Source organism: Cololabis saira, chromosome 1 (genome assembly GCF_033807715.1).
Source record: "Cololabis saira isolate AMF1-May2022 chromosome 1, fColSai1.1, whole genome shotgun sequence".
In the NCBI taxonomy this organism is placed as follows: Eukaryota; Metazoa; Chordata; class Actinopteri; order Beloniformes; family Belonidae; genus Cololabis; species Cololabis saira.
In genome coordinates, this window is record NC_084587.1 from 10,118,793 (window position 1) to 10,241,730 (window position 122,938).

The window sequence follows — 122,938 nt, forward strand, 5'->3', positions numbered from 1 at the left end:
CTTCTTGTCAGCGGGAGTTGCGACGTCTGCCATTTTTGTTTAGTTGCTGAAGAAGAAGAAAGAGGAAGAGCAAATCGAATGAGTTTACTTCCAAAACTCGGCATCGAAACATTTACTGGCACCCTAGTTGTCCTGTCACTTTAAAAACCCCATATTGTACATTTCAGTTTATACATTTTATTGTATCTGTCCTAAGTCATCCTACGTCACTTTTTGTAAAGACTCATATCCGGCACTTTAAAACCTCATATTGTACATTTCTGTTTATACATTTTATTCTATCTCTTATTTTATCTCTTATATATTTGTTTGTTTTTATATTTTTACATTTTTATTCTTATTGTATTGCAGCAATCACCACAACAAATTCCTTGTGTGTGTTAACAAACTTGGCAATAAATCCTTTTCTGATTCTGATTCTGATTCTGATTCTGGAAGCATCGTAACTTCTGGTCTTTTTTTCTGAGAGACTCGTTGCCATGAAACTGGCCTCAGTTCAGTCTTCAGATAAGTTAAGGCTATTAAACCACTAATCACTTTGAGCATATGCCTCTCTCATGTCTTTATCCAACTCTCCATCAATCTAACAGGTAATCAGACTAGGGCAGGGCGATTTTGGAAAAAAATAAAATCCCGATTTTCTTCTCTGAAAACCCGATTTTCGATTTCGATTTCGATTTTTTTGGTAAAACTACAAAAGACAATGGAATAAATTGTTTCAAATATTTTATCTTTATTTTTAAAGAAAAATAGCAAACTAATTTCCCCATTGGGAATGAAGTGCAATTGAAAGATACTGTAAATCCTCCTTGAGTTTAGTAAAGTGACAACATTTACAATTTTCTTGACCAAACAAAGATGACTAGACGAGCTCTGTCTGTAATGCAGCCAGCTCTCTTCTTCTTTTCCAGCTATATGAAAAAGAGAGAGGAAAATCGATTTTCCGATTTTCCTTTTTTTAACATCGTCTTGATTAAAAAAATCCGATTTAGATTTAAAATCGAGTAATCGCCCAGCCCTAAATTAAGGCTATGAAACCACTAATCACTGTGAGCATATGCCTCTCTCATGTCTTTATCCACCTCTCCATCAATCTAACAGGTAATCAGACTGATCACAATGGCTAAAAGCATGAATCTGATTGATAAAATGCTCTAAATCATCTTAATCTGAAGCACTAATGGTGATGAAGACTTTGGGTTGACAGAATAAAAAACCTCAGCCTTTCGGTCCTGTAGTAAAATAGTTTAAGAGTCTGAGGCAACAGGCCGTCCTCTCAGGCCTCCACACAGCTCCAGGGAAAAACAGGCTTCTCATCTCACCTGTGGTGGAGCGTTGCTCTGAAGATTCGGTGATGCTGTGGGTTCCTGGTGGAGTGACTCTCTGGGCGCCGGCGCTTCTTTTTAAAGTCCACCGAGCTGCTAATCCGCTCACGTCGTCCCTCCTCCATGTGGCGGCTCCGCTGAGCCCTCCTCTGCAGCTCAGCCACAAATAGGCAAGATAAAGGACAGCTCGTATGTAAACACCAGGAGTATTTTGAGGCGGACGTGCCGCTCAACGTGCAAATCCAGGTGTGCAAAGAATCTGAGGAGTTGAGCTAACTGTAGCTGACTGAGAGATGGGAGCATGAATAAAATCAGCTGGAGCAGCCTTTAAATGTTTACAGTTATAGTTTCTATCAATACACAAAAACACACAACGTTAGGAAGGTTCACATGAAAAGTCTTTTTTTTGTAATCGGCATCACCCACTCAACTAAAACAGAATTTATTCCTAAAGGTGATGTTCTTCACAAATGAAACTGAAAATGATCATTTCTGATAAAGAAACAAAATAAAGATGAATAAATAAATAACTGCTCAAACACATTTAAAAAAGAACAATTGATGCAGTCGTTTTAATGCATCATGCATTTGGCATCTGTGATCTTGTGTTTTCTCTGCGTAGCGTCATCATATCGAAAAAAGATTTAAGAAAAGGCTGTGCATGATGTCTAATAGATAGATAGATAGGCTGAAAAACACTTTCGACTTGAAGAAAAACTCATCAACACTTCAACGCAGGACAGACCTAAAAGGTCCAAAATAAAGGGAGTATACAAAGATTTTCATCAGTGTGCCGTCATTGAACAATTATGTCCTGTTTTCAGAGCTGGATTCATTGTGGAATTAAGGAAAGTTTCAGTTCATCAAATGAAAATAAATAAGTTGCAGTTCATCAAATGACCACTGGGGGGCTTCAAAAGGGAGTCAATCTGGCGTCTAAATATTTTTAGCCTGGTACAAAAAAAAAAAACATTTTTTGCATCCCCGTAACTAGATTTCTCATTAATGAAAACTTCAGGTTATTCATTTTTAAGTGTTGTTGTTATTATTATTATTATTATTATTATTATTATTATTATTATTATTATTATTATTATTATTGATAGCTGAGCTGAGCAATAGACGCTCAGGAATAAAAGACCTGACAGAGTATATTTAGGTTTTAAAGATAACGTGGCTGTAAACAGTATTGGGTCGGTCTGGAACCTTCAAGCAGCTCAGCAAAAACAGCCTGAAATAACTGTTGTCACCTGGTTAAAGGGTGCTAGCCAGGGCGAGAGCCGGCCAGCTGGACCGCTCTAGATTATCAGCTTGTACCTCTCGCACCTGATGAGTTGCCCGATTGAGAAAACAGTTGCATCAGATCACTGCAGGAACATTCCAGCTCCAATAACCAGATCACCTGACAACTGGACCGCCTGGCTGTCCGACAGCGACAGCTCGAGTGGCCCCTGGAGCTCGGCCCCGGTGGCCCTCATTCACGTACATGCACAGTCATGCCGTTTACAGTGCGAAAACTAATCTCAAAAAAAGTTCTTCAAGTTTTGTTTCAAGAAAATTTAAGAGACTATTTCAGACTGTTTTGCTAATTTTAAGAATCCTCAATAACTTTTTTTTTACTTCACTTGCAAAGACATTTTTGCTTAAAATCAGACAATTTTGACTATAATTATGGAATATTAGTCTTATTTCTAGAGGGGCTGTTTTTGCAGAGACAGATGGACTATAGGCGCGTTTCCACTAGCGGGAGTTCCACAAGGGTTCAATTCCTGGTCCGGGTCCGGGTAAGCCGGGCCGTTTGCGCGTGTTTCCATTAGCAGGAATTACCTGTAACGTGGCCTTCAGGAACCTTTAAGGGTAGGGTCGCCACCCGTCCCTTAAAATACGGAATTGTTACGTAATTGGGAATTAAAAGTTGCGTTCCGTATTGAACCAATACGGACATATATTATGCTCTTATTTATTGATGTCTGTAGCACGGCGAGTGCTACGGGGCCTGACCGACAGGATAGAGAGGACACGGAGTTTAGTGCAATACCCTTTTATTCACTCACACACGTGCACCAGCTTCAGCAGCCTCTCCAACCTCCCCAGCTGCAGCTTCAGTCTCTCCCTTATAAGGCTGGCAGGTTGGAGAGGTTGACGGGCCACACCTGTGTCCCGTCAGCCTGAGTGGCTGCAGCTCCTCCACCCTGCCACAATGTCATAATATACAGGTGAAGGTCGGAACATTTGAATATATTGCAAAACTATATTCGTAATAAATTCAACTAAAGGTGAAACAAATATATTATTTCCCACTACATTCAAAGTGAGATATTTCAAGCCTTTATTTGTTATAATTTTGGTGATTATGGCTCAAAGTTTATGAAAACCCCAAATAAAAAATCTCAAAAAATTAGGATATTTTATGAAATCAATAAACAATTCAATCATCAAAATTATGACAAATAAAGGTTTAACATATCTTGCTTTGCATGTAATGATACTATGCAATATATTAGTTTCACCTTTTAAGTTGAATTATTGAAATAAATTAACTTTTACAACATATTCTAATTTTCCGACCTTCATCTGTAGCTATATTCTACATCTGGGCTGATGTGGACATACGTAGCATAGGAGGCTATTTCAATTGCTATATGATTGGCTGTCTGTACAGTCGTGCAAGTTGAAAGCTATTAAAGCACTTTAAACTTTAAATCAAAGCATTTTGTTTTTTTTTATATAAAGAAAATACATTTCTATGCAGTTTAGAAGTTTTGGGGATGTCCCTTTTTTTTGGCGCCTGGGATGCTGAAATCGGGCATCCCTTATTTCTATTTCTGAAAGGTGGCAACCCTATTTAAGGGGCCTAAAAACGGTCCTGTAGTAGGAGAGGGCCGTTTTTTGGCCTAGAGGGGCTACCTGGTGGGCCGTCTCGGCTGATTGGGTATTCTAAAAGCAGGAAATTACGTTCAGCCCTCTCAGTAAATTTAAATCATGTGACTACAAATCATTTAAGCGTATGGACCAGAGACATTTGATGAAGTTAGAAAGTAAATGAAAAAAATAATGGATGGACCAACGAGTCAGTTCAAGACTTGTTGCTGTATTACCCCAATATAAAGGTTTCTTTTAATCTCAATCGCTACGACCGAGGTGTGTGTTTAAAAAAAAAGTAAAGTAGCATCTATCGTTTACGTGTTTCTTCCTTTCATTCTTATGCTGGTTGTTTTTCGAACAACTAGCACATTACCACCACCTGGTGGTCGGCGGCGCTATTTTTTTCATCAAATTTTCTTGTGCGGCGCTACAGTGTGATGGAAACACGCCGGCTGAAGGGGCCGACGCTGAAGGGCCACGGTCGGCCCCGTTAGAGGTTCCTGTCAAATTTACCCTGAACGCCACTGGTGGAAACACACCTTATAAATATAAACATATGTATAACTATTCCCACAGAGGGCGGGGGTTCATTCCGTCCGTCCATTTCGTTCCGTTCTGGCCTCCCTTAGCTGGCTCCCTGTCTCTTTTAGAATTAATTTTAAAATATTAATATTTGTTTTTAAGTCATTAAGACCCCGTCCACACGTAGCCGGGTATTTTTAAAAACGAATATTTCCCCCCTCCGTTTATAAAAAAATTTGCATCCACACGTAACCGAAGATCTGCGTTTTCGAACACATTCATAAGCATTCTAACCTGTAGATAATCTGCGGCTCCCGGGGAAGCTCCGCGGGCTCCGCCGCTCCGCCGCTCCGCCGCTCCGCCGCTCCGGGGCTCCGGGGGGCTCGGCGGGGCTCCTCCGCGGCTCCGCGGAGCCCTCTGTGTCGGTGTAACGCAGTAAGCGGCCGGTCGAGAGCAGAGACCATTTATTTAATAAATGGCTTGGAGAACAGATGCTGGATCATCTGTATTTCTATAGTAAACAAAAGTCGCACGTCAGAGCAGATTTGTTGTTGTTTTGGCGCATAATGTGACGTTCGAAAACGCAAATCTCCGGTTATGTGTGTCCACACGCATCTACATAAACGGAGTTTTCAAAAATCTTCACTTTGCCCGGAGTTTTTTTAAACCTTCGTTTATTTGCGTTTTCGTGTGGATGACAGGTCAAAACGGAGGAAAATATCTCCGGTTTAGCAGATATCCGCAGATATCCGGCTACGTGTGGACGGGGTCTAAATGGTTTGGCACCAAAATACATCTCAGACCTCCTACACGTTTACATTCCCTCGAGGTTTTTGAGGTTTCTCTGCTCAGTCGCGTCTTGTCGTTCTCAAAACCAGGCAAAACACCAGGGGCGACGTGTTTTTTCAGCAATAGCCCCTAAACTTTGGAACGAGCTTCCTCCCCAAATCAAAATGGCCCCCACACTCGAAATATTTAAATCTCGTCTTAAAACGTATTTTTATTCTTTGGTTTTTAATCCAGCATGAGAGTTGTGTGGTCTCTGTCCTGTCTTTTATGTTTATGAATCACTGGTTGTTGTCTGTTTGGTATGTTTTTATTTCGTGCTTTTATTTTCTCTTATCTATTTCACTCTGTTTTTAGTTTTTTCTATTTTATTTAGTCGTTTTACTCATTGTGCAGCACTTTGGTAACCTTGTTGTTTTTTAAAATGTGCTATATAAATAAAGTGGATTGGATTGGATTGGATTCATCCCCAACAGGTCGACCGCTGCTTCAGTCAAATCAGTATCAATTAATTTGACTCTTGACCATAAAAAACTAATATCGTACAAATCTACACAAGCTACATTGATGTTTTCACCTTTGTGGAGTTTGAATATAAGGAACTTTACTGTGTACTCTACTACGTGTGATGTATATTTCATGTTTACATCATGTTGTTGCAGAAAAAAAGACTTTGCTGGGGATTTTTTGCAGGATTGGACAAAGTCTGAAATGTTCTGCCCTTCTGTGCTACATCCCCTCTTGAAACGCTTCCGTCATTCACGTTTTTGGTCGCTGGCTGTCACTTGATCTGCGTTCTGAGTCGAGCTAAAGTGAAACTTCTAGATCACCTGCTTCTTCATCCTCGCTGAGTAAGCCCTGACCTGTGACGCACAGCAACACGACGGGAACTGTAATCCATCTTCCAGAAATTACTCTGCAATATGTCACACAGTGCGTCTAACCTGGCAAGAAATCCCTTATGAGACCACAGAGCCCCAGGTCTTTATCTCCTGCCGTCACTGTCTCTGTCGCTGCCTCCATTATTTATTGGAGGTTTTAGAGCAGAATAATGAACTGACTTGGGAAAGAGAACCAAACCAGGAAAAGATAAGAGTCAGCACGTTTGATGCTGATCATCAGAGACGTCTTTTGACAACAGACATCATGTCAAATGTGAAGCACGGGGGTGGAAGTGTTATGATTTTAAGACGCTTCACTCATACCTTAGAGTTTTTAATTCAACTCTAAATAGTTTTTGAGCTCGATGACAATTCATCTGATGCATCATGTTGCTCTCAAAAGCTTAATTATAGTCTGGATCATGATCTTAAGTCTCAAAACGAATCAATTGTAAAGGATAAAATAATCCGGAGGTGAAATTGTGCGGGACTGACCGCAGCGGGAGATGAGCGCGAGTTTGTCCAGTCAGCAGAAGTGGCATGATACCGTCTAAATTTCACCTTATTTGTAAACAAACAAGAGTCCTGACATTACCTCCGTGAGAGTATTTGGGCCATGTGACATAAGAGCAAAGGTGCTTGGAGTCTTTTCAAGGGATCAGTCACATACAGGCAGATAAAGCATACTTAAAACATTCAGCTCTTAATCTGTCCCCTCATGTCAGAGACCGAACATGGCACCTGAGATTATCCGTCGCTAATGTGTCAGAAAATGTTAAAACATTGATGATCCAGCAGTTTCTCCCAGATCTTCACGTTTTGTTTTGTTTTTTTTTTATTGTATTTTTATATTTTCAACCACAAAAAAGAGGGGTATAACTTATATACATAGAACACAAAACTCCCAAGGTGGCTAAAACCAGATCCACCTACAATAGAAGAATGGTTAGATGTGTCTCGAGATATATATGCCATGGAAAAATTGTCCTTCTTTCTCAAAATACAAACTGAGAATTTTTACAAGATGTGGTCTAAATGGACTGGTTATGTCAAACATATAAGATCAGATTTTTGCTGATTAACCTTATCATTGTGTTACTGAATAATTTTGTACATTTTATTTTACTTTTGAGAAATGTGATGTGTGGAGACCCCCCATGTTCGATTGGTTCTTGTTATGATAATATAAATCTATGGCCATAACTTTTTCTTTTCCTCTTTTTCTTTTTTGTTTTCTTATCCATTTTGTTTTGTTGTATTGAAAATGTACAACCTATGTTAGGAGGGGGGAAAAAAAGAGAAAAATGATGATGTAAGAATATTGTTGGAATTTTTGTGGCCACAATAAAAAAATAAATATAAAAAAAAGAACACCAAACTCCCACAACTCAACTTCCAAAAAAATAAAAAATTAAGTCAGTCAAAGTCCATACACACCAAAACATATTTCATAGTGATAATAATGCCAGATATACTAACACAAAATTCTACTCATTGCACTAATTGAAAATACCAGATAGTACTACCATATCTGTCATATCAATGACTCTGAAATAATAATTAAATAGTTAAATAATATTCCTTATCAAAAAAAAAAAAAATAGGAAACACTTAATGTCATTATTTTCTTATCCTAAGTTGGGGCTGGTCCGTTAAAGAACCAAAATAATATCCAAACATATACCCTCAAAACACAACGAAAACAAAACCAAAAACCTAACAAAACAAACAGACAAGACAACAAAACAACACAAACCATTGCACTCAGGTCTTATCATTGTCACTATGCCTTAAATTGACCTACGAAATTCTTAAAATCAAATTCTGTATGAGATTGCCATATTTTTTAAAAGTCTGATTCTGCCTTTACTCTTGTAGTAAATATCATCAAGTGTAAGGAGCTTGAGAGTTCATTCCACCAGTGGACTAATACTGGGGGTTTAGATTCTTTCCAATTTAAGGTTATACATTTCCTGGCTGCCAATATAGCCAGATCTATATATTTGCATTGATATTTGACGCTTTTTAATTCCATCAGATTCTTAATTTGCCTTAAAGTCTGATATCTGCCGGTGTTTCCATCAAGAAGGACCTGGAACACTCCTCCTTTTATCACCTGGAGACCAACTACATGAAAGTAACTGCAGCACTGAGGAAGAAAACAGCAGCTTTTGTTTTGAGAACAAGTGTTGGCCCCTCAGAGAGACGTCTATTCTTACATTCGGAGTCAGAGCCAATTAGGCAGCGTGGTTTATTTTTTCACCGCAACGCTTCATTATGCAAGATGGCCAGCGCCTTCACATGGCAGAGCGCATTAAGCATTAAGGGGGGGGGGATTAGAGGAGGGGGTGGCCGCTTTGGAGAGTATAAAAGAGGACGAGGAGCCACAGAGCAGAACGCTTGAAGCTGACCATCTGCAAGAAATCCCCTGATCTCCTCCAGAAACAGGTAAGAACTTCTCTCCGACACCTGCTTGAGGAACTTTAGACGAACTTTAACTTTGACATGTTGCAGCTTTTCTCCAATATAGATGAGAGGTGAGCTGTTTTGGAGGGAAAAGTGATCAGACTTTTACTATCTGCCGAGTGGAGGCTGGGAATTGCTAGTGTACCACGTTTTATTCAAATCATATCTTCTTCATTTTGATGTATTTTAATGAAACTTACGCAAACACGATCAAAAAAACTTCGCTCAATTTGATTTAGCCCAATGGTAAAGCGATTTTTGCATAGTTTTGCATAGATTTTTGCATAGTTGCATAGAGATAGTTGCATAGTCCAATGAGGACGGTCCGGCACGTCTCATTATACCACTTAGTCTCCAAAGACGAGCACTTTAATGTACATTCAAGTGGCTGACAACATGAACTTTCTGGAGATATGCTGCCCCCATGTGGCCAGAAGCGGCATTACTACATAGAGTGGCTTTAAGGAAAAATGTTGTCAATTAAGAAATAGTCTTTTTGTACGCATATGTATGCGTATATATATGTATATATATTAAATATAGTAATAATGCACATATATATATATACTTTTGGTTTCTACCGTCATGGTATCAATCATTAATATGTGTGCAGACAAGGGAAAGAGAAAAAAAAAAAAAAAAAGTCTTTTTTTTTACCCATTTGATTATGTTTTTACAAATATGTATCTATTCTGTTTGAGATCTATTAAAAGATTAGGCCAATAACATGTTTTTATTCCTTGAGGTTTTTAGTTCTGTGTTCATCATTTTAGTAGATAGTTTTTAAATGTTTTCTGGAAGCAAAAACACAAAGTGGCTGTAATAGAGTTTGAGATTGCACCCAAAAAAAAAAGCTAATTAAAACAGATAAAACCGATAATAAAGTGCTTAAATACAAAGGCACAAAAGTGTAAAATGATTGTAAAAGAATTGCAGCACCACTTTTTACGGCTCTCTTTGAGTTAAGAGGATTAACTCTCTGGGGTTGATTCTTATCGGCTATAAAAACAAACAGAAGTGGCTTGATGGCAGCGTGCGGGGAGTTGTGACGTCATCGCTGGTGCCTGATCAAAAGCAGGGACTCATTATTTCATGTTCAGTCGAGCGTAAACACATTTCGGGTCAAATGTCGGACACCGCTCCACTTTCCCTCCAGATTTAAGCAGATTGAAAATTAGTTGTTAAGAGCAAAATCTCCTTAAACTCTGGGTTTATTGACGCCCAGTTAAGTGCATTAACTGTCAAGCTGTCAGAAGGGTTACATCACGGTCTGGATCGATGCCCAGGATCAACTTAAAAGCTGCAAGTGGTAAAAAAAAACCAAACTCTTTGCATAACAGGGTCTTAAGTTGTTATGAGAGTCTTGGTATGTAACCTGGACTTACCTGGGGGAGTTATATCATCAAAGTGCAGGGTGGTGGGGCTTAAAGGAGGAGGGTGTTAGACATCCAGATTAACTAACCCTGATAATCCTCCCACAGACCTCAGAAAACATGGCAGAAACTCATTTGATTTGCTCTTCCTCTTTCTTCTTCTTCAGTAACTAAACAAAAATGGCAGACGTCGCAACTCCCGCTGACAAGAAGGCCCCTCCCAAGTTCAAGCAGAGGACGACTCGCACCTTCAAGAGCAAAGCCCCCAAACCAGGCCAGAAGGGGTGAGACGCACTCCTGATTTTTCTTTACTTGGAAAGGACAAGTAGATAAAACTGTACAGCGATATTCAAGTTAATGAAAATGAATGTCCTTCCAGTTTTGTTTGTTTAAGTCCTGAAAATGTACATTAGACATCAAGGTGTACTGGTGCAAGAATAGTGTAGTCATAGATCGCGGGTTTGTCCTCCTTTGAGATTTATAGAGCCCAGTTTCAAGGATAACTAAAGTTTCACAGCACGTGTGGAGGGAAAACCACAATGATTCCACATGCTCCTCCTTAGGCCTGAATCAGAAAGACGTGTTGAATAAGCAGAACCGGCTAGGACTCTGATACAACTTAGTTTAACCCTGGTGCTGTGTTTGGGTCAAGGAAGGAAGGGAGAAAAGGAAGGAAGGAAGGAAGGAAGGAAGGAAGGAAGGAAGGAAGGAAGGAAGGAAGGAAGGAAGGAAGGAAGGAAGGAAGGAAGGAAGGAAGGAAGGGAGAAAAGGAAGGGAGGAAGGAAGGAAGGAAGGAAGGAAGGAAGGAAGGAAGGAAGGGAGAAAAGGAAGGGAGGAAGGAAGGAAGGAAGGAAGGAAGGAAGGAAGGAAGGAAGGAAGGAAGGAGGATGGGAAGAAGGAAGGAAGGAAGGAAGGAAGGAAGGAAGGAAGGAAGGAAGGAAGGAAGGAAGGAAGGAAGGAAGGAAGGAAGGAAGGAAGGACGGACGGACGGAAGGAAGGAAGGAAGGAAGGAAGGAAGGAAGGAAGGAAGGAAGGAAGGAAGGAAGGACGGACGGAAGGAAGGAAGGAAGGAAGGAAGGAAGGACGGAAGGAAGGAAGGAAGAAAGGAGGAAGGGAGAAAAGAGGAAGGGAAGAAGGAAGGAGAGAACAGGAGGAAAGAAGGAAGGAAGGGAAAAAAGAAGGAAGGAAGGAAGGAAGGAAGGAAGGAAGGGAGGAAGGAAGGAAGGAAGGAAGGAAGGAAGGAAGGAAGGAAGGACGGAAGGAAGGAAGGAGGATGGGAAGAAGGAAGGAGAGAGCAGGTGGAAAGAAGGAAGGAAGGGAAAAAAGAAGGAAGAAAGGAAGGAAGGAAGGAAGGAAGGAAGGAAGGAAGAAAGGAGGAAGGGAGAAAAGAGGAAGGGAAGAAGGAAGGAGAGAACAGGAGGAAAGAAGGAAGGAAGGGAAAAAAGAAGGAAGGAAGGAAGGAAGGAAGGAAGGAAGGAAGGAAGGAAGGAAGGAAGGAAGGAAGGAAGGAAGGAAGGAAGGAAGGGAGGAAGGAAGGAAGGGAAGAAGGAAGGAGAGAGCAGGCGGAAAGAAGGAGAGAAGAATTGGGTCATTTTGACCCAAAGACAGCACAAGGGTTAAGTGTTTACATGAACTATGAACAGAAATCAGGGGGTCACCTCCTGCCACCGCTGTTGTGGAATTAATCATAAAACCCAGTCTTACGGTTAAATCAACGAGTTACAACATAAAAGTACCAGTGAAACCAAAGCACTCCTGATTTCTAATGTGAAACTGTGAAGTTAAAACACGCGTGTGGTTGCAGGTTTGGGGACGACATCCCCGGCATGGAGGGCCTGGGCACAGACATCACCGTGGTCTGCCCGTGGGAGGCCTTCGGCGACATGGAGCTCAGCGACCTGGCCAAGTACGGCATCGTCTAGAGCCCCGCCCCCGCGTCTCCACCCGACGCACCTGCAGCCAATCAGCGTCCACGCCCCGTCGTCCTTTGCCAACCTACCTGACCTCGTGTTCGCCGCCGCCATGCACGAACACCCGTCCCTATGTGTCAAAGTAGGAACATCATTCGTGAAAGGAAACGTATATATTGTATTTATTCATACGCTTCACTGAGGTGACCCCCGCCCCGGGCTCCGACCTCGTCCCCGCGAGTGCGCGCCTCGCGAGCGCGCACTCCGCATCCTCCAGAGACTGTTGTCAAACTAATCGAGACAGATTAGTGTCGGGACACCCCAAACCTTTCACTCCTCTCTCTTGCCTTTCCATCTTTACCACAACCCCCCACCCCCTCCTTGGAGCTATGGACAGCCATTCATGACAGATGTATATTTGTATTTTTATGAATTATGAATGTTAATGTCAATATAGGAATAAAAACCACCGAAAAAACACTGAATAGTGTCATTTTGTCTGTTTGAGCACAAGGGCCGTGTTAAAGAAAAGTACATTTTAAGCTCCCATGTAATCCTTTTGGCCATAATTTTGTTCTTGTGAAGGATGGACGTTTATGGCCTAGAGAAGGAGATAACTTCACAGATAAAGATAATAAATATGGCCATTTTAAAATATCATCAAACCTAATCAGACTTTTTTTGATTATTTACATGTGTGCTATGATGCACTTTTTAGGGACCAGATGCAAAAGGTTGTCAGATGAGTTTTGGGGGGGAGAGTCTGTCAAATATTCACACTTCCTCTCTCCATGAAAGATATACCGTATTTTCTGGACTATAAGCTGCACCTGCATACAAGCCGCACCCGCTCTATTTAAAAAAAAAAAAGATATGCAAGCTGCAGATATTTATGTTGTTAGATTAGATATTTACTACATGTACAGAAGGATTTTGAACTGTAAATGATGTACATGTTTGTACCTAAATAGATCCTTTCCTAACAGTGTCTTTTAACACGGCAGCAACTTTGCTGATTAAAACGGGACAGAACCAAGAGAAAATAACCGGTATTTATTTATCTATTTATCTGTTTGAAATCTGCTTCTACTTCTATCTGCTAAAGAAGAAGTAGCGTATTCTTCTTTGCATTTATTTTGTCTTAGTTTTGATTCTAATTCCGGTTAGAGCGCCCCGAGCAGTGGAAGAAAAATCCACAGAATAGCTGCACTTTTGTATAAGCCGCATGGTTCAAAACCTATGAAAAAAGTAGCGGCTTATAGTCCAGAAAATACGGTAAGTTAATTTAATTTAAAGTTATAAACCTGTGATGAGTTTCTGGCGTGATAAATTAAACGGGTTTTCCTCTCTATACGCATTAAATATACAACCTGTTTGCAGCTCAGCCACGTCTGGCTCCTCTAACAGGACAGGAACCTTCCCCTTCATCAGCAGCAGGTTCCTGCATGCTTGCAGCTCAGAAACTGATATTATTAAAGTGGAAGTCACTTTTTTCTTTAATGAATTGATTTCCACCTCTAAGGAACAGCAGCGTGTCACACAAGCCCACCATGAAAAGCCTTTAGGATTTCATTAGAGGAGAGTTTACAGTAAAGCTGAACTGCAAACTGAACCTGGACCAGAAGATAAACATCCACCCATTGGCTATTGTCTTGTCCGTTGTACTTTTGTTATGAGAAAAAGCTTAAATAACATTTTATGTAAAGCAAATTGAGATGTAAATACATAAATATGCCTCATTAAAATTATCCCTGTTAGTGAATTGAGGGGTAGTTATGTGACTCATTGTAAACATTGCATGGTTTGGCCTTTTTCTTTTCTATATTTAACTACATCACCAATATATGGTGCAAGTTTCTACATTTACAGCAAAATTAATCTGATTAACTTGTTTTTTATGAACCTTTACTGCAGTATTTTCCTGCAGAGGGCACGGGGCCACCAGTTCCATGTTCAAATAGTCAAAGATGCTGGTGCTTCTCTAGTAAATCTAATGATAATCCATGTGTCTGGTTGTGTGAAAAAAATCCATTTACATAATAGCTGGTTTGATCTTAGTTTAACCAGCTTCATTTTCCGCCTTGTATCATGATCTGATTCATCTCAACAGATCTGCACATTCTAACATGGTTAAAAGATCTCATTTTGCTTAATTTTGTAATGATCTGATAACCGTATTAAAGAGAAAAAAAAGCAGTTTTATGATCTTATGTTGCCATTATAGCTACTGTGCAAACATATTGGTACCATAAAGACCTACTCGTGTTTTTTCGACGTTACTGAAAGCTTCATAAGAGTTTTGGTTTATTTCTACACACTTTTCCCCGCACATTCATTTGCTCCTGACACGTTTCCTCGCCGACCAGGAGGGGGCGCCGGTGCTGCCTAAAGTTACACAAGTTATTATTGTATCAGAATTTTCACAAATTTAAAATCAATGGTTTCATAGATAAATAGGCTACTTATGCCTTTGGCTTAACGGTATCACTTTTAATGAGTTTCTTGTACATAAACCTCATAATGTTTAGTAGGTCACAGAAACATAAAAATGAGAACTTTATTTTGCTGATAATAAAGTGCAAGATTTGTGGGTTTATGCTCAGGTTTTTGGAGGTTTGGTAGCTTTTCTAAATCAGTAAATCACCGTCAAGCACCAATAGTCGATGGTCACGATTCGTGTAGGCCGAAATAACGGCTAACAAGACTGATGGAGACAAAAAAAAAACCATCAGGAAAATGAATAAATAAAAACTGGAAGACTGCGGATCTACTTCCCCCTCAGTATTTTAATGGCAGACTGGTGCCCACAAATAATCTGAATGCACTTCTGTTGCAGTTTAACATCCAAGGAGACAGAAAGTCTTATTTTTTTCTGCACCTCGTGCCTGGCCTCTCTTTTCTTCACCTCCTCCTAAAGTCCCATCATTCATGAAGGTGTCAGGATGGTTCCTTTGATATTATCTAGTTATTTCTTATTATTTTAAATACTTTTTTTCAATTATTTTATTATATACTTATTCTTTTATATTTACTTTTTACGTTTATTTTAACGTTGTTTTTACTGTTTACAGTAATATGTTAACCCCAGTGCTCTTCCTGGGGATCTTCCACACCGGGGACTAGGCCTGCTCGGCCTGTGGGGTCGTTGCCGTGGCGATCGCCCTGTTCGGAGTCGATGGGGAGTCCTGCACCATAGACATACAGGACTGTCTCAGAAAATTAGAATATTGTGATAAAGTTCTTTAGTTTCTGTAATGCAATTAAAAAAAAAAAAAAAAAAGTCATACATTCTGGATTCATTACAAATCAACTGAAATATTGCAAGCCTTTTATTATTTTAATATTACTGATTATGGCTTACAGTTTAAGATTAAGATTCCCAGAACATTCTAATTTTTTGAGACAGGATATTTGAGTTTTCTTAAGCTGTAAGCCATGATCAGCAATATTAAAATAATAAAAGGCTTGCAATATTTCAGTTGATTTGTAATGAATCCAGAATGTATGACATTTTTGTTTTTGTAATTGCATTACAGAAAATCACAATATTCTAATTTTCTGAGACCTGTATACGTATATATGTCTCTGTCCTGCACTGCAGCCTTGGCTGTGGCATCGGCCGGCCCTGATCTGGGCGGTTACCGTGGTGATGCCCTCATTGGTTAGAGGTGGGGGGGCTCCTGGTGTGGAGAGATCCCCAAGATATCGTTCCCCCCCTCAGCGTCAAGCCAGGTATTTATTTATTTATGATGTTCGTGATAAGTTTTTTATGTCTGTGTGTGTGTGGGGGGGTATATGTGTGCTGTGTGGGTATTAAAGTGAGGATGTTTGAGAAAATGACCTGTGTGTTTTAACCATGAATGTGTGTGTCTATGTTCAAAGTAGATTTTATTATATAAAGCACTTTGCGTTACTATTGTATGGAAAGTGCTTTATAAATAAAGTTTGCTTTGATAATATTCTTCATGAATCAAACTCGACATCGCTCCTCTGACACGTGGGCCTGTGCTCCTCAGAGTCCAAGCAGAAATCCACAGCATCCATTTTTGTTTTGCTTATTTACGTGTTGTAGCACTTAAAGAAAATAAATGTGATTGTTATAGGAGGACTTGCATTTGGGAGCCTCCTTCTTCTTCAAAGCTAACTTTAAATCATAGGATAGCCGTTTTTTGGCAGCAGATACAACACATCCCTTTTGTGAATTAAAAAGAAAACAACCAGGAACCTCGATCACAACAAAACATTTTTATATAAAACATTTTATATGGACATTCAATAACAAAAAAGAACAAAAAAAGACCAAAAAAAAAAAGAAAAAAAAAAAGGAAAGACAACATAATGGCAGTCAAAAGACAGGGCAGGAGAGGATTTTCATTGAGAAACCGCTGCAACTATGAAGACTGACCACGTGGTTTTTCTTTATAATACAGTGGCAAGAAAACCATGACAGGAAAATGACGGTGCTACATGTTGTTTTTGCAGTAGCCTTGTTTTTTTCTCTTTTTTTTTTTTATGTCAGCAGGGTTTTTGTTGCCAAACATCACTGTGCTCTTTGTTGTATCAGCTATAGCGTCGAACCACCAGCTGCCCGTTGAGACTTTCACTAGTAAAGGAGAGCTGGACTCTGCTGCTCACGAGCCAAATATGAAAAGACACGAGATTCATGCAATTTTTTTTTTCCTTTTTCTTTTTTTTATAATTTTTTTTTGTTTGTTGTATCTCTTTTTTAAACTTGACGAGTATCGCTCATGCTGGTTTGTCCATGCCATCAGTGGCTCCAAAAAGTCCATCTTTATATGTATTTTTGCAGCTCTTTTCAAGTCAGGAACCAGAACATGCTGGGGACTGGTAGCATCTTTGGCTGGTGCCCTCTTATTTTGCTTTTTTTTTTTCTTTAAATTTGTCCAAAACACATTCTATATTAATATGGACATGATATTAAAAGAAAAAAACAACAAAAAGTCACATGTCATGAGTAGTGGAAAACAAAAAAAGGTAGCATTGAAATAATCTTCAAACAAATCCATTTACACGGTGCAGATCACATCCCGCACCGATGTTTAGTTTTTCAGCCGAGCTTAAAATCAACCTGCGCACGTACGAGTATAATAACACTTTTACTGGGTATCTGGAGCGACCTGGAGCTACCACACGGGTCAAGCCGACAGATTTCACCACTGAAATGTAAGGAATTTGCTTCAAGAACAAACACAAATTAGGATTTTTCTCATATTATCAAAGAAAAGACCAAAAAAAATAAGCTATATTTGTATGAACAAACACAAAATAGGATTTTTCTCATATTATCAAAGAAAAGACAAAAAAAAATAAGCTATATAAGTCTGAACAAACACAAAGTAGGATTTTTCTCACATTATCAAAGAAAAGACAAAAACAATAAGCTATATTGGCATGAACAAACACAAAATAACATTTTTCTCATATTATCAAAGAAAAGACAAAAACAATAAGCTATATTCGTATGATTTGAACCAAAGTGCCACACACCTACGCTCATTCATTTCAAATTTCTTGTCAGCAAAATTTTTGACACACACAAAAAAAATAAAGAAATAAAAATCCATCCAGCCATTTTTTGAATATCATAATCATCAAAAGTCATGCTGGCAAAATTAAAAAAAAAAATAAAAAATCAGCCCCAACTCCGAGGACGAATGTTTGGTTGAAGTAAATAAAGACACTTATAAGGAGTAATGACAATAACACAGGTATTATATTTATACAAACTGCAGAAAAATGTGCTTTCTACAAATCTTTGGAACAAAAACAAAAAAGCCAAAAAAGCCACGTTTTGGAAATATAGGGTACAATAGTATAGAAATATGCACAATAGTTATGTGTTTTGCATTTTAAATATTTGCTATTTACTTACTGACTGAATCTCTTTCTCGTTCGGTAGTTGCCCGCGGGCGGCACCTTAACCGCAATTACCGACTAAAAGTGTGTTTCAGGAAGACTCAATCGATGCTGGACTCTATAAAAGATGGAGCACAAGGAGGAGGGAAGAGGGGTGGGGGGGATGCAAAGATGCAAAGAACAGATCTCTACATGAAAGGATCAGAAAAACACCTGAACCCCCGGCTCTGCAGGTCTGCAGGTAGAGGATCTTTGTCTGGACGTAAACTAAACGAAAAAAAAAGTAGTTTCAAAGTGTAGTGTTGCACGTTCTGTAGTGTTGGGTGTAGTGAAGTCCTGGGACACGTACGACGCGGCTGCGTTACATCACGGAGAGGTGGAGTATTTGTTATATATAGATGCTTAATCTGATGGTTTTTAACCCCCTGAGGTTCAACCGTCGAACCTTCGGTGCAGCCGAGTCAAACAAAAAGAATGGTTTCATAATTATGAGAATAATTACAACAGCAATAATAATAATAATAATAATTTTGGTAATTTTTTTCTCTCTAAACTAATTTTGTTGCATATCATAAGAATTTTAAAGTTAAAGGTTTACCATTTCCACATACTAAGAAAACTTGAGGTAAGGAACAGCTCTAATAAACCCCTCGTCTCGCCGCGGGAGAGAAGCTCGTCTCCCCCCGACCCAACCCCGCGCTAAAGGAGGAACACCAAAATCCACCAGTGGACGCCTTAATATCTTGGAAACTTTCTGGTTCATAATTAAAAACAAAAGCAAAAAAAAAAAAACAACCGTTTCTCAGGTGCTCCGTGGAAGCGCCTGACTTCTCTCTACCTCCCTGATCGCTCGGGGCCGCGCGGCTCTCAGCTCTCTGTCGTACGTGAGTGACAGCTGTTGAAATGTCAGTTTATCCACATTCAGCCTCTGGAAGAACATCTGGGCTCCGTCCTCAAATCTTGTGCTGCTGAGTGCCGAGGGAATAAGAAGGGGGAGACTATAATACAGTCGTGCAACAGTGAAGGTGGCCAGTTTCTGTCTTAATATCTTTTTTTCTTTTCTTTTTTGTTTTTTTTTCTCATGTAAAGGCCATCCTTCAGTCTTTAATACAGCATTCCTCTATTTCTGTAGTAGCATATATAAGAAAATGTGGGACTGCTTTGGGGGGGTGGGATCTGAAATATGTTTGCTGTGGTCGACTCCACACGTTAAAACGGGGCGCAGTTCCACCTCCACGACGACAGGGGGAGCTCTTACAAAGTAATTTAATGGAAGAGAGGAGCTCCTGGGAAATGTAGTGTCTTTAGTAAGGGGCAAATCTACTGTAGCCTCCCCTGTACAGCGTGGCCTGGAAAATAACAAAACAAACAATCAGAAACATGGATCCTTATCAAAACTAAACATAGAAATGATGGCTAACGTTTTCAGAACCTGCTTTAGAGGGACATTTACACCAAATGTAAAAAGAAAATGACACTTGAGCTGCTTCTCCCTCGGCTCGGTTTCAGTGGCGTCAATTCAGTTGAAGCTAAGGTATGGCAAGGTTACGAGTCACAGAACTTAACTAGAGTATCAATTAGGGATAGGCGGTATGGACTAAACAAATTATCACAATAATTTCTGGCATTTATCCCGAAAACGATAAAAATGACGATAAAAAAAAAATACCAATTCAACTCGACCTTTTTAAATATAAATCTATCAACACATTCAGTCTTTGGAGCCAAAACACTGCTCTAAAATAATACTAAATGCTACTAAACGTCATCAATGGGAATTTTTCTTTCTTTCAGGCTCATATCTTTCTTTCTTTCTTTCAGGCTCATATCTTTCTTTCTTTCTTTCTTTCTTTCTTTCTTTCTTTCTTTCTTTCTTTCTTTCTTTCTTTCTTTCTTTCTTTCTTTCTTTCTTTCTTTCTTTCTTTCTGGCTCATTTCTTCCTTCCTTCCTTCCTTCCTTCCTTCCTTCCTTCCTTCCTTCCTTCCTTCCTTCCTTCCTTCCTTCCTTCCTTCCTTCCTTCCTTCCTTCCTTCCTTCCTTCCTTCCTTCCTTCCTTCCTTCCTTCCTTCCTTCCTTCCTTCCTTCCTTCCTTCCTTCCTTCCGCGTGGATTTAACGCAGAACCATAAATCAGTTTTACACAAAAACGTCATCAACGGGAATTTATCGTTTTTACCACAAGATACAAATTCTTACCGTGGGGAATTTTTTTGACGGTTTATCGTGAACGGTAAAATATCGCCCATTCCTAGTATCAATCAACACGTCCAGCAAATACTCATCACAGAAGTCTGCTATGTAGCTTATCTGTGTGGTCAAGAATATTGGAACTTTTTCAATTGCGGTCTCGCTCACTGCAAAAACTCAAAATCTTACCTGGAATATTTGTCTTATTTCTAGTTAAAATGTCTCATTTTTAGTCAAAAAATCTCATTACACCCTAAAACAAGAGTCATCACCAGAAAAATAACTTGTTATTTGACCATTTTCACCTGTTTCAAGTAAATTTTCACTTGAAATAAGTAGAAAAATCTGGATTTATCTTCTCATTACAAGCAAAAACATCTTGTTCCACTGGCAGATTTTTCCACTTATTTTACGTGAAAATCTACTTGAAACAGGTAAAAATGGTTGTTTTTGAGTCTTGTCTTAAATGTAATGAGATTTTTTTTTACTAAAAATTAGTCAAAAAAATCTCATTACACTTAAAACAAGACTCATCATTGGAAAAAACAACAATGTTCACCTGTTTCAAGTAGATTTTCACTTGAAATAAGTAGAAAAATCTGCCAGTGGAACAAGATTTTTTTTGCTTGTAATGAGAAGATAAATCTTGTCCCACTGGCAGATTTTTCTACTTATTTCAAGTGAAAATTTACTTGAAACAGGTGAAAATTGTCAAATAACAAGTTATTTTTCTGGTAATGACTCTTGTTTTAAGTGTAATGAGATTTTATGACTAAAAATGAGACATTTTAACTAGAAATAAGACAAATATTCTTAAGATCTTGAGTTTTTGCAGTGTATAATAACTAGTGAAATCGATCATGTTGTTCTGATTTGCATTTGTAGTTATTCTATATGTATTAAGTAATAGAATAATCAATACAAATAGACACAGAGTAATTCCATAAATGTATTTAAAAAACAAACATTTACATTTTCCCTTGAAGCCGAGGTGTGGCGGCTGCCGTACCTTCATACCCAATTGACGCCCCTGCTTGGTTTGTTGCCCAGGGAGTAAAGACTTTATCTGAAGGTAACTAAACACCATGGCTGCAACAATCTTTGATCATTTACCATGAAAATGCTATGAATTTGAGCTTTCAGGCATTATATAAAACAAATAACAGTCTCAGACTGGGGGTAAATATGTAGCTATAAGGCCCCCCATGGGGCTCTGGGGCAGTAGAGTGTCTGACAGTTGCTACGGTAGCTGCATGTTGCTCATTAAAGAAGAACATATGGGGAGAAAGCGCAGATAATAAGGGCTGAAAAGTCATTTTTCACTAAATTTGCTCACTCCTCAAGTTAAGGAGGAGACTTGAGCTCAGTGTTGGGCCTCCTGGGGTTGGTAGAGGGAGCAATGCCCAGGACTGACTTAGCTAGGAACACTGGGTAATAAAACAAAAAATGGGAAAAAAAAAAAAAATCTGGATAAAAATATATATATATATATAAAAAAAAAAAGAAACATGTTTACGAGAACAAAGTCGATGAGAATAAATTACTCTAACATTTCACAGCAGCACTGTAGCACCCTATAATGTAATAATTTCCTGAAAATGTAATAACGCCTGAAAATGTAATAAAATTTGCATTTAACTCAATCGAACATGTAATAAAATCCAATAATGTAATAACTTCACCAATAATGTAATAAAATATCCTGACTGATATTGTAATAACATTTTTACCGATAATGTAATACCTTATTACATTATTGGGCATTTATTACATTTTCAGGTGGGTCTTTTTTTTTTCTTCCAAAACTGATAATGTAATATATATGTTCATTTTCAGTCCAGAGTTCTACATTTTGTGTTTTAAGTATCTAAGAATGTTATATACGCTGAATTTGAAACACCAGAATGACTATTGGGTTAAATTGCAGACTTTGAGTACCATGTAATAAATTCCCAATAACATAATAAGGTATTACATTATTGGTAAAAATGTTATTACAATATCCGTCAGGATATTTTATTACATTATTGGTGAAGTTATTACATTATATGGGTTTTATTACATTTTCAGACTGACTTAAGTGCGAATTTTATTTCATTTTCAGGCGATATTACATTTTCAGGAAGTTATTACATTATAGGGTGCTACAAGCACCAACTACCAACGTAACTGTTGGCTCAACACGAGGGCAGGCTGACTGAACTCACCATGGCTCCGACGCCGTAGGCCGCCGGGGCGAGAGCAGCGTGGTAGGGGTCTGCCGTGTAAACTCGTCCGTAGCTGTCGACACAAAACAACAGTTCAATATGTTTCAGAGGATGAAATGGGAGTCAGACTTGAGAGAAACTCAAGTCTGAGAGAAACTGTGACCCGGCACTCAGGTCTGCACCTGAACAACGTTCAGCGCTGTTCAGGGGATCGGCAGGACTTTGAGTTAAAACCTCAACTGGAACGCCCCCTGAAGCGGGAAGTCCGACTCTTGCTGCTTCCTCACGTTGCAAAGTAAACAAGCACTTAATTTTAATGTTTACGACACGTCCGTCTCACTTCCATTTCAATCAGACATACAGGACTGTCTCAGAAAATTAGAATATTGTGATAAAGTTCTTTATTTTCTGTAGTGCAATTAAAAAAACAAAAATGTCATACATTCTGGATTCATTACAAATCAACTGAAATATTGCAAGCCTTTTATTATTTTAATATTGCTGATTATGGCTTACAGTTTAAGATTAAGATTCCCAGAATATTCAAATTTTTTGAGATAGGATATTTGAGTTTTCTTAAACTGTAAGCGATGATCAGCGATATTAAAATAATAAAAGGCTTGCAATATTTCAGTTGATTTGTAATGAATCCAGAATGTATGACATTTTTGCATTACAGAAAATAAAGAACTTTATCACAATATTCTAATTTTTCTGAGACAGTCCTGTACATGTAGCATGCATGCTACGTTGTGACGCAACATTGTTAACGATGGCGAGTGCCGGCAGTGTAGCCAAACGTCTAAAAGGTCCTTTTTTCAACTTTGCACCTGGAAAGCAGTAGACTTGGGTATGACATCATCCCGAGCTCCGATTTCCGAGGTAAATGAAAAAAAAACAGTGATGTGAACTGAGGCAGACTTTTTATCTAATAAGGTCGTTCTCAAACTGGGGGGTGTGGCCTGACAGCGGAGGTAGGTCCTTTCTTTTTTAATTAAAGACACTCTATGTAGGAATTTCACTTCTAACCACCTGGATGCAACATCACAGGAAAGTTCCTCCCATAAGACAACAAAGTGCACCTCCAGTTGTCAACATGGCAGAGCTAAACGCCCCCATGTGGTCAGGCGTGGTATTGCTACATAGGGTAGATTTGAAACGGCATGAAACAAGGTTCTATCTTTTGAGTTTTTCAATGAAAATTACAGTATTTTCCGCACTATAAGACGCACCTTCAATGAATGACATATTTTAAAACATTTTCCATATATAAGGCGCACCGCATTATAAGGCGCACTAAATATCTGGTAAAATACCGTACTATAGTGGCTCGGGTTGAGTTACGTATCTACCTGATGCAGCTGCGCTACAGGAAATGCTACAAAATCCTACAGCAAATGCAAAAAAAAAAAACAAGAAGAAAAGTACCGTATGTCAAACTTTATTAACAAAATAAAAACCAGGTTTGCTCCGTCTCGCTGCTGTTGTCTTGAACGTTGATCCTGACGATTCCTGACGTTTTTAACGCCATTACTTCGGCGACAATAACTAAAGTAGCTACAATCCTACTGACTACAGTAACAGAAATGACTGTAATGATCATATATAAGGCGCACTGCCGGTTTTTGAGAAAATTAAAGGCTTTTGGGTGCGCCTTATAGTGCGGAAAATACGGTAAACTTTACGTAGTTCTTTGTTCTTGTTGCTTAAAAAAAAAAAAAAAAACCAATGTGATGAATGTTTTGGCGGATAGGACTCACCTGTCACTGTACGCCGCGGCGGCGGCGGCTGCTGCTGCCGCCGCAGGAGTCGCTACAGCAGTCGGCTGGGCGTAACGATATGCTGCATATCCACCCTGTGAGGAGGCGATGAAGAGGAGGAGAGCGAGTGGGAGAGGTGACGAGGAGGAGGAGGAGAGAGAGAGAGAATGAAGGGAGAGGTGGGATAGGACAGAAAGAAGATGAAACTCAGTGCCACTTTTTCCTCTGCAGAGCGGAAGACTAGTGAATCTAAAGGGTTACACTTAGAGAGAAAACTGCTGAGAAGAGCGAAAGATTAACAAGCAGACAGTCAGCACAACCGGCTAATCTGGTGCAGTACGGCATTCACAAGGATGTAGCTCAGGCGCCGCGCGGCTCTCCCGCTCCGCGACCAACTCGGCAGACGTGAGACACGTTTTTCAGCACTCAGGTGCTTCGTTTTCCTGGTGGCGAGTTGGACGCGGAGGGCGAGAGCAACGGCGGCCAAAACTGTGCTCCACCCACGTTCCCTTCCAGAAACACGCGGTTAGAGAAAGGGGAAGGGGTGGCAGCGAGGTGATTGTGTCATTATTTATGTTTGAATGAACAGCTGGTGAACAGACACACGTAAAAAAAAACACAACAAACAAAACTACAAGTGTAAGAAAAACAGTCAGCCAGTTGGATTAAAACAAAGGGCAAACACACACACACTCACACACACACTCACTCTCTGATGTGGTCAGCAATCAATCACTGACAGACTCGGCATGCTTCCCAAACTTAGAACACGTATTAGACCAAAAAAAAAGAAAAACACCCTAGAAAACGATGATTAAAACACACACACACACACCGCTGCATTCTACCCTAAAGAATCAGTCACAATCAGTTCCCTGCATTCAAAACCACACAGTTGCCTGCTATGGGAGGAAGGCTGGACCTGGGGGGGGAGGAGGGGGAGGAGGAGGGCAGGGATGGGGGGTTTAACGAACGGGGTGGAGGCTGAGAAATTTACAAAATGTAAACAAAAACAGAACGCAATGATTCGTCAGAAACCCACTTTTTTTTATTCACCAAATTATTATTATTAATTATTATTAATGAATGTGGTTTTACTGCTATTTTAACATTTAGAGTCATCGCCAAAAAAATAACTTATTTGACAATTTTCACCTGTTTCAAGTAAATTTTCACTTGAAATAATTAGAAAAATCTGCCAGTGGAACAAGATTTATCTTCTCATTTCAAGCAATAAAATCTTGTTCCACTGGCCGATTTTTCTACTAATTTTAAGTGAAAATCTACTTGAAACAGGTGAAAATAGTTTTTTCCAGTGATGAGTCTTGTTTTAAGTGTAATGAGATTTCTTTTTACTAAAAACAGACATTTTAACTAGAAATAAGACAAATATTCTTGTTAAGATTTTGAGTTTTTGCAGTGATCCATGTTACTTATCCTGTGAAGGACAGAGTCATATTGATAAGTTCAGAAAACTGTTTTTATTGTTGTGTTTTGATGTATTTGATGTAAGCCCAGTGGATATTTAAAGCTTACAGAAGGCTGCATTTAACTGCTGCTATGTCATTCCTGCAGTATTTCTGCAGGTGTTTTGGTCAGTGCTATTATTTGTAATATATTATATTATTTGTAATCAGCACAAATTATCTGTCCCCATATGATAAAATCCACCATCCCCCCTGATTTTTTTTTACAACTCGAGTACTGTGTGTGTGTGTGTGTATATATATATATATATATATATATATATATATATATATATATATATATATATATATATAATATCAGTTCATTTTGGGTTTGATGGAAAAGCAACACCTCTCAAAGAAAAAGGGCAGCGAGAGGCTGGAAAAGTACGCTGGCGTCCCGGAGGAGCGTCCCGGAGTTAATTAGGTTGACGGGCGACAGGTCGGTGGGTCACGTGACTGGGTATAAAAAAAGAACTTCCTGGAGAGGAAGGTTCACCCGTCTGGGAAAAACTGTGCCAAAGACAACTACTGTGACACGATTTCACTGAGGTGAATAAAGTCACCGAGAGAGTCCGAAGAATCTGGAGAAGTCTCTGTACGCCGGGGACCGTCCGACGCAACGTTCGTCATGTTTGTCGAACATGACGGTATACGAGGCAGGAACATTCACTTCCTGTCCTCGAGGTGCACCGCCCTGCGTGTCTGAGATCTTTCCCAGCTCTCACAGATCTGCCCCGACGTAGTAATGACCCGTTGATCTGGGTCACATGTGTGAAGCTGGGAGGCATGTAAAGCACGCAGGACTGATGGAGCTCCAGGACCAAAACCGGAGGCCCCTGGTGTGAGGGGGGGCGTCTGCAACACGGGCAGCTCAGAAATACCAACGATATATTAGGGATGGGCAGTAGGGGTGGGTATTGGGAAGGACCTCACGATACGATACGCATCACGATACTTGAGCCACGATACGATACACATTGCGATATCCCGATTATGCGATATCCCGATTATTATATTCTACATAGTTCACCGAAAAATGTAAAAATGCATTACACATCTTAAAATCCAAGTTGTATATATGTTTTATTATAACTATACAAGCTAAAGTTGCAACTTATTTGTATATGTTTTTCATATTATTTACATCATATGAAATTAACATTAAATTTAGTATGAGGTTGCTTTAATTATGTGGCAAATGATAATAAACACAAGAAAGATGGAACTAAAACCAAGGACAGGCACAGTGATCAGTCAGTATAGATATAAATCCATAAATAAATAAACCTCTGTCCATTATTTTTCATTTTTTAAGGACAGGCAATTGTGTTATATAAAAAATAAATTATAAAATGAAATAAAACGTGAAATAAAACCTGAGCTCAGTGCAAGGCCCTGCCAGGGTTGGTAGAGAGTGGCAATGCCCAGGACTGTCACTTAGGTAGGAGCACTGGGTGATATAATGGGAAAAAAATCGGGGATAAAAAAAAAAAAAAAAAAATCGATATTCAAATTTTGAATATCGATATTGAATCGGCTGGAAAAGTATCGCGATATATTGCCATATCGATATCTTTGCCCACCCCTAATGGGCAGTATGGACTAAAACATTTATCACGATAATTTCTGGCATTTATCCCGATAACGATAAAAATGACGATAAAAAAAATTAACTCCACCTTTGTAACTATAAATCTATCACCACATTCAGTCTTTGGAGCCCCCAAAACACTGCTCTAAAAGAATACTAAATGCTACTAAACTACACCAATTAAATTGAATTAATAAAAACCAATTAAATGAGTTACACCTGTACTGCAAAACTGGAATGACTCAGATCCGCCATGTTTGTTACACAAACACGTCATACACAGGAATTTATCCTTCCCTCTCTCTTTCAGGCTCATTTCTTTCTTTCTTTGTTTCTTGCTCATTTCCTTCCTCCCTCCCTCCCTCCCTCCCTCCCTCCCTTCCTTCCTTCCTTCCTTCCTTCCTTCCTTCCTTCCTTCCTTCCTTCCTTCCTTCCTTCCTTCCTTCCTTCCTTCCTTCCTTCCTTCCTTCCTTCCTTCCTTCCTTCCTTCCTTCCTTCCTTCCTTCCTTCCTTCCTTCCTTCCTTCCTTCCTTCCTTCCTTCCTTCCTTCCTTCCTTCTGCGTGGATTTAACGTAGAACCATAATTTAGACTTTACACAAAAACATCATCAATGGGAATTTATCATTTTTACCGTGAGATACAAATTCTTACCGTGGGGAATTGTTTGGACGGTTTATCGTGAACGGTAAAATATCACCCATTCCTACGCTATATGCAGCGCTATATTAAGTAAAGCAGCAAACACCCCCCTTGCTGCTTCTTCTTCCTTAGTTTAAACATCAGAGGTGTTTTCTGTTGTGAATAATAATAATAATAAAAAAAAGGGTTTCTGACAAATCACAAGTCATTGCATTCTGATTTTATTGACCTTAGACACAGTAACCCCCCCAACAGGAAGTGGGGGGACACCAGTGACACCGAGGGGGGAACGATAATAAGATACACAGGGAGGACAAACTACCGACACGTCTAGAGAGGGAAGGGATGGAGAGGAGAGAGGTGGGAGGAAGGGCTGGGGTTGGGGTGGGGGGTGGGGGGGGTGTCAGCCTTGTAAGTATGTCCGCATGCTGACACTGATTCAGTTAAGCATGCCACAGGTGAAACAGATAGGGAGATTCCTGGAAGGGGTCTGAATTTGCTGCAGATTGGATGAAGGTTCTGGTTGTGGTCCTGCACCCCAACCCCCCCAACCCCCCCTATCATCCTGCATCGCGTCTCTTCCCCCATTACGTTTCACTTACTTAAGAGTCTCATCTTCCCTCATACTGGAAACGCATCACTTTCGCTACATAAGAATGAGCAACGACCGGCCGGACGTCCTCGCTTACGGTTAATGTGACTCCCGGAGACGAAGCTCAGCAGCTAAATATGCAACTTTTTCTGACAGGAAACTGTTTTGAGGAGAGAATTATTGGGCAGCTGAAGAATTTGATCACTCACTCCCGGTTTATTGAGTAAGCAACGGGCACATAAATTACAATTTAAAAGCATTTCTTTAAGGTCGGAACAGTCATTTGTCGGATTATTGTGCACTCAGTGGAGTGATTTCTGACGCTGTGCCTTGAAAAATAACCTCCGCTTGTCGCGGCTGTTTCAGAGAAGTCTAAAGATGGAAATGCAAACATTTGGACAACGATGGAGATAAGAGTGGGGACTTTCAGCTTTAATTTAAGAGGTTTCACAAAGATGTGAGATTCAGCATTTAGGATGTTTTTTACTGAAGGACGTTTGGGACCCAAATGAAAACATGACCTTAACTGTAACTAGGGCTGCAACAACGAATCGATAAAATAGATAAAAATCGATTATTAAAAGCGTTGGCAACGAATTCCATTATCGATTCGTTGTGTCGCGCGATTATTACAGTTTTAACTAAAAGAAAATGTGCTCCAATACAGCAGGTCTCATCATTTTATTTTGAACACTGCCAAAACTCAAAATCTTATTAAGACTTTACCTTAAAACTTAACTAGAACTTAAAATTTGCTTGACTGCTTGACACAAATTAAAGTTCAATTGAAACACGTGGGAAAAACACCTAATCTTTTAAGTGATGTGTGTTATCAGGTGTAATGGCATTTTTAGGTTAGAAATAAGAAAACTTCTGGGTAAGATCCTTAGTTTTTTGAATGAAGGCAGTGAGAGAACAAATTGTAATCTTCAAACAAATCCTGTTTCTGATTTGTATTTTTCTTAATTTTTTATAATTCATTTATCGTTGTGACAGCTCAGGTCCCTTTTAAACAAAGTATACCTCTTTTGTGCACTTTATTTTTATATATTTGGCAGATGTAAAGCATACATGTGTATGTTTTCTGTGTGAGTCCCTTTAGTTTTTTTTTTTAATCAATACTTTAAAAGCTCAGGGATGTTCAAGGAGCAACCTGTTTGTGAACTTTCTGAAGATTATCTGCACTGTGAATAAATGGTTGGAATTTAATGCTTTTTTTTTTTTTTTTTATCCAATTCATCGATTAATCGCAAAAATAATCAACAGATTAATCGATTATTAAAATAATCGTTAGTTGCAGCCCTAACTGTAACCCCGCTCTCATGGGTTGAGGTCAGGTGACCGACCGAACCATTTAAGAGTATCTTTTATCCTTTTAGAAAGTCTTGGGTGGATTTAACGGCACGTATTGGGTCATCGTTGTCCAGCTCCGGTAAGAAGTTCAGTCCCATCGGTTTTGTAGCATTTCTCTGAATGTGAGCTGACAGTTTAACCCCATAGGCCGTATAAATCAAGGTCACGTGACCCATTGGTTTCTGAAGGTTTTGAAGCCTGTTTTACTTCGTAAAGGGAAGTGAGGTGGTTGGCGCTTGCTTAACCGAAGCACCAACATCCTTTACTTCTGGGTTGAGTCTCATGCAGAACTTTGTTTCGCTGCAGTTCCTCGACTGACCACTAGGTGCTGGCTGCAAGAGCGAGTCACTCTCCATCCACTACCCTTTTAAACTTAAAGGAGCTTGAGGCCGGTTTGTGGCAGGATTTATGAAAAAAATCCGTATACATTTTAAGTTTTCTAGTAAAAATGTCAGATGAAGCGTTCCAAACCCAAAAGAATGATTCCTCTAGTGTATCTCTCCGTTGCCTTGAACAGGCTGTGTGCTGCAAAATGTGCTGCAATTCGGTCCCGAATTTCCCGCGCTGTCCTGTGGATGTGACGTCACATGACGCTGCATGCACGTTCTCCCCGTTCTCCCGTGCCGGCTTCACTGTTGGCTGCAGTACCCCCGACGGCCGTCGTGGGGAAGGGTGGCGCTAGAGAGTCTCATTTCTTAAAAGGAGCCTCAAGCTCCTTTAAGAGCAGAAATAAACATACCGTATTTTCCGCACTATAAGGCGCACCTAAAAGCCTTTATTTTTCTCAAAAACCGGCAGTGCGCCTTATATATGATCATTACGGTAATTTCTGTTACTGTAGTCAGGGGGATTGTGGGTAATGTAGTTGGTGTCGCCGAAGTAATGGCACTAAAAACATCAGGAATCATCACAGACGTTCAGGATAACAGCAGCGACGCTGACTCGCATAATGGCGACTTTGACGAGACGGAGCAAAGCTGGTTTTTATTTTGTTAATAAAGTTTGACATACGGTACTTTTCTTCTTGTTAGTTCTTTTTTTGCATTTGCTGTAGGATTTTGTAGCATTTCCTGTAGTGCAGCTCCATCAGGTAGATACATAACTCAACCCCAGCCACTATAGTCGGTATTTTACCAGATATTTAGTGCGTCTTATAATGCGGTGCGCCTTATATATGGAAAGGGTTTTAAAATATGTCATTCATTGAAGGTGCGACTTATAATGCAGAAAATACGGTATTTACAATTTTTGACTCAATAAGTTGATCTTTTTTTGTACCACAGCAGGATAATTTGTATAAAGGAATATATATATATTTCTAATATGACCGATTGACAGTCGGCTCAGCCAATAGCTAGCTGCTATCAGTTCCTCATCCGTAATCGTCGCGCCATCGTTCTTAGCCAAGCAACCCAGCCTCCGCCGTAAACATCTGCCGGCACATCTGCATGTATTTGGGCGGGGTACAGAAAGACGCAAAGCTAGCTTTGATTGACAGGCGGTGGGTATTAGGGATGGGCGGTATGGACTAAAAAATGTATCACGATAATTTCTGGCATTTATCCCGATAACGATAAAAATGGCGATAAAAAAATACCAATTCAACTCCACCTTTTTAACTATAAATCTATCACCACATTCAGCCCCCAAAACACTGCTCTAAAAGAATACTAAATGCTACTAAACTACACCAATTATTACACCACTCTGGTGGAGACCTCAGCAGCAGCTGTTATAATAATGTTATATATAATAATATATAATATATAATTTAAAATATATAATAAATTACTTGTATTGCCATCCTTTGCGCTCACTGTTTTTTTGCAGACTCTGCATATAATAGATGTTTGCTCCTCGTCACTCTTTTAACAACGAGCTCCTCGCTCTCAGATCTGCCTTCCGCCATGTTTGTTAAGGCTGATTTATGGTTCTGCGTTAAATCGACACAGAGCCTACGGCGTAGGGTACGCAGCGACACGCGCCGTACGTTGCGCATCGCCGCGTACCCTACGGCCTAAGCTCTGCGTCGATTTAACGCAGAACCATAAATCAGCTTTACACAAAAACGTCATCAATGGGAATTTCTCGTTTTTACCGCGAGATGACAAATTCTTACCGTGGGGAATTTTTTTGACGGTTTATCGTGAACGGTAAAATATCACCCATTCCTAGTGGGCATGTTCCCATCAGCTCCTCGAGCAACACGTGACCTAATGCTCCGTCCATGATTTTATGCAGTCGGTAGTTTAACCCTACACATCTCAGATTGTATCAGGCGCCTTCTGATACAACAAACACCAACAATACACGCCCATACCATAACACGCCTCCACCGTGCTTCACACACGTCCTCTGCTTTGGAGCCGTTAGACTTTTCTCTTCCAATTATTCTGATCCGGTTCCAGAGGATGGAGGACGTAGTTTTTATGTGTTGTGAAGCTTCTGTACTCACATGAGGACGAGTATTGATTGTAGACTAGATTGCCGAGCTCACTGGTCCTTTCTTTTATTTTTAACGGCTCCCGGCTGCTGATTCGGCCACACCTAAGCTTTTTGCTCTTTCTCCTATAGATGTAAGTCATTTTTATTGTTTCCAGGTTATTGATCGTCTCCTTCATGTGCACCTAGATCACCTTGGACTTTTAATTTGCAGCTCCAATCAAACAGCTGTCGGACTGAAGTTATTAACTCGATAAAACTCCAGAGCTTTTATTTGCTTTCCTAAATGCTATTTTATTTTATTTTATAAAACCTCTTAAATTAAAGCTTAAAGTCATCTTCGATGTTTGTATTTGAAACCCACTGTAGTGTATTATAAAAGCAAAAGTATTAAAACGCTGCCATTTCTGGACCTATATATATATATATATATATATATATATATATATATATATATATTTATTTATTTTATTTGTTTATATTTTAAATTACATTTTATTGGATTATTTTTCAGCTATTTTATTTTTTATATATGATGCGACTGGAGAGCACTTTTAATTTCGTTGTACATAAGTTATAATGACAATAAAGAACTATTCATCTATCTAAATGTACATTTCTACAAAAAAAAACAACTAATTGCTAAAAGTAATTATTTGCAATCCAAAGAAAAGCCATTTGCCTACAGACTGTATACATTTGGGTTTAAGTTTATGTAGATCTCACTTTTTCCCTCTCATCCTGGAATTAATCTAATGAATAAAATAAAAAGATCCCTGAATTCTTTGTGAAATCAGATCTCAATCGAATGCTTTTTCTCCCCCTTCCGTAACTCCACCCATGTCAGAATCCAGTGAGTTAGTAGAAGAAGACAGAGAAGGCATTTCAATCTCAGATGGTCAATAATGTCTAGCAGCACGCAGTCATTGGAGACGAGGAGGATGCAGCACACTGGCTCTCACACAAGAGAGTGTCAACCCTACCTGGGGCAATCTGCCACTAATGTCCTGAAACACTAGTCTACAGAGAGAACAGAAACAGCTATTGTCAACCTGGTCACTCTCACACACAAACACACACACTCTCATGATCACTTTGGTACAAACTTGCTCACAAATGCAACAGAAACAAACCCCAGAAGAGTCTACTCGTGACGGTGATTTGATTGTAGATAATGTGCCGAAATTATCATTTTTTTTAAAGATTCAGTTTAGTGTAAAATAAATAAAAACGTGGAGCAGCGATGAATCAGAACGGCCCAAACAGTACACGCCTCTGTGGGTTTGATCCGCGCCGTTTCACAGTTGACAACCCACGGGCAAAAAAAGGAGGAGGGAAAACGTAGGTGACGGGTGACGGGGCAGTGGAGGAGAGAGAGAGAGGCGTACTTACGTAGAGGTCGGCCGCTGCGCCGTAAAAACCATCCTGATAGGCCATCACACTGAGAGGGAAACAGACGGCAGAGAAGAGGAGGAAGAGGAGGAGGAGGAGGAGGAGGAGGAGGGAGAGGAGGTAGAGAAGCACACAGGAGCGGTGGTGGGACGTCCAGACGAAAATGAACAAAAAGAAAAAGATGGGTGTGATGCGCCACCGTGTGGGCAGTGCAAAAAACAACAAACAGGAGTGACGGTTACAGGGGGGGGAGGTGAGAAAATAGTGCCAAACAGATTGTGAGAAAGAGAGAGAAGAGAAGAAGGGTGAGATTATTGCACACCGTGCAGCATGCAACACTAAATACCACCTCTTTGTATATGCTTCACGTGTTACTAGTCAGCCGGGGTGACATCGTTTCATTATAATAAACAAGGAAATGGTATTTCAGCTCAGCAAAAACCTGTCAAATTCAATAACGCGATGAGAATCTGGTCGAGCGGAGAGCATGCACGATTACGACTATGACTCGGCTGATAACGGGTGAAGCCGTGCGTTGGAGGGGAGGCAGCTGGCTAACTTCTGATTACAGTGTGGCGAGTGATGTGCGGCGCCAGCGGCTGGCGTTTACCCCGGGTACGTGGGGATGGCCGGCTGCGGCACGGCGGCCCGGACCGCGCTGTAGACGGGCCGGGCGCGGCCCCGCAGGTGGGCGCCCCGGAAGGTGGCGGCGGCGGCCGCGGTGGAGGCGGCAGCTGCCGCTGCCGGGTACGGGAACCCGGGAACTAAACCGGGACACACAGAAAACACAAACACACACAGCAGAGAGTCACTTCCTTTATTCATCACTAGGCCTGTGTTGAAAAAATCGATTTCCCAATTCTAAATCGATTCTCATATTAATTCCTAAAAAATGTCTAAAGATCGATTTTTTTTTCTTTTATTTATTTATGTATTTTTTTTTTCCATCATTAGATTACAACTTTTGGTTATTTTTTTGTTTATCCCCAAAAAAGGAATATTTTGTTGGACACGAGAATAACTGGTGCCATGTTTTTGCCTTTAAATATGTTTAAAGGTATGAAAACATTAAAGTGTTAGGTTATAATTGCATAAATTGTCTATATTTCATTACTTTATATACTGTCTTGGGGTTACATTTGCAAAAAATGATAAAAACCAAATGCTCAAAAATTAAAAACCAAAATAGACCGAAAATGGAACAAATAAAAACAGAATGTGGGAAAAAAATAAAACCGATTTAATCCGTCTCTGTTTCCTCCCTGGATCTGTTTGGTAATTCTGACCCACATGATGTTTCTGAAAGCAGTTCTATCAGCATTCTGGGAGATGATTGGTCCTTACAGCATCATTAGCTGCCAATACTTGCTGTTTAATCTCAATATAATACTAGTAGTAATATTTTGCAGAACTACAGTCATATAATTCATGCAACAGCTCAAAAAACAGTTTTAATAACACTAACCCAAATCAATATCGGAATCGAATCCAATCAAATCTTGATAATCGATTCTGAATCTTAAGAATCGGAATCGAATCGATTCATGACAACGTCGCTTCTGGAGGGAGACGTCCACTTATTCATGTATTAATACATTATTTACTCAAAATAAAGGGAAATAAACTGATTTCACTTTATTACTGTTGGGGTCAGTAAGTCTGACCAACAACAAACCGGACTGTGCAATAACTTTGTGCAATATTTCACAACACTTATTTATTTTCTATTCATATAATTCTATTTATGGCACTGCATTTTTTTTAAAATCTTTTTATCTTTATATGGGTGTTTGAAAAAAAAAAATATATATATATAAATATATATTTTCTGTAATGTAAAATTTCATACATTCTGGATTCATTACAAATCACCTGAAATATTGCAAGCCTTTTATTATTTTAATATTGCTGATCATGGCTTACAGCTTAAGAAAACTCAAATATCCTATCTCAAAAAATTTGAATATTCTGGGAATCTTAATCTTAAACTTTAAGCCATAATCAGCCATATTAAAATAATAAAAGGCTTGCAATATTTCAGTTGATTTGTAATGAATCCAGAATGTATGACATTTTTTGTTTTTAATTGCATTACAGAAAATAAAGAACTTTATCACAATATTCTAATTTTCTGAGACAGTCCTGTATATGACAATGCTGAATGAGTGAGATGGAGACGTCAATTCCCCCGAGGGAACCTCCCAAAGGGATTAATAAAGTCGTCAAACCTGAATTTACATTCAGTTTTCTCACAACAGAAGTGAACTTTTACACAGAATGAAAAGAAGTTTCATGCAGTCCAGTTTGGAATAATTCAATTTACTGATTAATTGTAATTCACTTAATCCAATTTTTCTAAGAAAGTCCAGAATCAAAATTCATATCATGCTAATTCATTCACAAAAAACAACAACAACATAAAAATCTGCCTTGCTAAAGGGCAAAACAGGCTGCAAACCCAGAAAAGTGGAGGTTAATGGCTGAACAGCAGGTACGTTCACATGATCTAATTCATTCATTCATGGTTTTTTATTTCACACGGTGTTTCTGGGCTCGTGCAGCCTGAGGAGACTCGGGAGCAGAGGTCTGCAGCCGCACTCCTTTTCAATAAATTGGTCATTACTAACACAGGAATACCTTTTTTTAATTTCTAAACACTGCACAAAAGAGAGAAGAGGCTTAAAGCTAGTCAGGGAGGGGAGTAATGCTCCTTCTGCAGCATAAGAGAATGTTCACGTGTTCCTCCAAGGGTTATCAAATGCACTTCTAGCTGGTATTAGAAGACATTCTGGATGGACACAACCCATTCTATTCCTATTGCTATATGGAGTTGTTTTATAGTGGACACCAATATTTAAACTATGAAATAAAACATGGTATCTTGTCAAGATGGGATTTATCTGATGGAATACTTCTTAGGACTGTGTTGAAAAAAATCGATTTCCCAATTCTAAATCGATTCTCATATTAATTCATAAAAATCGATTCATATGTCTAAAGATCGATTTTTTTATTTATTTATTTATTTTTTCTTCTTTTATTTATTTATGTATTTTTTTTTTCATCATTACATTACAACTTTTGGTTATTTTTTTGTTTATCCCCAAAAAAGGAATGTTTTGTTGGACACGAGAATAACTGGTGCCATGTTTTTGCCTTTAAATATGTTTAAAAGGTATGAAAACATTAAAGTGTTAGGTTATAATTGCATAAATTGTCTATATTTCATTATTTTATATACTGTCTTGGGGTTACATTTGCAAAAAATGCTAAAAACCAAATGCTCAAAAATTAAAAACCAAAATAGACCGAAAAAGGAACAAATAAAAATGGAATGTGGGAAAAATTAAAACCGATTTCATCCGTCTCTGTTTCCTCCCTGGATCTGTTTGGTAATTCTGACCCACATGATGTTTCTGAAAGCAGTTCTATCAGCATTCTGGGAGCTGATTGGTCCTTACAGCATCATTAGCTGCAATACTTGCTGTTTAATCTCAATATAATACTAGTAGTAATATTTTGCATAACTACAGTCATATAATTCATGCAACAGCTCAAAAAACAGTTTTAATAACACTAACCCCAATCAATATCGGAATCGAATCAAATCGGATCGAATTAAATCTTGATAATCGATTCTGAATCTTAAGAATCGGAATCGAATCGATTCTTGACATTTTAATCAATCCCCAGCCCTAATACTTCTAGAGTTCTGTTTTATGCCTATTTGATGTCAATTGGAAAGCTTCAAATGAGTATTTTGGGGGGGATTTGTGCCTATAAATAAACAAAACATTAAAAACACCTTAATGTTGATGTGAATAAAGCGAGTTGTGTCTCACCTGTGTAAAGCTCCGGGCTGTACATGGCTCCAACCATCGGACTCAACTTCCATCCGGCTGTAATCAACAAAAAAAAAAAAAATAACGTTTGAGCAGCTTTCACTGAAATCAGCAACACACTCTGGTAACTAGTGCATTTTGTCCCAAATATCCTGCTGCTCATTAATAACATTTAAAACCACATAAGTGTTCATCTGTGTATGGGCCTCAGAGACATTTTGATTAAATTGACCTTTTGTCAAGCCCCGCCCCCGTTGCTAGGGGGGCTAAAACTGTCGTCTCTCCCGTCCACTTCCATTGAAAAAATGGGGTTTTATATCACTTTATTTCTAATTAATGTATCAAAGAAAATCAACAGCAACTAGATATAAATAAAAAGAAACACTTGGTTTTGGGATGAAATGTATTCCTGTGATTCTCTCTGGGTGTCACTTTTCCCAGTGCCCCGAGCACACCGCCTTTATAACCATTATAGGATAAATAAATAAACGGTTTTGCGGTTGTAGCTATGGGTTCTAGCTGCTGCCGAGCCGACGTTGTTTTGGAAGAAATACGGATCGGATTACTGCCAGCTTGGGGATAAAAATATGCTGCACCCTTTTGTTCCTTTTAAGCTGGGCATACACTGTGCAATATTTTAAATCGTTTGATTCAGCTTCATCTCACACTGCACGAACTAGATTGCGGAGTTCAAAAGTTCACAGCCCAAGATTTATGGTCCCACACTGTACGACCCGATGCTCGGATGTGACCCGTCTGCTCACACTATAGGATCATAATCCTCCCGTCGGACCTCTGTGTACTGGAACTTGAGGCCAGTTTTGGGGCAGGGGTGGGCTGTGTCCACCCAAACGTGCGTCCTGCCCACCCAATCAAAGGTTATGGGGATCCTTTATTTTTTTATATATATAAAAAAAAGTCCCCAAATATCTGTACTGTTTCTGATTGGGTCGGCACTAGGGGTGGGTATTGGGAAGGACCTCACGATACGATACGCATCACGATACTTGAGCCACGATACGATACACATTGCGATATCCCGATTATGCGATATCCCGATTATTATATTCTACATAGTTCACCGAAAAATTTAAAAATGCATTACACATCTTAAAATCCAAGTTGTATATATGTACATCAGATGATAGTGATGGATCTTAAAATCCGAGTTGCACGTTCATCAGATTATAGTGACAATTCATGGGACAAACTGAGTCAAAACAATGTTTTATTATAACTATACAAGCTAAAGTTACAACATATTTGTATATGTTTTTCATATTATTTACATCATATGAAATTAACATTAAATTTAGTATGAGGTTGCTTTAATTATGTGGCAAATGATAATAAACACAAGAAAGATGGTACTAAAACCAAGGACAGGCACAGTGATCAGTCAGTATAGATATAAATCCATAAATAAATAAACCTCTGTCCATTATTTTTCATTTTTTAAGGACAGGCAATTGTGTTATATAAAAAATAAATTATAAAATGAAATAAAACGTGAAATAAAACCGGAGCTCAGTGCAGGGCCCTCCCAGGGTTGGTAGAGAGTGGCAATGCCCAGGACTGTCACTTAGGTAGGAGCACTGGGTGATATAATGGGAAAAAAATCGGGGATAAAAAAAATAAATAAATAAAAAAATCGATATTCAATTTTTGAATATCGATATTGAATCGGTTGGAAAAGTATCGCGATATATTGCCATATCGATATTTTTGCCCACCCCTAGTCGGCACTGCGCATCATGTTTAGACACAACAATGAACGCATACCGTAAAAGTTGTGACTCGGCAGAGGGAAGTGTTCCGAACAGCACAGAGGCTAAAGGCTGATTTATGGTTCCGCGTTACACCAACGCAGACCTACGGCGTAAGGTACACGGCGATCCGCACCTATGTGGAAATGCAGTCTTTTTTTCTGCTATTAAAACATGATTTGTAATGTGAATTTGCAACACTTAAACTACAAATAATAGTTTTTGACGTGACATCAGAGATTGCGCATGGTCTCTGCGAAAGGATGAGGCAAATCGGGTCGTAGCAGGACCAGGATTTCAAACACGCTTGATTTTCTTGCAATCACACGATTTGTGATTGGGAGCTCGTTGTGAGGTGTTAATCTCTCGTCCTTACCCCACGTTTACTGCACGAGGCACGAGCAACGATTGGGTCGAAATCCGTCCCGATCTAAAAAATAGTCGCACGACTGGAAAATCGCTTCAAAACAAGCCGACAATCGCACAGTGTCTGCCCGGCTTTACTAATACAAAGTTAAAAAAAAATAATCCAGGGATTTAAATTTTGATGCAAGGCAAGTAAAAACTACACTTTTTCCATTAATGTGAACGAGAGAGACATCTGTTTTGTCCAACCGGACATTCTGATCCGGATGTCGCAACGAAAAAAGGATTTTTCTGATTGGTCAGTCAGGGACCAATCAGAAAGCTGACAAAGTGTCAATTGGAGAATATAATTTGCAGACGGCAAAAAAAAAAAAGAAGTGCTTTAGCGCCACCTCGTGGTCGGCTGTGTTATTATATGGAGACACGCTGACTGAAGGTGGCACGTCTGTCAAAAGTCAAAAGTATTCACATTCATTACTCAGGTAGAAGTATAGATACTAGAGTTTAAAAATACTCCTGTAGAAGTTGAAGTATCAACTCAAGTTTTTTACTCAAGTAAAAGTATAAAAGTACTGGTTTCAAAACTACTTAAAGTATAAAAGTAAAAGTAATGTAAGGGGGAAAAAAGCCATTAAGGAAAAAAGCCATTGAAAATGAATGTATCTTAGTATAATGCAAATACATTAAAGAAGCATATATGTGTACTATTGAGCATTAACATGTGTTTCAGAGAGCAGGAGATATGATGACTAGTTGCCTATAAGTATTGTAATGGTGCAAAAAGTCAAACTTCAGAGGCATGTTATCATTTATCCTAACCTTTATTGGAATGTACATCCAAGTTTAGTTGCAGGAATCTGAGGGAACGGATGTAAGAACAAAACTGGACAAGAACATCTGAAACAACCACAACCAAATTCACTCTATCCGGATGGAGCAATTTAACTGGATAGTTTTTATTTAAAGGCCGAAATTAAATAGAGTAACAAGGCTGTTTTTAAAATGTAAGGAGTAAAAAGTACAGATAATTGTGTGAAAATGTAAGGAGTAAAAGTAAAAAGTCGTCTGAAAAATAATTACTCCAGTGAAGTATAGATAACCAAAATTTCTACTTAAGTAAGGTAACGGAGTATTTGTACTTTGTTACTTGACACCTTTGGAACTCGTGAGCTTGGAGTTACGGCCTCCGTCTCCTCTGAGCTAGTAACGGTGCCTAAGAGCAACATACGTCTAAGTGAGCAACATGTATTACCGTATGGTAGCGCTGCGAGGCCTTCTCCGTTGGAGTACGGTGTCGTCATCTTCTTGTTTGTCATCACTCTGGCTGTGGCGTTATTGACCTGGACACCAGACAACAGGGTTCAGGGGGGCAGCGTTACACAATCCTGGAGATAAAACGAGCACTCAGGAGCTATGAAAGTGCTGTATAATCACTTTGTGTATTCACAGACTGTAGCGACATTCCGCTTGTTTTTTGTGAGGTGTCATTATACTCCTGACAGTTTTTTTTTTTTTTCCTTTTCTTTTTTCCAACTCGAGTTAATACTTGTTTACGAGCAGCGATTGTATTCGATGCATGCGGTTCTTTTTTTAAAAAGGAGAAAAAACAGAAAATAAGGATCCTGGTGAGTAGTCAGGCAGTTTTTGCACACAAACAAGGCAACCGTTGGCACACAGAATGAATAAAACGAGATATTTCAGTGCAAATGCATTCAAAAGGAATTAAAATAAATAAAAAAAATAAAAAAAATCATAATCCAAGACCATTATATTGCTGCGGAAAAAAAGGAGGGAAAAAGAAGGTGAATTAAGCAGCAGATTCATCGGTCGAACACAATGCAAAATAAATAAATAAAAGACATCAAATCGAAAGAGTTCATACACAAATAACATACAGCCAGTCTGGAGCGCATTACATCACCAGAGGTGAGCAAAACCAGCCAATCAGCAAGCATCAGATGCAGCAGGAGACCAATTAAAAAGAAGATTTTAAGCCCTCCTGATCGAATACACGTCATACCAAAGGACGAGGGAGAGGAGGGGGAGAGAACAACAGAGAAAGGACAGAAATAGAGGGATGCAGAAGGAAGGAGGTGCCAGTCCACGTGAAGAGACAGACAAGCAAAGACACGAGGCAACAGAGAGTGAACGATCCATCCAGATGTGCAGTTTCTTCTAAACGAACGATAAGAAAAGGTCCATAAACGTGAACCCGCACGCGTCTGGCCGACGCTGCCTACGCTGGATCTGAGCGCGAGAGGTGATGGAGGGGTGACGGATGGTTCCAGAGTGAGTACAGAGAGAGAGAAGAGGAGGCTGGATGAGAGGCAGAGAGGATGGGGGATGCAAATATCACTCCTCAAAAAGAAAAGAAAAAAAAAAGAAAAGGAAAACAATAAATAAATTTAAAAAAAAAAGGAAATTAAAAAAAGAAAGTTCAGACCTCGGCGGTGAAACACGGCCGGGCGTCTCAGATCAGTGCAACACATCAGAAACAACCACCAGCACACGCAGTCCAGAACCAAAACGCATCAAAAAGTAAAAAATCAACCTCCTCACAGAAATCAAGGAACACGGAAAAGCTGCTGCCACTGCTAGAAAAGTCTCCTGGGATGATTTCAGGGCTTTCTTCTTTAGTTTCTCCACTTTCTTAATGGTCTCAGTGTTTGTGTGACGTGAGCAGATTTATATATGTGTATATATATGTGTTTGGGACGCGGACTGTTCATCCACGTGAGAGTGCACACAGCTTTAATTTGAACATCAAGCCTGCGCAGCGGCACTTTTTCGACAACAGCCTACAAAAAAGTCAGTACAGGAAGTGATAATCAAGCACCACAGCACGCCATGAGATACAGACAGCTACCATCCCCTCTCCGGTAAAAAGCTAACATAGCACTCATGCTTCTGCATGCCGTCCAACTAGAGTGCAAGAATGCAGCTATTAGCTGACACATGACACAGAGAGATGACATAATAGTACTAATATGGCGTCATACAGATGACCAGAAGAAGAGTAAACCATGCAGGATACAGCTCTGGAAGTAAATGCTGAATGCAGTTAGAGAGGTGATTGGAATGAAGGCATAAGAAGTGGTAGTCAAAGTCGTTGCACTTGCAGATAGATGCAGTACATTCAGTTATACAAGTGGCCTTTTATTAAAATGCCATGCGGTCAATGGCTAATCTCGTAATATAGTTTCATTCACCACCTCCCCAATCAAAAATCAATCAATCAATCAATCACAGGATTAGCCAATCAGGTTCTATCAAATCAATCAATCAATCAATCAAGCTCCCTTCAGCAAAAAAAAAGGAGTCTTTCATTTGGGTGCATTTTATTTTCTTTTTGGGCGGATGGGGTGGGGGGAGGGGTCATTCAAAGATGATGCCATGTGTACACAACTTACCGTTGCCAGGGAAACGGCGTGAGGACACGCGAGCAGTTACCGTGGAGACTGACAACAACAACAACAACAACATACAAAAATCATCAGGGAAATAGAGAAAAATATATGTAAGAAAGAAAATGATGAACCGAAAACAAAAACGAAAAAAAAACAACAAAATAAAAGAAAGAGAGAGAGAGAAAAGAAAAGAAAAGCAAAAAAACAAAAAAGAAACGAGGTAATGAAGAGCAACCCCCACCCTGCGGCAGAGAGGAAGTGATGTAACAGGTCACATGTCAACAGAACAGTCGCCTACCAAAGGATCAGCCAACAACGTAGCCGCGGAAAACCCACCAGACACAGATCGGAAGAGTGGAAAAGCAAACAAAAAGGAGAGAAAGAAAAAATCTAGGGACACTAAAAATGATTATACGGAAGAGTATTAGGGCCATGCAGGAGAAAAAATGTTTTGAGGTGAAGATTTTTTTTTTATTGTGCACTTCGAGAAAAAAGTCGAAATGTCGAGAAAAAAGTCGAAATGTCGAGAAAAAAGTCGAAAAGTCAAGATTAATGTTGAAAGAAAAAAAAAAAAAAAAAAAAAAGAAAAAAAAAAAAAAAAAAAAAAGATTAATGTTGAAATACAATTTCGAGAAAAAAGTAAATTTCGTGAATAAAGTCGAAATTTCGCCTTTTTTCTCGTCATTTCGACTTTTTTCTCGAAATTGTACTTCAACATTAATCTCGACATTTCGACTTTGTTCTTAAAATTTTGACTTTTTTCTCAACATTTCGACTTTTTTCTCGAAATTATATTTCAACATTAATTTCGGCATTTTGACTTTTTTCTCGACATTTCAACTTTATTCACAAAATTTTGACTTTTTTCTCAACATTTCGACTTTATTCACGAAATTTTGACTTTTTTCCCCAACATTTCCACTTTTTTCTCGAAATTGTACTTCAACATTAATCTCAACATTTCGACTTTTTTCTCGACATTTCAACTTTATTCACAAAATTTGGACTTTTTTCCCAACATTTCGACTTTTTTCTCGAAATTGTACTTCAACATTAATCTCGACATTTCAACTTTCTTCTCGACATTTTGACTTTTTTCTCAGCATTTCGACTTTTTTCTCGAAATTATACTTCAACAGAATTCTCGACATTTTGACTTTTTTCTTAAAATTTCGACTTTTTCTCATCATTTCGACTTTTTTTCCCAACATTTCGACTTTTTTCTCGAAATTGTATTTCAACATTAATCTCGGCATTTCGACTTTTTTCTCAACATTTCAACTTTATTCACAAAATTTTGACTTTTTTCCCAACATTTCGACTTTTTTCTCGAAATTGTACTTCAACATTAATCTCGACATTTCGACTTTTTTCTCGAAGTGCATAATGAAAAAAAAAATCTTCCTCCTATAAAATATTATTTTTATTTTTCTCCTGCCTGGCCCTAATACTCTTCCGTATGATTATAACCCACTTTAGGAAAAATAAATGAACAAATAAATCACTCAAAAAAATCAAACTTGACCCCCAGTCTCCGGTGTGTGTGCTACCTGACTTCAGTTCAGGAAAAGGAGATGGTGAGAGATATGGAGGGATGGAGGAGGGGAGGGGAGGAAGGGAGGGGGGGGTGCAGAGCAGAAATGAGGGTGCACATGAGGACACAAACGGACGGACAGACAAGACTGGCCTGGTTGGAAAAGCAGAATGAGATGGAGAAACCTAAGAAAAAGGAGAGGAGAGGGGACGACAGCTATCTACGACATCCACTTGTCTCTCTGCCCGCCGTCGTTTACACAAGTGTGCATGTTGTTTTTTTTGTTTTTCAATACTGAACACCCACACAAACACAGAGACGAGTGCAGGAAAATCCAAAGACCATGCAGAAAGACTTTCTAGCAGCGAGTAAAATAAATAAAAAAAGCGTGATTTTTTTTTTTTTTTTAAAAAGATCAAGAGCCGGAGCAAATGGCGGAAGCGCTGCGCCGTTTTTGGATCTCCGGGGGCCATTTGCAACTGAAATCTGAGCTCATGCCAACAAATTAAAAAGGATGTCACAACAAAATGCACTTCCATGAGATCTGCCGTTCGTTCCCGATGCGGGCGGATGCACGTGCGCGCGCCCAGCGGGACGCGGCTCCTTTAATTACACCATCCATCTTGCATATCTGAAATTATCATTTTTTTCTTCTTCTTTTTTTTTTTTGAAGATTCAGAAATGACACCACAAAAGCCAAACTGCCCCACCCCCCCCCCTCCTCCCATCATGCATCAGTCTCCGATCCAACCTAAACAAAATGCGACCCCTCGAGGAAGCCGCAAAGTGAAAGAGTGGAAAAGATAGAAAAGAAGAAGGAAAGACAGAAAGAACTCCTCGGCATCAACTTTACGCTCCGACCATGCAACATACAGAAGCCCCTCAGACCCCCCCCCCAAGGCTTTTATCTGCCCGTCCAGTCATAACCACACCCACAAACCAAAAACAGCCACTCATCATGGTCATGGAAGAAGTGACGATGGGGATGGAGAAGGTGCAGGAGAAAACAGAAAAGTTCCTACATGCTGTGACAGAAGCTGAAACCTGCCAGCGGCGTCGGCGTCGTCGTAGCGACGCCTCGCCGGGCCATGCCTGTTTGTGTAGCCAATCCACCCGGCAAGCGTTTGCAAACCACACAGCTTCACAGATCAAGGTGCGATGAGCAGCCCACAACATCAACAAGACCATCAACGACACCGGCGGGGAAGCAGCGCCGCCGCCGCCGCCGGGACGGACGCCCGTGCGTGCGTGCGTGTGTGCAGCGGCGGCGGCGGCTCGGCTGAACCGAGCTATAGTGAAGCCAGAAGGGGAAGAGCCGAACACAGAACAGCCATCCGGGAGAAAAAAAAACAAAGAAAAACAACCCTTCTCCGAGCCAGAAAGGATGAGAACTAACTCAGTCATTGTCAGACATGGAGGGGGGGACACAGGAGAGGGCGTGAGCTCCGTGTTGAAGGTGGCGGCTCACCTCGATTTTACGCCCTTCAACCAGGGTGCCGTGCAGCTTCTCTCTGGCCCGCTCCGCATCCGCACTCGACTCGAACGTTACAAAACCAAAGCCCTGCAAGGACAGGAAGGGGGGGCGGGGAGGCGGGGGTACAAGCGGCGGGGGACGGAGAAGTGGCTGAGAATACCAGGTCAAGGTTGTTGCTGTAACACAAACGGCTCGAGCGTGTCGGTCGTATTTACCTTGGAGCCCCTCTCGTTGAAGATGATCTCCACGTCCAGGATCTTCCCAAATTGCTTTATTTTTTTGAAAAGATGAAAATGAGGAGAAAGCAGAATCATCTAAGTCACATGCTCACCACAGGGAGTCAGTGCTGCTCAACCGTAGAGAGGCTGGCACTAAGCCGGCTTGGCCGTTCGCCCACTTCTCCCTTCGCTCTGCTGTTTTCTCAGCACTGACTTTTAAAGGCATTCCTCTCACAAAACAGCCGAGCGCGAGGTCAGATTATAACATCTGCCTCTCGAGAAATTCAGAATCAGCTGACACGTTATAGTCCTGGACTCTAAACAGAAATGGTAGAACTTTTGTTTTATTAATTTCTAGGAAAAATTAACTGGATGATGGTTAAAAATAACCTTAATTCCTAGGACAGGGGTCGGCAACCCAAGATGTTGAAAGAGCCATATTGGACCAAAAACACAAAAAACTAATATGTCTGGAGCCGCAAAAAATGAAAGGTCTTGTATAAGCCTTAGAATGAAGGTAAATGGTGAAAGTCAAAATGTGGAGAAAAAAGTCAAAATTTCGAGAAAAACGTCAAAATTTCGAGAAAAAAGTCAAAATGTCAAGATTAATGTTGAAGTGCAATCTCGAGAAAAAAGTGTAAATGTTGAGAAAAAAGTGTAAATGTCGAGAAAAAAAGTGTAAATGTTGAGAAAAAAGTGTAAATGTCGAGAAAAAAGTGTAAATGTTGAGAAAAAAGTGTAAATGTCGAGAAAAAAAGTGTAAATGTTGAGAAAAAAGTGTAAATGTCGAGAAAAAAGTGTAAATGTTGAGAAAAAAGTCGAAATGTCGAGAAAAAAGTTGAAATCTCAAAATTAAAAAGGAAAGGAAAAAGGAAGAAACAAAAGAGAAAAAAAGGAAAAAAAAGAAGAAAAAAGCAAAAAAAACAAGAAAAAAAGAGAAAAAAGAGAAAAAAAGGTCAAACATTTTTGAAAAAGCTCCAGGAGCCACTAGGGCGGCGCTAAAGAGCCGCATGCGGCTCTAGAGCCGCGGGTTGCCGACCCCTGTCCTAGGATAAAGACACAGAATAATGCTAAGTGGGTCTGCATACCCCAAACATCTGCCGCAAGTCGGGGTCTCGGAAGCGGAAGGGGATGTTGGATACGTGGAGCCGTTTGGGGGTCCCCTTGGCATCTGAATCCTCCCCGGGACCCCCACCGCCACCCCCTCCTCCTGAGCCGACTCCAGACTGTCCGTCGATCTGGGAGGACCCGTCCGACTGCAGGGACAGATGGACAAACTGGACATCAGATAACATGCAACACCTCATCTTCATCATGGATTAATGAGCTGATCCTCAAGATAGAACAAGGCATCATCTGCATAGAGAATGTTCCAAAACGGATGTGTTTTTAAATTACCCTTCTTGTTAAAACCGTAACAGACCAAAAGACTATATATAAATGTTTACTAGACAAATGTAAAACAAAAGCATTGTTTTTCCTCACAGTACAGAACACGGCCCATTTGGACTGAATTACCCCAAGACCCAAGCTCAGATAAGCAGAGATGGATGGATGGATGGATGGATGGATGGATTAAATAGTTCTGCAGAAATTAAGTGTCAAACATTCTTAATTATGTTCTCTTTACATTAAATTTAGTACATACATCTGTTTTATAAGGTTTAGACGCAGGGCTATTTCTTGGTTGAAGCAACTGCAGTACTTGGATGTCAAACTACTCATCTGATACAGTTAACTAAAACAGTGGCCACCTTTTTTCTCTTACAGTAGATACAAATAATCAGTCTGGTTCCTCTAGATGGGACTTGATTTTCGTGGGACACTACCAACGGACGCAGCAGAAACCATCTATGGATGCCACTGGATAGACACACAAGCTATCAGGGAAAGGCGGTATTGGATGTTCGCAGAGCGACAACCAAAATACTAAAAACAACAAAAAGAAAAGACATCCAGTGAATGTTACAGGGTCTTGATTGAGAGAAAGAAAGAATAAATTGTTTGACAAAAACTGACAAAATCAACGCCAACTGGATACTAAAAATAATAGGTTGGTTGCTTGGATTTATCGTGTTCAAGAGACAATTATGAATGAAAAAAAGAAGATACCTGGTGTATCAGAGCAAATAACCACTCAAATAATAATTTTATTAAAACTATTGCAATGCCAAAAAAAAAGGTGGTGTGGACAATTTAAAATTTTATTACTTGCATATAAAGCCCAAAACGGATTAGCTCCGCAGTATTTACAAGACCTGATAGTGCCTTATGTTCCTGGCAGAGCTCTCCGCTCTCAGAGTGCAGGTTTACTCGTAGTTCCTAGAGTATCTTCCAATTCCAATCTGGGTTAAGGAGGCTGACACCACCTCCACCTTTAAAACTAAACTTAAAACCTTTCTGTTTAGTAAAGCCTACAGTTAGTGTTTAGTAAACCTCTAGCTGGTGTTGGTAAATCTCTAGGTAGTGTAAACTCTAGTGTGTTAGAGTCAGTAGTCATAGTTGCAGCTATAGAACAAAACTATAATAGTTAGTCTCAAATATAGCTTCGTGGTAGATATGCTGCTATAGGCTTATGCTGCAGGGGGGCACCGACATGATCCGCTGGGCGGTGCCTCTCACCCTTCTTCTCCTCTCCTTTTCCCTTCCTCTCTTCTCCATTTCCATTTTTATTTATTATAAATATCTCACAGCTATCGTTTTTGTCCATCGTTCCTGTAGTTTCTTGTGCCGGCCCCCCTTTTTTCTCTTTTGTGCATATTTGCAGGCCGGAGCCTCGGGAGCTGCGTTCTGGCCTGCGTTCCCGGTCCCCCCCCCCCCCCATCCCCGGTCATCCCATTGCTGCTTCCACCTGCCTACGTGGATGTCTGCTGTGTGCTGCTGACACTGAGGCAGAAGTTTCCTCTGGATACCCGACGCCTGTCGGGGGACGGCTGCTGCCGTGTTGCATGATGCGTACATGACCCGGTGAAAGAGCTCACAACACCAAGCTAATGTGGCTCACACGTGCATTTGGGTGTGATTAACGCATGCAACATTAAATGAGGGCCGCCGAGGCCCCAAACGCTCGGTCATGCGTTACTGGTCTCAAGAGGAACGTGCACGCGAGCAGTCATTGAAGTCAGATGCAAACAGAGTACACCCAAAGGACAGTAACTAGTCCGCCAGTGAAAAAAAGGCTAAAATGAGCCGAAGCGATGCTGCAGGTGTCAATCACAGCCAACAAATTAATACCCAGATATCCCAGTATTTGGGTCCCCCCTACAGGAAAGTGCTGGCTGCTTGAGCTTCATGAGCCTGATAGAAGTATTTTCTTATTTTAATGTGCTGCACGATGACAGAAAGAGGATTATACAGTTTAAGTGTGAGAGTGAAGGACAGGGATGTGAAACCGTATCGCTCAGTAGTCTAATTCATGCTCTGAGCATTTCCCCCATGTGCACATCTTAAATCTCGTTCACACGCCTGCTCCGACGTGCGCCCTCCCGGGGCATAAATACTCACTTGGGCACTGAGACTGTTGGCGGCGTTGGCAGCGCCGTTTCCGGCTCCCCCGGCCTCCACGGGACCCTGGACGGCCCCCGCTGCATAAAGGCTGCCCCCGTAATCCAAGGTCAGGCCGTTCTGGGGGGGTGGGGGTGGAGGGGGTGGGAACGTGGAGAAAGGTGGGGGTACGAGTCCCTCCTGACCGCCAGCACTATCCTGAGAACCCTGTTGGAGGAAGGCGAGAGAAGGAGAAGGGGGGGGCTGTTAATACCAACTAGGAATGGGTGATATTTTACCGTTCACGATAAACCGTCAAAAAAATTCCCCACGGTAAGAATTTGTATCTCACGGTAAAAACGATAAATTCCCGTTGATGACGTTTTTGTGTAAAGATGATTTATGGTTCTTTGTAAATCCACGCACAATGTACGTGAAGAAAGAAAGAAAGAAAGAAAGGAGCCAGAAAGAAAGAAAGAAAGAAAGGAGCCTGAAAGAAGGGAAGAAAGAAAGAAAGAAAGAAGGAAAGAAAGAAAGAAAGGAGCCAGAAAGAAAGAAAGAAAGAAAGAAAGAAGGAAAGAAAGAAAGGAGCCAGAAAGAAAGAAAGAAAGAAAGAAAGAAAGGAGCCTGAAAGAAGGAAAGAAAGAAAGAAGGAAAGAAAGAAAGAAAGAAAGAAAGAAAGGAGCCAGAAAGAAAGAAAGAAAGAAAGGAGCCAGAAAGAAAGAAAGAAAGAAAGAAAGGAGCCTGAAAGAAGGAAAGAAAGAAAGAAAGAAAGAAAGAAGGAAAGAAAGAAAGGAGCCAGAAAGAAAGAAAGAAAGAAAGAAAGGAGCCTGAAAGAAGGAAAGAAAGAAAGAAAGAAAGGAGCCAGAAAGAAAGAAAGGAGCCTGAAAGAAAGAAAGAAAGAAAGGAGCCAGAAAGAAAGAAAGAAAGGAGCCAGAAAGAAAGAAAGAAAGAAAGAAGAAAGAAAGAAAGAAAGAAAGAAAGAAAGAAAGAAAGAAAGAAAGAAAGAAAGAAAGAAAGAAAGAAAGAAAGAAAGAAAGAAAGAAAGAAAGAAAGAAAGAAAGAAATGATAAATTCCCCGTTGAGGTTTTTGTGTAACAAACATGGCGGATCTGAGTCATTACAGTTTTGCAGTACAGGTGGACTCATTTAATTGGTTTTTATTAATTAAATACAGAAATTATAAATTCAATTTAATTGGTGTAGTTTAGTAGCATTTAGTATCTTTTAGAGCAGTGATTTGGGGCTCCAAAGACTGAATGTGGTGATAGATTTATAGTTACAAAGGTGGAGTTGAATTGGTATTTTTTTTTTATCGTCATTTCTATCGTTATCGGGATAAATGCCAGAAATTATCGTGATAAAGTTTTTTAGTCCATACCGCCCATCCCTAATACCAAGTGGCATCTTTTACAGGGAAAACCACTCGAACACACGGAGCTTCGGCCAGAAGTTCTTGCTTGCATTGATACTAAATTTAAATTTCCTGCATGCATCCACACTCCTCCCCATTAAATATTCACTGCCGCTACATCCAGCGTTGAGGGTCAGAAGCCTCCACGCTCGCTGTGTCGAGCAACCGTAAGTGTGTAAAGCCTGCACACACACACACTCCCTACGCCTCTGCACACAAATCACCTCTGACACGCAAACACCCACACACCTCAGTGCCCACACGGAGACCAACTGTCAGCGTGGAAGTCTGCCCAACTACTCCGCAACACAATTACCCCTCAAATAGACGTTGGAGGTACCGACATCCAAATACACGGCGGAGAAAGTACACTTGCACACAAAAACACACACATACACACAGGCATTCCTCGCTGCTGGCAGCAGGGCATGGATACCCTAAATGGTAATGGTTGGAGTGTGAAGGGAGACAGCGGTGGGGGGTGGGGGTGGCGATTAAAGGTGGTGACTGATAGAAGAGGAATGGTTTTCCTTTGATCAGTGGCTGCAAAGATAAACTATCCATCAGGTTTTTAAAAATCTATTTATAACTCTGAAGATTGCACAGGACGGCTGCTCAAAGACTACATAGTATTGGGTTTAGTTTCTTGGTAATCCTTCTGTAAACACAGCAAGACGACGTCCATGTTCAGCTCGACCCAGGCCCCTTTCACACTTTCATCATCGGTAAATCGCTGCGTTCTTCAGACTACACAACATACTGTAGTAGGGCTGTTTGATTTTGCCCAAAAATAAAATCTCAATTTTTTTTCTCTCAAAATCCGATTTTCGATTACGATTATTTTGTGAATTGACAAAAGGCAAAGAAATTATTTCAAATATGCTGTTTTTTTATTGAACATTTGCCCCATTGGGCTTTAAGTGCAAACTTTGCTCTTATTAAACCAAAAATTAATGAATAAAGTGCAAAACTCTGTAAAATAAGTTGAAAAAAAGTTTTAAAAAATATAATAATAATATAATATATATAAAGTTTTATCTCTGAAAAAAAAAATCAGCAAATCAGCACTTGCAAACATACAGTAAGTTATATTTCCAATTAAATAAAACAAGACATTTTCTAATTAAACTAAACTGGGTCTTTGCATGCTAAATAATAATGCAATCCATGAAGGAGGTAGAGGTGTGTAATGTCAGTCATTACATTTGCTGTTCACATTTGCAAGTTTTTTGCAAGGAACACGAGCCGGTCTACCGGTGGCATGTTACAACGCCCCCTCCTACACTAAAGAGCCTCTCCGATGGGGCACTTGTCGCAGGTATTGAGAGGTATTTCCATCAATCATTAATATGGTATCAATCATTAATATGTGTGCAGACAAGGTTTATAAAAAAAAAAAAAAAAAAAAAAAAAAAAAATTTTAAATCGATTTTACGATTTTCACATTTTAACATCGTTCTAATTACATAATCGCGATTACGATTTAAAATCGATTAATCGAACAGCCCTACAACATACTGTAGTCTTTCAGTGTCATCATTCTAGCCTTGTTTCTCTGTGGGGGTTCGGGGGAAAGCCTTGGAGATTGGACCAGCAACAGGGTCGACCTCCTCCCGGGTCCTTTCAGACGTCACGTCTAGATTTACAGGCACCGACCTGATAGGATCTAGTGAGCAAACCCTTCAGCGTCTGCCTACCGCCAATAGATAAAAGACAACAACTGCAACGTTGAATGGCCGTTTGCGTACGATGCAACGTTGGCGGTGAGGAACAGCGTCACATCAACACATCTCTCTCTCCCGCAGTTTCTCACAGTACACAACCCAAGGCCGGGACGTCTTTTGGTCCTTTTAAGGCCGGGACACACCGACCCGACCGCCGACCGTCAGCAGAAAAGCATTCGGGGTGAAAGTCGACTCTAGTCTTGGTCAAAAAAATACTCTCGAACACGCCGACTGGAGCGTACGTTCTGCGCGTGCGCTAGGCGTAATACATCCCCGTAACTGCAGGCGGCGCTAATCTGTGATGTCACCCAGAAAGAAAAGGAGAGAAGAACAACCGGAAATGACGGATCGATCGAGTTCTGAACTGAGTTGTTTTCACGCCTAAAAGACTTCAAGAAGGATTGAAAATATGATGGCTACTAAGGAAAATATAATACAGTCAAATAGGGCTGGGGATCGATTCAAATGTCAAGAATCGATTCGATTCGGATTCTTAATATTCAGAATCGATTATCAAGATTTGATTCGATCCGATTCGATTCCGATATTGATTTGGGTTAGTGTTATTAAAACTGTTTTTTGAGCTGTTGCATGAATTATATGACTGTAGTTATGCAAAATATTACTACTAGTATTATATTGAGATTAAACAGCAAGTATTGCAGCTAATGATGCTGTAAGGACCAATCAGCTCCCAGAATGCTGATAGAACTGCTTTCAGAAACATAATGTGGGTCAGAATTACCAAACAGATCCAGGGAGGAAACAGAGACGGATGAAATCGGTTTTATTTTTTCCCACATTCCGTTTTTATTTGTTCCATTTTCAGTCAATTTTGGTTTTTAATTTTTGAGCATTTGGTTTTTAGCATTTTTTGCAAATGTAACCCCAAGACAGTATATAAAGTAATGAAATATAGGCAATTTATGCAATTATAACCTAACACTTTAATGTTTTCATACCTTTAAACATATTTAAAGGCAAAAACATGGCACCAGTTATTCTCGTGTCCAACAAAACATTCCTTTTTTGGGGATAAACAAAAAAATAACCAAAAGTTGTAATGTAATGATGAAAAAAAAATACATAAATAAAATAAAAAAAATAAAAAAATCGATATTTAGACATATGAATCAATTTTTAGGAATTAATATGAGAATTGGGAAATCGATTTTTTCAACACAGGCCTACAGTCAAACATGTCAAATTCAAATCAACGTGATGAGAGTTTAGTTTAGCTAGTAGGTCTACCATCAGCATTTCTGGTTAACTCTGATTGGCTAGTCAAGGGCGGAATTGTCAATTGGTCATAACAGCCGACGGCTAGTGGCCAATTCTACATGTCAAATGAAATGAGTGCCAACGCCGACGGAAGACACACTGACCCGACCTGGCACCGACTGGCACCGACTTCGTCGGCACCGACCTCGTCCAACGGCCCGACGGCCTCCGATTATCGGGTCGGTGTGTCCCGGCTTTTAGAGATTCCCGAAAATTCTCATTGCAAGGCCGTGCTTGCAAATGGAATTAAAAATGTATGCCCCATAAAATTCATATTCAGTATTAAGTGACGGTGAGCTATGTCGGTCTTGGTAACGACAACTGAAACAGACTATTTTGACTTTATTCCAGAGAAATGTTTAAAAAACGGTGCGTTTACACAAGACAGAGAGGCTGGCAGTTTCGGATAAACAGATAATAAACAGTATATTTATGTCGAAGAGGCTGGTGGGTGCGTGGGAATTGGACCAATCAGTCTTTAGGGGTTTTTTTGGACTCAGAGAAAGATTACAATCATGTCCCTGATGGTGTCAGTGGGAAATGTTTGCAGAGTATGTGGTATTGGGGGCCTTTGCACTGCAATATTTTGGTCACCATGTTACGCATGCGAAGGTTTGGTCTGACCCGGGAGATGTTGATCCTACGTGGATAAAGTCTCTAAGCACATCCAGGGCAAGGAGAGTTTCCAGTTTGGTCCTTTTAGGACTAAATTCCTGCTTTTTACAGATGATGACGTTTTGTTGGTGGCAGTTCTTAGCTGGAAAAACCACATTGCCTCCCACCCCCCCCCCCCCACTAGATGTGCCTGAAGTGGACCTCTGCGTCTGGATGAGTGGAGAACACACGGGAAGATCAACCAGTTTATGGCTATGGGCAGAGGTGGGTAGTAACGAGTTACATTTACTCCGTTACATTTACTTGAGTAAGTTTTGGGAAATTTTGTACTTTTAGGAGTAGTTTTGAATCACTATACTTTTTACTTTTACTTGAGTAGATTTGTGAAGAAGAAACTGTTCCTCTTACTCCGCTACATTAGGCTACGTTGAGCTGTTACTTTTCTTTTATCCCTTTTATCTGCGTACGCGTCAATCTCATGACATCACTGAGTGATTCTTTGGGAAAAATGTTTGTTTTTGCATGTTTTGTCACATTTACACAGACTCTAACACACACATTATATTTATGAGTTCATGTTTGTTCTAGTTCTGCCTGGTTAAAAAAGAAAAGTACAAAGGCTTGAAATTTTGTGCTACTTGTGCTTAATTTATTTTTTTATTTTATGATTATTTCATTTATTTTATTATTTATTAAAGTACTTGAATTTACTTTAAAATTATTTTAATTTAAGCTATTTTTTATTTTGTATTCATTTTAATTTATTATTTTATTGATTTAATTTGCCTGAAGATGATTATTTTGTACTTTTGTCTGTTTGAATGGTTGTGTTAAAAAAAATAAATCAGATGTTACTCAACAGTTACTCAGTACTTGAGTAGTTTTTTCATCAAGTACTTTTTTACTTTTACTCAAGTAATTATTTGGATGACTACTTTTTACTTCTACTTGAGTCATATTATTCTGAAGTAACAGTACTTTTACTTGAGTACAATTTTTGGCTGCTCTACCCACCTCTGGCTATGGGTATCAGCTATGGGTTTCTCCAGTCTTTCTTGTGCAACTTGAGCAGTTGAGGAGCTCCGTCATTCCTGGAGGGGCTCAGAGTAGATTGGCACCTGACGGACCTAGCAGTTTAGCATTGTATCTCGTATCAGTGAGATCATTTCTCTTGAATGGCTTGGAAAGACTTCAGCCCCCCCAGGGTGAGCTAGAGGAGGTGGCTGGGGACAGAGACCCCCACCCCCCAAAGCCTGGTCCCAGATGAGCATCAGAAAACAGATGGATATATTAAAAAACGAGAACAAAAGAACCAGATAAACGACCATCCATCAATCCATCACCTATAACGGCCTCATCCTTTTCAGGGTCACAGGGGTCTTCAGTCAAGGGGCCAATCCTCCTCCTCCTCCAACGCATGAATATTTCCCAACGTTATAATTTTCAGCATCGTTATCATTTATAATAACGGTTGTAATGAGGAGGCACAAGACGACAACGGTGATGAAAATAATTAATCAGCAACCGCAACGGTTGATGTCCTTTTCTTATTATTAGCGTTTCCTGGAGTTCTGCTTGGCAACTGTGCATGTATGTGACCGTGTGTGTGTGTGTGTGTGTGTGTGTGTGTGTGTGTGTGTGTGTGTGTGTGTGTGTGTGTGTGTGTGTGTGTGTGTGTGAGTGACGGGCTTCGGCGATGCCCATCCGAGCTCTGCAATGTATCCCCGTCCCTCTGGGAGAGTTAAAAGTGTGCGGAGGTTGTGTGTGCCATCTGTTTCCAAGCTTTTGACCTTTTTCATCGCCGCACCTGCGACGCTGAGGTCCGGCCCCTTGACCCAGTAACAAAGCTGTGGATGTCGCAGTCGCCTCGGATCACGTCAATACTGGGACATGAGAGAAGCTCCGGCAGACAGTAACGGGGGGGGGGGGGGGGGGGGGGCTGTGGTTTATCTGTAGATCACGAGACCAAGTAAATACACCAGTAGATGCTCACTTGGAAATGAAAAACATTTAGTAGCTTTTAGGGCATTTCTAGTGTGTGTTGACTAGGAATGGGCGATATTTTACCGTTCACCATATACCGTCAAAAAAATTCCTCGCGATAAGAATTTGTCATGTCGCGGTAAAAACGATAAATTCCCATTTATGATGTTTTTGTGTAAAGCTGATTTATGGAAGGAAGGAAGGAAGGAAGGAAGGAAGGAAGGAAGGAAGGAAGGAAGGAAGGAAGGAAAGAAGGAAGGAAGGGAGAAAAGAGGAAGGGAAGAAGGAAGGAAAGAGCAGGAGGAAAGGAGGAAGGAAGGGAAAAAAGAAAGAAAGAAAGAAAGAAAGAAAGAAAGAAAGAAAGAAAGAAAGAAAGAAAGAAAGAAAGAAAGAAAGAAAGAAAGAAAGAAAGAAAGAAAGAAAGAAAGAAAGAAAGAAAGAAAGAAAGATAAATTCCCGTTGATTACGTTTTTGTGTAACAAACATGGCGGATCTGAGAGCGAGATAGATTTATAGTTACAAAGGTGGAGTTGAATTGGTATTTTTTTTATTGTCATTTTTATCGTTATCGGGATAAATGCCAGAAATTATCGTGATACATTTTTTAGTCCATACCGCCCATCCCTAGCGTTGACACACAATGCCAAAAAGGAAAGGCATCAGCAGTGTTCTTAGAGAAGAAACTGCTTCCATCCATCAATCTGGGGAACTTTTCTTGACATCTATGTACATAGAAAATTATTATTCACACATGGAAAACCTTCAAGCCAAATGTTTAAGGTTGTGTTTCCAGGAAAGGCTGCAAAATTCTATTGTGATATCAATAAAAAAAATTTTTTTTAAATAAATAAAAACACAAAAAGGATGGAATACGGAAAAATCCTATTTTTTTAGACAAAATACCGTTTCTTCTACCCCGAATGAGATGGACACTAGGTATCGACTCCACTTGGTCATAGATGAGCGGTTCCTTTATCCCATTTTTTGGTGCAACATAAAGTTATTTGTTTAACCAATAAAAGTCACTAGTTGTTTATGTTTATGTTTATGTTTATTAAGGATCCCCATTAGCCGACGCACAAACGCTAGTCTTCCTGGGGTCCTAATTAAAAAGTACAATATAAACAACAATACACAATAACATACAATTCCAGTTACAAAACATACACAGATCCAATTGCAATTAAAAAGAGAAGAAAAGAAGAAAAAGAAAAGTATAAATCACAGTTCCCAAAATGATAACATAACACTATTAACTCTCCAATCTAAAAAATGACTTAACATGTTTTTTAAATGATTCCTTGTTTGGAATGCTCCTAATATTTAAGTTGTGTTTTTAGGTTAAAACATTCAAGGCATTATCTAAGCAGATGTACCTGCATCTCCCACGTTGGCCTGAATCATTTTTATCTATTCGGAATTTTTTTCATTTTGTACAAAATTTGATTTTATTGTGGACATTTTAACACAATTTTGTTAGTCAGCATCATGACTTCAATGTTGACCAAAAGGATGGTGATAATGATCTGTTTTAAATGTATATTGTTCTCTAATATATTAGGATTATCTCATAAATTATTATTATTATCATATAAATGTATGTTTTTGTTTTCCTTTTGAGTTTGATAAATGTGACTGTTGTACTGCTGGAGGCCGGCGGCCCCCGACCTGGGAGACATAAGGACTTAGTACGTAGGATTATTGGTTTGTGGGGGGGTTGGTTCGGTTTGTGTTTACATCCTGTAACGAGAGTTTTCATTGAAACGACACTGATGGTCAGTCTTTTTTCTTTTACCATCGAGCTGGGTGAATTTGTCAATAATCGTTGTGAAACAATGTCCTTTAGATAGATGAGACCCAAGGGGGAGATGTTTGGCCGGGATGCACAGCACCACATAAGGCCAAAATTAAAATGGGAGGTAATCTGTCAGACAGTTGAGGTTTGGAGGACATCAGTTCATCCAACAGGACAGAAAAGTTGAAAACCAAAAAAAACAAACCAATATGGCCCAGAGAAGTCACCACGGACAGACTGAACATCTGGGGTTAGTATACAAGACTGTCTCAAAAAATTAGAATATTGTGATAAAGTTCTTTATTTTCTGTAATGCAATTAAAAAAACAAAAATGTCATACATTCTGGATTCATTACAAATCAACTGAAATATTGCAAGCCTTTTATTATTTTAATATTGCTGATTATGGTTTACAGTTTAAGATTAAGATTCCCAGAATATTCTAATTTTTTGAGATAGGATATTTGAGTTTTCTTAAGCTGTAAGCCATGATCAGCAATATTAAAATAATAAAAGGCTTGCAATATTTCAGTTGATTTGTAATGAATCCAGAATGTATGACATTTTTGTTTTTGTAATTGCATTACAGAAAATCACAATATTCTAATTTTCTGAGACGGTCCTGTAGAGAGATTAGTATAAAAACATTTCCACCAGCCTCGACAAACTCAATTAAATGAGTAATTTAAAATACTGGAGGTAAGGTTGGTGCATTCTACACGATTGTGACACCAATGTCAGAAATACCTGCAGATTAGACATTTAATGTGTTAGCTGAACGGTCCGACAACAATCAAGCAGAGCAGCTTCGTTGCTTACGAAAGACACTAAAACACTAAAACTTAGGCCTGTGTTGAAAAAATCGATTTCCCAATTCTAAATCGATTCTCATATTAATTCCTAAAAATCCATTCATATGTCTAAAGATCGATTTTTTTTTATTTTTATATTTTTTTTGGGGTGGGGGGGTTAAATTATATTTTATGGATTTGTTTTTTTTTTTCCATCATTACATTACAACTTTTGGTTATTTTTTTGTTTATCCCCAAAAAAGGAATGTTTTGTTAGACACGAGAATAACTGGTGCCATGTTTTTGCCTTTAAATATGTTTAAAGGTATGAAAACATTAAAGTGTTAGGTTATAATTACAAAAATTGTCTATATTTCATTACTTTATATACTGTCTTGGGGTTACATTTGCAAAAAATGCTAAAAACCAAATTCTCAAAAATTAAAAACCAAAATAGACCGAAAATGGAACAAATAAAAACGGAATGTGGGAAAAAATATCTTCATCCGTCTCTGTTTCTTCCCTGGATCTGTTTGGTAATTCTGACCCACAATGTTTCTGAAAGCAGTTCTATCAGCATTCTGGGAGCTGATTGGTCCTTACAGCATCATTAGCTGCAATACTTGCTGTTGAATCTCAATATAATACTAGTATTAATATGTTGCAGAACTACAGTCATATAATTCATGCAACAACTCAAAAAACAGTTATTTAATAACACTAACCCAAATCAATATTGGAATCGAATCAAATCTTGATAATCGATTCTGAATCTTAAGAATCCCAGCCCTACTAAAACTGCTCTATTTTGGAGGACAGTGTGCCACATAAAACTGGTTGGAAGCCAGTAAGCACAACAAAATTCATACATAAGGCGCCCGGATTATAGGGTGCACTGGTGGTTTTTGAGAAAATGTAAGGATTTTAAGTGCGACTTACAGTGCGGAAAATATGGTATTTAAGGAGGCACCAGGTGAAACGTTAGCGAAAACCTGAGTGAAAGGGGGAAGACAAAGGACCTGAAGAAACCCAACGAGAGAAGGTCCCCAGAGAGAGCCAGAAAACCGTTTAGGAATCCATCACGCGCGATGATCAGCGCTTGACGGTTATTGAAAATGTCGGATTTTGACGCTTGATTGAACATCTGGAGCTTTGAATGAAGACCTGTCATCCCAAGGAAGTGTGAGTGACGCTCTGGCGACAACCATCTGATCCTCGTCCTGGGTTGGTGGTACATTTGAAATAAATATCTTATATAAAAAAGGACTGGTATTGGGTCGGTACTTGCCATTGGACGATCCCCAAGGCGCTGGTGTCAGATGTTTCTAGTGCACATTCGTTTTTAAATGCACCATTTCTGCAGCGTGGCTTGGTTTTGTTCAATTATTTATTAAAAGATACACCACCGTTCTTCTGAGGCCGTATTAAAGACCGGGCTACATCTCCATCCGGCCTTCCTGGGCAAGATTAAAAACTCAACTCACACGGCTAAAGTCTCTTATTTGTCATTATTTGTTATTCCCAGAACATTCCCTGCACAGAAACCTGGGATCTCTTTTGCCTCTATTTCCTGCTGATGTGCAGAGAGCTTTAATGACTGCAGCACCGGTCCGCCTCTGGTGATTCGGCCGCGTAATCACAAGCAGAAATCCTGTTATCTTGCTCCCTCCCGCTCCTTGATAACAGGCGGTGAATACACATGTGCTGCTAATCTCGACACTGTAAGCCTGGTATCACACCGCGCCGCACACATCCTGCTTTTCATAGCGAAATCCCCTGAACCCCGTCCCTCCCTGCCAGGTGAAGAGTCTCCATCTTCAGCGTCTGGCACTCCAGCCGCACGGCCACCAGATTACCGGCCGCAGTGTCCAAGTTTATTCACATTTCCAGATAGCAGCTGTGTCCGCTCATCTAAACCCGGCAGCTGTATGAAACTCAGCCAATCTCACCCGCAAGCACCCAAATTAAGATCTCACTGATATCATCGCTCACATCTTTCCCTTCCTGTCCTGCCGTTAGCCTCGGCAGCAGCCAGTGGACGCTCGTCACATCGGGGTGAATATTACGGCTTTGGAGAAGTTATAAATAGGTGGACTCTCCTTGTTTTTACGGATTAATCCGACGTACATGCTCACTTCAAATCCTCGTTACTAGGCCTGTGTTGAAAAAATAAATTCTCATATTAATTCCTAAAAATCAATTCATTTGTCTAAAGATCGATTTTTTTCTTTCTTCTTTTATGTATTTATGTATTTTTTTTTCATCATTACATTACAACTTTTGGTTATTTTTTTGTTTATCCCCAAAAAATGAATGTTTTGTTGGACACGAGAATAACTGGTGCCATGTTTTTGCCTTTAAATATGTTTAAAGGTATGAAAACATTAAAGTGTTAGGTTATAATTGCATAAATTGTCTATATTTCATTACTTTATATACTGTCTTGGGGTTACATTTGCAAAAAATGCTAAAAACCAAATGCTCAAAAATTAAAAACCAAAATAGATCGAAAATGGAACAAATAAAAACGGAATGTGGGAAAAAATAAAACCGATTTCATCCGTCTCTGTTTCCTCCCTGGATCTGTTTGGTAATTCTGACCCACATGATGTTTCTGAAAGCAGTTCTATCAGCATTCTGGGAGCTGATTGGTCCTTAAAGCATCTTTAGCTGCCAATACTTGCCGTTTAATCTCAATATAATACTAGTAGTAATATTTTGCATAACTACAGTCATATAATTCATGCAACAGCTCAAAAAACAGTTTTAATAACACTAACCCAAATCAAAATCGGAATCAAATCTTGATTCTTGACATTTGAAGTGATCCCCAGCCCTACTCGTTACACTAGAAAATTACTAATTTTGCAAGGGAGGAATTTTTTTTCCTTTTTCCCCCCAAAATGTGAGAAAAAAAATCAAAATATTACATCACTGATGGTAATAATGCAAACGCGAGGATGGAGCACTCTGAATTCATTACATGTGCTTCACTCAGAGCTACAAAAACCACAGCAGAAGCATGTAAATTAGCCCGTTTAGAGCTTTTAGCTGCACAATGGGAGAAAAAAAATAAATTCCTGCATCCCAAATGGCACAGCAGCTGACCTCACCTCGCATTAGCCCATCTTCGGTTTAAAAAAAAACAAAACACAACAAAAAAAATCCTCTGCAGATAGGAAAAACGATCGTGGGTGGAGGAGAAGTCATTCTGGATAACAAACAGAAATAAAGACAGTAGAGCTGCTTCTGTCGAGCTAAAAGAAGGAGAGCTGATCACCCAGCTTTGGGTGAAAAGTAAAAAGGGATGATGTGCTGCCAACATCTTCCAGCCATGAGGGAGGCGTTTTTTTCTGTGTGTGGGTGCAATCGAAAAAACACAGAAACGATGGCAAAAATAAGAGTACTTTTCTGTGGGTACCGACTCCATCTGCCTTTGAAACGTCTCAGCACATTCGACGCACCCTGGAGTGGTCGAGGGAAGTTCAGGCGATCCCTCAAGTTTCCATCATCGGCTTTAAAAAAATGAAGAAATAAAATAAAATGGAAAATAAAAGCAAGTAAAGAGGAGAGACTCTCAAGTGGCGACGGGTCGGGACTCGAGTCCATGGATCTATTATGTTACTGGATAGAATACCGAAAATGGCCGCCCATTCATTTCAATGTAAGTTGCTCACCTAGCGCATAAGCCGAAATGAGTTCCTGACTTCCGTGTTTACTTCCGCGTTAAGTGGCCCATAGAGCATGCGCAGTTGAGTCACCTCCCATGATGCTCTGGGGCCTCCCATCATGCCCCGGGGCAACAGCAATGGCACCGACACGGCTGTGACGTCACGCCCAGAAAGAGACTTTTCTTTGACTTTTCTGGCCGTTATAAAACATTTTTGACGGATATAAAGTCCATGACTTAAAAATATAGAATACAAAGATTAGTAATTGCCGGTGATTACAGCTGGAGGTGTCCTGTGAACAGTTTTAGAGGCTTCTCTTTTACTATTGCGGTCCTTGGGAAAAAAGCTTTCATGGGATTTTTGGTTGCAGTACCGCGGCTGGCCACTGGAAAAAATCGGCGTGCCTGCTGAGTGCGAGACTGTGGGGCTGTGAGGATGTTTAGCCCCCGTACGGCCGGCCACCAGAGAGATGTTAGCCGTCCCAGCATGCCCTGGGCCTGCACAGGTGAATCCTGTCCGATATGGAGGAGCAGTGACTCCACTAGGGCTGAAACGATTCCTCGAATAATTCGAGTAATTCGATTACAAAAAATGATCGAGGAATTTTCTCTGCCTCGAGGAATCGTTTAATTTTGCAGCTCAAAGCAGGGTATTTCGCCCGGACTACGTTTAATGCGGCACAAAGCGCTGACGGTACAGCGCGCTGACGCTGCGCAGGTAAGAAGAAGAAAGAGGCGGCGGATATGTTTGGTTTTAGTAACATGCCGTGCTCAGGCATAGATATATATATATATTATATATCTATGTGCTCAGGCAATGAGTCTGCAATGGCCCAGACGGGAGACACGTGTAGCTCAGTGCTTAACTTTTATTTTCAATCCACTCTATATTCTTCTGGTCCGTTCTCCTATATGTTCCCCCTCTAACCCGGTACATACATAGGTTCCTCTAAACATCTGTTCCCGCTACAGTTTTAACTAAAAGAAAAGGCAGAAAATGTCAGAAAAATAAAAATTTAATAAAGCTAACTGGGTAGTTTTCAATTTTAGCTCTGTAGTCATTCATGGATAAAACAAGCAGCGCTGGTGCCTAATGTGCTCCAACACAGCAGGGCTCAGAATGTTATTTTGAACATTGCCAAAACTCAAAATCTTATACTTTAACTTAAAACTTAACTAGAACTTAAAATTTGCTTGACACAAATTAAAGTTCAATTGAAACACGTGGGAAAAACACCTAATCTTTTAAGTTATGTGTGTTATCAGGTGTAATGGCATTTTTAGGTTAGAAATAAGAAAACTTCTTGGTAAGATCCTTAGTTTTTTGAGTGAAGGCACAGCCATGAACCGATTATATAATTTAGTCTTAGTAATGTCAATTAACATCTAACATCTTATGTATATTTATAATTGCTCTTTAACTAAACAAAAATATGTTTTATCCGATTACTCGATTAATCGATGGAATTTTCAGTAGAATACTCGATTACTAAAATATTCGATAGCTGCAGCCCTAGACTCGACTGACTCATTTCATCCACTTGTATCCATCACTGCCCCCCCCGTCCCATGAGATACTCTAACTAACTTCCCCACTTCCATCGGAGAAGCGTGGCCTGAGATTTGGAGGTCAGGATCCCCACAGCTTCACCCCGGGCCACGTTCTGCTCCAGTGAGACGATCCGGAGTGTTTTGAAGCGAGCTTCTCCAAACGATGCTTCATATCTGACTCATTACTGAAGATGTGAACCCACGTGCAGCACACGAGTCGTTGATTTGGGACAAAAAAAGAAAAGCACAGAGCAAATAAAACGAGAAGAGCGGAGCGAGCGGTTTGCTTGGGGCGTCCAAACTTTTGTCTTGTTAAGGCATTTTCTTTGTATCGCTGTTGTCATTTCATTGTTGAACATTGGACCCAGTACTGAAGTTGAGGGGGGATGAGGGGGGATGAGGAGGGATGGCATTCCCCCTGAAATAAAAACGGTCAAAATCATCCCCCCTGTAAAACGACCATCCCCTCTTTACATCCCTTATATCATTTCATCAATGAATGTGGTTTTACTGCTATTTCAACATTTAGAGTCATCACCAGAAAAATAACACCAGAAAAATAACTTATTTGACAATTTTCACCTGTTTCAAGTAAATTTTCACTTGAAATAAGTAGAAAAATCTGCCAGTGGGACAAGATTTATCTTCTTATTACAAGGAAAAAAATCTTGTTCCACTGGCAGATTTTTCTACTTATTTCAAGTGAAAATCTACTTGAAACAGGTGAAAATTGTTGTTTTTTCCAGTGATGAGTCTTGTTTTAAGTGTAATAAGATTTTTTTACTAAAATGAGACATTTTGACTAGAATTAGGACAAATATTCTTATTTTGAGTTTTTGCAGTGATCCATTTTACTTATCCTGTGAAGGACAGAGACATATTGATAAGTTCAGAAAAGTGTTTTTTATTGTTGTGTTTTGATGTATTTGATGTAAGCCCAGTGGATATTTAAAGCTTACAGAAGGCTGCATTTAACTGCTGCTATGTCATTCCTGCAGTATTTCTGCAGGTGTTTTGGTCAGTGATATTATTTGTAATATATTATATTATTTGTAATCAGTACAAATTATCTGTCCCCATATGATAAAATCCACCATCCCCCCTGATTTATTTTTACAACTCGAGTACTGTGTATCGCTGTTGTCATTTCATTGTTGAACATCGGACATCATAACCCATTCTTTCATGTCTGGGGTTTTGGGCCGGATCACTGTCACGCGGCTCCCAGTTTGACGGCCGCAGACGAGACAAATCCCGGCGCGGGTCGCCCCCCCGACAGTAATCCACCACCGTGGATCAGCTTTGAAATGTTTTTTAGACCCAGATCCAGCAGAACGGGGTCGTTCCCTGTGAACCTGGGTTTCCCCTGATGTTTAAGTCTCCCACCAGAACCGGCCAGTCGTACGTGACCATTCATGTTCCAGCTGATCAAGCGTTTCCATCTGTTTTTAAAAACAAACCCTTTTCTTCCTTTTACTGCAAACTTAAGGAACTTTATTGGCTTCTTGCTTCTTCCATCCACCTTTTTCTCACGTGCAACTTTCACAAGTTACTTATCAGAGCTTCTTTTTATTGAACATACAAAAAGCAGCAACCAGCAACCCTCGCCTGGCGTGGGTTAAGTTACAGTCATGTTTCTCTGCACGAGTGTGTCCGAGTGGTGAGTCTGTGTGTCAGACATCTGTGACTAATCGGCCGGTGACCGGTCGCGGCCCGTCGAGCCAGAACCCAGCAGGCTGCGGTCAGCGGCTGACCTGCAGGTCTGTCTCGTAGTGAAATGAGCAAGAATATCTAAATGACGAGAAAGCCGGATGTTATCTGAAGTCTGGAAGCTATTTAAGTGTCTAAGAACCTAAAAACTCCCAAACAAATGCTCCTGCGCTGACCAACAAGCCTCGAACTGGACCAATGAAGCAAAAGCAAAGCGAGTAAAACCAGTGGAGGAACCTTCACCGGCCGACCCGCTTGGTGAGATTGTTATTAACAATATTATTAACGCTCGATATCGAGCCCAATAAAACCATCTTCTGTCCAACGGCGGGAAAACCAGCCTCCTCCTGGGGAGGGAAACGTGGGATCCATGGAGTCGATGGACTCATCTCACTCGAATCTAGATGAGTCGGACCTGGACTTGGGGAGTCCTGATGTATCTGGACACGATGATGGTGACATAATGATGCTCTCCACACCGGTAAAGCAGAAACCCGATTGTTGATGGGTTACATGTTACATGCACATCTAAATCCAGCTATTGGCAACAATCCAGCTAAGGATTGAACTGGAGTTTCAGAGAAATCCGAGTAAACGTGCGCGAGAAGACAATCGATTATTGAGTAAGGTGCGTTCGACTCCGCGCCACTAGGTGGCGCCACTTTTGCGTTTTTTTCCGGTTTCTTCTTTGTTGTTCGTCTTCTTCTCCTACTGTGTTGATATTCTGGCTTCCTCTGTGTCGTCTCTTCCAGAACGGGGAATCCCGGGGCAATCGCTCGGTGGGTTGGTGTACGTGCCGTAATAACTCGGATTACGACGCATCATCTGGCACTAACAGCTCGATCTCAAGAGCTTCAGTTCGGTTCCACTACAGCCTGGCTAAAGCTTGAGTTATGGTTCTGCGTTGAAACGACGCCGTGCCTACGGCGTGTGGTTTGCGGCGACGCAGACCACACACCGTCACTGACGTGCACCTCCCGAAAATTGTAACTACGCGTCGAGGCGACGCAGATCACACGCAGACGGAGAGGGCTGTGATTGGTTCACTTGGTAGCAACGGATTTCCGGTTTCCGGTTTGAAGCAGTCGTGAACTTTCAGCGCTCTTTTCTTCGTTTATGTGTGATTTTTTGTTTTATTTTTTTGCACAATAGTTGTCCTTATCTCTTTGATTCACTGTGACCGGAAAAAGTCGGATAAACCATTCAGGAAAAGATCGCTAACTAGCGGTCACGAGGGGTACTGCACCGTGGAGAAATGGAGTGATGGAAAAGTCCGAAGGGTTCACGACGGCGTCACGGTGATGGCGTGTGCTCTGCGTTGGGTTGACGCAGAACCTTAATTCAGGCTTAAGTAAATGTAAACACGGATGTTAAAAATTCAATATTGGTCGGATTAAGGCAACAATTTGACTTTCTTTTGCTGGCAGGCCAATGGACGACCCCAGCGAGCCAATCAAAGACCGCGCATTGGTGTTTTCACGACCATTTGGACGCACCTGATACATCTGATACCCCCCTCCCCAATCGGCGTTTTGCTGACTACGAGCGGCCTTCGATATTCGCATCAGGATAAAAGCATCTCCTGGATAAACGCACATCGGCCGCCGGTAGGGAGGCGTTCAGGGTTGTGTAAAGCGGATTCGCCGACCAAGGCGAGTGACTCCGGCTTCCTCTCGGGTGACTTGGCAGCACCGTGCGCGTCTGAGGAGCGAGTTACAGTGCGAGCTCGTCTTCATCGGCCTCGCCACGCCACGAGAGGGGGAGGAAGTGAGGAGGAGGGGAGGAAACGGGGCTAACAGCTAACTAGGCCATCGCCGGGTCATTTCACATGAATAATGGCATTTCAGGATCCTACATCCTCCCGGCCGCCGGCGTCGGCAGAAAAGGCCGATCCAACAAAGTCTGCCGTGGAAAAGCCTGATTCATGTTGTTAACGGCGGCTCGGTAATCAGATTATCTGAGGAAGTTTGGTGTCGCCACCGCCACCCGTCCTGCGAAACAGCTGGAGAAGCGCTTTGCAGCGCCGAGGCCGGAGAGACACCCTCTTGTTAAATTATTCCACCCGACGTCAACCCCTCGTCCTCCATCACTCCTCCTCCTCCTCCTCCTCCTCTTTGCTGCTGTTCTCCCTTTCCTCCCACTCCCTCTGCTGTGCGCCTCGCTGCTTTACGCTTCACGAGATCCAGACGGGACCCTCGCGTACGTCCCGCCCACGCACGTGTCACTCAAGCCCCTTCGCCTCATATTTGTTTTTATTAGCAAAATTGAACACGTTTGCAAACAGTAATGGCACAATGGTACAATGTAGAAAAGCACGTAGGTACAGTAGGCAACACAAAGTAAGATAGAGAGTGAAAGGAAATATGGAAATTAAATGATGAAATTAAAGAAGAGACAGCTAGGGGTATTTGCAAGACTAAATTGCAAAGTTTCAAAGCATTCTGTTTCTCCACACACTTTAAAGATGAAAAAGTGTGTGAAAAACAGAATTCAGTTTTACTTTTTTTTTGTTAATTGCCAAATCCTGTGTTGGTCAGCCCCTTGGCTTCACGGCAACAGGACGGCCGCGGCGTGCCGCTCCTCCCTCGGCACTTTCTCCATCTCCTTATAGGGTAAGAAGTGTGCTCGTCAAGACAACCCCCCCCCCGTCTCCCCCCTGGTCCATCCCCATCGGTTTTGCCTTCTAGGGTGTCCCCTCCTTCCTCGCTCAGCACTTCTGGGAGATTCCTCGTCCTCATGCATGTGCACGAGCAGCACGCCAGCTTTCATCTCCCCGCTTTATTAAAGATAAACAGTCCGAGACACAAAGAGGAGACGAGTCGGGTCAAACACGGGTGCAGGTGAGCACACACACACACACACACACAGACAGACACACGCGCTTGATGACAGATGTGTGTTTACCCGACCTGCACCCCCGCCCCTCCTACGGTCATGAAACAGGTCCGACCCGTTCAGGACGGGTCTCTGTGTCAACACAACACACGTCCTGTTGTCCAGACAAATACAAATATTAATTTACCCCCGTATCTGTTTCACATCACCTCCGGAACAAGCGCTGCAAACAGGGGGAAGAAAGAAAGAAAGAAAGAAAGAAAGAAAGAAAGAAAGAAAGAAAGAAAGAAAGAAAGAAACGAGCGGGAAAGAAAGAAAGAAAGAAAGAAAGAAAGAAAGAAAGAAAGAAAGAAAGAAAGAAAGAAAGAAAGAAAGAAAGAAAGAAAGAAAGAGAAAGACAGAAAGAAAGAAAGAAAGAAAAATATGAGCAAGAAAGAAAGAAAGAAAGAAAGAAAGATGGAGAGAAAGACAGAAACACAGAAAGAAAGAAAGAAAGAAAGAAAGAAAGATGGAGAAAAACAGAAACACAGAAAGAAAGAAAGAAAGAAAGAAAGAAAGAAAGAGAGAAAGAAAGAGAAAGAAAGAAAGAAAGAGAAAGAAACACAGAAAGAAAGAAAGACGGAGAGAAAAACAGAAAGAAAGAAAGAAAGAAAGAAAGAAAGAAAGAAAGAAAGAAAGAAAGAAAGAAAGACGGCAAGAAATCCAGACAGAAAGAAACAAAAAGACAGAAAGACAGAAAGTAAGACAGAAAGGCAGAATATACAGAAATAAAAAAGATATAAACCAAGAAAGAAAAACAAACACAAACACCCTTCCAGCTCAAGACTCTCCGGGTCCGAGACGAGTGTCCAACATCCCAAACATCCAACATCCCAAACATCCCAAACATCGTCCAACAGTCAGGACAGACTGAGTGACTCATCCGGGTTGCCACGGCAACGCAGCTCATCGGGATCATTTAGCAAGCATCGTTGTAAATCCAGCCGAGAATCGATGGCGAGGTTGAGGAGGTGGAGGCCGGGGTTGGGGGGGTTGTGGGGGGTTTAGGGGGGGTGGAGACGGGTGAATCCAGTCGCAGCTCACCGCGTGGCAGCAGCAGCAGCAGCAGCAGCAGCAGCAGCAGCAGCAGCAGCAGCAGCAGCAGCAGCAGCAGCAGCAGCAGCAGCAGCAGCAGCAGCAGCAGCAGCAGCAGCAGCAGCAGCAGCAGCAGCTGCAGCAGCAGCAGCAGCTGCAGCAGCAGCAGCAGCAGCAGCAGCGGCAGCGGCAGCAGCAGCTGCAGATGCAGATGCAGCAGCAGCAGCAGCAGCAGCAGCAGCAGCTCGGCTCCTGCCGCCCAGGTAAGACGTCTCTCCCTCGCCCCGGGGCGCTCGCTAAGGTGGGGCCCGCATGAAATATTTCACTCTCTGACTGCCGGGTTTTTCTTTCCTCTCACAGCCCCTAGAGCTCCAACGTGGGGGGGGGTGGGTAAGTAATAAATTACTTACACACCGCGGTACAGCGGCGCTGCACATTTACTCACACGTAATTGCAGAGTCAGCTCCACAGTGTGAGGCTGAGCAAACTACCCCCCCCCCTCCTGCAGCTGACCCACCGTGGCCCCTACGGTGCAGCCACATCTCCACATCTGTCCCCTCCTCCTCCTCCTCCTCCTGCGCCTGGACACCCCGACACCTTAAACTCAAATAATAAAAAATACAGAAATCAATTTTCTGCTGTCTTTGCTCCAATTTCCTCTCTCTCTCTCTCTCCATTTTCCCTCCCCCCATCTCTCTCTCTCGCTCCCTCTCTCTTCTCGGGGCTCTTAAAAGGAAAACATTGAGATAACAGCTGCCAGGGCCCCAGGGAGAGCGAGGGAAGCCAGAAAAAGAGGTCAAACAGTAAAGAGAGCAGGAATCCAAAAGGTATATAGCTGGACAAAAAAAAAAAAACAACAAGAAAAACGACAAAAAGGTATAAACCGGAGACGCTCATCCTCCTGACTCACAGCAAAACACTTCATGCAGCAACTTTGCAGCCCACTAGTGTTTGTGTAACAGCGTGACACAGATATGAGTGAGGAGGTGTTGCAGGAGGGAATGAGAGAGACACACAGAGAGAGAATAAGAGAGAGAAAAAGAGACAACTGCTCCGTGGACACCTGTCCCCATCGCTCACGGGCCTGAGCGACGCGCACGGACAGCTGCATGGACAAGGGGGGACTTTTTCCACTCCCCAACCCCCTCTTTTTTCCACTCTTTTTCCCAGGGAAAAGCCTCGGGAGTGTGTGCGGCTGGAGCTGCGCGCTCCGGCGCTGCGCGGCGCTGCGACGCGGCGGAGCGGATTCCTCCGCGCTGCGTAATAATACATGGCTTGAGCGCTGTTTTCTGGCTGCTCGGGGGTGCGTGCACGCTGCTCGCTCCTCCGGTGGTAGAGAGGGAGGGACAGATGCCACAACATGCTCATGCCTTTGCTCGTGCACGCGGATTCGGTCGACTTTAGCGCGTAATACGCGCCACCAGTGCACGCACGACTCGGTTAACACCGGAGACCGGTGTTAACCGAGTCGTGCGTGCACTGGTGGCGCGTATATATCTCCTGGTTACCGTGAGATCATGGGAGGGGGGTCAACACTCACCGACAGCACGCTCGGATAGTACAGTCCCATCATCGTAGGCTACTCCGCGCGTCCGTGCGGGCTCCGCGCGTCCGTGGCTCCGCGCGCCGCCGAGCCCGTGTCACCTCAGCAGCAGCTCGGATCTCTGCGCTCTCTCCGTCTCCCAGATTCAAAATCTCCCTCTCTCCGCTCCCCGCTCGCTCTGTCTGCCCTGCCAATCCCCTCCTCCTCCCTCTCCTCCTCCTCCTCCTCCTCCTCTGTCCCTGTCACTCTCCCTCTCTATCCTCCCTCTCTTTTTCTCTCCGTCTCCCACTCTTTTCCTTCCCTCTCTACCCCCAGCCTTCTGTTTTGCTGCTGTGCCCTTGCCTGCTCATCTCTTCTGTCTCTCTTCCTCAGTCCTCCTCCTCCTCCTCCTCCTCCTCTCTCACCCAGATAGCCTGACGCCGCCTCCTCCCTCTTCATCCTCCTCCTCCTCCTCTCACTCTCTCTCTCTCTCTGTCACACCTGCAAACTTTCCCCTCCCCTCGGCTTCTCTCTCGTGTCGCAGTCCTTCCCTCTTCTCTCTCCTCTCTCTTCTCTCTCTCTCTCTCTTTCTTCTTCTGCTGCTGCTCTCTTTCTCCATGTAGGTGAGTTAACTGGGGCTGCTGGCACCGCTGGGAGAGGAAGAGGAAGATTTTCCCTCCTTCACTCTCCATTCCGTCTCAGGCGCGCACCTCGTTACGCAAACGCGCTGATAATTGCACAATGTTCAGTCCCTTTTTTTTTTTTTTTTTTTTTTGAATGCACTCGTATCAGATCACATGTGACAACAGTTACAACCCGAGTGTTACTACACACCAGACTCCCATCAACATAAACATCACTGCATCCATGCAGGTAATGTCAGCACTAATAATTGTTTCCCTTCGGGAGCTCCAATTTGATGAGTATCTGTTGGGGATTAAAGGGGGGCTATTATGGCATTTAATGTCTATTTTAAACAGGCCTTGAATGTCTTAAAAACAAGCTTTTGATTGTTTTTGCTAAATAAATTAGAAATTCAGCCTCTGATCCATGTCTTTATCTTCCCAGTCTCTAACCTCATTATCTATGCAGAATTCTGAGTGGGCGGGGCTATGATAATGAGGCTCTGTGCTGATTGGCTGCCTGAATGACGCGATACACCGCTACGAAAAGATGGCGGAAGCTCCGGCCGGCGGAGTTAGTTGTGGGCGTGGTTTCACGCATCGGAGGCCAACCGATGCAAATTGCATTTTGGTTACGTAACGACGGGAGAAGAATCTGAACGGCTCGTAGATCCACATCACACTGGATGGCTCATCCAGGTGGCTGTACAGACACTGCAGAATTTGGTTGCTTTCCTCCTTCTCTGAGTTGGCAGGCTGAGGGGAGACCACTTTATATATGTTAAAGCAAGAGAAAACCTGTTTTTCATAATAGGTCCCTTTTAAGGCACGGTACAAATATACAGAGCCTCTTAGCTGCATATTCATTTATAAAATGTATTTTTTACCACAACCAGCCAATATGACAGTTTTGTTCATATTTCTGAAACAAACATCCAAAAAAACATCCTCATAAAGGGAAGATTTTAATTCAATTAACCCTGTTTTGTTCATTGATTGATTAAATTAACGTAATATTTCACCCTGTATGGTGAAGCTGGTTTAGGTTGGGTATCTATGTGGTCGGGTTTATGTATCAACTATTTGGTCACGTTAAGGAGCTGCGGCTACTTGCTCAGGTTTAGGCGACGCAGCGACTTGATTAGGTTTACATGTTGTCACTTCACAGTTAGATTAACAGGTCCAGGCATCAAAGCTACTTGGTTAGGTTTAGTCGTCGCAGCTACTTTGTTAGGCCTAGGCGTTGTAGCTTCACAGTTCGATTAAAGGTACTTATACATCTTGCTTAGGTCTAGGCAATGCAGCGACTTGGTTGGGTTGAGGTGTTATGGCTTCATAGTTAGCTTTAGGTGTCGCTGCGCCTTGGTTAGGTGTAATGTATGCAGCTACTTGCACAGGTTTAGGCATCTCGGCTAGGTTACGGTTCTGCTGCTTCTTGGGTGAGTTGAATGGATGCATCTACTTGGTTAAGTTTAGCATTGCAGCTACTTGGTTAGGTTTAGGTGCTGCAGCTACTTAGTTAGGTTTAGGCGCCTCAGCTACTTAGTTAGGTTTAGGCACTGTAGCTACTTAGTTAGGTTTAGGTGCTGCAGCTACTTAGTTAGGTTTAGGCGCCGCAGCTACTTAGTTAGGTTTAGGCACTGTAGCTACTTAGTTAGGTTTAGGCGTCGCAGCTACTTAGTTAGGTTTAGGCACTGTAGCTACTTGGTTCGGTTTAGGCGCCGCAGCTACTTGGTTAGGTTTAGGCGCCGCAGCTGCTTGGTTATGTTTAGGCGCCGCAGCTACTTGGTTAGGTTTAGGCACTGTAGCTACTTGGTTCGGTTTAGGCGCCGCAGCTACTTGGTTAGGTTTAGGCGCCGCAGCTGCTTGGTTAGGTTTAGGCGCCGCAGCTACTTGGCTAGGTTTAGGCACTGTAGCTACTTGGTTCGGTTTAGGCGCCGCAGCTACTTGGTTAGGTTTAGGCGCTGCAGCTACTTGGTTAGGTTTAGGCGCTGCAGCTACTTGGTTAGGTTTAGGCGCCGCAGCTACTTGGTTAGGTTTAGGCGCCGCAGCTACTTGGTTAGGTTTAGGCGCCGCAGCTACTTGGTTAGGTTTAGGCGCCGCAACTACTTGGTTAGGTTTAGGCGCCGCAGCTACTTGGTTAGGTTTAGGCGCCGCAGCTACTTGGTTAGGTTTAGGCGCCGCAGCTACTTGGTTAGGTTTAGGCGCCGCAGCTACTTGGTTAGGTTTAGGCGCCGCAGCTACTTGGTTAAGTTTAGGCATCACAGGCAATAGGTTGTGTTTAGGAGTTGCAGCTACTCGGTAAGGTTTAGGTGTGATAGCTAAATGACATCATGACACAGCACATACATATGAACTCAACTATCAAGAGTGTTTAATCAAACTCTTTATGTATATACCGGAGAGATGTTCAAATTAATCAAATTCAGCGTTAAATATTAATTTGCTTGCTCTCACATGTGCACTAATAGGCCAAACAAATGTTGCAGTTGAAGGCACCAAACACGTCTACAGTAACACCACCTGAGGTGTCAGAGCTGGTGTTTGTACAAACCAATAAATGCTCTTCTTTTTGGGTTAATTTTATCCATTAATCCATCAGGGTAGAAAACTGAATAAGGCCAGCCATGTCTTCCAGGCTGATTTTGCATCCATGCACAGACAGGCATTTGTCGCCAAACAGCCCCAAGATGCAACGTTTCCTGGGAAAACCTTTTTGCAATTTAAATTTTGCTCCAATCCAAAGCCTAAATTATCATTGGTCTTTCCAACACAACGGCACCGATCACTTGGTATCATTTGCATGGCACCATGGTGCTAAGCTGAGCAAAGTGCGAGCGTGTGATCAAAGTTTGACTGCTGCGTGCTAAGATGACAGACAAACACATCTCAAAACACAACAGAAATGAGCCAGCTACTCGGGGAGAAGACAAAATGGAGGAAACGTTGGTACTGCGAGTCTCTGAATTCCCCAAATTAATTATTCTTGGCAGTTTGCATTTGTATAGAGACTTTGGGAGGAAGGCTCAGCTTCGTAGACAGGTTTCCATTCAAGTATGAATATGGGCAATATATAATGCAATAAGTAGTACGAGGTGACGCAGACAGGTCTGAAGTTCTGTAAACTCACAGATCCCAACGTCTTAAGCATTTTTTTATGCTTAGTTCAAGTTGCTACAGTGATTCTCTGAATCAGGTTTAAGGTTTTTCACAAGTCAAATATAATTCATTATCCTAACTTCTCTCACATGTTTCACAACAGTAACCACGCCTAAGTCTCACTTATCAGGTGACAACCAGGGCATGAAGCTTAGCGCTCTCTCTCTCTCTGCATATCCAAGAACGCCAGGAACTGGTTATTTAACTCAAAGAGCAAAGTCTTAAGTCTTGGTAGCCATCCCAATTTCTGCTCTTCTTAAAAAAACAAATTAGTCAGGCTCGCCTGGATATGACTTAGCTTTCCAGGGGGAAGTACCAAGGAGACGCAGAAGAAACGGCCTCGAGACGCCACTGGGAAGACGTATACAGCTAAATCAGAGAAGTTAAGCATGCGATGTAGCTACAACCAGACCAACATCGACAAAAGACATGGAGGCTAGAGTACATGTACTCGAGTAGTGATGAATGATAAAGGTGGCCAGGCCAGTGCAACATAGTCTAGACCAGGGGTGTCAAATGTGCGGCCTGCAGGCCGCATGTGGCCCGAGAGAGGTTTTCATGTGGCCCGCGAGAAGTTTCCAACGCAAAAAAACGAAATGTTAATTTACTAAAAAGGAAGGCATAAATAATTGCCATGAATCGCAGCATATCCGATAATATATTTCTTCTACAAATCCATTGTTATTACACAAATAGAGCAGTTTTCGAATTTGTTTTAGCTTTCTAGAATGCATTTGCAGATTTTATTTCTTTGTAGACGGTCGTTTATTTTTATTAACTGACTACTATTATATATTTTCGCAGGAAAAATATCAATGCTAAAAAAAATGATAGAAGATATTTATTCAGAGAATTTCAGTTTTGAATACGAGGATAGTGACAAAGTAAAACAGTTAAAAAAAGAAGTGCTGACTTTTTCGGCACACTGGCGTAAATATCCACGCCAATTTTTAAAATAAAATAAATACACTTAATTGTACTGGAAAAATCTCTAAATCACAATGAAACACTCTCGGATGTAATAAGAAAGATTTTGCTTTTAATTAAATTTCCTATAAAAAAGCGAAATATAAAAAAAAAACATACTTGTTTCTGTTTATCTTTGTAAAATGATATTAAAAGTATCTTACATAATTTGAAAAAAAACGAGAAATTTCAAGAAAAGACCCTGAAGAAATATATTTTACATAATTACAGTGTAAACAAAGTGCATATTTCCTTTAAAATTAACTAAACTGATATTGGATTAGATAATAGTAAAAAAAAAAAAGAATTAGAGAAAAAATTCGCACCGTTTTTGTTATTTTGAGCGTGCGGCCCGCGAGAAAAAAATTGGTCAAATCCGGTCTGCCAAGCAAAATGAGTTTGACACCCCTGGTCTAGATGGTCCTTTTTAATTAGTATCCTCTGATAAAAGAAAACGCCAAAGTCCTCTGGAGGGACAGTACCAAGTATCCAGCCTCCAGAAGCCCAAAGAAGCAACAACCAGACCTTTATCAACCAAAGACCTCTGTTGGAAACCGCAAATGACCAGCTGGTTTTATGGTAAAAACGTACCAATCTAACGTCTTATTAGCCATCCTGCAACCCATCTTGGTTTGTTTTGAACAGTTCCTTATGGACGCTCATGTACAAGTCATCCCAAAAAGCTCACCGCCACCTCATTGCGATGGGTCAAGCCCGTCCTGCACCGGTGGAAATGAAAGGAAATTTGAGGAGAACATGGTCCCACGTCAAGAGGGAGAATTTCCACAAACTCAACGGGCACGGCCGGGCCGGGCTACAGAACCCAAAGAGGAAGCTTGAGCGGATAAATAAACCTAGCGGGCGTTTCTCTGCATCTGCAGATGGCTCGTCTGTTGCTTCACACGCCGAGCTCCTGCTACTCTCCAGGCTCTTCCTTTCAGGAGCCTTTGATCGCATTATTCTCACACTGCTGTTGACAGTTTAACACGTCGGTGCTGTGAAAAACCTCTGCTGCCCGCCATTGTTTTCTTCCTCTCTGTCTCTCTCTTTTTTTTTTTTTTTTCTTTTCTGGTCAGTTCACATTTCCAAACCCCCCGAAGAAGCCAGTGACTGGCGTCTCTCCGCTCCAACGAGAGATGACAGTTCACACAGAACAAAACTTTATGAGCACCCTTCGGGCATCATTTGGAAGCAAATGATTCAAAGCTTTATCATCATATTACGATGAAATAAAAAACTGACTAATTGACTTTTGGGCATCAGCAGCATCCACTTAGCAGTATTAAAAAAAAAAGAAAAAAAAAAAGAACGAGAGAAAGAAAGAACTCTCTGAGAAGAGCGAAGACAGATAAAGTGCAGATAAGCAGGCAGAGGTTGCCGCGCATCACAGAGAGCGAGGGATGAGGGGATTACGGGCAGAGCATGAGAGGATGAGTGGATGAACGGAGGATGATCTAAGGATTAACCACATAAACTGAGCAGTCTAATAACACAATCATCCAGCTAATACAAAGGCCCGAGAAGCAGATTGTCAAACATGCAGCTGATATTTCTTTTTTTTCTCATGTTTGTGGGCAGAAAATCCAGAATATCTACGCGTTTAAAGATGAAACGACTGCAAGCACCAAAGATGATTACTGTTGTTCGACGCAGAAAGGAAAGTAGGCGGAGGATGGGAAGGGAAGAGTGATGGTTGTGGAGGCATGTCTTCTTCTACACAACCATTAAATTAAAATCCACACCCCCACCTTGTGGTGTAAAGAACCACACTGAGCCGTATTAATGATATAGCTGCATCCGAAAAGGAATATCTAAATGTGGTAAATGTGGAGCTTATGCAACTGGGGACTTTTGCAGGTGTTTGACTTGCCCCTTACCTGACTGTGAGACGGGTATCCATGGTAACCGAGGGTCAAAGGATCGTTGCTCTGAAAGAGAGGAAGCAGATTTAGTTATTTTTTTATGTAAACACAGTCAGTAATTTGTAAAAGAAAAAAAAACGAGAAAAAAGGGCAAGTCACTTCATATTTCCATTACTCAGGAATTCCATCTCATCTTTTCAGTCCCCGCCTCTGCGTTTGACTCCGACGGTGCAACATTTTCTAACTCCTAATCAAATTAACGGCATTGGTGACACGCTCCTTCGCCATCGCCCGCGTCCGCCCCCTCGGGAGTCTTCCACCCGGCGGATCTTTTGTGCGCTTGTAAAGACGCGATAACGGGGGCGGGTGAGCTCATGCGAGCAGCGGCGGATGAAAGGCAGGAAAAGAAAGCAAGAAAGAAAGAAAGAAAGAACCAACGAGTGCCGTTGCAGCTCTTTAAAATAAATTCAAAAAAAAAAAAGAAAAAGAAATCACAAATAGGTCAGGAGTGTCAGGCGGCATGAGGCCTACTGCTGTGAAACGCGATCATGAGCCGTGATGCAATCACCGGCACAAAGCCCTCCGTGCAGCCAAGACATCAAACATCTGGGAAGTAATTACAGTAAAACCAGATGCAAGAAAAAAGCAAACTCACTCTGTTTGGATGCAGATATTAAACAGGAATCACGTCTCTAACCAACTTTATTTTACTCATGTTTATGCTAATGAATGCCATTAAAAAAAATAATAATAAAAAAGCCGCCTTTCCTTTCACAGTAATAACGACACACTTTGATAAGAGAAGGGGGGGGGGGGCAGATTTGGCCGTCTCCGACTTCATATCGCCAGATTAGAAAACAAGTCGGCTCCTCCCTCTCCTCCTCTTCTCCCTGTCCTTCCACTGTGATCTTCCTTTCATGTGGAACCAATGTCCCTCGTCTGCGCCCGTCCCCCCGGGGGGGGGACCACTTTGCTCTGCGCGCTCCGCAGCTTGAGTTCGCCTGATTAATACTGTAGCCGTCTCTCTCAGGACCCCACGAGGCCTTTCCACCAAAAACCCAGCACAACACATCCAAATTATAAAGAGGCACAGCCGAGGAGGAGGAGGAGGAGGAGGAGGAGGAGGAGGAGGAGGGGGAGGCAGGAAGCGCCTTCGTGACTGAAAAATACAGCTAGCGCGAGTCTATCTCAGAGCCAAAAATGTACTTAGTGAACTAGCTTTGGGAGGTAGAAGCTCTAAATAATGAATCAGCTCTTAGAGGCTTGAATAACATGAATAAAGTATAAACCTTCTTTTGTAACGAGGACAAACCGGAGACGCAACACTGCAGGTGTGGAGACGCAAAGCAGAGGCTGACAAAATTAAATAAATAAAAAGGGAAGCCAAAAAAAAAAAAAAGATTTCAGTGTGTGTGTGTGTGTGTTGGGGGGGGGGCAGACATATCTGGAAACATCTGGAACTCATATGAGCGAGAGGCTGAATCAGGAGCTGGTGCTGCGACGGGAAACGGACGGCATGGAAAGAAAAAATAAAAAATGAAACAGAGATGGAGGGAGCAAAGACAATGACTCATACATGAGCAGAGTCATGTGCTTAATTTCCTTAAGGAGCTGGGAGGAGGGATGGGGGGGCAGGGGGGGGCTGCACAAGATGAGTGTGTCTCACTCCCCACATCACACTCGCTTTCAGCGGACAGGAAGAGGAGAGACTCTGCACTCCACCTCGTCTTAGTCAGCCGTTAGACGGCCAAATTCCTGCTTTGTTTTTGTCTTTCTTTGAGGAGGGGGGGGGGGGGGGGGGGTGATGACGGTGCTGGTTTTAGGACGTTAAAACCGTAGAGGAAACTATGAGGAGGTAGAAACAAGAAGAGCTTCGTGGGGTGGGGGGAACGAGTGCATGAACCCTTGGGTTACACTAGTTCACTGCAACAAGCAGCCATGAAACATTACACTGATCCTCAGCTACGTCCCCATGACGAACAAGCTGCTAACGACACGTCGGCGGGTTTCAGTTCTCGTGTGTTTATTGAAAAACGCCCGTTAAACATTCACGGTGCTGGAAGAAAAAAGGTAAACGAAACCACAGAAGTGATTACTTCATCAAAAGCTAATCGGAGTCAGAAGTTTGCACAACTGGAGTCAAGTTAATGAAAGGGTTTGGAGTCGTAGTCCAGAGCTAGCATGACTGAACAAGGACTTTAGGTGCACATCGGTCCACGAGGAGACAAAACCGTCCCCTTATGGAGACAGTTTAGGCATGTGGTAGCGGCGACTCCTTGAAAACGGATCCGATAAAATCGCTAAATTCGATAAAAATCGATTATTAAAAGTAGGGGTGGGTATTGGGAAGGACCTCACGATACGATACGCATCACGATACTTGAGCCACGATACAATACACATTGCGATATCCCGATTATGCGATATCTCAATTATTATATTCTACATAGTTCACCGAAAAATTTAAAAATGCATTACACATCTTAAAATCCAAGTTGTATATATGTACATCAGATGATAGTGATGGATCTTAAAATCCGAGTTGCACGTTCATCAGATTATAGTGACAATTCATGGGACAAACTGAGTCAAAACAATGTTTTATTATAACTATACAAGCTAAAGTTACAACATATTTGTATATGTTTTTCATATTATTTACATCATATGAAATTAACATTACATTTAGTTTGAGGTTGCTTTAATTATGTGGCAAATGATAATAAACACAAGAAAGATGGTACTAAAACCAAGGACAGCCACAGGGATCAGTCAGTATAGATATAAATCCATAAATAAATAAACCTCTGTCCATTATTTTTAATTTTTTAAGGACAGGCAATTGTGTTATATAAAAAATAAATTATAAAATGAAATAAAACGTGAAATAAAACCTGAGCTCAGTGCAGGGCCCTCCCAGGGTTGGTAGAGAGTGGCAATGCCCAGGACTGTCACTTAGGTAGGAGCACTGGGTGATAGAATGGGGAAAAAGATCGGGGATAAAAAATATAAAAAAAAAAATAAAAAAAATAGATATTCAAAGTTTGAATATTGATATTGAATCAGCTGGAAAAGTATCGCGATATATTGCCATATCGATATTTTTGCCCACCCTTAATTAAAAGCGTTGGCAACGAATTCCATTATCGATTCGTTGTGTCGCGCGATTATTACGTCACTCACTGAAGCCTGAATCATGGTTCCGCGTTAAATCGACGGCGTAGCCTACAGTGTAGGTTACGCAGCGACGCGCATGTACGGCGCGCGTCGCCGCGTGCCCTACGCCGTAGGCTCTGCGTTGGTGTGACGCGGAACCATAAATCAGTCTTGAGTCTCGGAGCGGAAGTAGAGGAGCTTGTGCTTTGCCAGCTCAAAGCAGGTATTTCCCCCGGACTACATTTAATGCGGCACAGCGCGCTGACGCTGCGCACGTTAAAGGAAGAAGAAAGAGGGCGCGGATTTGTTTGCCTGAGCACGGTATGTTACTAAAACCAGTCTGCAATGGCCCAGATGGGAGACACATGTAGCTCAGTGCTTAACTTTTATTTTTAATCCACGCTATATTCTTGTGGTCCGTTCTCCTATATGTTCCCCCTCTAACCCGGTGCTTACATAAGTTCCTCTAAACATCTGTTCCCACTACAATTTTAACTAACGGAAAATGTGCTCCAACACAGTAAGTCTCATGATTTTATTTTGAACACTGCCAAAACTCAAAATCTTTAAAGGAGCTTGAGGCTCCTTTTAAGAAATGAGACTCTCTAGCGCAGGGATCGGCAACCCAAAATGTTGAAAGAGCCATATTGGACCAAAAACACAAAAAACAAATATGTCTGGAGCCGCAAAAAATGAAAAGTCTTGTATTAGAATGAAGGCAAATGGCGAAAGGCGAAATGTCGAGAAAAAAGTCGGAATGTCGCGAAAAAAGTCAAAATTTCCAGAAAAAAGTTGAAATGTTAAGAAAAAGGTCAAAATTTCGAGAAAAAAGTTGAAATGTTGAGAAAAAAGTCGAAAAAGGAAGAAAAAAAGAGAAAAAAAAGAAAAAGCAAAAAAAGAAGAAAAAAGAAGAAAAAAAAGGAAAAAGAAAAAAAGAGAAAAAAAGAAAAAAGAGAAAAAAAAGGTCAAACATTTTTGAAAAAGCTCCAGGAGCCACTAGGGCGGCGCTAAAGAGCCGCATGCGGCTCTAGAGCCGCGGGTTGCCGACCCCTGCTCTAGCGCCACCCTTCACCACGACGGCCGTTGGGGGTACTGCAGCCAACAGTGAAGCCGGCACGGGAGAACGGGGAGAACGCACATGCAGCGTCATGTGACGTCACATCCGCAGGACAGCGCGGGAAATTCGGGACCGAATCGCAGCACAATTTGCAGCACACAGCCTGTTCAAGGCAACGGAGAGATACGCTAGAGGGCTCATTCTTTTGGGTTTGGAACGCTTCATCTGACATTATTACTAGAAAACGTAAAATGTATACGGATTTTTTTCATAAATCCTGCCACAATCCGGCCTCAAGCTCCTTTAAAAGACTTTAACTTAAAACTTAACTAGAACTTAAAATTAGCTTGACACAAATGAAAGTTCAATTGAAACACGTGGGAAAAACACCTAACCTTTTAAGTGATGTCTGTTATCAGGTGTAATGGCATTTTTAGGTTAGAAATAAGAAAACTTCTTGGTAAAATCCTTAGTTTTTTGAGTGAAGGCAGTGAGAGAACAAATTGTAATGTTCAAACAAATCCTGTTTCTGATTTGTATTTTTCTTTATTTTTTATAATTGATTTATTGTTCTGACAGCTCAGGTCCCTTTTAAACAAAGTATACCTCTTTTGTGCACTTTATTTTTATATATTTGGCAGATGTAAAGCATACATGTGTATGTTTTCTGTGTTAGTCCATTTAGTTTTGTTTTTTTTAAATCAATACTTTAAAAGCTCAGGGATGTTCAAGGAGCAACCTGTTTGTGAACTTTCTGAAGATTATCTGCACTGTGAATTTGCACTGTCAGTTCTGTTTTCAAATAAATGGTTGGAATTGAATGCTTTTATGTTTTTTTTATCCGATTCATCGATTAATCGAAAAAATAATCGACAGATTAATCGATTATGAAAATAATCGTTAGTTGCAGCCCTAGAAGAATCCATGAGGTTTGAAAACGGCAACGATACCGCCGGACAACCACTTGACAACGCTGCTGAAACGTTCCCGTAGAGCTCTGCAGCGGCCCGTAACGCCACCGGGACGAGGTTTACGGCCTTCTGAAACAAAAGGGCGCAGCATCAAAACACCCTGCCAGTGGTGCGGGGGTGGGGGGGTAGGAAGTAGGAATGGGCGATATTTTACCGTTCACGATATACCGTCAAAAAAATTCCCCACGGTAAGAATTTGTCATCTCGCAGTAAAAATGATAAATTCCCGTTGATGACGTTTTTGTGTAAACTGATTTATAGTTCTGCGTTAAATCCACACACAACGTATGTGAAGGAAGGAAGGAAGGAAGGAAGGAAGGAAGGAAGGAAGGAAGGAAGGAAGGAAGGAAGGAAGGAAGGAAAGAGGAAGGGAAGAAGGAAGGAGAGAGCAGGAGGAAAACGGAAGGAAGGAAGGAAGGAAGGAAAGAGAAAGGAGAGAGCAGGAGGAAGGAAAGAAGGAAGGAAGGAAGGAAGGAAGGAAGGAAGGAAGGAAGGAAGGAAGGAAGGAAGGAAGGAAAGAGAAAGGAGAGAGCAGGAGGAAGGAAGGAAGGAAGGAAGGAAGGAAGGAAGGAAGGAAGGAAGGAAGGAAGGAAGGAAGGAAGGAAGGAGGAAGGGAAGAAGGAAGGAAGGAAGGAAGGAAGGAAGGAAGGAAGGAAGGAAGGAAGGAAGGAAGGAAAGAGAAAGGAGAGAGCAGGAGGAAGGAAGGAAGGAAGGAAGGAAGGAAGGAAGGAAGGAAGGAAATGAGCAAGAAAGGAAGGAAATGAGCAAGAAAGAAAGAAAGAAAGAAAGAAAGAAAGAAAGAAAGAAAGAAAGAAAGAAAGAAAGAAAAAGAAATTCCCATTGATGACGTTTAGTAGCATTTAATATTCTTTTAGAGCAGTGTTTTGGCTCCAAAGACTGAATGTGGAGATAGATTTATAGTTACAAAGGTGGAGTTGAATTGGTATTTTTTTTATCGTCATCTTTATCGTTATCAGGATAAATGCCAGAAATTATTGTGATACATTTTTTAGTCCATACCGCCCATCCCTAGTAGAAAGGGTTCATCTTCTGTCATCTATCCACCTCAGACGGCTTGTTATAGAAGGGAAAATATTTTCCTGAGTTTACCAAAAATATCCTGCAGCCCGTCGTCATGGGAGCAGCCGAAGCTTACAGTAGGATGAAGTCTCTTCTCCCAAATGGAGGTTCAACCACCGAGCAGCTGAGGGTTCACTCACTTTTCCCACCAGCGGTGTGACGCTTTAATGGATGTGTCAATAAACACGTGGGAGATTATCAGTTTAAGCGCAATCGGATTAACATCAAATCAGATTATGATGCATGAAACCAGGTAGCTCCGGGGGGGGGGACGGACGCTGCAATCTGTTGTTCACACAACACTAACCATTCCTCTGAAAACACTACAGGTAACGGCAGGTGTGAGCGATTACCGCCCGTGTGCGGAGTCTAATTTGGTCACAAGACTCGTGTCTATTCCTATCGTGTCTTGGGACAGCTGCTCTTTCTGAGGAGGGGAGGAAGAGGAAGAGGAGGAGGAGGAGGGAAGAGGGACCACATTTCAGCGCTCAGAGTCGTCCTACCTGACTGTGAAGCAGGCCACTCCTCGCTCCAGAGGATGTGAAGCCGCTTCGCCAACAGAGCACTTATGTGCGAAGCCTCCGGACAAACTGAAGTTTACTTTCCCTGCATGCACCTCGCTTTCCGCAGCGAAACCTACACGTGCCTCCTCAGGGGGGGTGGGGGGGGTTTGGCGAGAATCAAAGTGGAGTTTGGAAGCCGGCTCGACGGTTTTGGAAGAATCATGTAACGGCGCCGGCTGCCAGATCACGTGCAAGCGCACGACGAGCCCACAGAGCCTAAAATAAAACATTGATTTTCCTTCTTTACCACAAATTCATTTCGGTTCTGATGAAACGGCGGCATTTGCTTCCAATTAGCGACTGCACGACACAATCGCGGTCTTTGGGGGGAACCGGGGGCCGACGCCGGCCTTCGGGGTGCGGCGCCGATGCCCCACGCGTGGTGGAAAAGCAGTGACATTCATCTGTGACATTTCAGCAAGGATTTAGTTGGGTTTGTTTGTGGTGCAGCTCTGAGACGGACGGCTGAGTCATGCTGGGTGTACCCCGATCTCACTCTGCACATCTCAATACATCCACCGCTATTATCCGCAGCAGAAGAAGACATCAACACAACATCACACACGAGTTGTCTTTTCTTCTTGCACGTTTGCTCAATTTAAAAACGAAAGCAGGATCCCGAGTTTAGGGACAAAAAAAGGCAGTTGAATTAGTTCTGAAAGTGATCCAGGAAGGGGTGCAGATCCGATGTCAGGATTGGGGGGGACACCAACGTGATTTTAATTTTTAATTTTTTGCCAATATGCAAATTATACCATGCCATAAATTGGTAAAGGCTCGCCAAAAAATACTGCACAGGGAATAATTTATTGTGCTTACCTTTCTTGTTTATTTCTTGTTTATTTGTCCTAAACAGATCGACTCGAGCCCGTCAAACATTTTTAAAATATTAATTCAGACTTAAAAAAAAAAATTATGGCGTAGCAATACTTTCATTCTGTACACCTCAAAACGCACCGTGAATGTATTATTTTTTTATAAATATATTTTTAATAAATATTCTACATATTCAACCTTTAAGTCTGAAAATACATTTGTTCAATTTTGAATAATTTAGGGTATTTTTATTGGGGGGGACAATTCATGTTTTTCAGAAATTGGGGGGGACATGTCCCCCCCTGGGATCTGCAACCATGGATCCAGGTTTATTAGAATAAGCTGTCTCTTTGAAAGTGCAATAACCTTTGCCCACTAAATACCTCACGTATTTTTGCACATGTAAATATTATCCGGTTTTTTGCATTTACTATTTTTTTCTCTTGTACATTAACTAATTTTTCTACATTTTATATTGCTCTTTTTTTATTATTTAGCTATTTATTGGTTATTTCTATTTAAATTTTTTGTATAAATCATTGAGCGTGTGTGTGTTTGAATTTCTCCTCTGGGAGATCAATAAAGTCTTCTATACTATAAGCTTCCACCACATTTAACCATGATAAACAAAAAAGCTAGATAAAAAAAACAAATGAAGAAAAGCAGTACTTGGCAAGGAAGTCAGTTTTAGTTAGTTGGTTTATTCTGAAATTCTTGGTTTATTCTGAAATTCTGAGTGTAAAATGGAATATTTTTTGTTGTTTGGTTCTGGCTGGTTTCAACAATTTAAGAGTTGAATTCCATCACATCTCAGCTCATTTTTGTTTAGATTTAGGTATGTTTTAACTGTAAGGATTGTATTTTATTGTTTTATGTGTGCAATGTTGGACCCCAGAAAGAATAGTCTTCACTGCAGTGAGGACTAATGGGGATCCGTATTAAATAAATAAATACATTGTCACAAAAGATCAAAAGGCAGCAATCAATTATTATAATGCAAAAATAAAATAAACAAAGCCAAACGGTGACGTTCAACAAAAAATATATCAGCCTGCTATATGAGCACTTTCCTTTGTCTACCTCCCGCCACCACACAACCAACCCAATAACAAACAAACATAAGCATAATTTCTATAATTTAAATTCATCCATAACTTATCCATTATAGCACCATTATAATTAAGCAAAGCAAAAATACATTTTTTGGCAGTTACACCGAGAATAAGCCTGAATTTAAATCTGTTGCAGGTAAATTGTTAACGAGAGTTGGTCATTTTTTGGGGAAAACAAAGCGCTGGTTTTGTTAATATTTACACCCATTTAGCTCAAAGGATTCTACGCTTCTGTTTTACAGGAGTTTGATGTAGGAGAGGTTTTTGTTTGAGCCGAGGCATCGCTGCGGGGCTCGACTCAAGACACGGCGCGTTTACGGCGGGAAAGTGCGGCCACGTCAGCCACAACCGAGCCACTTAATCATCATGTACGACTGTATCACATCGGGGCTTTGCCTCTGAATAATCATCTGAACCATCATCTGCTGCTGAATATTTTCGTAACGCCAGGTACCATTATTTATCCCAAACTAAAGATGTTTCTGTCCATTTTCCAGGAAATCAAAGTCTTTTTCTTGGTTTTAAAGAGAACTTACGCAGGATGAGATCCAGAGACTTAGGGACATACGCTGAGAGAACTAGGAGACTAAAAAAAATTAAAAATAAGTGTAAATTAAACACCCCTGATGAGCCGCTCGGTGGAACAGTGGGTTAAGCCTCATATACTGAGGCTACAGTCCTCCTGCAGTGGTCGCGGTAGGCCTGTGTTGAAAAGATCGATCCTCCAATTTTAAATCGATTCTCATATTAATTCCTAAAAATCGATTCATATGTCTAAAGATCGATTTAAAAAAAAAAAAAAAAATTGTTTCTTTTCATCATTACATTACAACTTTTGGTACTTTTTTGTTTATGCTCAAAAAATGAATATTTTGTTGGACACGAGAATAACTGGTGCCATGTTTTTGCCTTTAAATATGTTTAAAGGTATGAAAACATTAAAGTTTTCAGTTATAATTGCATAAATTGTCTATATTTCTTTGCTTTATATACTGTCTTGGGGTTACATTTGCATAAATGTTAAAAAACACAATTCTCATAAATGGGGAAAAAATAAAACCGATTTCATCCGTCTCTGTTTCCTCCCTGGATCTGTTTGGTAATTCTGACCCACATGATGTTTCTGAAAGCAGTTCTATCAGCATTCTGGGAGCTGATTGGTCCTTACAGCATCATTAGCTGCAATACTTGCTGTTTAATCTCAATATAATACTAATATTAATATGTTGCATAACTAGACAGTCATATAATTCATGCAACAGCTGAAAAAACAGTTTTAATAACAGTAACCCAAATCAATATCGGATCGAATCAAATCTTGATAATCGATTCTGAATCTTAAGAATCGAATCGAATCTTGATATTTGAATCGATCCCCAGCCCTAGGTCGCGGGTTCGAATCCCGGCCTGTGCACCTTTGCTGCATGTCATCCCCATTCTAACAACAGCTGGGAGAACAGCTCAGACATCCTGCAGCTGATCGTCCTGCAGTCTGAATCTGCCTGGACGTCTTCACTGCAAATACACCGACTGCTTCATCCCCCCACGCAAACTTCATGTAAACAAATCGCTTGTTTTTTCCGCACCGACTCTTTGCATCACGTCCGGACTCCCGTGCACGCTGCCCCCGACGCGTCTCCGAGCTTCCAGCGGCGAAAACACGCGTCCAACTTAGACAATCCAATATTGAGCAGGACTTGCTGAGCCGAGCGGCTGCAGTGGACCGGGCTGCTGCCTCCTCTCAAGCACGCTCACGTGTGGCCGTCGGAGGCTGAGCGATATTGGATTTCTGGGGGGAATTATGGGAGTTTTTCACCACGGGGCCGACTTGCCAGCACCGTAGCAGGAGGACGCAGCTGGACTCTGCTCAGCTGCGCTCCGTGTCTGCTAAATGTGCTGCAAAATTACAGGTGTGAAACGGCCGCGGGGGCTCGGTCAATGCCAGGCAGCTGAACCCGACGAGCTCCGCGAGGGTCGATCCGGATCACGCCGGATCACGCCGGAGCCCCGTTCAGCCCAGGTCGAGGGTGGAAGTACTTCTGACGGTTGAAATGTTACCGGAAGATGCTGCATCGTAATGACGAAGAAGAAAAGCTTTAGTAGCAACTAGAGGTGGGTGCAATTCATCGATGTGTCGATGCATCGCGATGCATCACGTGACGATTTGGAATCGATTAATTAAAAAAAAAAAATTAAAAAAATATATATATATTTTTTTTTTAAGTTATCCTATCCAGATTCCAGACTGAATAAGCTGCTGAATCATTTCATTTTCAAGAATGCACATTTCTTATTGTTCACTTGAAATATGGCAGATATGTTTACACTAAATAAATTTGATGGAAGTACATATCTTGTTTACTTGAATTAATGAACTCATTAAATCCAGGGCTTGACCGTTTTCAGTGTTTTCCGCCAATAGAGGGCGCTCTCATGCAAGTGCAGCTTTCCCTGGTCAAAGTTAAGTAAGTCAAAGAGCAAATGTTTACATAGTCATAAAATAAGTTATTTCGTGTCTTTGAAAAATACATGTCAAATGTTCAAAAAACCTTGTTATTTACTTAATGAGTGTTGTTAGAGGAACTGAGTTAATTGATTGGCTATTTATTTACAAATGTAGCCACAGATGAAGACAAAATCAATCTTGTATGGAAAAAAGCATTAAAAATTACAATAATCGAAGAATCGTGGCACCAATAATCGAATCGAAAATCGTTATAATCGAAGAATCAAAGCTCCAATAATCGAAATCGAATCGAATCGTGAGGTACCCTTGTTTGCACACCCCTAGTAGCAACTGGGAGCGTTCAAGATGATCGATGATCCCGCCATTTTTCTCAAACCCTTCAAGCATCCACCAATAAATCGATCAAGTACCCGGAAACTCACAGGCTTGATGCCAAAAGGACGGAGGTATGTCATGTGAAGATCTTTGATGCATTCCTGTAGTTTAAGAGTGAAACCGGCCAACAGACGAACCACCAGAGTGAGAAGTTTAACCCAACCTTCGCCAGACTAGTATTAACCCCCTCGACTAGTGATCAATAGGGGTGTGCAAAAAGGGGTACCTCACGATTCGATTCGATTTCGATTATTGGTGCCACGATTCTTCGATTATTGTGATTTTTAATGCTTTTTTCCATGCAAGATTGATTTTGTCTTCATCTGTGGCTACATTTGTAAATAAATAGCCAATCAATTAACTCAGTTCCTCTAACAACACTCATTAAGTAAATAACAAGGTTTTTTGAACATTTTTCCCTTTATTGGCAGAAAACACTGAAAACGGTCAAGCCCTGGATTTAATGAGTTCATTAATTCAAGTAAACAATATATGTACTTCCCTCAAATTTATTTAGTGTAAACATATCTGCCATATTTCAAGTGAACAATAAGAAATGTGCATTCTTGAAAATGAAATGATTCAGCAGCTTATTCAGTCTGGAATCTGGATAGGATAACTTAAAAAAAAAAAAAAAAACATTTTTAATTAATCGATTCCAAATTGAATCGTGACGCATCGCGATGCATCGACACATCGATGAATTGCACCCACCTCTAGTGATCAATACTGAAATATCAATACTTCCAGATCTGTATGCTCTAAAATCGATTCTCAAATAAACATATCGATACTTTTGATACTTCAGTCATCTGTGGTCATGTGTATATCATTAATTAGTAACTACACTATTCAGATTTTGTCCAAATGCCACCCTGCTGGTAAAAATTACTTTTTTTTTCATTTTCATTTTTATAGCAGTTATTTTTGTTTATTATTCTCTTATTTATTTTAATAGTTTTATTTAGGTTTTATTTTTTACTGATGCAAACACCTTTCTTAAACACTCTGGTTTTTCTGTTGTTGTAATATCTCAGCTATACAGGACTGTCTCAGAAAATTAGAATATTGTGATAAAGTTCTTTATTTTCTGTAATGCAATTAAAAAATGTCATACATTCTGGATTCATTACAAATCAACTGAAATATTGCAAGCCTTTTATTATTTCAATATAGCTGATTATGGCTTACAGTTTAAGATTAAGATTCCCAGAATATTGTAATATTTTGAGATAGGATATTTGAGTTTTCCTAAGCTGTAAACCATGATCAGCAATATTAAAATAATAAAAGGCTTGCAATATTTCAGTTGATTTGTAATGAATCCAGAATGTATGACATTTTTGTTTTTGTAATTGCATTACAGAAAATCACAATATTCTAATTTTCTGAGACAGTCCTGTATTGTGAATGAGCTCGCTCCCTCAGTATACTTCTGACTTTAAAATAAATACCTAAATAAGTGACTGATGTCTTGTATTCTTAATATTATCAAAAATAAACATTTTTTTTTTAGATTTACCGGGCACATTAGGTGTATTTGCACAATATATATGGGTATGAAATCGGTATCCCCGATACCAGCATGAATTTTACTCAATATCGGATCGGAAAGGAAATCGGTGGTATGGAACATCACTACCCTGGACTAAAGACTAAAGACATGCAAGATGGCGCGGCAGCGGCGTGGGAACGCAGGTGACGGCCGTTGACACCGTTAAATACGGGGGATTTATCCTCCCGCTGTGCAGAAACGCTGCCGAAGCAGCAGTCACTCATCCGCCGCCGAGGTGTGAGGATAAATACTCTTCAAGCTCATCAGCTCGCCCCCCCCCCAAAACCCCCCCGGGGGTCCTTCTTAAACGCAAATCAGTCCAAAAGATTTCCAGCAGCAATTCATCACAGAGAAGCAGCAGCAGCAGCAGCAAACCCCCGCCCCCCCCCAGAACAAATATTCTCGGCAGGCTACATTTTTCTTGCTGACGTTTCCGTACTATTTCAGGGCCGGAACGACGGCACGGGAGGGTTTGGTCCACCTACATTAACGTCCCCGGCGCCGTGACCCCCCCCCCCGGCGGGCCCTTATTAGGTCTGAGAGCGCCCCGGTTCCCACACAACAAACAACGCGGGATGGATATGGAAGCAGACAACCTCCCCTCCACATCCCCAGTAATCTGACTGCAGAGGAAGATGTGCAGCGCTGCAATGAATCCCCCCGTTGCCCTGGGAGGAGAGAGAGACGGTGGGGGGACGGGGGGGAGAGAGAAGAGAAGCAGGACTTCCCCTGGTGCGGCACAGGAATACAAATCAGAGGAGTCACGTGCTGCTCGGTTGGTGGGGTGAGCAGAATCTTCATTTCAAATCCATACTATTGGATTGTGAGCGCCGCGTCAGCAGCTCGGCCTGAACTGCTGAGAGCAGTCGCTCGTTTCTCTGTTTCTCTGTTTCTCTTCCACTCGCTTCATCTTTGCCCGTTTTTTCGCTGAGCAGTCAGCCGTCTCGTGCACTGATTTGTAAACGCTTTGTCGCTCCACGCTTCCAACTTTTGCACGTCTGACTCGACGGAGCAGAGCTCCCCCTGCGACGCGATGACAACATGCCCTAATGAGGAAAACAGCAGCGCCGGCAAACCGAACAGGGGGAGCTCCGGCCCTCTTTATTAGGCCGCAGTGGCGCAAGCGGGCCGGCCCTTCGCCAGAACCACGCCCCTCCGGGCCGGCTTCGCATGCGGGTCAGAGGTCCGCTCTTCCCGTGATGTCAGCAACCCCCCCCCCTCGCCTCAAAGGGATGGAAAGGGCTTAGAAAGGGAGAGTCAGGGAGAGTCAGGGTACCGACGGCTGCAATAGTTTCCATCCTCTGCAGAGTCGCTTAGCGGCTGCACTTCTGCAGGATTTAACGGCGGTTTCTTGGAAAGTTGTTCTCAATCGTAGGAAAAGTGAACGTCACTGAACCCAGTTTGCCTCCAAGATTGTTAACGGTGTCGTCAGCTTGGAGGAATTTAAGAAAGAAAATAAAAGAAAATACACTCAGTGAATGGAAAAGAACAGTAAATTAAAGCGGATCGTTTTTTTTAATGCCTCTCAGTCGACTAATAAATGCTTTAGTTCATAAAAATGTCAGACATAATGAAAATTAGTTTGTATTCTGTAAGAAAAAAAAAAAAAAGATGCCTTCTATTATCCTATTTTGTCATAGTAGCAGTTAATTTTTACCAATTGTATTTGAAGGGTTTAAGGGTTTAATAAGATGTCTGTGACATGTTCTGCTCAAAATATTACAGAAGCACCCGTTTCCCCCACGTCTCTGCAGCTCTGTTCACAGCTGTCGCTTTTAGGGGGCGGAGCCAATATCCTGACCTCACTAAATCACTAAGTCACCCTCTCATAGGTTGTGTCCATAGACTTTATAAAAGAACTGGACAACCCCATGTAGCGTCATCACAGGTTTTGAGCCTTTTTTTTTCTCCCGTCTTACTTCAGGACATGCTGGTAGGAACTGACTTCCAACCTCAGAACGGAAAGTTTGCTCGATATTTTCTTTCTTTTAGCTCATCTGGCTACGCTTATTTGTACCTATGATGCTTACTAACGTCATTCTGTTCAAATCTGTCAAAACATCCTGATTTCAGATGGTGTTACAAAAAAACCCCGCACTGACAGACTTGAAACGAGGACTAGCAGAGATCTGCTGGGACCTGAGGTCTCTCGGTCGCCGACTAACAACATAACATCTTGTGGATCGGCCAAACCCAACTGCCTTGTCAACCGAGCATTGAGCAAACAAATGAAGGGGGAGCATAATCAGCTCAGTTTTGAGAAGGGTCCTCAAATGGTCCAACATGAAAAGTTGCTCAGTCAGAAAAACCAGCTGGGAGCAGATGTAGAAGCTGATGAGCTAGAAGCTGGTCCTTCGACCAGGAGCCAAAACCGCAGGCTGCTTTAATAAACCCCCCAAACCCAACCCAAACCCAAACCCGGGTGCACGGTGGAGTTAAAATCACATCAAAACATATTATCCTCAGACTAGGAAAGATTGCGACATATAATATATATCGCACCAATATATCTGCACCAAAGTTGGTCATTTTAAGATGGAGCCCACCTCTAAACTGTGCTGGCATGGCTGTGGTGAGATTGGTACATTTGTACATCTGCTATGGTTCTGCCCAGTAGTCCAACAATTCTGGTCTGAAGTTATTGACATTTTGGAAGCTATTTTGAATATTCGTGTTCCTCAATGTCCTGTTGTGTATTTATTGGGGAGTGCAGTGGAGAACATGCATGGGAAGATTATGCAACGTATCATTGCTCTCGCCTTTCTGTCTGTGAAGAGGTCAATACTTATGAACTGGAAGATTCGCAAACCAAACTGCTTTAACAAATACAATTGGCTGAAGGACTTTTTGGATTTATTATCAATGGAAAAGGCAACCGCAATCCTCAAAGATAAAGAAAATGACCAATTTGCCCCTTGGACTGTCATTAGACAACAGTTGAAAATAATGTAATAATAATATGACATGTTGTGTTGGTCACATGCTTCTTATTTTAATTTACTTATTCTTCTTTTAGAGCTGGACCTGAACTGACGCTAGAGGCTCCATCCTTCTTAAAGTTTATCTGTACCAACCCTTCCCCCTCCCCCTTGTTTTTTTTTTTTTTTGGTGTTATTGTAATGTTTCTTTTTTTTGATTATGTGAAATGTGGTGTTGTTAACCTTTTTTTTATTTATTGTCCTTGTCTTCATTTTGAAAAATAAAAATGATAAATAATAATAAAAAAAGGATGGCGCATGCCCCCAGTGGTCAGTCGCAGAGTGCCTTTTTAAAAACTGGGCATACAGTTTTGTGCTACCCAATTCAGAAATACAGAGTTGTAAAAACGTAAAGATTGGGGAAGCTGGGTCTGTGATGTCACAGAGCCTGAACCGCTCGGCTAATTACATTATTTTTAATTAGTTCCCCCTTAAATACACTGGTAATAAAGCTGTTATCTCAAAAGTTTGTGGTGATTAACATTTCACTAAAATATCTTTTTAAAAGGACACAAAACAAAGATTGGGGGATCTGGGTCTGTGATGTAACAGAGCCTGAACAGCTCAGTTGATATTTTTAATTAGTTACCTCTTAAATACAGTGGTAATAAAGCTCATAATGTTTGGGCTGATTACCATTTCAATAAAATATGTTTTAAAGCAGACAAAACATAAATAAATCTCATGTCCCCTTTAATTTTTCAGATGTTTCATAAGTCCGTCCAGCCATCATAACAGCACACATGACTAACTCTCTCACAAATACCCGCGTGTGGAGCGTGAAGGTCTTTGGGCCTGAATGAGGATCTCTGGTGAGTGTGGTTTTAATGCCCCCCCCCCCCCCCAGTATAAGACGTGATCCCATAAGCTGGAAACAAAGCCTCTTTACTGCCAGTGATAGGGCAAATCTGTTCCTGCAGCAGCTGAGAGACGGGTTATGTTGGGAGGGGACGCCCCCCCAACCCCCAACCCACCCACTCACCCACCACCCAGTAGGAGTGGGCGATATTTTACCGTTCACGATAAACCGCCAAAAAAATTCTCCACGGTAAGAATTTGTCATCTCGCAGTAAAAACGATAAATTCCTGTTGATGATGTTTTTGTGTAAAGTCTGATTTATGGTTCTGCGTTAAATCCACACACAATGTACGTGAAGGAAGGAAGGAAGGAAGGAAGGAAGGAAGGAAGGAAGGAAGGAAGGAAGGAAGGAAATGAGCCAGAAAGAAAGAAAGAAAGAAAGAAAGAAAGAAGCAAGAAAGAAAGAAAGGAGCAAGAAAGAAAGAAAGAAAGAAAGAAAGGAGCAAGAAAGACAGAAAGAAAGAAAGGAGCCAGAAAGACAGAAATGAGCCAGAAAGAAAGAAAGAAAGAAATGAACAAGAAAGAAAGAAAGAAATGAGCAAGAAAGAAAGAAATAAATGAGCAAGAAAGAAAGAAATAAATGAGCAAGAAAGAAAGAAAGAAAGAAAGAAATGAGCAAGAAAGAAAGAAAGAAAGAAATGAGCAAGAAAGAAAGAAAGAAAGAAAGAAAGAAATGAGCCAGAAAGAAAGAAAGAAAGAAAGAAAGAAAGGAGCAAGAAAGAAAGAAAGAAATGAGCAAGAAAGAAAGAAAGAAAGAAAGAAAGAAAGAAAGAAAGAAATGAGCCAGAAAGAAAGAAAGAAAGAAAGAAAGAAAGAAAGAAAGAAAGAAAGGAGCCAGAAAGAAAGAAAGAAAGAAAGAAAGAAATGAGCAAGAAAGAAAGAAAGAAAGAAATGAGCAAGAAAGAAAGAAAGAAAGAAATGAGCCAGAAAGAAAGAAAGAAAGGAGCCAGAAAGAAAGAAAGAAAGAAAGAAATGAGCAAGAAAGAAAGAAAGGAGCAAATAAGAAAGAAAGAAAGAAATGAGCAAGAAAGAAAGAAAGAAAGAAAGAAAGAAGGAAAGAAAGAAAGAAATGAGCCAGAAACAAAGAAAGAAAGAAAGAAAGAAAGAAAGAAATGAGCCAGAAAGAAAGAAAGAAAGAAAGAAAGAAATGAGCAAGAAAGAAAGAAAGAAAGAAAGAAAGAAAGAAAGAAAGAAAGAAAGAAAGAAAGAAATGAGCCAGAAAGAAAGAAAGAAAGAAAGAAAGAAAGAAAGAAAGAAAGGAGCCAGAAAGAAAGAAATGAGCCAGAAAGAAAGAAATGAGCAAGAAAGAAAGAAAGAAAGAAATGAGCAAGAAAGAAAGAAAGAAATGAGCAAGAAAGAAAGAAAGAAAGAAATGAGCCAGAAAGAAAGAAAGAAAGAAAGAAATGAGCAAGAAAGAAAGAAATGAGCAAGAAAGAAAGAAAGAAAGAAAGAAAGAAAGAAAGAAAGAAAGAAAGAAAGAAAGAAAGAAAGAAGGAAAGAAAGAAATGAGCCAGAAACAAAGAAAGAAAGAAAGAAAGAAAGAAAGAAAGAAATTAGCCGGAAAGAAAGAAAGAAAGAAAGAAAGGAGCAAGAAAGAAAGAAAGAAAGAAAGAAATGAGCAAGAAAGAAAGAAAGAAAGAAAGAAATGAGCAAGAAAGAAAGAAAGAAAGACAGAAAGAAAGAAAGACAGAAAGAAAGAAAGAAAGACAGAAAGAAAGAAAGACAGAAAGAAAGAAAGAAGGATAAATTTCCGTTGATGACGTTTTTGTGTAACAAACATGGCGGATCTGAGAGTGAGATAGATTTATAGTTACAAAGGTGGAGTTGAATTGGTATTTTTTTTTATCGGGATAAATGCCAGAAATTATCGTGATACATTTTTTAGTCCATACCGCCCATCCCTACCACTCACCACCCCCGACTCTCATTTCCGGACTGTCCGGTCAGTTCAATACGTTTTAGAGGCTGAAGCGATTGATCCGAGCCTCTGTGTGCCACAACAACGCACCCTTCCCTCTCACATGTGTTTCTGTAAGTGCATTAGTCCTCCCCGGCCGTCCGTCAGGCTGCACGGCGATGCAGAAACCGGGCCATTTAGTTTCCCCCCTCGAGCGGGAAGCAAACGGCCCACTCCAACTCCATTACCGGAGACGCAGCTCTCTTGCCTTGCAGTGGAGCACTTCACCCTCCGTAATCCACTCTAACGACATCCCGAGCTCCCCCTGCCCTCCAGTGATGCTCTAATAAACAACAAAGATATGGCCATTTTCAGACCGCTGAGGGTCTGAAACCACGAATTCATCTCGACCCCGGTTGAAAGGGAAGAGGTTAAGTCTTATCAAACGTCTGTAGTTTTGATCAAAGCCGGGAGTCTGAGGATCAAGGTGATTACGGCTCATTGTTAAAACATGGCCTGATTGCCCTCCATAAAGCTGGAGGTCTTGGCAGATCAAATCCTGACCTGTTTCAACCGTAAACCATGGCATTATCCACACCATAATAGTAAATGAGTCTTTTTAAAAACCTATATCATGAAGGGGTCAGGTTTGTTTACAGTCTGGGGGATTTAGCGGGGAAACCCATCAGCCAGAAGACTTTTTTTGAAGTCACAGCAGACTCGGATTTAACAGTCCAGTGACCATGGTGGACTTCTACTACTACAACCGTCCGGACTGCAACATCAGCGGCTTTGAGTCCCATTTTTATTGCTCCAACCGCTTCTCTAAAGTGGACTCTGCACATGTGCGGTCACGTGGGGCTGGTAAATGTGTTGGCATTTCCTGTGGAGCTCTTATTAAGGCTGATTTATGGTTCCGCGTTACACCGACGCAGAGCCGACGCCGTAGGACACGCACAGGCTCTGCGTAGAGGCAGTAGAGACAGTTTTTCTAAATAAGTTTTGTTTTTTTTGTAGGAAATCATGTTTTATTGCACTCATATTAACAGTACTCCACATGATTAATAAGTAACGACTCGTGCTGTTGGATTTTACAGATAAACAAATCATTTTTGTATGGAATGAAATGCTTTTTAGGACATTGGCTTTGTACTTTGGCAGAAATTGACAGGGATTTTCAATATGTTCAGTAGTTGACTGCTTTAAAAAAAAAAATCACAAAATAAATTAAACCCGTCTGTAAGTACAAACACGCTGTTAATGCTGATGTTTTCACTTTAAAAACATTTGTGCGAGATCCACAAAATTTTGCATGTTACACATTGTTACAAACAGTCAGTATAGTAAGAACTAATGTAAATTTCCAGGGCCATATTTTACAAAACATGTTATTGTCACAATGCATTATGAGATTCTCAATATCAGAAGCATAAAAGTTTACATTTACTGTAATTTTGGAAGGTAATGCACCCAATTTTGGTGACCTTAAGGTGGACAACAAAGTAATACTGCAGTATATGTGACATACACAAAAGTGTACATTTTTGTTATTAAATATATAGAGAAACACACCAAAACTGACTCTGTCCCGTGTTTTTCCCTGTTTATTCAGGTTTACCCGGCAGAACAGTTTAAAAAAATATATAATCTGTTACAAAGCCACATGCTGGGCGTGTAACATATAGTTAAAATTGGCCAGAAAAATAACTCGTTATAATACTTAAGGCCGATTTATGGTTCCGCGTTAAATCGACGGCGTAGGGTACGCGGCGACGCGTACGGTGTGCGTCGCCGCGTACCCTACGCCGTTGATTTAACGCGGACCCATAATTCAGGCTTTATAAGAAAGTAGGCTCTGCGTTGATTTAAAGCAGCACTATGTAACTTTTCCACCTTAATATAATATTTCCAGAGTCATTGTGATGGTACATCAACTTCCAACAGGTTTAATGAACCTCTGTCATGGTCTGAGGGGTCTGTATCGCCTTCACTGGCACTATGTAACTTTGAGGTGGATGGTAGGAACCCTTCCACACTACTGGTAAAGCACTAGGGATGGGCAGTATGGACTAAAAAATGTATCACGATAATTTCTGGCATTTATCCCGATAACGATAAAAATGGCGATAAAAAAAATACCAATTCAACTCCACCTTTGTAACTATAAATCTATCTCGCTCTCAGATCTGCCATGTTTGTTACACAAAAACGTCATCAACGGGAATTTATCCTTCTTTCTTTCTTTCTTTCTTTCTTTCTTTCTTTCAGGCTCATTTCCTTCCTCCCTCCCTTCTCCCCTTTCCTTCCTTCCTTCCTTCTCCCCTTTCCTTCCTTCCTTTCTTCCTTCCTTCCTTCCTTCTCCCCTTTCCTTCCTTCCTTCTTTTTTCCCTTCTTTCCTTCCTCCCTTTCCTTCCTTCCTTCTTTTTTCCCTTCTTTCTCCCTTTTCCATCCTCCCTTTCCTTCCTCCCTTTCCTTCCTTCCTCCCTTCCTTCCTTCCTTCACATACGTTGTGCGTGGATTTAACGCAGAACCATAAATCAGCTTTACACAAAAACGTCATCAACGGGAATTTATCGTTTTTACCGCGAGATGGAAGGAGGAATTTTTTTGACGGTAAATCGTGAACGGTAAAATATCACCCATTCCTATAAAGCACTACCGCTTTTGTCCAAAGGAGCCGCCAAACTCAACAAAAGCTGAAAGTTACATAGTGCTGCCTTAACGCGGGACCATAATTTAGGCTTTAATGGATAAATGGAGGGCCGTGCGCCGCAGCTGGAACTACAACCTGGTAGAAATACCAGTGAATGAATGAATTAATGAATGAACGGGGGGGGGGTTCTGCTCACCTGGCCCACCTCCGCCAGCCCCGCGCCGTCGATGCGGGGCCGCTTGCACTCCGCCCCGGCCGGCTCCAGCAGCGCGGCCGCCGGCTGCGCGTCGGGCTCCGGGTCCCCGCGCTTCATGCCCCGCAGCGCGGCCGCCGGGGCTCCGCCCGGGCCGGCCAGCACCCCGGCCAGGGGCTCCAGCTCCCGGTCCCGCTCCAGCAGAGCCCGGGACACCGGCAGCATGATGGAGGCGACGTCGGTCGACATTAACATGGAGAAATCTGAAGTGTGGCTCCCTTTTATTGAAGGAAGAATTGGATCAAAAAGGTCTTAATGTGCCAAATTGGGGTTTTTTGGGGGAAAAAGGGGGAAAGGAGGGGGGGGTCCACCGGGCCTTTGTATAATCCCCCCAAATAGTTGCTGTTATTTCCTCTGCAGCAGCCAGACAGCTGCTTTTGGTCTTCCCTGAAAAACACCCAGAAATAAAATTAAAAAAAAGCCCGTTTGTGATACGCGTGTATGCGGGGCTGATTCAGAGGCCTAGGCTCTCCCGGATCATAACAAAAACACAATTTAACACAATGACTCCGGAGCTACGCTCCTTTTTCCCATTTGCCTGGGTTTTATTTTTGGATTTCTGTGCTTTTTATTCCCCTCCAGGAGCGTTAATTCAGACATCAACACCCTACCGCAGCCGCAACATGTCTTCCCTCTCCAGTCCTTCCTCAGGAGCTCTGTCTTCCCATGTTAGTCCACCAGGATGTCTTTAAGGGTTAATCAAAAAAAAAATATGTAAAGCCTCCTTTATGTCCAATAATTATAAAAATAAAAAAGGGGGGAGGGGGGATCCAGAAAGAGGACGCGCGGAGGCGCAGACGGACGGACTGCGGCGTTTCCTTCTCCAGGTCGCGGTTGTTATTTTGTTCTCCGTTTTTCCGCTTCCCCGGCGGTGTGCTCGTGCAGCGTGTGTGTTACAGAGAGGAAGCCGTCCCTCCTCCTCCTCCTCCTCTCCTGCTGTAGTCCTTCCCCTCCTCCTATCTTCCGCTCTGCCTTTGAACGCGCAGCCAGGCGGCCATGCAGCCTCAAATACGCGCAGTGTTGCCGCAGTGCTACACACACTTCTGATGGGAGGTGTGTGTGTGTGTGTGTGTGTGTGAGTGAGAAACCAAAACTCCAAATCTCATGCCGCGTTCCATTTGTCCTCGGAAGTGGGGATTTCCCAGTTCCCAGTTGGATTTTTCAACTGGAACGCGCCTCGAAGTGGGATTTCCCACTGGGAAAGTGGGAGAGTCTTCACCACCCCCGAGTTCACATTCCGAGATGGCTGCCCCGGTTGTAAACAGTAGAAGAGAGCTTCGTAGCACTTCATTCTAGTTTAGGTCACACTAAATCAGTCGTATACAAGTATTGTTCGGCATATATGCTGCTATAGTGTAATTTACGTTTTTCATGTGGTATATGCGAACTACAAACTTGTTTACCTACTTTGTAACTGGAACGCTGATAACTCGGCTGTGACGTCATTCCCAGTTCCGACTTCCGAGGTAAATGGAACGCAGCATCAGGCCCTCCTTTTACATTTCAGTCCTCTAAAAGCACATTTCCGTCCTCCACGGGGGGGTGTTAAGGGGGGGGGTCTGAAGGTTTCCTGCCCGACTCATTACACAACACCGAGCCAAGGTCTCCACTTGTTCCTCTGGCATTCCTATTTCTTGGATGACACCCAGTGGTCAGAGTTCTACGAGCGGAGCTGCGGGTTCAAAAGCCAATTTGCTGGACAGGAAAGGTGTCATGGCTTCCAACAGCAGATTTGTTAACAGATTTTTTTGAGAGAATATGTTTTTATCCATTTTTTTTTCCCCTTGTTGAGAATTGTCAGCCAAATGTGTACAAGCCAGCAGATCAGGTGTGTAAAATTCAGATCTACAGGACTGTCTCAGAAAATTAGAATATTGTGATAAAGTTCTTTATTTTCTGTTATGCAATTAAAAAAAAGACATACATTCTGGATTCATTACAAATCAGCCTTTTATTATTTTAATATTGCTGATTATGGTTTACAGTTTAAGATTAAGATTCCCAGAATATTCAAATTTTTTTAGATAGGATATTTGAGTTTTCTTAAGCTGTAAGCCATGACCAGCAATATTAAAATAAAAGGCTTGCAATATTTCAGTTGATTTGTAATGAATCCAGAATGTATGACATTTGTTTTTGTAATTGCATTACAGAAAATCACAATATTCTAATTTTCTGAGACAGTCCTGTACTGCATCTCAGATTAATACTAAATACTTACTGCTGTACTCTATTGCCCTTTAACAACTTGATGCTTTTTATTATTTTACCTCTTATTTTGTTATTCTATTTTATTTCGTGTATTATTTCTATTTCCCTTTTTATTGTCTTGTTACTCTTAATTGTCTTGCTGCTTTTAATGTTGATGTAAAGCACTTTGATTTACCTTGTGTTGAATTGTGCTATACAAATAAACTAAACAGGTTGGACCAAAAATACATTTCTTTTGGTGTCAAGTTATTTTATTAAAGAAAGTTGGACATTATTTATTTGGCACCAAATTGCAAGGCACTTAAACACAAGTCAATTCGTTTCAATTATAAAAAAAAGTTAATTTTATCTATAGGTTTACAATTTGCCAATTCTTTGTCCGACAAGGATTTTTATTTTTTTTAAATTACCTTACAAGTTTTGCCGATTCCTTTCCTACCTAAAAATTTGTCAGACAAAAAGAATTGGCAAAAAAAAAAAAAAAGTTGCCAAAGAAACCAGCAGATCACAGAGTTTTTCCTCCGTTAATCCTGAGCAAGCACAAGCACTTTCTGTGGTAAGAAAAAGGAACCTCGTTAGCAGGAATAAATCTCTTCAGAACCAGACTCGGGGAGGACGGCCAAGAGTCTGGACCGGTGGAGGGTTGATAGGACAGAAAAGACGAGAACAAGGACCAGAGATCAGGAACGGCTGGAGGAACGCAGGTTAACGGCTACGTCACAAGTAAAGGTGGCGTAAAAGAGGACAGGGTGAGGAAAGATGCATCATGGGAGGTCACGCTGCAGCCTAATTATGTTTTAAAGTCACCTGAACGGCATCAATCCCAAATGTTACTGGGAATCAAAAACTTTTACCAAGAAATCAAGATCTTTCACGTTACACTTTTTATAAATACGACAAATAAATTCAGGGTACAGCTCTGGGTTTACAACCAATTCCACCAGAGTAAAACTTGTGGAGGCGGAGCTTTACAGATGTGCAGCAGCAGCTCACTTTGTCCGTCCTCCTGCATCTTTCATCACAGCTGACTAGAAATATCCAGAAGTTTTCTTTCCGGTGCTCGCTGATGTGTTGGTTCTGGTTATCGTGATCAACGGGATGAACGCTGCTTCATTATGACCAAACATCGGCCTCAACGGCCCAGACTTTCCTAAAAACCAGGCTTCCTTCTAGAGAACCAATTAACTGCGAGAGCGGGAACAAACACACAGAAAGCCCTTTTTTTATAAACTTAAGATCTTTAATTGGTGGTTAAATGATTATTAACTGAGGTCCAGGAGGGAAAAAAGTACTGTTAGAAAAGAAACATGGTTCTGAGACAGTTCAAAATATCAGGTCATCATCATCTTGAGACAGTTCAAAATATCGGATCATCATCTTCAAGTATATCCTCCACGTCGCAACTGAAACAGGAAATAGATCCGTCTTGATAAATAATTCAGACGTCTCATTATTTAAACATGGTCCTGCTGTCATATAGAAGCGTCGCTACAACCAGGCAATGACTGTAATGACTTCTTAATGTCTGCTAGCAGAACTCATGGAGGTGTGTTGTGGATGACGTGCAGACGGAGCTCACCGTCAGTGACCGAAACATCCTTCAACACACGGCCCTTCGTGTGGCGAGCAGATCTCCGTTGAACACATGAAGTAGATCTGAGAGGCAGAAGTTAGTTAGGCAGTCAACATTTACAATTTACCAAAAAGTGTCAGAAGTACTTCTAGTTTTCATAATTTAATTGAGTCTAATAGTCCAGTGCTCGCGTGATCAGACTTGAAAGCAGGAGTTTAGTCCTGGTTTGAAGATAAACATATTGGAAGACAGCGGTCTGTTGATTGACCTCCCAAAGCAATGCAGAATAAATGCCATAACTGGATTTTAAACAAAGGATCTGCTTTTTTTTTTGTTTAAACCACTATTGTCATTAATATATAAATGAAAATGCATAAATGAGTCAAAAATGGCTGCAGGATCTCCTCTGATGCGCACATAAGTTGTGGTTTCAGTAAACATGTGGGAGTATGATGATTACGGAGGAAGTGGTAGTGGCTGGCCATTGGCTGAGCTGAACATAGGGCTGTGCGATTAATCGATTTTAAATCTAAATCGGATTTATTAATCAAAATCGATGTTAAAAAAGGAAAATCGATTTTCCTTTTTTGCAGCTGGCTGCATTACAGACAGAGCTCGTCTAGTCATCTTTGTTTGGTCAAGAAAATTGTAAATGTTGTCACTTCACTAAACTCAAGGAGGATTTACAGTATCTTTCAATTGCCTTCATTCCCAATAGGGAAATTTGTTTGCTATTTTTCTTTAAAAAAAAAAAAAAAAAAAAAAAAAAAAAAATCGGGATTTTATTTTTGTCCAAAATCGCCCAGCCCTAGCTGAACGTCAAATCATTTTAGAGATTGCTTTATATAAACTGTGTGGTACAATAAAAGGAAAAAAAAAAAAAAAAAAAAAAAAAAAAAAAAAAAAACAACATTCACCTCCATCAAAAAGGTCTTCATGAACCAGGCTGTAAATGTTTATTTTTGCTCTAAAGTTGGACATTTTAACAAGTCAATGAGATCAACTTTTTTCAGCAGCCAGCCTCTAGTGGCGAGTCGAGGAACTGCAAAAAATCTTAGTTCCACATGAGCCTCAAACCAGAAGTTAAGACGGTCAGAACTTGGTTCATACGTGTCAACCCACCTTAGGCTGATATGGGGCAGTATCAGAGATAAAATAAAAGCGCCTATGCCATCTTTGTAGCTTTTAAACAGGCATTACAAGAAACAGAACCTCATTGAACACTTAACTTTCCAAACTATCCCACAGGCTTCAGATTAGTGATGCACCGAAATGAAAATTTGTGGCCGAAACCGAAAATAATAATAAACACTTGGCTGAATACCGAACAATACCGAACATGGTTCTTCGCAGTTTTTCATTTATTTTGCCAATTTTTTCACCATTGCATAAATCAAATAAATTTGATTTAGGCATGCTTTTAAAAGAACATTTTTACAAAATTACAAGGTAGAAAACATTTGTTGAACATAAAAAACTGAAATTTTTTTAATTTCCCAGCATTTCTTAAATATTCCAGCAGACATTATACCAGCAAAGAACAATAACTTAAAATAAATAAATTAGCAAAATAAATGTTTTGGCCATCTTTGAGCTTACATTAGGCTTAACTGACTGAACATTGTAACATAGGCCTTAAAACAATAAAAATGCATTAAAGCGCTCAGGGTTTTTTATCATTTCAAATGATAAATCAAACTTGTAGCTGAAAGACTTTGCAGATGTGCCCCCTCTAGCTATTTGAGCAGAACATTCATTGCAAACAGCCATTCTTGTATTATTCTTTGCCACTCTAAAATACTTCCACACTGCTGACATGTTTGCACCACTTCACTCCACGCTCTTCGCTGTTTGATTTCGTCATCTAAACGCACCTGTAATAGATTGATTTATGTTGTTTTGGTTCCACTAGCTGGTGAATGTTAGGTAAAATTCTTATGTGGTTAGTTTTTGGTTGGCCAACGATGTATGTGGTGCGCAACAGTTACGGAGCGGCCAGTCCATTTCCTTATATTACAACGTCGTTATTAATTGTTCGGTTTTTTTCCCCACTTATTCCACCGAACGCCAAAAGTGTTTTTTTGCCATTTTCAGCCGAACAATTTCGGTTACAGAACAATCGGTGCATCACTACTTCAGATGGAAGCTCAAAAAGCCTGGTGTTTCAATGCTTTACACTTAAACTAGACCTCTGGTTCAGACTCCAAACAAAAGAATCTAAATAAAGCACTAAATGTCTCAGAATCTCTATAAACCACCACTGATACGGCTCCAGTCTCACCTCTTCATTCACGTCCTTGAACTCTCCATGAGGCAGGAACTGGAAGGTGTGGATGGTGAAGCGGCGGGTCTGACTCTGAGGGGTAGGTGGTGGAGGTTTGGAGAGCACCGTCTTTGGTGGCACCGGGTCCAAGGGGTTGGGACATCTGAAGATTACACCAATGAGCCAATAAGTGAAGTCTACATGCACAAAACAATCAGCATTCTAGTTTTACAGCAGCCATCCTAAACTCAGAGCTCAGATTTAAAATTTATTTAAAAAAAGGCTCCTTCATGCACAGGAGACTGTTCCACGCACCCGTTGTAGAGCAGCACCCACACAGCCTTGCCGGAGCGGGGGTAGGCCACGCAGAAGTGAACCAGCAGCACCAGACTGGGATCTGGGGAGTTGAGGAGCTGCACTTCTAGGTGGAGGGGTTTCCCCAGCAACATGTGCAGGGGCTGGTGGTACTGCGGGTGGTAGCTGCTGTACTGGGCGTCTGAAGAGATGAGCATCCAAGAATAGAAAATAGTGATTTGTTCAGCTACATTCACACAGATTTAAGTTTAGATTTGTTATATTTCTTGCTCTCATCAGCAAAAATGAAATGTAAGTGTTGTTTTTGTCAGCCTGTTTCAATTTTAGTCTTTTGGTCAAGCTATCATTTTAGTTTATTCGTTTTAGTCACGTTCATTCTCCTTTTAGTCGTGTTTAGTTTCAGTAGACTAAAAGTCTGAGCATGTTAGTCTTATTTTAGTCAGAATTGTCCAGGACCATTTTAGTTTTGTTTTAGTCAAAGATTGTATTTAGCCAAACTCATTTTACAATTCAAACAAGGTTATCTTATTATTACCTTATAGACTCAAGAATACATTCATTCCAGATACAGAACACTAATTTGAGTTTACAACATATTTAATTTTCCTGCATTTCTCCCCATCTTTTGACGACACATTCGGTTTTCTTTTCCTCGTATATGAAGGAAAGTGTATCCAAAGATGGTCTCTTCTTCTTCTCCAGCCCCAGAGACGATCCCATCGGCCCCTTTCTCTGTGTAACTTAGTTTTTAATTAACGTGAACCTAGAGCTCTGCGTTAACAGCATCAGCCTCTAACTCTGCAGCTGCATCTTCTGGATCTGATTCCCCGCTGCAGCGACTGGGATTGAGGACTAACGTCACCCAGCAGAACTAAACCAGAGGAAACTACGTTTTTATTTTGTAATCTACATTTTAGTCCCGTTTTTATTCCTCTACGATACTGCATTATATATTTAATCATCACATGACCAGCATTTTCATTGCATCATGTTTTCGTCAGGTGAAGGTTCGTTGACGATATTTAGTAGGGCTGGGCGATATATTGAGATTTTAATATATATCGATATATTTTCAAACACGATATGATACGAGACAATATCGTTTATATCGATTTAAAAAAAAAAAAAAAAGTTTTTTCTTTTTATGATTTTGATATAGCTTATTTTGTGACAAATTGACTTGAATGTTTTATTTGAGATTTGCACAAATGTTTTGTTATTTGCACAACTGTCAACCTCAGTGGAAAAGTCTGCCTGTTACTGTCTACATTGTATTAATTGCACAGTGTATTTTAATTTAATTGTTATGCAGGAAAGGGATATTTGTTTTATTTTATTCAAGAAGCATTTTTATTCTATATATGCAGGCAGTTTATTTTTGTTTAATTTGTTTTATACATTTTGATATTGTGCAGACCTCTGTTAATAAAGGTACCTGTGTGACATTTGGCACGAGGCTTTGTATTAAAACTGTTTTTTTAAGGGTTTGCCTCAGAAAAAAATTAAGCTAACAGAGATGCTATGCTATAATGCTTTGGGGGAAACCCCAATTAAGGCACAGAAAAAATAGAGATATATATCGAGTATCGCCATTCAGCTAGAAAATATCGAGATATGACTTTTGGTCCATATCGCCCAGCCCTAATATTTAGTCATAATTTTCGTTAACGAAAGCAACTTTACTTAAGACATCAAGAAGCAAATTAGTGAAATTGATAGAACCCACCTTTGGCGATCCTCAGCTGGACTCCCATTACCCCCTGCGAGTGAACATCTGGGCCAAAGGTGGGAGTTTTAACCACATAGCTGACTGTCAGAGCAGTTCCTGGCTCGTACCTGCACTCCACCAGCAGTCTGGAAAACAAAGACTCCAACCATGATCCAAAAACCTGGCCAGCTGAATGAAACAGACAAACATGAATCATGATGGGTCCATTTAGAAATGACAAAACAGATGTCTAACTTGGTCAGACAGCAGCGTCTCCAGAGCCCGCTGCGAGAGCACGACCCCGAGAAACAACGTTCTGTTTCTCCGTCGGCATCCGCTGGAAACGTTTCAGCAGCCGAGCATCTGCTGTGCAGCGCTCACATCTCTAATGGAGTTCACATTTGTTTTCCAGCATATTAAAATGCATGTTTTTGGCTGCAAGTAGAGCATTACATCTCTGTCACTGGATTTGTCTTCTCTCATAGTTGGCATGTGCTCATCCTCAGTTATAGCCGAGCAAAAAAAAAATGGTTAAAAACTAAAAATACACCACACACAGTTTATCATACAAACTGTGATTGTTGGTGAATTAAAGTAAATAGTTCCAGGTTAGCACACATACCTGTCAAGTCTCCCGTTTTGGGCGGGAAACTAACATATTTTACCCCTCTTTCCCACCGTATTAGTATTTTCCCGTAAATTTACCGTTTTATAATATTTTGTTTAAAACAAAAAGCCTCTCCAAACTGAATTGTCTCTGGCCTCGCGAGAACTTCCCCCTGCTGTATCCTGGGTGTTAGTTCTCACGAGGTTAGTAGCAACAACGGGAACAAACTTGCAACAAATCAGATGGATGGATGTAACGGGACAGAAGGCATTTCTGCCAAAAAAAGCGAAAAATTTGTGTAAATATCTCTAAAAATGGGATATTAAATTTACTTTCCTAAAGAGGAGCAGGACGGGGCTCAATTACACCTCCTTAAAGATTCGTAACTGAGTTTTTAGTGTCTGACGGGGGAAGGACCAATGTCCGTCAGCCGCACAGAGAAACATGAGTGAAAAATAAAGTTGCTTTAATTTCCATTTGTGTTTTCATTTAGGCTCCATTATAGAATTTGCATACATAGGAATGTCCACATTATTTCAGTGTCAACAAAAGGTAGACCTATCAGATTCTGAGCACATAACTGTAGTTTGTTAAGTGACTGACAGGTAGTTATTTTAGATTACTTGTAAATCTGTCTTTAAATTAAGATACTGGACCTTGGTTGGGCTGGTGGGACAGCGGTAGGGCTGTGCGATTATTCGATTTTAAATCGGATTTATTATTCAAGACTGTTAAAAAAAAGGAAAATCGATTTCTTTTTTGCAGCTGGCTGCATTACAGACAGAGCTCGTCTAGTCATCTTTGTTTAGTCAAGAAATATTGTAAATGTTGTCACTTTACTAAACTCGAGGATTTACAGTATCTTTCAATTGCACGTCATTCCCAATAGGGAAATTTGTTTGCCATTTTTCTTTGAAAATAAAGAAAATATTTGAAACAATGTATTCCATTGTCTTTTGTAGTTTTACCAAAAAAAAAAAAATCGAAAATCGGGTCTTCAGAGAAAAAAATAAAAATCGCCCAGGCGTGATGTACATCCATCAACTTGGTGGAAAAAGCCACATCACATGTCGTAACATCGCATCATCTCTAGCTGCTTTTTGTGCTGCCAACGCGATAGAAGGAAGAGCCGACCTGACGGGAGAGTCTCTCGTGATGGTGCCGTAGTTGAGGCTGACTGCTTGGATCACGTTAGTGATCTCCACCATGTAAACCACCGTCTTCCCCACCATCTGTTGGGGCAGGAGTGGAAATACAACATTACATGTAGACTTTAATGCTCAAAGGCTGAAAGAAAGCACACTGACCCAAATAGAAAACCCAAGAAAAGAGGGGCATTAAAAAAATTGAGCTTAGAAAAATCCAAGAACTTGTGAGAATTTCCTACCAACACAAGCCAGTCTGTCACGCTGCAACGTTCATCCGCACCAGCTGAAGCCGAGTTTAAACCCAGTGACGGGTACAGCTGAGTCGGCTTAATGGACAGTCTTTTCTTTCCCCATCCATACACTCAGTCTCAAGAAAGCAGCCGTCTTCGTTTTATAAAATGCTGTCGGCATTTTAACAGTGCCTACTTTGGGATTGCATCAACTTGTCTGACACTAAAGTTTATACTCTGTGCTTGTTTTCAAACCACTTTGTTCAGGATCCAACTGCCTTTCTGCACTTTTCAAAACACCCGAAACCACACACCTTTCACAGAAACTAGAAGCAGATGGGTGCAAAAAGCTCAGATGGTTGCAACATTAGGAGTCCATCACTGTCAAAGGCTGTGCGTACAACGACCTTCACCACGACTGGCAACAAAGCAAAAGGATTTTCCCTTTTGCAAAAAATATTTTTGGTTATGCAGATCCGATTTGTCTTGCTGCTTGGAACCGCAAATTATTTTAATCAGCGCTACCTAGATCTTTAAAGATGAAGGAAGTGATTGTTCCACAACTGATTGTCCTTTTAGGGCAGGGGTCGGCATCCCAAAATGTTGAAAGAGCCATATTGGACCAAAAACACAAAAAACTAATATGTCTGGATACACAAAAAATAAAAAGTCTTGTATGTATAAAGCCTTAGAATGAAGGCAAATGGTGAAATGTCGAGAACAAAGTCGAAATGTTGAGAAAAAAAGTCAAAATTGAGATTAAAAAAAAAAAAAAAAGATAATAGAAGTAAAAAAGAAAAAATAGAAGTAAAAAAGAAAAAAAGAGAAACTAGGAAAAGAAAAAATAGAAGTTGAAAAAACTGAAAAAAGGAAAAAGAAAAAAAAAAAAAAGGAAAAAAGAAAAAACTGAAAAAAGGAAAAAGAAAGAGAAAAAAAAAAAAAGGAAAAATGAAAAAAAGGTCAAACATTTTTGAAAAGCTCCAGGGAGCCATCAGGGCGGCACTAAAAAGCTGCATGCGGCTCTAGAGCCGCGGGTTGCAGACCCCTGTTTTAGGGGATTTATTAAACAAAAAAAAAAACCTCAGATTCATTCTTTAAATACTTAAATGGCTCCTGCAGTCCAGACAATCAACACATGGATATTACTTTGCGTCATGCTCAAACCGGCAGTTTTATTCTCACCACTCGGCGCGTGCCGCAGCCATCCATGGGGATGCTGAACAAGGCGTACTCGGATGTTGCTTTCTGAGGTTTGCAGGTAGCGTTGTTGGCAGCAACGAGCAGGGCCGGGGACAGAGGGGGGTTGGTGAGGGAGGCAGGCACAGAGAAGATCATTTGGCGGTCAATAGTGCACTCTGGAGGGGGACACACACACAGATACACAGACACTGACATGAAAAGGTCAAACGATGACAAAAAGGTCAACAATCTCAGGAGGTAATTGATGAGACCAGAGTATCTCACAGCCTTTTTGCGTGTTTTTGTCTACGCCAGCTTCCATCATGCTGTGCTGACCATCCATACGTTTATTCACATCTAGCAGCTGTGCAACTTGTATTTCTGTATTAAGCAGCTCAACCGTACTGAGACAATGTGAAAATGTCAGTGGAGGACACAGAAGCTCACCGTCCATGGCGTAGTAGCAGGCGGGGGGGTGCTTGTTGAAGCAGCAGCCCATGGAGAGGCACTGTGTCTGGGATAGAGAACCGGACCCACAGGGGAGTCGGTACTCGCTCGGAAGGTTGCACTCTGAGGGGGCAGCATCACAAATGTCAGGCGCTCAGTTAAGCGACTAGCTCGGAGGAAAAACAAGTGTTGGCAAATTGAGCAGCATTGGAGACGAGCAAACAACATCCACCCACCGTGGCCGGTCCTGGGGATCATGAGCGGACAGGAAAACTGAGCCTCCTTTCTTCCACTTTCTGTCATGTAGATGATGTTCATGATGTACTTTTCACCCTTTTAGAGAACAGAACATTGATACGGGAGTTAATACGGCCACAAAAGCCACTAACGGTAAAGGTCAAACGCTCGGTGTGAAATCTGAGTCAATACTTGCCTGCACACTCATAGGACAGTGTGAATGTAACTGTGAAATCACATGGATTTGGCCATCTTTGCCCTTGCTTACATAATACCCACAGTCTTCTGCAGATTGGATTTGGTTCATCTGGTTCCCTCTGATATCTAAAAAACAAAATACACTTGGATACAAGTTATTTTTCACAGATTTTAAAGAACATGGTTCTCAATATGATAAAAGTGAAGGTTTTTTGGAAGGAGATACAGATGCAGGTGGAAAATGTATTTAATATGACCTATGCCATTGAATTGTGAAACGTTATTTTTGGGAGACAATGTTCGAAACATGGAATGTAAAAGACAAAAAACTGTTGACTATACTGTTGGCAGCCAGTAAGAAATGTGTTACAAGGAAATGGTTAAAAGTAGAACCCCCCACTATCGACGACTGGATTGGGATTATCTAGAGATCTACAGGTATGTTATGGAGAAGATCTCTTCCTCCCTCAAGGTTGAGAAAGAAAACTTTTATAAGATCTGGTCCAAATGGACTGAGTATGTGAAACAAATTACCGTATTTTCTGGACTATAAGCCGCTACTTTTTTCATAGGTTTTGAACCGTGCGGCTTATATAAAGGAGCGGCTATTCTGTGGATTTTTCTTCCACCGCTAGGGGGAGTGCTAACCGGAATTAGAATGAAAACTAAGAAAAAATAAATGCAAAGAAGAATACACTACTACTTCTTTAGCAGATAGAAGTAGGTAGAAGCAGATTTCAAACGGATAAATAGATAAATAAATACTGGTTATTTTCTCTTGGTTCTGTCCCGTTTTAATCAGCAAAGTTGCTGCCGTGTTAAAAGACACTGTTAGGAAAGGATCTATTTAGGTACAAACATGTACATCATTTACAGTTCAAAATCCTTCTGTACATGTAGTAAATATCTAATCTAACAACATAAATATCTGCCACTTGCATATCTTTTTTTTTTTTTAAATAGAGCAGATGCGGCTTATATATCTTTTTTTTATTGTTTTTTAAAAAATAGAGTGGGTGCGGCTTATATACATGTGCGGCTTATAGTCCAGAAAATACGGTAGGCCTGTGTTGAAAAAAAAAAAAAAAGATTTTCCGATTCTAAATCGATTCTCATATTAATTCCTAAAAATCGATTCTTATGTCTAAAGATCGATTTTTTTTCTTCCCCCCCATCATTTTCGTCAGGTGAACTTTAATCCCAGTATTCGGACACACAGTTTGTCATGACACTTCTGAAAAATGCCAGGTGCTTCATGGCAATATGTGTGCGTGGTGACAGAATAAATTGGATAAGCTAAAATGATTTGTTTACTGCATGAACTGTTGCAATTTTTCTTTTTTGCACTTTAAATGGATATTGAAAGGCCTGTTTGAGTTATTTATTTCTTAGTTATTTCACAATAATTATTGTGAAATTATTATTTCACTAGTTATTTTACAGTCATAATTCAGGCAACAGCGCAAAAAACATTTTAAATAACACTAAGCCAAATCAATATCGAATCATGATAATCGATTCTGAATATTAAGAATCGGAATCAATTATTGACATTTGAATCGATACCCAGCCCTAAAACAAATCACATCTGATTTCATGTGAACTATTTTTTTATGTGATGTAATGATTGCAAACATGGGTGCGCTCCCTGGTTTTTTATTTTTCTGTTATTGTTTCTGATTACTGTTCATAAAAATATGCCTGGAGGACAGTAGGGACAAAATAATTTAAGTTAAAGATTGAATGTAAAAACGTGTAAGATGGAATACTGCTGTTCTAAATAAAAAGAGAATTTCCCAAAAAAAAAAGTGAAGGTTTTCCCAGCTTACACCTCCCCCATTAACTAACTCCACTCATGCAGAACTGATGGATACCATATGTACCTGGAACATACTGTATTTTACCCCCTATACATGTCTCACACACACACAAACCTTGAACAACTATTCCTGAAACGGGGCCAGGGGGCAGCACTACGTTCATCTGCTGAAAGGAGCAGATGACTTCAGCCTTCAGGTCCGGTGAAGGGCTGGTCTTGCCCTGGACTCTTGGTGCGGTTGGAGAAGCAGATGGGACAGGAAGGGCCGGAGTAACAGCATGACTCTGATATGGGCATCGCAGAAGCTCCGTCCTGTTCTGCCAAATGGAGCGATCCCAATACCTTATGTGTAAGGAAACAGTTGTGGGAGTCTACAGCAAGAGAGAAATCAATAAAAACCAGTAAGAGCAACCATGCGTGGTTTCCAGCTACTGCATTTAAAAATAAAGTCTGGACAAAGCTGCTCTCATAAGCAAACAAGCACTCAAGTTCTCTCAGCTGGGTTTGCACAGCTCATAAAAACTCTGGCCTGCACAGATGCAGCAGAAATGCCTCATGGACATCCTGGATATTAGCTTCTGTATATGAGAAAGTGCTGATCAGTGTTCAACACGGAAGCAGGACTGCTGCAGTGACAGAGGTCCAAACAGCCGGCTGCAACAGTAAAATACAGTTCCTTGTGGAGCTGCTGTAACAGTACATAACATGCAAAGATGTTTATAGCATCGTATAGATTGAGGGCTGAACAATTAAATTCATTTCCGATATTGCAACATAAAATGCAATAATATTTGCTAGTTGCCCAGGACAGCAGCTACGACCCACTAGGCCTGTGTTGAAAAAAAAATAAAAATCGATTTCCCAATTCTAAATCGATTCTCATTAATTCCTAAAAATCGATTCATATGTCTAAAGATCGATTTTTTTTTCTTCATCATTACAACTTTAGGTTATTTTTTTGTTTATCCCCAAAAAAGGAATGTTTTGTTGGACACGAGAATAACTGGTGCCATGTTCTTGCCTTTAAATATGTTTAAAAGGTATGAAAACATTAAAGTGTTAGCTTATAATTGCATAAATTGCCTATATTTCATTACTTTATATAGTGTCTTGGGGTTACATTTGAAAAAAATGCTAAAAAAAAAACCAAATGCTCAAAAATTAAAAACCAAAATAGACCAAAAATGGAACAAATAAAAACGGAATGTGGGAAAAAATAAAACTGATTTCCTCCATCTCTGTTTCCTCCCTAGATCTGTTTGGTAATTCTGACCCACACGATGTTTCTGAAAGCAGTTCTATCAGCATTCTGGGAGCTGATTGGTCCTTACATCATTAGCTGCCAATACTTGCTGTTGAATCTCAATATAATACTAGTAGTAATATTTTGCATAACTACAGTCATATAATTCATGCAACAGCTCAAAAAACTGTTTTAATAACACTAACCCCAATCAATATCGGAATCGAATCAAATCTTGACATTTGAATCGATCCCCAGCCCTACGACCCACAGTGTCAGAAACATCTCCATCTAGAAGTGCAGCATCTCCACTTCCCAGATTCGTTTGGTACTGCAATTTTGAGCAATAACGAGGTTGTCACGTGACAAGAGTTAACGGAGCAATCGACTGCATCTACTTTTCCTGCTGCCCTCTAACCTGTTGTGCAGCGGCCTCTGGCTTGACGGACCAGTCAGAAGTTGGATCAGCCGAATCTTAAGTCGCCGAGAGGAACCGCGCAGCAAGCGTTGGATTATTTGGTTAAAGGGGATGGGGGGGAAAAAAACCCAGCAAACTTGCTCTAGCACTTTAAAAATTATGAAATTTAAAAAAACAGTATGAGAAGAATTCAAAACGGCTCGAGGAAATTACTCCCAACAGAGTTCTCAGTTAAAACTATGGTGTCAGCGCGGTGACCCAGCCTGGGGTCACTACATTGATATTGATTTATTGGGGGCTGAGCTCTGGCACATGAGCCGGTGTTGCATCTTAAACACCTCTTAAATGTTTTTCATATTCAGTTTTGAATAAATACAATATTTTCCACAATTAAGCCAATTAAACTCCCTGACTGTTCGTTTCTCGTGGGATATTGGACACTAAGAGCTGCAAATTACAACTATCAATATTCTATAGCGCTATGCTGATTTATAATTTTTTCCCCCCCGTCGAGTGATATGGGAGACGTCATTCGTCTGTTTCAGTTCACAGATCGGTAGTAAAAGATTGGCAATTCATGTTACCTTGAAAAGAGGTGCTTAAATGAAGTAACATCAGATCTGTACTAAACTTCTTAGAGCCTTTTGGTGATTTTAACTGTCCTACTTGAAATGGAGCAGGGGTGAGCTCAATTAGCAGGTTAAAACACACTGTAGATTCTGTTTCAGTTTCTGAATCACCACAAGACTAAAAAGGATCGTCCCACATCCCAGGTTTTAGAGCAACAAGGCCTTATACCAGACACAAAAACTATAATAAACTGCTCAAACTAGGATGGAAATAACTGGGAGACTTCAATTTCTTTTATAAATTTGATTTGTGAAAATGCTGAATAGTTGAATTCCACTGCATTTTCATTGGCCCCAATATGTTAAAAACAACCAATTTACTTTCAAATATGTATCACCTTCATTGTTGCTCATTTCACATTTACACTGTCTTTCTGGTAGTAGATCATTTGGATGGGGTTCAAATAATCTGGTTAAAACTTTCTAAAAAGTAAAAATAAAAAAAATTATATTTTATTTACCGACTAAAACATGCCAAGACTTGAAAACAAACATGCATATTTTATGGAAGAACATTTTATACTAAAAAAAAAAATCTATAATATTGCATTAGAATAACGTATTAGGTTTTATTGAAGAAAAAAAATATTTTCATAAAATCGTTCAGCCATATATATAGAACTTTTAGTTTCATAAAGCTGAAAGAAATCACCATAAAAATTGCAGAAATATTCTGTTCACATGTCCTACAGTCATGTCTGTGGGAGAGCAGTTGCTGCATTTTCAATATAGTACTTGCATTTGTGTGCATTTTGTTAAATGCAGAAGTCAAGTTTATTTCCATAGCACTTTTTTTTTAAACCAAAAAAAAAACCCAACGACCTCTTTTGACCAAAGTCCTCAATAGGCTAAAAGTAGCATCCAGCAAGGATGAACTCTAGGTTTTCAAAGTCATACTTGCCAGCACTTATGCAACGATTTAATAAAAACTATGTAAATGTATGCTAAATTTGTGCACAGGCAGGGCTTTTAAAGAAGTGTCACCTGGATGTGGCTGTGGCAGGCGGGCAGCGGAGACTGGAGGATCAAGCCGTGGTCTGCAGTCCCCTGTAGCACATATCCACAATGTGAAGACACGCTGGAAAGGAGCTGCCACCTATCCTGATGATCTGGAGGTAAGAAATACAGTTGGTCTTTGAAAATTATACTGTATACTGAATATTGATACAGGATTTTCAGAAATGCAGGTGGTGCATTTGTGTTGGCAACCTGTCGTGTTCTGGCATGAAAAACTCACCATTTATTCATGTGATTTATAGTGAATTGGAAAAAGAAAAGAATTTAAAAAATCTGTGAATTTGGAAAGATTTTTAAAATAAAATAAAAATTGTAATTTTAATAGTGAAAAAAAAAAGGCAGCATGGAAACTTAGAAAGATTAGCTCAATCATTTATGTCTTTAAAGTTGGCCTTAGGCATTGTTAGTGATTTCCCTGCTGCAAATGCTGCACCAATAAAAATATCTGAAAAGGGAAATTAAAGAACAAAAGCCATTTTCTATCACTGGAAGCCCAAAAAAGGTTTGAGAGAAGAGGCTGTCGGATCACAAGAAAAGTCAAAACCTTGATATCTTTATGGAAGAATAAGCGGTTTCTGTGTCCTCGCTACAAAAATTCAGGTGATATTTTCAAACGATAGATAGGACCATTTTGGTCAATTTGCAAATAACATCTCCAGTTTTGTAGTTGGAGCTTCGAGCTTGAAAAACAAAAATGTCATACATTCTGGATTCATTACAAATCAACTGAAATATTGCAAGCCTTTTATTATTTTAATATTGCTGATTATGGCTTACAGTTTAAGATTAAGATTCCCAGAATATTCTAATTTTTTGAGATAGGATATTTGAGTTTTCTTAAGCTGTAAGCCATGATCAGCAATATTAATAAAAGGCTTGCAATATTTCAGTTGATTTGTAATGAATCCAGAATGTATGACATTTTTTTTTTTTTTTTAATTGCATTACAGAAAATCTAAATATTCAAATTTTCTAATATTTCATATGACACAATTTTCCAAAGTGGTAAAATAACTGAAAATTGTGTTCCCTTTTAAACCTAAAAGATTTCTTAATTAAAAAAAAAAAAAAAAAAAAAAAAAAAAAAATGCATCTACTGCTCCAGATCAATGCATTTATATAATTTTGAAAAGAAACGTTTTAGTATTACACGCCTTAATTTCAAGATCAAATTTTGCCTACATTACCCATAATCCAACACAACGACTGACCTTTAGGAGAAAAGCTCTCAGTTCACGTTATATTTTAACACGCAAACAAAACTGAACCCAATTTATCATAGGCTATGAGCTTCGTGTGCACCCACCTCTGACGTGGATGGACGTTGGATCAGCGTAAGGTAGCAAGACGAACATGCTACCCTGCAGACACTGGAGCTGCAGAGGAACTTTCTTCACCTCAGTGTTTGGGTAGTGGGGTGGATAGTAGGGCTGATGAGGATAATAGGGGTACGAGTAATGGTGACAAGTGTTGTCACTGGAGGGCACGCAGATGCCTTGTGGCTTCTGGGTCTCCGGCTCGGCAGATGGCGGACTTGCGGGTGGTTGAAAGGGATTCTGAGGGTAAAACTGGCTGGCTGGCGTCACCGGTGCAGCAGGGGCTCCAGGATGGTACGGCATCTGAGGATAGTACTCTGGCTTGGGGTTTTCCGACACCGTCGGGTTTGATGGCATATAATTGAATGACAGATGGGGATAGTAGAAAAATAACGGGTACTGATGAGGATCAAGAGGCAGATTAGGAGCTTGATGGGAATATTGACCCTGCACTGGATAATGGTAATGAGGAGGAAGGTATGGCACGTGTTGACCAGAAGAGAAAGACATCTGGCCAGATGTCACGTGATACTGGAACTGCTGCTGCTGGGACCCTGGAGGACCAGGGACGGTGGACTGAGGAGGGATGAGGGAGCCTGGAGGAGGATACGTCTGGGGATGCTGGTGCCCCGTGTAGGGGTAGTAGTGGTGGTAGCTAGGAAGGTGGGCATCGTGCTCCTGATGTTGAGAAGCGGGAGAAAGAGGGATGTGGGCAAACTGAGGCTCACTATGAGAGGGAGGGGCTGGAGGTGGAGAGGGAGCATAAGGAAACTGAGGAATGACTGGGCAGGAGAGAATGTATTCGTGATTATCTAATGTAAGCTGGAGTTGCAGGCCGTCCTGTTAAAAAGTAGGAAAAATTACAACGGCTTAGAAAAATGACAGTCTGCCACAAGAGTACAGGACTGTCTCAGAAAATTAGATTATTGTGATAAAGTTCTTTATTTTCTGTAATGCAATTAAAAAAACAAAAATGTCATACATTCTGGATTCATTACAAATCAACTGAAATATTGCAAGCCTTGTATTATTTTAATATTGCTGATTATGGTTTACAGTTTAAGATTAAGATTCCCAGAATATTCAAATTTTTTGAGATATGATATTTGAGTTTTCTTAAGCTGTAAGCCATGATCAGCAATATTAAAATAATAAAAGGCTTGCAATATTTCAGTTGATTTGTAATGAATCCAGAATGCATGACATTTTGTAATTGCATTACAGAAAATCTAAATATTCTAATTTTCTGAGTCAGTCCTGTATATTTAACAGTTGGAAACCTTACTTCAGAGGTGATGCAAGGAGCACTCCTGGAGACGAGGAAGGTATGTTCCTGAGGTTGAGACTCAACTTGGAAAGCACACAGCTCGGATACAAACGGACTCCAAGCTCCATTCACTGCAAAACAGGTTACACATTTCTGTCTCAAATCTTTCCTTCAAAGCAAAGAACTGAAAAATGTCCTTCAAAACTGAGCTGTCAGTGGAGGTGTTGTACCTATAACCCCCAGCAGTGGTAAATCGTGCCGTTGCCCCTGTATCTTCACTGCCATCCCATAAGGAGAGCAGAACACCGTAGGGGACGACGTGGGGGCCGAGGGGGGAGCCGTGGGCTGCTTTGTTGGGCAGGACAGCTTCAGCGGGTTGCCCAACCACCACATGGGCAGCACATAACTGCCATTCTGACAGAAAGATAAACAAATCACAAGGAGGTTTGTCATCTTTCCAAACTTTAGTGAAGATATGGGAGAAGGAGTTGGGGATGGTCTTTGAAGAAAATACTTGGTTAAATATGTGAAAAAATAAATTTTCCTTTTACTAGTAATACAATTAGAGGCTCATTTTAAATGTATTTAACTCCAATTAAAATGCACAAAATTTCAAAGGATATCTCTTCAAAATGTAAAAGAATCGATGGAACATTTGTACATGTTTTGGGAATGTGATCTTTTAATAAGTTTCTGGAAATCAATTCATTCCTTCACACAATCAGTATTAGAAATTAATTTTTAGTTAAGCTACAATTTGTATTTATTAAATGACACACTGGATCTTCAGTAAGAACGGAAAAAAAGCTGGATATTAATTATGATCACATACTTCGCTAAGAAATGCATACTTTTACTTTGGAAAGATGATTCCCCTCCAACTTTCAAGTTCTTTTTGGATCAAATTTCAGTTTTTTTACCATTGCAAAAATTAACTTTGGAAAAATACAACCGTGGTCATATCTTTCAAGAATTTTGGTTTCCATTATTTTCAAAACTGGATAATTTTTCCAAAGGGGACCAATGAGTATCTCTATTTTCGAACTTGTGCCTTATATGTATGTATGTATGGATATATATATATATATATATATATATATATATATAGTTTGATATCACTGTTGCTGCCATTATATATTTTTTTTAGTATTTATTTAATTTTGTTCTCCCTTTACGTATGTTTTTTTTTTTGTTGTTTAGTTTTTTTCCCCCTAGGGTAATCATGGAGAGGGTAGGAATGTGGGTAGAATAGAAATCGTGAATGTGAAAATGTGAATTGTGAAAATTATTGTGAAATAAAGATATAAAAAAAAAAAAAAGATAAACAAATGGAGTAATGACACCGAAAAAAGGGGACAATTACAAGTGGAACTACAACTTGGGTGCAGCCGATACCTCCTGGGTGATGTAGCATCCATTAAACGGGGCCATCATCTCCAGGTCAACCCGTGACGTCTTCACTGAGTAACCACAGTATGCAGGCAGCTGGAAGATGGAGACGGGAGAGCCTTCATCTGGAGGGAAGAAATGTTGGTTACAGTTTTTAAGAGATTTGTTTAGGATTGCCTGCCATGAGGGAAACAAGACTTGGTAGACAGACGACTTTACTTCTTTTCACTTGCAGGTGAGCCAATCCATAACCAGAGGCAGTGAAGATCATGGCAGTTTCACCACACTCCACCAACGGCTTCATGGCCGCCCAGTGAGGGAAATGTGGACTGGAGTCGGATGATATCCCCAAAATCTGGCCTTTAAGTTCAGGAAAACCTAAAAAGAAATAAAAAAGGAATGCATCTTTACTGCTCCATCATGTATATCATTTTGAAGAGAAGCGTTTTAGTATTACACGCCTTAATTTCAAGAAATTTGCCTACCTCACCCATAATTTAACACAACGACTGACCTTTAGGGGAAAACCTCTCAGTTCACGTTATGTTTTAAACACGCCAACAAAACTGAACCCAATTTATCATATGAGACAATTTTCCAAATACAAAACTTGTAAAATGATGGAAAATTGAGTTCCCTTTTAAACCTAAGATTTATTTTTTTTAGAAATGCATCTCTACTGCTCCAGATCAATGCATTTATATAATTTTGAAGAGAAACGTTTTAGTATTACATGCCTTAATTTCAAGGTCGAGTTTTGCCTATATTACCCATAATCCAACATTTAGGAGAAAACCTCTCAGTTCACATTATATTTAAAACACGCCAACAAAACTGAACCCTATTTATCATACGAGACGATTTTACAAATACAACACTTGTAAAATGACGGAAAATTGAGTTCCGTTTTAAACCTAAAACATTTTTATTAAAGAAAATGCATCTCTACTGCTCCAGATCAATGCATGTATATAATTTTGAAGAGAAAAGTTTAATTTCAAGATTGAATTTTACCTACATTAGCCATAATCCAACACGATTGACCTTTAGGAGAAAACCTCTCAGTTCATGTTATATTTTAACACGGCAACAAAAATGAACCGAAAATTGTGTTCCCTTTTAAACCTAAGATTTTTTTTAATTAAAAAAAAATAAATCTACTGCTCCGGATCAATGCATTTATATAATTTTGAAGAGAAACGTTTTAGTATTACACGCCTTCATTTCCGAATTTTGCCTACATTACCCATAATCCAACACAACTACTGACTTTTAGGAGAAAACCTCAGTTCACGTTATATTTTAACATGTCAACAAAACTGAACCCAATTTATCATATGAGACGATTTTCCAAAGACAACACTTCTAAAATTATGGAAAATTGTGTTCCCTTATAAACTTAAAATATTTTTATTTTTTTATTTGTCATACGAGAGTATTTTCCAAAGTCGTAAAATGACTGAAAATTGAGTTCCCTTTTAAACCTAAGTTTTTTTTTTTATTTAAAAAAAAAAAAAATGCATCTATACTGCTACAGATCAATGCATTTATATAATTCTGAAGAAGCGTTTACACGCCTTAACTTCAAGATCAAATTTTGCCTACATTACCCATAATTCTAAAGACAAAAC

At 40.7% G+C, this 122,938-nt stretch overlaps 3 protein-coding genes across 7 annotated transcripts in view; 1 reads left to right on the plus strand and 2 right to left on the minus strand.

Moving 5' to 3' along the window:
* The window catches only part of LOC133450753 (retinal cone rhodopsin-sensitive cGMP 3',5'-cyclic phosphodiesterase subunit gamma-like), a 2,425-nt gene extending 947 nt beyond the window's left edge, over positions 1–1,478 (minus strand). The window contains exons 1-2 of the mRNA XM_061729610.1: positions 1,323–1,478; positions 1–46 (exon numbers count right to left, since the gene is read on the minus strand). The exon at positions 1–46 is cut by the window's left edge and continues 71 nt beyond it. Coding sequence (XP_061585594.1) covers positions 1–33 — 33 coding nt within the window. The 5' untranslated portion in view covers positions 34–46; positions 1,323–1,478. The remainder of the gene's footprint in view (positions 47–1,322) is intronic.
* Positions 1,479–8,740: 7,262 nt separating this feature from the next.
* Positions 8,741–12,613, plus strand: LOC133457939 (retinal cone rhodopsin-sensitive cGMP 3',5'-cyclic phosphodiesterase subunit gamma-like). Its single transcript, XM_061737363.1, has 3 exons — positions 8,741–8,827; positions 10,386–10,502; positions 12,023–12,613. Exons 2-3 carry the CDS (start codon positions 10,399–10,401, stop codon positions 12,138–12,140), a joined length of 222 nt encoding a protein of 73 aa, XP_061593347.1. The 5' UTR covers positions 8,741–8,827; positions 10,386–10,398; the 3' UTR covers positions 12,141–12,613.
* A 3,745-nt stretch (positions 12,614–16,358) lies between these two features.
* Positions 16,359–101,012, minus strand: rbfox2 (RNA binding fox-1 homolog 2). 5 transcript variants are annotated; one of them, XM_061737578.1, is made up of 13 exons: positions 100,037–101,010; positions 78,317–78,367; positions 49,747–49,953; positions 47,331–47,498; positions 46,240–46,293; positions 46,019–46,111; positions 40,862–40,949; positions 37,478–37,534; positions 34,246–34,414; positions 33,227–33,263; positions 24,157–24,251; positions 22,397–22,469; positions 16,359–19,354 (listed from the first exon to the last, which is right to left on the minus strand). In XM_061737578.1, the coding sequence occupies exons 1-13, from the start codon at positions 100,286–100,288 to the stop codon at positions 19,310–19,312; spliced, it is 1,389 nt and encodes a 462-aa protein (XP_061593562.1). In that variant the 5' UTR covers positions 100,289–101,010; the 3' UTR covers positions 16,359–19,309. The 5 variants fall into 5 exon arrangements, 4 of the variants coding, with proteins under 4 accessions (XP_061593562.1, XP_061593472.1, XP_061593649.1 ...); XM_061737488.1 differs by lacking the exon at positions 33,227–33,263 and adding an exon at positions 33,636–33,684; XM_061737665.1 differs by lacking the exon at positions 33,227–33,263 and adding an exon at positions 33,636–33,684 and having other exon boundaries at positions 34,246–34,399; positions 100,037–101,008.
* Positions 101,013–122,938: the final 21,926 nt, after the last annotated feature.

Excerpts from the sequence above, each read along its gene's own strand:
- LOC133457939 (XM_061737363.1), top strand. The coding sequence starts at position 10,399 with ATGGCAGACGTCGCAACTCCCGCTGACAAGAAGGCCCCTCCCAAGTTC. Across the intron at positions 10,503-12,022 it reads CCCAAACCAGGCCAGAAGGG|GTTTGGGGACGACATCCCCG; the intron begins GTGAGACGCACT and ends GTGTGGTTGCAG.
- rbfox2 (XM_061737488.1), bottom strand. The coding sequence starts at position 100,288 with ATGTTAATGTCGACCGACGTCGCCTCCATCATGCTGCCGGTGTCCCGG. Across the intron at positions 49,954-78,316 it reads GATACCCGTCTCACAGTCAG|GGTTCTCAGGATAGTGCTGG; the intron begins GTAAGGGGCAAG and ends TTCCTCCAACAG. Across the intron at positions 46,294-47,330 it reads ACTTGCGGCAGATGTTTGGG|CAATTTGGGAAGATCCTGGA; the intron begins GTATGCAGACCC and ends AAAAAAATAAAG.